The sequence below is a fragment of the Cetorhinus maximus genome, chromosome 1 (genome assembly GCF_964194155.1).
Source record: "Cetorhinus maximus chromosome 1, sCetMax3.hap1.1, whole genome shotgun sequence".
Taxonomy (NCBI): domain Eukaryota; kingdom Metazoa; phylum Chordata; class Chondrichthyes; order Lamniformes; family Cetorhinidae; genus Cetorhinus; species Cetorhinus maximus.
Window position 1 is genome coordinate 202,426,573 of NC_135879.1, and position 121,896 is coordinate 202,548,468.

The 121,896-nt window shown below is 44.3% G+C and overlaps 1 protein-coding gene across 1 annotated transcript; it reads right to left on the minus strand.

Moving 5' to 3' along the window:
- Window positions 1–52,645: 52,645 nt before the first annotated feature.
- Window positions 52,646–117,879, minus strand: oacyl (O-acyltransferase like). Its single transcript, XM_078539075.1, has 13 exons — window positions 117,851–117,879; window positions 114,751–114,848; window positions 112,728–112,867; window positions 112,565–112,643; window positions 102,307–102,486; window positions 101,249–101,351; window positions 97,647–97,742; window positions 78,714–78,879; window positions 77,120–77,199; window positions 69,570–69,699; window positions 64,991–65,177; window positions 59,316–59,458; window positions 52,646–52,741 (listed from the first exon to the last, which is right to left on the minus strand). Exons 1-13 carry the CDS (start codon window positions 117,877–117,879, stop codon window positions 52,646–52,648), a joined length of 1,527 nt encoding a protein of 508 aa, XP_078395201.1.
- Between the last annotated feature and the right edge of the window lie 4,017 nt (window positions 117,880–121,896).

Sequence of the window (121,896 nt, forward strand, 5' to 3'; positions counted from 1 at the left end):
ACCAGCAATTTTAGGCTCAAGCAAGGGTGCTCCTAGTGAGCTGCAAGACCTCCTTTCTAACTCCAATATAAGAGCACAAAAGCTCACCAAGTCAACTGATGTCCACAACTGCCTTGGTTTATGTCCTCTGTGTGAAATCTTTGCATCCCAGCTGACTGCAAATACAAGGGGCTGGATTTTCATTTCTGGATTGGGAACCAGTCCACTGGAGCAGTGCCAGGTCCCAATCTGGCCTTACATTAACATCACAGACATGATGCAATTTTCAAACAGATGAGCTAATTGGCCTGCGGGTGGGTTCGGCACCCAATCAGTGGTGCCAGGAGATGACTGGCGGTGGGACATAGAACTTGAGAGCCCTTTGAAAAGGCGAGTGACAGCCATGACTATGGACACACAGTCTGCTGTGCTCATGCACATGCTGCTGGGTACAGAGTTAGAGGCCTGTCACCAGGATGCCACTCACCACTCACCTTCCCAGATCTTGTGAGGCCATTGAAGTGCCCGTGGCACTGAACCCACGTCCTCCTGGTCACACAGCTCTCCTTCTCCACCCCTCCAGCCCCTTTTGGTCTCTGGTGTTTTTTCCAGCTGGAGGCCGGGTAGAAAATCTCCTGCCTCTTGGCCACAGCTTCACTGAAGGCCTCCAGGGAGGCCACCAATATATTTTGGTGCTACCCATGCCTGTTCACCCTTCCAGCACTAGCCCAATCCCAACTGACTCTGTGTGCATACGTTCCCATACGTTCCCAATTGACTGTGCATACGTTCCCATAGTGAGCAGCAGGCCCAGTGCTCCCTAACTTTGTCAGAGCAAGTGTCCAGTCACATCACTGAGAGGTCAGCCACCTTCATATCTGGGGTGAAAATGAGAAGGGGGCACCACTGAAGAGGACAACAGTTCATATCAATGTTAAGCTGTGAGAGTTGAGGGAGGGCATTCTACTCATCCATCATTTTCCTCTCATCCTGCAGGAGAAGGGAGCTCACAATGCCTAGGAGGCGGGATGGATAGGTGGCAGATTCCAGGCCCACAACAGCCATTGAGGGCAGAACTAGACACCATATGGATGACATCGTGGCTGGCTATTGGTGATGCCGAGGCTGGAAGTTGAGAACAGCAAGGTCACTTGATACCTCTATCCTCAGATGAAGGGGATGGGAGGAGACTGCATGAGGTTGGATGAGTGCAGCTCCAACAAAACTCAAGAAGCTTGACACCATCGAGGACAAAGCAGCCAACTTGATTGGCACCACGCCCACAAACATTTACTCCCTCCACCGCCAATGCACAGTAGCAGCAGTGTGTACCATCTACAAGATGCACTGCAGGAATTCACCAAGGCTCCTTTGACATCACCTCCCAAACCCACGACCACTACCATCTAGAAAGACAAGGGTAGCAGATAGATGGGAACACCATCACCTGGAAGTTCCCCTTCAAGTCACTCGCCATCCTGACTTGGAAATATATCACCATTCCTTCACTTTTGCCAGGTCAAAATCCTGGAACTCCCTAACAGCATTGTGGGTTTACCTACACCACAGAGATGGCAGTGGTTCAAGAAGGCAGCTCACCACCACATTCTCAAGGGCAATTAGGGATGGGAAATAAATGCTGGCCCAGCCAGCAACACCCACGTCCCATGAAAGAATTAAAAAAAAACTCCTGCCCAATCCACACTGTGCTTTGCCAACCACTGTCCTCTATGGGCTTGTTTGTGCTGATGCACCTGCTGAGTTTTCCAATTCCCATCAACACCTTCTTCATGTATCATACAGGGCCTGCAGCCGGCCCCCCACAGAGTGCAACAGCACAGACTTCACTGGCCTCTTCGGTGGGGTCTACAGAATCAGCATCATCACATTCAACCTCTACACCATCCACCAGTGCAGACCACATACACCTCAGTGGGATCAAAGTCTAACTTACAGGCAATACAGGGTGAGCAGCACCTCACCAATGAACAAGAGTAGGAGGGTGAGGCAGAGTCAGATGTGGGCAGTCCCTTTCGGAGAGACGGCAAAGGTGCTGGGCCTCCGGTGTCACAGACAAGGAGAGTCTTTCTGGAGTATCAGAAGCAGATGAGTCCCCGAATGGCAGTGATCTCTGAGGTAATTTGGAACCATGGCAGTCAATGGAGGGGCCTATTCAGCACATGTGCTTTGTCATGGCTCAGGGACTTCAGCGCATGAGCTCTTCCAGTGAGAGAGTGACCACCCTCATGGGGAGCCACATGCGTTATTCTGAGTGAGTGTAGGAGCACTGCGCTGAAATGTACAGACACAGTAAAACTCTCTGTAGCATTGGTCCCTCAGACTCACTGATGGTGCAGAGATGCCAGTGCACCCCACTTGGTGCTCTTTTCAGCATTCAGGGACATTAACCGAGTGTCACCCTTTGCATTCTCGACCTCTCTGACTGAGGACTCATCCATGCAGCAACAGCCAGTGACAGAGCCTTCCCCAGCAGTGACACACACACACACACACACACACACAGCAACCTGTGGAGGTCCCCGATGGGCACCTCTAAGACGAGGACAGAAGCCACAGGGTTTCAATTGGATGCTGGTACAATGGAGCAGGCTACCTCCACCTCATCCTCATCCATTGGGGGAGCATCCTGCAAGAGTGAGCAGGGCTTTTAGTTGCATTTGATGGGTCACCTGGGTGAAGTTATCTCTGTCTTTTCTCATTTGATTTATATTGTTACAATAACATTGTTTGATGATATTGATCAGTCTTCTGTGTGTTAATGGATTGTGGTGGGGATTGAAAAGAAGGCTGAGGGGGAAGGTGGGACAGGATTTGGGGTGGGCCATGGTCTTGTTTTGGATGCCAGGTCTGTGTGGGGGTCTGCAATGGTGGCGGCGACCCCAAGTTCCTTGTCTGTTGGTGGCTCTGGACTTATCTGGATGTGAGTGCTGGATGAAGAACTTGTCTTGGTGGTACAAGTTCAAAATGAGTGTCATCACACTACATTTACCTTCTCCATCCACAACCTGCTGTATGTCAGCAACAAATCTGCTTCTCTCATGTTCTTTTTCGGCTGTAACCTAAAACCTGAGGATCTTAATCCTGAACTTTATTTTTTAAATTTTTTAAAGAAAATCATGCTTTGCTTTCTGATAATTCTAAGTTGTGCATGATCAAGAATGAACATCCAGCTGCCTGTTAGTAAAAAAGGACAGCTGATCATTTATGACATGCTACTGGGAGGGCCAGTTGAAGCATCACTGCATCAGTGTGGCCCTTGCAGCCATGCCAGCCCGCCGATCGCCATGAAGCCTGGGATAGTGTCAGTGGCCTCCCTCTAATGAGAATGCACTGGGCTCCTCTACAGCACCCCCTTTCCCCTTCCCCTTGCTCCTTGCCTTCCTCCTCCGAGGAAGAGTGTGTTCCAGGTCCTCCCCTTCATCCAGCTCCAGTCCTCTTTGTATAGTCACATTGTGGAATGTGCGACAGCTGACTACAATACAGGACACTGTCTGACTCATACCAGATGGCGCCACCTGACCAGTCAAGGCAATGGAAGCATACCTCCAACATGCCAATGGTCTGCTCAATACAGGCTGGTGCAACTAGGTGGCTCTGGTTGTTGCGCCTCTCCATTTCCATGTCGGGGCACTGGGTGGGTGTCAAGGGCCACTTCCTCAGGGATAACCCGTATGCCCCAGTAGCTACCCATGGAACCTGGATGTTGGCCTGAAGAGGTGCAGCACTTTAGACTCTCAAAGGATGAAGGAATAATGACAGCTGCCTGGGAACCGAGTACACATCTGCAAGATGCACTTCATGTGGTCACAGACCAGTTGGCCACTCAGTAAGTGAAAGCATTTTCTGTTCAGGAATCTGTATGGCTGGTCTGTTCATGTCATAATGGCTACATGGGTGCAATTGATGATTCCCTGTACCTGAAGGAATCCATCAATAGTGGCAAAGCCCAATGCACTCAGTTGCGCTGGTCCATCTGTCTCAAAATGGATGTATTCCCCCATCCTATGGAATAGGGAGTCCATGACCTGCCTGATGGTATGGTGTGGTGCAGATTGGGAGATGTCAGCTAGGCCCGCGGCTGATCACGAACTACCCATATATCTAAAGATTCCAGGCGACGGTGACCTTGGCAGCTGCAGATAGAGGACAGTAATGTCAGTAATGTGTACAGTCTTTGTCTCCATATTTGAGGAAGTATATACATGCATTGGAGATGCTACAGCAAAGGTTCACGAGATTGATCCCTGGGGAGGGAGGGTTGTTGGAGGGAGGGTTGTCCTATGATGAGAGGCTGATTAAATTGGGCCATGGGGTTTAGAAGAATGAGAGGTGATCTCATTGAAGCATACACCATTCTGAAGGGGTTCGACAGGGTAGATACTTAGAGCTTGTTTTCTCTGGCCGGAGAATCCAAAACATGGGGGCACAGTCTCAAGATATGGAGCCAATAATTGAGGACTGAGACGAAGAGAAATTTCTTCACTCAAAGAGTTATGATTCTTTGGAATTTTCTACACTGGACGGTAATGGATGCTCCATCGTTGACTGTATCTGAGGCTAGGAAAGACAGATTTTTGGTCTTAGGTAATCAAGGGATATGGGAATTGGCAGGAAAATGAAGCCCAAAGATCAACCACGATCATATTGAATGATGGTGCAGGCTCAATGGGTCATAAGGTCTACTCCTGCTCCTATTTCTTGTGTTCTTGTGGGTTGTGAGTTATCAGGCCATTGTGGACCAGAGTGTAAATGTCCAAGACCATCTGCTTGAATAGACACTATCTCCTCCAGCTCTGTTATTTGAAGGTAGTTGACTCTTGTGCGGTACACATAATGTCTTGGTAGCACATTCTTCTCATTGTAACCCCTCTCTGTGCTCCTCTAGCCTCCTCCTTGCTGTTCAGTGCAATATCAGAGTAGTCTATTTCCTTTGCCAGTCACTGAGCTGCCAGTGGTTTGTGCAGCCAGGCTTCCTCTGCCAGCCTCTGCTGCCCAGGTGATGTCAGCAACCTAATACCTTTCTCAGGTTTCCCACCCCTCACTGAGAAATACCAGCCCTTTCAGCAAATCTGTGCCACTAATTGAGCAGCTGAGTGTGATTTCCCAGTGTCTCCATTAGACCTGATGACTCCCCATCGTGTGCATGCCAGGTTCACCCTGATGTGCTCCAGACATTGCATCCCAGATTTTCGCTCCCTAGTCGGTTGCACAGAGATGGGAGAATTCCTAATTCCGTGAACCTGACTTTTAAAAATGGCTGCCCGGACGTCAGATTTTCCATCCGGCCGGGTGGGTTGTGGTAGGCTGGTTTAGAAGTCGGGGCAGGCAACCCCGGAAGGACTGAGGAGGCTGCCAGGTGTGGAGGCAGGCTGGGTGGAAGGCCTGCCTCCAGGCACCAGCACTGTGTCCAAAGTTTTAAAATAAAGAATAAAACATGAAACATCCCTCCAGTCCTTAACTCCCATCCACCCCCCCATGGGCCCTATGCATGTCCATGACAAGCATGCCCCCCACCCACCTGCATGGATCTTTATAACCCCTATGCCAACTGTCATGACTCACTGGGGACAGTGCGCTATAATATCGAGCCCCATTGCTCCCCAAGCTGAGTTTGATCAAACCACCAGATTGCCCTAATTCTACTTAACTGTTTAATTTAGGTTAACAGAATATGAGCACCAGGTTTGTAAACTTAATAAGTAAATAACTGTTTATTGAACAAATTGTCTTTAACTAGTGGCAAAAGGAAGAAATATGAACTGCTAACACCTAATGCTATAACTTAAACTCTACCCCCTTCTTAAATCCATAAGCACACACATGCAAGACACAAAAACGTGGATTTTAAGGGTGGGATAAAACAGTTCAATAGCACCAATTCCAGAGTACAGGGTTCGATGGGTTGATTTTGATTGATGTCTTCCAAATTCCTTTCAGCTTTTCTTGATGACACGAGGTGGTCTTCCAGCACTTTCAGTCTTTAGTTCACTGGTTGAGCACTTGCCTTTCAATGGCTCTAACAGTCTTTTTCCCCTTTGCCTCTTGATAGGCGTTTTCAGAGAGAGAGCAGATTGTAGAGATATGAGAAGGAGAAAAAACAGCTAGCTATTATTGTGGAATTACTGGAATCTTCCACACACAGGAGTAAGAGGCTTTAGGTCTTGTTCCACGCTAGGAGCTATTCCTGCACTGCTTTCACCACAAAACCTGGTCACCTGGTCAAGAGCCAATTAAAATGCTGTTGTTAGGCAGCTCCCTTGGTCCAGGGCTCCTTTCTGGCACCATCCTGTCTTTCAGTCCTGTTCTAGGACTGCAACATTGTATATATTTCTTATCCTGTTCCAGTGGACATGTCTTTCAACCTGCAGCCATTATAATTCTAATTCACAGTCCAACAGAAAATAAAAAGATATGTTATTTACAACAGTCCAAAAGAAATAAAAAAATATGTTCCTTACACAACTTAGTGCTAACTCATACCAACCCATGTCCCCCACCCCCACCCTTTATTCTTCCACCTACCATGCCAATGCACCCAGTATCTACCATGGGCAGGCATCAGGACCCATGCAGAGATGAGATAAAATAAAGTTCTATAAATTAAAGTTCTAAATGCCTGTTACAGATTTCACTATATGGGGGTAAAAAACACCCTCATTCATAAAAACCCATTTACTATATTTATATTCCTTGATCTAAATAAAGCCTTATAAAAAATGTCATTCAAGTGCACAATCCCTTATAACATCAAGCATTGGAATTCATAGTCATACATCAGAGTCTATAATTACATGTAGCTGTCAATCAAACTGTGAAACAGTAGGCACCCTACTCATAATGGATGTTGTGAAATCAGTTATGCAGTAATGGAAGCCCTCAGGCTTATGTCAATGGATAGAGTGAAATAGCAAACAATCATTTTTCTTAACACTCCAGGCATCTTTTTTCAAAGATTTAAAGGGCAAGACTTTTAAATGCCTTGACAGTTTGACAGCTCCCTTTGACAGCTCCCTTTGACAGCTCCACTTGACACTTTTGCCAGGTCACTTTACCAGGTCCCTTTGACAGGTCCTTTGGATAATTTTAACAGTTGATTTTGACAAGCTGTTGATAGTTCCAGTGAGTTTGGCAGTAATGATTTTATGCACTTTTTACACACATTCATGACTACTTTTAACATATGAATATATGAATTAGGAACAGGAGTAGGCCACTCAGCCCCTTGAGCCTGCTCCGCCATTCAATAAGATCATGGCTGATCTGAATGTAACCTCAACCCCACATTCCTGCCTACCCCTGATAACCTTTCACCCCCTTGTTAATCAAGAACCTCTCTAGCTCTGCCTTAAAAATATTCAAAGACACTGCTTCCACCACCTTTTGCGGAAGAGAGTTCCAAAGGCTCATAACCCTCTGTCTTAAATGTGCGACCCCTTCTTTTTAAACCGTGACGCCTAGTTCTAGATTTTCCCAGAAGAGGAAACAGCCTCTCCACATCCACTCTCAGTAACATAAAGGCTTCAATCAAGTCGGCTTTGCGCTTCTAAACTCCAGCAAGCCTAACCTATTCCACCTTTCCTCATAAGACTACCTGCCATTTCCTGGTGTTAGTCTAATAAACCTTCTCTGGACTATTTCTAACACATTTACATCTTTCCTTAAATAAGGAGACCAGTACTTTACACAATACTCCAGGGGGAGAATTTTCTACCCGTCGGGCGGGCTGGTCGGGAACGGGCACGGGCAGGCATGGAGCCGATCACTGCCTGCGACCGGCTGCGCGCCGCTATTTTATGTGGGAGAGCCAATTAAGGCCCACCCAGCGTGATGCATGCCCGGTACCGCTCAGCGCTACCTGTGCGGTCGGGGGGAGGAGGGAGAGTCGGGGCCTGCGCTCTTTCGCACAGCGCAGAAATCTCCCTGAGACACGGAGCTGTCTCAGGGAGATTAATTTCATAATGAGAATTTTTAATAAAGAAGGTAAAAAGTCATTTACACATGTCCCCTCATGTGACAACGTTTGTCAAATGTTTAGTAAATATTTATTAATTTAATAAACCCTTCATGAAGCCTCATCCTGTCCATGCATGAGGTTTCATGAAAAATGCAAAGGCCACCTGGGCTCTTCACCTGCCCGCCAACCTTAAGGTTGGATGGGCAGCCCTGTAAATTTTTTAATTAGTTTATTATTGGCCTTAACAGGCCTTTGACAGTTCGGTGGGTGCGCAGCCGACTCTGATGCGCGCCCGCTGAATGAAAGATCGGAATGACGCCTGGTGACGTCGGGACACACGCCCAACATCTCCGCGTGTCATTTTGTGCGTCGCACGCCAAACAGAAGATTCTGCCCCAGATGTAGCTTCACCAGTGCCCTGTATAACTGAAGCATAACTTCTTTACATTTGTAATCAATTCCCCTCACAATAAATGATAGCATTTTATTAGCTTTCCTAATTACTTGGTGTACCTGCGTGCACAAGGACACCCAGATCCCTCTGAATCTCAGAGCTCTACAATCTCTCACCATTTAGATAATGCGCTTTTTTATTCTTCCTGCCAAAATGGACAATTTCACATATGCCCATATTATACTCCATTTACCAAATCTTTGTCCAGTCACTTAACCTACCTATGTCACTTTGTAGCCTCTTTAAGCCCTCTTCACAATTTACTTTCCTACTTATCTTTGTGTCGTCAGCAAATTTAGCAACCATTCCTTTGGTCCATTCATCCAAGTCATTTATATAAACTGTAAAAAGATGAGGCCCCGACACTGATCCCTGTGGCACACTACTCATCGCATCCTGCCAACCAGAAAAAGACCCATTTATGCCAACTCTCTGCTCCCTGTTAGCTAGCCAATCTTCTATCCATGAAAATATGTTACCCCCTATACCATGAGCTTTTATTTTCTAAAATAGCCTTTGATGTGGCACTTTATCAAATGCCTTCTAGAAAGTATAGTACATCCACCGGTTCCCCTTTATCCACAGCACATGTGATTCCTTCAAAGAACTCCAATAGGTTGGTTAAACATGATTTCCCTTTCACAAAACCATGCTGACTCTGCCTGATTGCCTTGAATATTTCTAAGTGTCCAACTATAACATCTTTAATAATAGCTTCTAACATTTTCCAAATGACAGATGTTGGGCTAACTGGCCTATAGTTTCATGCTTTCTGCCTCCCTCCCTTTTTGAATAAAGGAGTTACATTTGCCATTTTCCAATCCAATGGAACCTTCCCTGAATCTAAAGAATTTTGGAAAATTAAAACCAATACATCAACTATCTCACTAACTATTCCTTCAAGCCTTTAGGGTGAATTCCATCCGGATCTGGGGATTTGTCAGCCCGCAGCCCCAACATTTTGCTCAATACACTTCCCCGGTGATTTTAATTTTCCAGAGCTCCTCCCGCCCTTCCATTTCCTGATTTACTGCTATTTCCTGGGTGTTAATTGTTTCCTCTTTAGTGAAGATGAAAGCAAAATTCCTGTTTAATTCACCTGCCATTTCCATAATGAAAAATTAACAATTCGCCAGACGCACTCTCCATAGGACCAACGCTCACTTTGTTAACTCATTTTTTAATTTAAATATCTATAGAAACTCTTACTATCCATCTTTATTAGCTAGCTTTCTCTCAAACTCTAATTGCTCCTTCCTTGTTAATATTTTTGTCATTCTTTGCTGTTCTTTACATTTTTTCCAACCTTCTGGCCTGCTACCCGTCTGCGTAATTATATGCATTTTCTAAAAGTTTGATACGGTCTGTAACTTTTTTAGTTAAACACGGATGGTGGGCCCTCTCCTTGGAATTTTTGTTTCTCATTGGAATGTATCTATTCTGTGTATTCTGAAATATCCGTTTAAATGTCAGCCTCTGAACCTCTATTGACCTATTCCTTAACCTCATCTGCCAGTTCACTTTAGCTAGCTCTGGTTTCATGCCCTTATAATTGCCCTTTTTTAAAATTAAAATACTAGCCTCGGACGCACTCGTTTCTTCCTCAAAATGAATGTAGAATTCAATCATATTATGATCGCTGCTACCTAGGGGTACCTTCACTATGAGGTTATCAATTATCCTATCTTGATGCTCAATACCAGGTCTAGTATAGCCTGCTCTCTGGTTGGCTCCAGAATGTGCCGTTCTAAGAAACTATCCCGAAAACATTCTATGAACACCTCATCTACACTACCTTTGCCCATCTGATTTTTCCAGTCTATATGTAGGTTAAAATGCGCCATGATTATTGCTGTATCTTTCTGGCAAGCTCCCATTATCTCTTCTTTTATACTCTGTCCTACAGTTAGGGGGCCTGCACACCAATCCTACAAGTGACTTCTTGCCTTTATCATTCCTCATCTCAACCCAAACCGCCTCTGCATCCTGGTTTCCTGAACTTAGGCCATCCCTCTCTAATGTGTCTCTGTAATTGCTATCAAATCGTACTCATTTATTTCTATTTGCGCTATCAGTTCATCTGTTTTGTTTTGAATGTTACATACATTAAGATACAAAGCCTTTAACCTTGTCCTTATATTATTTTTGTAGCATCTAGCCTTATCTGCTGATTTTCTCTTAGATTTGTACTCTCTGTTCATTCCTGTCATGGTCTGTTTATCATATCTTCTCTGCCTTGTCTCTACTCTTTGGTTCACCACATCTTCCCAAATTTGATCCCTTGCCCCCGCTATTCCATTTAAAACCCTCTCTAGTTCCCTTGTTATGCAGCTCGCGAGGACACCAGCACAATTCAGGTGTAGACTGTCCTGACAGCACAAATCTCACTTTCCCCAATACTGGTGCCAGTGCCCCATGAACCAGAACCCATTTCTCCCACACCAGTCTTTGAGCCACACATTCATCTCTCTAATCTTATTTGTCCTATATGCCAATTTGCATGTAGCTCATGTAATAACCCAGAAATTATTACCTTTGAGATTCTGCTCTTAATTTGTTGCCTAGCTCATCGTACTGACTATGTAGGGTCTCCTTCCTCATCCTGCCTATGTCATTGTACCTACATGGCCCATGACTTCTGGATCCTCCCACTGCAGGTTCATCCACTGCCCTGAGCAAATGTCCCAAACCCTGGCTCCGAGCAGGCAATATAGCCATTTGGACATTTGCTCCTTGCTACAGAGAACAATATCAATCCCCCTCACTATACTGTCCCCTAGTATCATTTCATTCCTTTGTGCTCCTCCACTTGAATGGTTTCCTGTACCACGGTGCCATGGGCAGTCAGCTCATCCACCCTGCAGCCCCCACTGTCATCCAAACAAGCTGAGTGAACCTCAAACCTGTTGGACAACTGCAGAGGCTCTCATTCCTGCCCTCTGTGTCCCCTTACCTGCCTCAGCTACTGTCACACCCTCCTGTCCCTGAACCACCTTCAAATTAGAAGACCCTATCCTAACAGGTGTGACTGCCACCTGGTACAAAGTGTCCAGGTAACTTTCTCCCTCCCTGATGTGTCGCAGAGTCTGCAGCTCAGCCTCCAGCTCAATTACTCTGAGCCAAAGCTCCTCAAGCCACAGGCACTTACTGCAGATGTGCCTGCCCTGGATAACATTGGTAACCAGGAGCCCCCACATGCTGCAGCTATGACATGTATGACTGTGCTGTCATACTTATGTGCTTTAATCTGAATTATTTTATTCAGTTGTTTATTTTCTTTTATATATTTATTAGTCTTATCACAAATTCCCTGTACTATTTTAAATCTTAGGAATAGAATAGACCTTGACCATTTACCAGACACTTACCAAACAGCTAGCTTCTTCCCTTGTTGTAGATCAAGAACCAGTCCTTACAGGGGAAAGGGTTAGAAAAAACAAAGGAGCACCTCCCTCCGCTCCTCACCGAATTCCTTCAGCTCACCAAACTCCCACACTCGGTTGAGGCAGCACACTCATTTCTGGAGGTACTGAGAATGCCTGAATTTATATGTTCTAACAAAAGGAGTCTCTGTGTCTCCAGGTCTTCTTTCCACTTGCTCTTCTAGGTAGTGGTTACTGTCTTTGGGTCCTCTCACTCTTCTAGGTGATGATTACTGTCTTCGAGTCCTCTCTTCAACCACTCTTCTAGGTGGTGGTTACTGTCTTTTGGGTCCTCTCGCTCTTCCACATTGTGGTTACTGTCTCCGGGTCCTCTTTTCACCCGCTCTCAAATTTAACTATTCCAAAGGGCACCTTACCTTCCCAAAAGGGTACCTGACCTACACCAAAGGACACATTACCTGCCACAAAGGTGTCTCAGGACCATATCCAAAGAGGTACATTACCTCTCCAAAGAGGTACTCTGGCTATCCAAATAAACCCATAAAGTTTAGACCTGCTCTAACCTGCACACTTCGAGTTTCACACTCCTGGCCTACCAAAATCCCACTTCAGTGGAGGCAATGGATGATTTAAGTGGCCTGCTGCCTCCGCAAAACGCGCAAGCACAAAATGTGCAAAAACTATTCCCATCCCCACCCCCGCGAAAATGGGAAGTGCCGTGTTGGAGATGGGACTTGTGATCTTTGGGCAGTTCCGCCATTTTAGCCATGATGGAGTGGCTCTCTGTCGTGGCGAAAATCTGGGCCTGCATGTTTCCTGTGCCTGCCGATTGAAAATCTGAAACTGGCCTGGTGAGGCCTTTTAATTAGTTCCACAATTAGCTTAACAGGAAGCGTGGAGAGTTCAAAACACACCCCCCTCCGCCCGCCCTCCCATTGAAAGTTGCACTGTGTTCTAGAGGTGGCGAAATCCAGTGCTGCCCTCCAGGAGCGGAATTATCAAATCACAACTGCACCAGCTTCTGCCCCACCAGCGATTGAAAATCCAGCCCGAAGTTCAAAAATACAGATACACTAACTCCCTTCACAGAGAAGCAAGTAATGCATTTAGTGATCCATCGAACATTCAAAATTAGTTTATGAAAATACATATTTCTCTGAGTCTTCAGTTGTATTTATTCTGAATTTTATTCAATTTCAACTCCATCTGCTTCCCCATTTATTGATTGTTTTGACCACTGCATCAGTTATATCTTTTAAAAGTGTTTTTAAATTGCTTTGTTATGACTTATAACCAATCCATCATTGTAATTTCTTGGTGGACGCTTTTCTTAAATATTTACGAGAAACTGTACTTTAAGTAATATGCTGTAATTGTATTTCTCACTATATTTGTAAGTCTGACATACTGAGCATTATGACACACATCAAGGTGTCACAAATGCAAGGGGCAGAATCATCCCAGATTTGCATTAAGTGCGGTAGCGGGCAGAAAAAAGAATGTTTTACCCGCCAGCCGCAATGGTTGGTTTTCACGCCGTATCGTCCCAATCCAGCCTCATTAAGCATGCATTCCCGGGAAACACACCGTTTTGACAGTGGGCAGGCTGTCATTTGCTCACCACTCCGTCAACTCGCCGCTTTATCACGCCGGTCACCATATTTAAAGTGCAGCCACGCACGCACCTCTTAGTGCTTCCAGCCCAGGACTGCTGCATAGAAGACATGATCCCAAAAAGGAAGAAGATTGCAGCAATTGAGTGCCATGTCCCTTGAGGGCCTTTTGGATGCTGTGGAGTGCCTGATGTGATGTTCTCTACCCCCGATCTAGCCGCAGGAGGTGCAACAACATCACCAATCCAGCTTGGGAGATGATGGTAGTGGTGGTCAGTGCCAACACCCTGCAAAAGAGGACAGCCACCCAGTGCAGCAAGGGGATGAATGATCTCCTCCATTCTGACAGGTTAAGTCACTCTTCTCATCACTTGCAACTCACACACTGAACAAAGCCCATCACACATCCACAGGGTTCTCACTCACTGCCAGTTCAAGAACATCGCCATTCACTCTCTTTCACACACACCTTCATTGTCCTCATCTTGCCCATGGGACCAGTCACCATCCACACATGCCAGGAACACTTATCATCTGGCCTGACAGGTGTCCTGCTTACACTCTCCCCATCACAAGCTGGCACACAAAAAGAGGGAGAGGTTGTAGACTGGTGGAGGAGTTCCTGAAATCAAGGTCCTCATGGACTTTGAAAACAGAGCCATCCAGCTGGCTGGTGATGTTCTGGACCATTCCTGCACTGACGGTGAGGTTGGTGGTGCTCAACCAAGTGAGGATCCAGCAGTGCAACATCCATCAGACAACCATGCTGTGAGTCATTGCCCTTGTTCTGCAGTCCCCTGCCACGCATTAATTATCTCTCCTTGCTTTCGCAGGCACACCTGGGAAACAGCCAATGGAGTCCATGATCCAGGGCCTCCAATCAAGCCCCGAAGAAACCTCTGAAGTGGAATCAAAAGGCACTTTCATTGAAGTCCCACCAGAGTGCTCACCCACGTCCTCCACTAGCCTAGAGACACACACCTCAGTGGGACCTAGCTGTAGAGTAGCCTTGGGACCACACTCTGGTGAGCACATCGCACTGTCTGATCCACAGCGGGCGGTGGCAGGGACTTCCCAGATCTCCAGCACTCGGAGGACTTCTGGAGGCTAGAAATCTCCTAAGTCCGAGTCAGATGACAAGCCTCTGGACTCAGTAAAGTCACAGTTGCTGGAGCTGCAAAAGCAAGCTCGGGAACATCAGGAAGGGATGCCTGCTGCACTCCTCAGATTGCAAGGCACGATGGAGGAGTCCGTCTGCCTTTAGGCCGAGGTGATAGCACTGACATACCAACGCACCGTGGTCAACACTGATAGGATGGTGGCTGCCATGGAGACCTTGATCCAGGACATCGGTCCTGCACTGCTGCGCGGGGTGAACTCCATTGTCGACATCATAGATAGTCTCAAACAATGTGTACGTGAGAGGGGTGCAGGGCAGCTTGATCTCACTCCAGCTTCCCCTTCTCCTCAAGAAGTCAGCCAGGGGCTGTCGGACACCCACAGGGAGGAGGACCAACAGCTTAACACCCCAGGACCATCCACCCAGGTGACTCCAGGAGTGTCCGGCCCATCCGAATTCCCTCTTCCTGTGACCCCCACAGCTCCAGCTCTCAGATCGAGGAGGGTGCCACTGCCACACAGCAGGGCCCTGAAAGGAAGCCGGGGCCCTCTCCGACTCGGCCCTCCAGAGGACGCCCGCTAAAGTCATCAGAGACTGGGCATACCAATTAGCAGGCTGCCTCCACCTCTGCTGTGGATGTCGGGGGAGCACCAAGACATAGCAGCAGGGTTAGGAAGGTTAAGAAGATGTCGTTGCCCAGCTTGGGCATGGGTGTTAATCACTTGTACATAATGTTCACTTTTTGTAAATAAACTCCCAAGAATGTCTCCCTGCCTATGATTCCTTGTTCTGAAGAGCAGTGTTCTTGTCACTCAGACGTGAACTCTTGGTTTCTGCACAAGACAAAGGCAGGTGTATCAATCCAGGGCCTCTTCCCTGTGCTCTGTGCAGCCTTCAGACCAAAGTGATAGCCTGGCCTCACACTCACTGGGCACATTACTGATGCCTGCACCTCGATGGTGCTTGTCATTGCTGCCAGAATGTCGTGGGCAGGCGTCACAGAGTTCCGTCATTCTCTCTGTGTGCTCTGGCCCCCACCTTGTCAGCATCTGTGTCCGTGATGCTGTGCCCCTGAAGGGGTTAGGAGCTGAAAGCTGACAAATGATCAGGTGCATTTAAAGTTTCACGACCGCATTTCCGCGATATGACCCTGATCACAAAGCGCAACGAGCTGCCCTCAGCCCGACAGAATTCAGACATTCTCAGAGGCTATGTGAAAATCTATGGAGTGTCCTCACTGCATGTTGTCATCATTCTCCTGGAATTGACTGACTATTAGGGCCTCCGCTGCGCCTCCATAACAGGAGCTTTATCATAGAGCGTATGCGCGCTGCTGTCAGCCAGACTGGAGTCAAACGTTCACAGATGCAATGAGAGGGTCTATGGTGTCTCCTCACTGCATGTCGTCATCATCCTCCCCAAATCTAGCCGCTATGAGGGCCTCCCGAGTCCACCTGCCTCGTCTGGCCAGTGCAATGGCCTCATCGCCTTCATTGTCATCCTCGAGGACCCCCTCACCCTCTCCCCATTGATAACCTCCTCATCGGAGGAGACGTGCAGCTCCTCCATCCCCTCCTCAGTCAGCTCCTCTCCCCATTGCAGCGCCAGGTTGTAATGGGCGCAGCAGGTGACGATGCATGGCACCCTCTGTGGACTATATTGCAGGGCTCCACCAGACCGATACAGGCACTGGAACCTCATTTTTAGCATCATGATGGTCTGCTCCACCAAGTTGCGAGTTGCAGAATGAGCCTCATTAAACCTTTGCTCAGCTGCACGGGTGTCATCAGCTATGGCCCTTGTCCCCGAGGTGCCAACCCTGCAGCCTCTGTGGATCCTGGAAGACATCAGGACCTAAGACCTGCTAAGGGTGTAGGAGACATGGACAGTCCCTGGGAATTGTGCGCACACCTGCAGGATGCATTGTGCTGGCCGTACAGCAGCTAGTAGAAGCCCATGAGGTTGACATAGTTGATTGCTTATTGCCACGGAGACCAGAGCACCATGCGAGTGCAGTCAATGGCACCCTGCACCTGTGGGAAACCTGAGATCTGGGCAAATCCCAGCGCTCTTGCATCCTGGCTCTCCTAGTCCTGCAAGAAATGCACAAAGTTGTGTGCCTTCGCAAAGATGGCATCCGTAACCTCATGGATGCATTTGTGAGTGGAGGCTTGTGATATCCCACAGAGGTCACCTGTGGAGCCCTAAAGGAGTCACTGGTGTAAAAATTGAGTGCCACTGTCACTTTCATGGTCACGGGCAATGGATGCCCTCCAGGACCCTTTATTTTTAAACAGTGACCCCTAGTTCTAAACTCTCCCAAAAGAGGTATCATCCTCTCCACATCCACCCTGTCAAGTCCCCTCAGGACCTCATATGTTTCAATCAAGTCACCTCTTACTCTTCTAAATTCCAATGGATACAAGCCTAGCCTGTCCAAACTTTACTCATAAGACAACCTGCCCATTCGAGGAATTAGACTAATAAACCTTCTCTGAACTGCTTCCAATGCATTTATATCCCTCCTTAAATAGGGTGACCAGTACTGTACATAGTACTCCAGATGTGGTCTCACTAGTGCCTTGTATAACTGAAGTATAACTTTCCCTACTTTTGTATTCAAGTCCCCTCACAATTGATGACATTCTATTAGTTTTCCTGATTACTTGCTGTACCTGCATACTAGCCTTTTGGAATTCATGCACTAAGACACCTAGATCCCTCTGCATCTCAGAGCTTTGCAATCTCTCACCATTTAGATAATATGCCTCTCTTTTATTCTTCCTGCCAAAATGGACAATTTCACATTTTTCCACATTATACTCCATTTGTCAGATTTTTGCCCACTCTCTTAACCTATCTCTATCTTTTTGTAGCCTCCTTATGTCCTTTTCACAACTTACTTTCACGACTTATCTTTGTGTCATCAGCAAATTTGGCAACTACCCCATCCACTGCTTCATCCAAGTCATTTATATGAGGTCCCAGCACTGATCCCTGTGGCACAACACTCACTAAACCTTACGAACCTGAAAAAGACCCATTTAGGCATACTCTCTGCTTCCTGTTAGCTAGCCAATCTTCTATCCATGCCAATATGTTATAAGGAGGGAAAAATATAGTATGAGAGAAAGCTCGCCAGAAATATAAAAACAGATAGTAAGAGTTTTATGTAAATATTTTAAAAAGAAATTAGTTAACAAAGTGACATTGGTTCTATAGAAAGTAAGTCTGGGGAATTGATAATAGAAAACAAGGAAATGGCAGATGAATTGAACAGGTATTTTGCATCAGCCTTCACTATAGAGGATAGAAGTAACATCTCAGAAGCAGTTATAAATCAGTAAATAGAAGAGAGGGAGGAACTCAGGAAGATTACAATCACCAGAGGAGTGGTACTGAGTAAATTATTGGAGCTGTGGGCTGACAAGTTGCCTGGGCCCTGATGGACTTCATCTTAGGGTCCTAAAAGAAGTGGCTAGTGAGACAGTTGATGCAATGGTTTTAACTTCCCGAAACTCCCTTGATCTGGGGAAGGTCCTATTAGATTGGAAGTTAGCAAATGTAACTCCATTATTCAAAAAAGGAGGGAGACAGAAAGCGTAAAACTACAGGCCAATTAGCTTAACATCTGTCATAGGGAAAATGTTCCTTATATTCCGTCCAATCTCCTGACCCTCTATCTATCTTTGCACAATTATATACCTTTTCTTTAAGTTTGATACTATCTTTAACTTTTCTAGTTAACCACAGATGGTGTGTCCGTCCCTTGGACTTTTTCTTATTCATTGGAATATTCTGAAATATCTCCTTAAATGTTTGCCAATGCATCTATATTGACCTACCCCTTAACCTAATTTGCCAAATCACTTTAGCCAGCTGGGCTTTCATGCCCTCACAATTGCCCTTATTTAAGTTTAAAAACATAGTCTCAGACCCAGTCTTCTCTTCCTCAAACTGAATGTAAAATTTAAGCATATTATGGTCGCTGCTACATAGGGGTGCCTTCACTATGAGATCATTAATTAATCCCATCTTGTTGCGCAATACCAGCTCTGGTATAGCCTGCACTCTGGCTGGCTCCAGAACATGCTGCTCTAAGAAACTATCCCAGAAACATCCTATGAACTCCTCATCTAGCCTATCTTTGCCCATCTAACTTTTCCTGTCTATATGTTGATTAAAATCTCCCTGATTATTGCTGTGCTTTTCTGACAAGCTCCCTTTATTTCTTCCTTTATGCTCCATTCTACCACTATTAGTGGGCCTGTACACAACTCCCACAAATGACTTCATGCTCTTACCATTTCTCATCTCTACCCAAACTGTTTCCATATCCTGGTTTCCTGAACTTAGGTCCTCCCTCTCCATTGTGCTAATACCATCATTAACGAATAGAGCCAACCCTCCACCTTTTACTTGCTTCCTGCCCTTCCTGAATATCGTATACCCTTTAATATTTAGGTCCCGATCCAGGTCTTCCTGCAGCCATGTCTCTGTAATGGCTATAAAATTGTACTTATTTATTTCTATGTGCGCTCTCAGTTTATCTGTTTTGTTTTGAATGTTTCGTGTATTCAGATACAGAGCCTTTAGGTTTACCCTTTTATTCTTTTTAAAACCTCTAGTCTCATCTGTTGATTTACTGTTAGATTTGTACCCTCTATCCCTTCCTGAGGGCTCTGGGTCGATACTCGATGGAGTTTAGAAGGATGAGGGGGGATCTGATTGAAACTTACAGAATACTGAAAGGCCTGGATAGAGTGGACGTGGGGAAGATATTTCTATTAATAGAAGAGACTAGAAGCCGAGGGCACAGCCTCAGAGTAAAGGGAAGACCTTTTAGAACAGAGATGAGGAGAAACTTCTTTAGCCAGAGAGTGGTGAATCTATGGAATTCATTGCCACAGAAGGCTGTGGAGGTCAGGTCATTTAAGACCGAGATAGATAGGTTCTTGATTGGTAAGGGGGTCAAAGGTTATGGGGAGAAGGCGGGAGAATGGGGTTGAGAAACTTATCAGCCATGATTGAATGGCGGAGCAGACTCGATGGACCGAATGGCCTAATTTCCGCTCCTATGTCTTATGGTCTGTAACCGTCTGTTTTTCATTTCCCGTATTAGCACCTTCCTCTTTTGCTTTGTCTCTGCTCTTTGATTTACCACATCTTCTCAAGTTTGTACCTTGCCCCCACTACTTAGTTTAAAACCCTCTCTACTTCTTTAGCTATTCAGCTTGCAAGAACACCGGTCCCAGCACAGTTCGGGTGTAGACCGTTCCAACGGTACAGATCCCACTTTCCCCAATACTGGTGCTAGTGCCTCACGAGCTGGAACCCACTTCTCCCACACCAGTCTTTGAGCCATGCATTCATCTCCCTAATCTGATTTGTCCTATGCCAATTTGCACATGGCTCAGGTAATAATCCAGACATTATGACCTTTGAGGTTCTGCTTCTTAATTTAGTGCCAAGCTCCTCATACTGACTCTGCAGAACCTCCTCCTTTGTCCTGCCCATGTCGTTGGTAGCTACATGGCCCATGACAACTGAGTCCTCCCCCTCCCACTGCAAGCCCCAAGCAGATGTCCCAAACCTTGAGGATGCAGAAGATCATGCCAGGAGTACCTGAAAATGAGTCACCAACCTGATGAAGCTAACACAGGACTATATACATGGTAAATGGCATGAAGGAACTGAGATGTTTTTCCAAGTTAGGATGATGTGTGATTTGGAAAGAATCATGGAACCTGTGGTGGCACCAGGCACCAGGCACCTTGCCCTTCTAGGTCATAGAGGTCGGAGGTTTGGCAGGTGATGTTGAAGAAGTCTTGGGAAGCTGCTAAAATGCATCTTGTAGATGGTACACACTACAGCCTCAGTCGGCTGGTGGTGGGGAAGAGGTGAACATTTAAGATGGTGGATGGGGTGCCAATAAAATGGGCTGCTTTGTCCAAGATGGAGTCGAGCTTCATGTGTGTTGTTGGAGCTGCACTCATCTAGGTAAGTGGAGAATTTTCCATCACACTCCTCACTTGTGCCTTGTATATGATGGACAGGCTTTACAGAGTCAGGATGAGAATCACTTGCCATAAAATATCCAACTTCTGAAAGGCTCTAATAGACACAGTATTTATGCGGGTGGTCCAGTTAAGTTTCTGGTCAATGGTGACCCCCCGGAATGTGGATGGTTGGAGACTGAGGATCATAATGCCATTGAATGTCAAGGGGAAGTAGTTAGACTCTATCTTCTTGGAAGTTTTCTGCACAGCCGGAGGTCATCTGCCCACTGTGCCTCAGTTTGTCATGCCAGGGTTTCTCTGCATGTGCTTGTATCTTCCTCTGCTTCAAATATTTAAACAATTTTCACTGAATTGTAATTGCGATTTTCATCATCTCAGGCACACTCTGTGACATAGCACTCAAAACTCCCAAACCCTTTGAATAAACAGATTCCTCCGAATCTGCTCATTTTATGTATGGCAATTTGAAATCGATGACCCTTCATTGCTGACCAAGTCAAAACCTCCATTATTTTCTCCTCTGAGTCCTCTTCACTCCAGTGGGAGTAGCCCCAGTATCTTAAGTTGCTTTTCATAACTAGAATATTTTTCACATATCCACACCATTGCTAAGGTCACCGATTTCCACCTCCATAACTACCCAACCCCATCCTGCCTCAGCTCATCTGCTGCTGAAATCCTCATCCATGCTTTCGTTATCTCTAGGCTTGACTAATCTAACATATTCCTGGCCAACCTCCCACATGCTACCCTCTGAAAACTTGAGATCATCCAAAGTTCTGCTGCTGTGTCCTTACTTGCCCCAATCCCATTCACCCATGTGTACGTTGACCTATTATTAGCTCCCAGTTAAGCAACTGCTTAATTTTAAAATTCTCAGTTTTATTTTCAAATTGCTCCATGGCCTTGCCCTCCCTATCTCTGCAATCTCCTCCAGACCCACAAGCCTCCAGGATACCTGCATTCATATAATTCTGGCTTCATAAGCATCCCCAATTTGAATTTCTTCACCATTGGTGTCTGATCCTTCAAATGCCAAGGTTTAAACTCTGGAATCCCCTCCCTACGCCTCTCCTCTACTTGGCTTTAAGACACACATTAAAACCTAGCTCTGACCAAACTTTTGGCCATTTGCCCTTATAACCTCTCATGCAGCTTAGTGTCACATTTCGCTGTATAACCTCAGGGCATTAAAGGCACTATGTAAATGCAGGTTATTGTTATTGACCCTCCTCATGTTAATGGAAATTACCCACCTGCAACCAGAGACTATTACCATTCTTAGCTAGAGGAAAGCGGGTGGTAAGTGACCAAAAAGAATGAATGTTTAGTTTGTGTTTAGGATGTCTACTTTAGCATAATGAGTGTTTGTATATTGTACTATCAAAAATGATCTATTATCAATTTCCTATATGAGCCTGTGTGATTAAATTCACCAACTCCAATGTACAGGCAAAACTATTACATTTTTGAAAATTATGCTACTTTTAGTTTACAAATAAGCTAAAATCTTTCAAGCTCTGTATAAGTGAGTAAACCTAGATGTTCGTTGGTGATGTGCAGATAATCCCATTTTAAGGTTTAGCTTCATTCTTCTAGTTTATAAGAAATCTTCAATATGATCACTCCACTAAATAATACATCAGGGTTCAATAGATAGAAGACAAATGCTTACTGAACAGCAAACAATTTGACAAGCACACAGTTTTATTTATGATTTATCTACATGCACCAAGTCACAGAAAACATTACAAAGAGATTTTTTTTGTTCTTTCATGGATGTGGGCATCACTGGCTAAGCCAACATTTATTGCTCATCCCTAATTGCCCCAGAGAAGTTGGTGGTGAGCTGCCTTCTTGAACCGTTGCAGTCCATGTTATGTAGGTACATCCACAGTGCTGTTAGGGAGGGAGTTCCAGGATTTTGACCCAGTGACAGTGCAGGAACGGCGATATATTTCTAAGTCAGGATAGTGAGTGGCTTGGAGGGGAGCTTCCAGGTGGTGGTGTTCCCATAGACCTGCTGACCTTATCCTTCTAGATGGTGGTGGTCGTGGGTGTGGAAGGTGCTGTCTAAGGAGCCTTGGTGAGTTTCTGCAGTGCATCTTGTAGATGGTACATACTGCTGCCAGAGTCCATCGATGGTGGAGGGAGTGAACGTTTGTGGATGGGGAGTCAATCAAGCAGGTTACTTTGTCTCGGACGGTGTTGTGGGAGCTGCACTCACCCAGGCAAGTGGGGAGTATTCCACCACACTCCTGACTTGTGCCTTGTAGATGGTGGACAGGCTTTGGAGAGTCAGGAGGTGAGATACTCGCTGCAGGATTCCTAGCCTCTAACCTGCTCTTGTAACCATAATATTTACATGGCTAGCACAGTTCAGTTTCTGGTCAATGGTTACCCCAGGATGTTGATAGTGGGGAATCCAGTGATGGTAATGCCATTGAATGTCAAGGGCGCGATGGTTAGATTCTCTTTTGTTGGAGATGGTCATTGCCTGGCACTTGTGTGGCGCGAATGTTACTTGCCACTTGTCAGCCCAAGCCTGGATATTGGTCGGGTCTTGCTGCATTTGGATATAGACTGCTTCAGTATCTGAGGAGTCATTGATGAAGCAGCTGAAGACGGTTGGGCTGAGGACACTACCCTGAGGAACTCCTGCAGTGATGTCCTGGAGCTGAGATGACTGACCTCCAACAACCACAACCATCTTCCTTTGTGCTAGGTATGACCCCAACCAATGGAGAGTTTTCCCCCTGATTCCCATTGACTCCAGTTCTGCTAGGGCTCCTTGATGCCACACTTGGTCAAATGCTGCCTTTATGTCAAGGGCAGTTGCTCTCACCTCATCTCAGGTGTTCAGCCCTTTTGTTTATGTTTGACCTAAGGCTGTAATGAGGCAGCAGCTGAGGCACCCTGGCAGAACCCAAACTGAGCATCAGCGAGCAGGTTATTTCTAAGCAAGTGTCGCTTGATAGCTCTGTTGATGACCCCTTCCATCATTTTACTGATGGTTGAGAGTAGACTGATGGCATGGTAATTTGTCGGGTTGGATTTGTCCTGCTTTTTGTATACAGGGCATATCTGGGCAATTTTCCACATTTCTGGGTAGATGCCAGTGTTCTAGCTGTGCTGGAACAGCTTGGCTAGGAGCGCAGCAAGTTCTGGAGCACAAGTCTTTAGTACTATTGCCGGAATATTGTCAAGGCCCATAGACTTTGCACTATCCAGTGCCTTCAGCCATTTCTTGATATCACATGGAGTGAATTGAATTGGCTGAAGACTGGCATCTGTGTTGCTGGGGATCTCCAGAGAAGGTCAAGATGGATCATCCACTCGGCACTTCTGGCTGAAGGTTTTTGTGAATGCTTCAGCCTTAACCTTTGCACTGATGCGCTGGGCTCCCCCATCATTGAGGATGGGGACACTTGTGGAGCCTCCTCTTCCAGTGAGTTGTTTAATTGTGCACCACCATTAATGGATGAATGTGGCAGGACTGTAGAGCTAAGATCTGATCCATTGATCATGGAATCGCTTCACTGTCTATCACTCGCTACTTATGCTGTTTGGTATGCAAGTAGTTCTGTGTTATAGCTTCACCAGGTTAACACCTCATTTTTAGCTAGGCCTGGTGCTGCTCCTGGCATGCTCTCCTGCACTGTTCATTGAACCAGTGCTGATCCCCTGGCTTGGTGATAATGGTAGAGGGGGGATATGCCAGGCCATGAGGTTACAGATTGCAGATGAGTGCAATTTTGCTGCTGCTGATGGCCCACAGCACCTCATGGTTGCCCAGTCTTGAGTTGCTAGATCTTTTCAAACACTATCCCATTTAGCACGGTAGCCATGCCATACAACGCGATGGAGGGTATCCTCAATGTGAAGACGGGACTTTGTCTCCACAAGGACTGTGCGGTGGTCACTGCTACCGATATTGTCATGGACAGATGCATCTGCGACAGGCAGGTCGGTGAGGATGAGGCCATCCTTGCCCATTCTGGCCTACATGTAACTCCAGATCCACAGCAATGTGATTGACTCTTAACTGCCCTCTGAAATGGCCTAGCAAGCCACTCAGTTCAAGGACAAGTAGGAATGGACAACAAATGCTGGCTTTGCCAGCGATACCCACATTCCATGAAAGAATAAATTTAAAAATTACCTCAACTTCTGTTATTTTCCATCTTGATAATTTTCTGCACAATAGACCTTAATCCTTCACTTAGCTTCTCAATATATATGATATTGCATGTTCCGTGATGCTTCCTGTCCACAAACTGCACTACCTGTTGTTATAATTTTTGTTCATGATTTTCTGTTATCATTTACCAACAAAGCAGCTGACTGGCAGACCGGCATGAACTTGATGGACCAAATGGCCACCAATTGGCTCTGAATCTATGAATACGACCATTGTAATTTAGGGTATGTGATGTTATGATGTGGCAGATGATGTGTGCCAGGCGGACCAAATCCATAAGGGAAACTTGGCCATGCTATTACAACATTTTTGCAATTCGTATTAATTATGAGAAGATGTGTGCATTGAATTCAGAAGTAATGAGTCCACCAAGATCTTAGAGATTTTAAAAATCAAATTAAAATATTTATTAACAAAAAAAAAAGATTTCAAGCACATATATAAGACTACAATTATTTACTGCTATAACAAATCCTAAAATTCCTAATTAACCAGTTACACACCCCCTTTAAGGCAACAATCCAAAATAGATTTTAAATTTATTTTAAAAAACCAGCAAGTTAACACAGTACCCACTTGACAGTGGAATTCCAAGTGGCTTTGTCCAACTTTAGTTATTGGGCACAACAGACTTATGCACAAATGGCTGGAGGATTATTCAAGGCTGTTTCACGCACTCCTGTTAGATCTTACATGGCCCTCAACATAGCCTTTCATTCTCCTTTATATATGTTTCTCTCTCTTTAGTATGTAAATTCCATTGTTCCATATGTCTTTGGAACTATACCTTTCCCACAATATATAAAAACTTTCACGTTGCCAATATTGTCAGTAATCTTTGGGAAAAATAAACACATTCCTTAGCCTTGCTTATCTGTCTAGTTGTAAATAGATTAATATCTCTTTGAAATACAAACAATCCCTTCACTTATCTAAAAATGCAAATTTCCTTCACACCCTACATGCTAAGACAGCGCCCATGTTTACTCATTAGCATTTCAGGTACATTTCAACACCTATCTTCTTTCAATAATTTCAAGCTTGCAGTTTACCTGACTCCAAATGTAATTAAATCACAATGACAGAAATATCTTTGCTCACACTCAAAAACCTACTTTACAATAAACCAGAAAAATAGTATGAAAATTATTATACTTTCATAACAGTCAGCATTTCCCGTTACCTTTTGCAGTGTCCTGTCACAGTGCAATTGCAAGTTCTGGTCATTAGATGGCCCTGCTCACAAAATCTCCTTCTTAAATTCATTATTTTCATCAACTTACCTTGGGGAACTCGATGGGAATTTTACGAGCTATTAAAAAAAACGTATATCAAATTAAAATGAATCTTTAAGCAAGTAATTTTCAGGGTGTGTAGCTAATTGTCTTTTATTTCAGGTTCTTAATTTATGTTGGATTTAGAATATTTTTTCCTTATTTGGCTGTTCTAAGACCCTTATTAAACATTGACCAAGAAATTATATTCCATCAAATCTCCAAGCATCAAATTGCAGAAACATTTCTTTAATGTATAGGGGTCAATTAATATGTAAAAATGTGATAGAATTTAACATCTAGATTTTATTATGGTTTATTAATCATCAAATGCAAAGATATTATGTGGGTTAAGTTCAACTTCAGTGGAAGCACAAAATTGGTCAGTGGATCAGCTGCCCACTATTCACCCCATCCAATTTTTCTTGCCTTCTTTAGAGCCACAGTTTTCCTTCCCATTGACTTCAATGAAAAGTAAAACTGAGTGAGCTGTATAATGGGTGACCAATCTGCTACTGCCCATTTTGTGCCCACACTGATGTTCAATTTAACCCTATGTGCCCATCCAGTGAGATAGCATGACTGCCTCAAATGCCCAATGACTGATAAGTTAATCTTGCTTAAATATCCAATTGATTAAGTGAAAACCTAAGGTAAAACTGTTGTAAAGTCATTAAATGTCACATCTGATTCTTGAATTCATCCCTCAAAGAGATAATACCTTATAACACAACAGAAGGATACTAATATAGGAAAGATTTATCCCACAATGATAGCTGCTCAGATATTAACATAGCCACTATAACACTGAAAATGATAAACTCCAGTTTTGCAGTACACGGCTCTTGACTCTAATCAAAACTGGATTTTAATTCCCTTTACTGGTCTCCCAGCAAAGGCTGGGCCAAGACAGGGGCACTGTGCACATTTGTTTCTTGCACTCGCAGATTTTCACTATTTGCATGTACATAGAATTGAAAAGATTTTGGGGAATTATTCGACAACTTTAGGAAAATTACAGTTGTCAGAAAGAAATTCTGCATTCAATTGGCAAATGCTGACAAGTCTTGGAAAATCCCAACACTGTTGATGTGACTGTATGTAAGATTTTCATTGTGCTGTATCTTATATCTCTTTCAGTTTCTCTTTATGGCTGTCACCATGTTCATTTCTACATTAGGTGTAGGTGAGAGTGACTGCCCTTGACATCAAGGCAGCATTTGACAAGAGTGTGGCATCAAGGAGTCCTAGCAAAACTGGATTTAATGGGAGCAAGGGCAAAACTCTCCACTGGTTGGAGTCATACCTAGCACAAAGGAAGATGCTTGCGGTTGTCGGAAGTCAATAATCTCAGTTCCAGGGCATCACTTCCAGCGTTCCTCAGGGTAGTGCCCTAGGCCCACCCATCTTCAGCTGCTTCATCAATGACCTCCCTTCCATCATAAGGTCAGGAGTGGGGATGTCTGCTGATGATTGCACAATGTTCAGTACCATTCGCGACTCCCCAGGTACTGAAGCAGTCCATGTCCAAATGCAGCAAGACCTGAACAATATCCACATTTGGGCTAACAAGTGGCAAGTAACATTCGCGCCATGCAAGTGCCAGGCAATGACCATTTCCAACAAGAGAAAATCTAACCATCGCCCGCTTGACATTCAATGGCATTACCATTGCTGAATCCCCCACCATCAACATCCTTGGGGGCTTACTGTTGACCAGAAACTGAACTGGACTAGCCGTATAAATACTGTGGCTGCAAGAGCAGGTCAGAGGCTAGGAATCCCTCAGCGAGTAACACACCTCCTGACTCCCCAAAGCCTGTCCACCATCTACAAGGCACAAGTCAAGAGTGTGATGGAATACCCTCCGCTTGCCTGGATGAGTGCAGCTCCAACAACATTCATGAAGCTTGACACCATTGATAACAAAGCGCCCGCTTGATTGGCTCCCCATCCACAAACATTCACTCCCTTTACCACCAACGCACAGTAACAGCAGTGTGTACCATCTACAAGATGCAATGCAGGAATTCACCAAGGCTCCTTAGGCAGTATCTTCCAAACCACAACTGCTACCATCTAGAAGGACAAGGTTAACAGATAGATGGGATCACCACCGCCTGGAAGTTCCCCTCCAAGTCATTCACCATCCTGACTTGGAAATATATCACCATTCATTCACTGTCGCTAGGTCAGAATCCTGGAACTCCCTCCCCAACAGCATTGTGGGTGTACCTATACCACATGGACTGCAGCAGTTCAAGAAGGTTGCTCACCACAAACTACTCAAGGGCAATTAGGGGTGGGTAATAAATGCTGGCCCAGCCAACAATGCCCACATCCCTTGAATGAATTTTTAAAAAACTACATATGAGAAAGTACCTCAGTGGCTATAAATGATTGGCAATGCCTTGAACTGGTGAAGGGCGCTATATAAAAGCAAATTCTTTAAATTTTTTAACCTCCTTTTGTCATTTATTCATGGGACGTGAGCATTGCTAGCAAGGTCAGCATTTGTTGCCCATCACTGCCCTTGATAAGATAGTGGTTAATTGTCTTCTTGAATCACTGGAGTCCACGTGGTGCAGGTGTTCTCATAGTGCTGTTATGGAGGATGTTCCAGATTTTAGACGCAGTGACAGTGCAGGAGCAGCAATATAATTCCAAATCAGGATAGTGTGTGGCTTGAATGGATACTTACAACTGATGGTGTTCCTAGGCACCTACTCTTCTTATTCTTCTAGGCGGTGGAAGTCGCCAGTTTGGAAGATGCTGTCAAGGGAGCCTTGGTGTCTTGCTGTAGTCTATCTCATGAATGGTACACACTGCTGCCACTGTGTGTGGTGTTGGAGCAAGTGAATGTTTAAGGTGGTGGATGGGGTGCTGATCAAACCGGTTGCTTTGTCCTGGGTGACATTGAGCTGCTCCAGGTAAGTAGAGAGTTTTCCATCACCTTCCTGACTTGTGCCTTGTCGATAGTGGACAGGTTTTGGTGAGCTCTTTAGCCTTATCTTTTTGGACCTACATGGTGGATTCCCCCATCATTGAGGATGGTGATGTTTGTGGAGATTCCTCCTCCAGGTAGTTGTTTAATTATCCACCACCATTCACATGTGGATGTGGCAAAGCTTTGATTTGATTTGATTTGATCTGTTGATTGTGGGATCATGTAGCTCTGTTCAGCATGTAATCTTATATTGTCAGTACACCAGCATGAACATATTGGAGGTGTGAACTGTGGTTCAGGGAGAATCAGTCCCTCTGAGGGATGTTGGGGTAGATTATCCCATAGCTGGTGTGCTAGCTGGAAGAAGCTGGATCCGGAGAAGCTCTGCGCTTGGGACCAGGGAGAAGTTCCCAATGCACCAGGAGCTTTGGCCTCTTACCCTCTCCTGATATTTTCATTGAGAACTGCTGGTGTGAAATGACTATCTCGATTTCTCTGCTCCTCCCTCTCACTATAATCTAACTTCCTCTGAACTTGCAGCATTCCGTTCTCTCGAGTAACTTTAACAGTTTCCAGTGTCTCGACCCACACTGTCTCCTTCCCACCGTGGACGTCTGATACCTCCAGCCCCCACCAGGACAGTCGGAGACTTCTCCACTTCTTCCTTATTCTATATGATGGTGCAATCTTGGTGTGCAACTGTAAGGAAAATAGGTACCTTATAAACAAGACTTTGGTGGTTATCAAGAGCATGGAATGATATGAAGTAAATGTAGGGGAAGTTAGATTTTTCATGGTGTAATATACACTGATTCAGCCAGTGCTGTTTCAGCCTGAACTTAAAGTTTAGCATGTGCGACTCCTCCAAATTACAGTCTCTGAAAGTTATGGAAACAAAGAAGTAAGAGCATCTTATGCAAAAGGCTCTTTAAATAATTTTTATATCCAGGGTCCCATTTAAAAAACAGGCTGAAATCATATATTGCTTTGCAGTTAAAAAACTTGAATTTTGTTGAAAAGAGAGACACGTTGCCCAAACTTTTTGTCTTGCACTTGTCAGGACAAATGCAAGAATGGCAATTTTCAAAAAATCACAACAATTTATACTATAAGAGAAAAGGTTGATTGGTTGGCAAGTCCAACGCTGATTGGCCATGGCATTACAGCGGACAATAAAATGGGAAAGAATAGGTTCCCCATGCTTCTAGGTAATTCAAAAATGTGCAGGGCTTTTTTTTTAATTCATTCATGGGATGTGGGCATTGCTAGCTAGGCCAGCATTTATTGCCCATCCCTAACTGCCCTTGAGAAGGTGGTGGTGAGCTGCCTTCTTGAACTGCTGCAGTCCATGTGATGTAGGTACACCCAGAGTGCTGTTCGGGAGTTCCAAGATTTTGACCCAGTGACAGTGAAGGAATGACGATATATTTCCAAGTCAGGTTTGTGAGTGGCTTGGATGGGAAATGCAAGGTGCTGGGATCCCATGTATCTGCTGCCCTTGTTCTTCTAGGTGGTAGCAGTCATGGATTTGGAAGGTACTGTCTAAGGAGCCTTGGTGAGTTTCTGCAGTGCATCTTGTAGATGGTACACACTGCTGCCACTGTTTGTTAGTGGTGGAGGGAGTGAATGTTTGTGGATGTTGGGCCAATCAAGTGGGCTGCTTTGTCCTGAATGGTGTCAAGCTTCTTGAGTGTTGTTGGAGCTGCACTCATCCAGGCAAGTGGAGAGCATTCCATCACACTCCCACTTGTGCCTTATAGATGGTGGACAGGCTTTGGGGAGTCAGGAGATGGGTTACTTGCCACAGGATTCCTAGCCTCTGACCTGCTCTTGTAGCCACAGTATTTATGTGGCTAGTCCAGTTCATTTTCTGGTCAATGGTAATCCCCACGATGTTGATAGTGGGGGATTCAATGATGGTAATGCCATTGAATTTCAAGGGGCGATGATTGCATTCTCTATTGCTGGAGATGGTCATTGCCTGGTACCTGTGTGGCGCAAATGTTGCCTGCCAATTGTCAGCCCAAGTGTGGATATTGTCCCGGTCTTGCTGCATTTGGACATGGACTGCTTCAGTATCTGAGGTGTTGCAAATGGTGCTGTACATTGTGCAATCATCAGTGAACATCCCCATTTCTGACCTTATGATGGAAGGAAGGTCATGGATGAAGTAGCTGAAGATGTTTGGACCTAGGACACTACCCTGAGGATCTCATTGAACATATTCCTTTTCCTTACATCCATAGTTCCCTATGGATGAATGTATGTCATTCTTAGCAAGCATATATGTTACAAGCTCGATTGATTATTTTGAATTGGTTGTTAGTGCAACTATTAATGCACTCATTATTGTTCAGCAAGTGTGGGCCAATCATGGAATCACATTTAATATTCCTCTGGCTATTCATAGTAGGCAGAGTACAGACCATAATCAACCAGCCCATGCTTGCAAAATCCAAAGCAAAATGGCTAGTTGTTCCACACCTCAGCCAATCAGAGTCAACTTGCCAACCAATCAGCAACCTTTCCTCCTGTAGTATAAACTGTTATGATCGTTTGAAATTTGGCATTCTTGCATTTATCCTGATGAGTGCAAGACAAAAAAACTTCAGCAACATGTCTCTCTTTTCAACAACATTCAAGTTCAATACTACCAAGTGACATATTGTGCAGGATTTTCCAGCCCTGCCACTGGAGGGCATCATCATAGGTGGGATGGGAAAATTTGGAGAGCCATTAAATGGCTCTCCAAATTTTCCCATCCCATCTGCAACATATAAAATTCCGACATGGCTGGACAGACTGGATGCAGGAATGATGTTTCCTCTGGCTGGGGTGGTGTTGGGGGGTGACTAGAACAAAGGGGTCACAGTCTAAAGATACTGGGTAGACGATTTAGGACTGAGATGAGGAGAAACTTCTTCACTCAGAGGGTGGTGAACCTATGGAATTCCCTACCACAGAAGGCTGTGGAGACCAAGTCACTGAATATAATTAAGAAGGAAATAGATTTCTAGGCTTGAAAGGCGTCAAGGGGTATGGGGAGAAAGTGGGAGTATGGCGTTGCGATAGAGGATCAGCTATTGAATGGCAGAGCAGACTCGAAGTGCCACATGACCTAAACCTGCTCCCATTTTCTATATTTCTATTTTTCTGTGTCCAACAGTTTCGGGGCTGCAAATCCCGGCCATTGTCTTATATTGAAAACTTGTTTTCAAAACATGGTGAACATTGACAAAGTTGACATTTATTTCCCATCCTTATTTGGCCTGAGAAGAAGCTTTCTCCTGGAAACATAATAGTCCCTTTGACAGTCCCACAATGGTGTTAGGTGGGGGGTCAGTTCATCTGCCCTTTGTAATAATAGTAACAGAGCTAACATTTTGTGCCTAATCTTGCTAACCACGTATTCCTGCATTCCCAGTAGATCTGGCTATATAGCTTTAGTTATTTCCTATGCTTGCATCTTCATGACTGTCCCTTTTTATTTTATGAATGCGCTAATTAGATACTGCACATGTTTTATGTTCTAAATTAGAACAATCACTTGAAATGAGGACATTTTCATAATCAATCTTTCATTTGACTACTGCAATAATATTTACACCACTTTGCTTTTTACCACATCCCTTTTTTAATGGAAACTGGTGTAGATCAATTGTTTGTTTTCTCTTTTTCAACTTGTTTTTTCCTCAAGGACCATTTCATTATTGATTCGGGCTGGTTAAGATGGTTTTGAAAGCAGTATTGCTGTTAAATTAAGTTGTTTCATTCTGTATATTTTTGTGACATGTTAGTATTAAAGGTATTTATGGTTTTGTTACCCCCTTTATCACAGAGAGAGAGACATAAACAAGTGAGAACACAATATTGTCAAAAATGTTTTATGTGCAGAATGGAATGCCGCAGGACAGGCTGAAGAGGCTGGGGCTCTTTGGAAGAGAGAAGGTTGAGGAGTGACCGGACAGAAGCTTTCAGTATAAAATCATTAAATCATAGAATGGCTACAGCACAGAAGTGGCATACTGTCAGAAGGAAGTGGCGCTGGGAGTCCTCAACATTGGGCAGAAATTTGCCTTCTGATGGCGTGCGGGCCCCACTGGCTTGGCGGTGGGCAGACAGCTGACCCCCGCCACCGAAACGGGGCCCGCGCCATTTTGAGTGGGCGGGCCAATTAAGGCCCGCCCAGTGGCCTGCCCGACAGGAAGTGCTATGCGCTTCCTGTGCGGAGGATGGAGGGAAGCCCATCTGTCAAAGTGCACTCTTTTGCGCATGCGCGCGAAAGATTGCACTGCTCCCTGAGGCAAAGTCCTGTCTCAGGGAGATTAGTGACAGGTAGGTAAAGTCTAAAAATAGACAAATATTAAAATTATTAACATGTCCCCCTCATGTGACAATGAGATGGGACATGTTAATAATAAACACTTAAAATTTATTACATTTTTAAAAAAACTGACATGAAACTTCATCCCACCAGTGGATGAAGTTTCATGAATAATCTGGAGCCCGCTGGGGCTCCTGCCCTGCCCGCCAGCCTTAAGCTTGGACGGACAGGTCTTTAATTATCTTAATGAGCCTGTCAATAGCCTCAATTGGCCATTGACAGGTCGGCGGGCGGACAGCTGATTTTGCTGTCTGCCCGCCTTCCTAAAAATTTAAATGGCCCGGGATGACGTCGGGGATTCCTCCCGACCTCATCCCGCGTCATTTTCCCCTTGGCGAGCAGGCCCCGCCCCCAAATCGCCGAGGGGAAAATCCTGGCCATTGTCTCTGCACCCCATGAAGTCGCAAGGCATCAGGCCATAACCTGCTCACTGATATAAAAGTAAGTCTTTTCACAGATGCTGTCAGACCTGTTGAGTTTTTCCAGAATTTTTTGCTTTTATTACCTGCTCACTGCTGCTCAGTTTGGGTTCCACCAGTGTCACCCAGCTTCTGACCTCTTTACAGCCTTGGTTCAAACATGGACAAAAGAGCTGAACTCCAGAGGTGAGGTGAGAGTGACTGCCCTTGACATCAAGGCTGCATTTGGCCAAATGTGGCATTAAGGAGCTCTTGCAAAACTGGGGTCAATGGGAATCAGGGGGAAAACACTCTACTGGTTGGAGTCATACCGACCACAAGGGAAAATGGTTGTGGTTGTTGGAGCTTAGTCATCTGAGCTCCAGGACATCACTGCAGGAGTTCCTCAGGGTAGTCTCCTAGGCCCAACCATCTTCAGCTGCTTCATCAATGACCTTCCTTCCATCATAAGGTAAGAAGTGGGGGTGTTCACTGAAGATTGCACAATGTTCAGCACTATTCGCAACTCCCCAGATACTGAAGCAGTCCATGTCCAAATGCAAAAAGACCTGGACAATATCCAAGCTTGGGCTGACAAGTGGCAACTAACATTCGCACCACACAAGCTCCAGGCAATGACCATCACCAACAAGAGAGAATCTAACCACCGCCCCTTTGACATTCAATGACATTACGATCACTGAATCCCCTACTATCAATATCCTGGAGGTTACCATTGACCAGAAGCTGAACTGAACTAGCCATATAAATACTGTGGCTACAAGAGCAGCTCAGAGGCTAGGAATCCTGCAATCAGTAACTCACCTCCTGACTCCCCAAAATCTGTCCACAATCTACAAGGCACGAGGCAGGAGTGTGATGGAATACTCTCCTCTTGTCTGGATGAGTACAGCTCCCACAACACTCAAGAAGCTTGACACTATCCAGGTCAAAGCAGCTCACTTGATTGGCACCACATCCACAAGCATTCACTCCCTCCACTGTTGATACACAGGAGCAGCAGTGTGTACCATCTACAAGATGCACTACAGAAACACACCCAGGCTCCTTAGACAGCACCTTCCAATCCCACTGCCACTACCATCTAGACGGACAAGGGCAACAGATACATGGGAACACCACCACCTGGAATTTCCCCTCCAAGCCACTCACCTTCCTGACTTGGAAATATATCGCAGTTCCTTCACTGTCGCTGGGTCAAAATTCTAGAACTCCCATCCCTAACAGCACTGTGGATTTACCTACACCACAGGGACTGCAGAAGTTCAAGAAGGCAGCTCACCACCACCTTCTCATGGGCAATTAGGAATGGGCAATAAATGCTGCCCTAGCCTGTGAAGCCCACATCCCTTGAATGAATAAAAAATAAAATAAAATGGGCAAGGAAGCCTCCTGCTGATTACCACTAAGTGCCCTCCCTCAACTGATGAGTCAGTACTTGTCCATGTTGAACACCGCTTGGAAGAAGTGCTGCGGATAGCAAGGCCATAGAATGTATTCTGGGTTGGGGACTGCATTGCCTTCAATGGCTAAGCAGCATTGCTACTGACTGAGCTGGTCGAGTCCTGAAGGCCAATAGCTGCCATACTGGACCTGCAGCAGGTGGTGAGAGAAACAATATGAGGGAAAAGCCTACTTTCACCAATCTACTTGTGGCAGATGCACTGTAGATCAGTATCAGTAGGAGTGACGACTGGGCAGTCTTTATGGAACCAAAGTCCTATCTTTACACTAAGGATATCCTCCATCATGTTATGCTGCACTACCACCGTACTAAGTGGCATATATTCAGAACAGACCTAGCAGCTCAAAGCTGGGCATCCATGAGATACTGTAGCCATCAGCAGTAGCTGAATTGTATACAATACAACTATAACCTTGTGGTTCAGCATATCCCACACTCTACCATTAAAATCAAGCCGGGGAACATCAGGGTTCAGGGAAAAGTGTATGAGAGCATGCCAGGAGGAGCATAAGGCATAGCTAAAATGAGCTTCCAACCCAGTGAAGCTATGACACAGGACCAAAAACGTGTCAAACACTGGAGGCACAATGCAAAGTGATCCCACAGCCAAGAAATATTCTTTATTCTTTCAATAACATACATTTCCAAATGTAGACATTTCACTGCCACTGGCCTCCCCGCCACCACCCCCTGAACTGACCCCCCAACTAGGTGCCACAGCTAGTGAATGAGTTTTAAGAACTAATGCAAAGTTCCGGTTACAGCAGGTGGCGTCCTTAATGGTTTGACAGCTATCATTTTGTAATCTCACGAGAAAGAACAGGGATTCCTTTTACTAATGCAATGAGATGCTAGCCTTCAAACAGCATCAATCGTTATAACCCATAGAGCACAAAAGGGTCTGCCAGAACACAAACTGAAAGAGTAAAGCTATACACAAGAATTCCTTGTAAAAGCCAGCCAGCTTGTTGCCTGAAGGGGTTCAGCTTGCCTCCATTCGCAGTTTCTTTCTGGCCTGGGGTTCTTCTGTTTCTGACTCTGAAATTTTTGAGTTCAAAGCTTTGCAGTCCTACTACAACCAGTGAATGGTCAATGACAATTGAACAAATAACCAGAGGAGGAGGAGCATCCATGAACATCCCCGTTCTCAGTGATGTGGAGCCAGCACTTAAATGCGCAAGACAAGGCTGATTCATTTGCAACCATCTCAGCCTCCTTCCAACGTCCCCAGCATTTCAGATGCCAGTCATCAGCCAATTTGATTCACTCCACATGATATCAAGTAACAGCTGATGGCACTGGATACAGCAAGGGCTTTGGGCCTCAATAATATCCTGGCTGTAGTGTTGAAGGTTAATGCTCTAAAACTAGTTATGCCCCTTGCCTAGCTGTTCCAGTACAGCTACAACACTGGCATTTACCCTACAGAGTGGAAAACTGCCCAGGTATGTCCTGTCCACAAAAAGGAGGACAAATCCAATCCAGCCGATCACCTCCCCATCAGTCAACTCTCAGTCATCAGCAGAGTGATGGAAGGCCTTGCCGACAATGCTATCAAGCTGCATTTACTCAGCAATAACCTGCTTACCAATGCTCAGTTTGGGTTCCACCAGGACTAATTGACTCCCAGGGCAGGAATTTTCGTTTTGCAGGCGGGCCGTCGGCCGAGAGTGCCAACGAAAATGCACAGTTGTGCGATAGTTCGGTTGGCGGGCAGGCAAAAGGTCAAGCGGCCTTTGCATTTTTCTGGAGACCTCATCCACGGGCAGGATGAGATTTCCAAAAGCAAATAAAAATAAAAACTTAAATTTTTCATTAATAACATATCCCTGCTAATGTGACAGAGTCACATGAGGGGACATGTTTCATTACATTTTAAAAAATTATTTTTATATATCTCTTCATCTCCTTGAGGCAGCTCTGTGCCTCAGGGATATTATATTGTGCTCACTCGCACGCATGCGCAAACTTCACGCTCAGCCTGCTCGCTCTCTTCCCCCCACCCCCACCACCCACACAGAGAGCCCTAATTGGCCCATCAGCATGAAGTCGCGATCCGGTCCCAGCGCGGCAGTCGGCTTCCCGACCTCCCCCCCTCCCCACCGCTGCTGCCTGCCGCCGCCAAGCACCCCTGCCAAGGGCAAAATTCAACTCATAATTTCATTAAAGAACATTCATGTGAACATTCGAACATATGAATTAGGAGCAGTAATAGGCTATTTGGCCCCTTGAGCCTGCTCCGCCATTTGAAAAGTTCATCAAATGACCTGATTGTGGCCTCAACCCCTGTTTCCTGCCTACCCTGATTTCCTTTGACTCCCTTGTTAGTCAAGAGCCTATCTACTTCTGCCTTAAAAATATTAATTGACCCTGCCTCCAATGCTCTCTACAGAAGAGAGTTTCACAAACTCATGACCCTCTGAGAGAAAAAATTTATTCTCATCTCAGTCTTAAATGGGAGACCCCCTATTTTTAAAGTGTGTCCCCTGTTTCTAGTCTCTCTCACAAGGGGAAACATCCTTTCAGCATCCACTGTCAAGTCCCCACAGGCTCTTATAAGCTTCAATAAGATTACCTCTCATCCTTTTCAACTCCAATGGCTATACAGCCAAACTGTCCAACTTTTCCTCAGTTGGGTGAGCCTTCTCTGAACTGCTTCTAATGCAATTGGATCTTCTCAGTGTAATGTCCTAGGCCCAACCATCATCAGCTGCTTCATCAAATATCTTCCTTCCATCATAAGGTCAGAAGTAGGGTTGTGCACTGCTGATTGAACAATGTTCAGTTCCAGCCACAACACCTCAGATACTGAAGCAGTCTGTGTTTAATGCGCAGCAAAACCTGGACAACATTCAGGCTTGGGCTGATGAATGAATAGCAAATAATATTTGTGCCACACTAGTGCCAGACAATAAACATCTTCAACAAGAGAGAATCTAACCGCCTCACCTTGACATTCAATGGCAGCACCGTTGCTGAACCCCCCATCGTCAACATTCTGGGGTCACCGTTGACCAGAAACTTAACTGTGCCAGCCACAAATCTACTGTAACTACAAGTACAAGTTAGAGATTGGGAGACTCAACACTCAAGAAGCTCAACGCCATCAAGACAAAGCAGTTGGCTTGATAGACACCCAAGTTCATGTCCAAATTCAGCAAAACCAGGACAATATCCAGGCTTGAGCTGACAAGTGGCACACAGGTGCCAGGCAATGACCATCTCCATCAAGAGAGAATCTAACCATTGTTCCTTGACATTCAATGGCATTACCATTGCTGAATCCCCCACTATCAACATCCTGGGTTACTATTGACTAGAAACTGAACTGGATTACTCATAGAAATACTACGGCTACAATAGCAGGTCAGAGGCTAGGCATCCTGTGGCGAGTAACTCAATTCCTGACTCCCCAAAGCCTGTTCACCATTTACAAGGCAGAAGTCAGGAGTGCGATGGAATACTCTCCACTTGCTTGGATGAGTGCAGCTCTAACAACAGTCAAGAAGCTTGACACCACCCAGGACAAAGCAGCCCACTTGATTGGCGTCCTTTCCACAAACATTCACTCCATCTACCACCGATGTACAGTAGCAACAGTGTGAACCATCTACAAGATGCACTGCAGGAACTCACTAAGGTTCTTTAAACAGCAGCTTCCAAACCCACATCTGCTACCATCTAGAAGGACAAGGGCAGCAGATACATGGGAACACCACTTGGAAGTCCCCCTCCAAGCCACTCACCATCCAGACTTGGAAATATATCGCCGTTCCTTCACTGTCGCTAGGTCAAAATCCTGGAACTCCATCCCTAATAGCAGCTGCAGCAGTTCAAGAAGGCAGCTCACCACCATCTTCTCAAGGACAATTAGGAATGGGCAATAAACGCTGGCTTAGCCTGTGATGCTCACATCCCATGAATGAATTTTAAAAACTCAACAACCTTAAACATTCACTCCCTCCACCACTTTTGCACCATGGCTGCAGTGTGTACCATCTACAAGATGCAGTGCAGCAACTCGCCCAGGCTTCTTTGAGAGGACTTTCCAGACCAGCGACCTCTGCCAGCTAGAAGGACAAGGGCATCAGATGCATTTGAACACCACCACTTGCAAGTTCCCCTCCAAGCCACACACCATCCTGACTTGAAATATATTGCCATTGCTTCACTGTTGCTAGATCAAAATCCTGGAACTCCCTCCTTAACAGCCCTCTACATATGGCACATGGACTGCAGTGGTTCAAGAAGGTGGCTCATCATCACCTTCTCAAAGACAATTAGGGATGGACAATAACAAACGCGATGCTTGCCAACGACATTCACATGCAATGAATGATTTAAAAATAATGGTCACTAAGTAATCCAGTGGGAATTCAGGCACAAAGTCTTTATCCAAAGTGCAGTAAGAATGTGGATCTCGCTACTTTAAGGAGTAGTTGAGGTGAGCAGCATATACTTTTTAAGAGCTAGCTTCATAAGCATGAGGGAGAAGTATGCTAATAGGGATGGAGGAAATAGAAAGGGAGGAGGCATGTGTGTAGCATAAACACTGTCATAGACCAGTTGGGCTGAATGGGCTGTTTCTGTGCCACAGATGCAAGTACGAAGGCAGCAGCTCATCACTGAGTGCAACTAGTCGCATAGTATGAACTTGGGAATTTGGTGAGTGAGGGAATTTGGCATATTGAAGGAGGAGGGAAACAGGTAAGTGACTGGTTGGTGAGTATTTTGCTCATTTATCTTTCAGAACTCATGCAATTTATTAGGCATTGTAAGGTTTCATTAGTAGTAGTAAGGTTAATTGCGGCGGTAAAGCTCACTGAGAGTGCTAGGGTTTATTAATTATAAACTAATTCAGAAAAAAAACGATGAATTAGTTATCATATAATAAAGATGGCTGGGCAGGTGATGTGTTGCAACTGTAGAATGCGAGTCCCCCTGGACTCCAGTGTGACCCAGGGCAAACACGTCTGTTAGGAAGTGTCAGAGGCTTGGAGGAGCTGCGGCTCAGAATCATTGAGCTGGAGGCCCAGCTGCAGACACTGCGATGCATCAGGGAGTGGAAAGGTTACCTGGGCACTTTATTCCAGAAGACAGTCACATTCCTTAAGTTAGGGTTTTCTGATTTGGACAGTGATCACGGACAGAAGGATGTGACTGCAAGTGAGGCAGGTAAGGGGATTGAGAACTATAAGTGGAGGAACCTCAGCCCTTGCAATTCTCCAAATGGCTTAAGGTTCTTGCAGCTTGTGGGATGAAAGCAGTGGCTGCAGGATGGATGAGCGAACTGGCATGGCATCGTGTTACAGGATGTCATTCAAATGGGGGGAGTTAATAGGGATGTAGTGTTAGCAGGTGACAATATAGCCAGGGGGATTGTCACAGTTCTCTGCAGTCAAGAACGTGAGTCCAGGCAGCTGCGTTACTTGCCTGATGCCAGGGTTTGGAACATCTGCTCGGAGCTGGAGAGGAACTTGCAGTGGGAGGGGGGAGGATCCAGTTATTGTGATTCACATTGGTGACAACAACATAGATAGAACTAGGAAATTGGTTCTGATTAAGGTTTGTAAGCTATTTGGGGTTAAATGAAAAAAGCAGAACCTCAAAGGTAATAACCTCTGGATTTTTAACTGAGCCATGAGCAAATTAGCAAGGGGTAAATAAGGTTGGAGAGATGAATGCATGGCCGAAAGTCTGGTGTGGAAGAAATGGGTTTTGATTCATGGGACACTGGCACAAATACTGGGGGAAGTGGGAACTATACTATTGGGACGAGCTTCATCTGAACCATGCTGGGACCAGTGTTCTCGCTCATTGCATAACTAGGGTGGTAGACAGGGCTTTAAACTAAATTGTGAGTGGAAAGGACTGTGTGAAAAGAGATGTAGTAAATCAAAGGATAACAATGAGGTACTACAGCAGGGTAGTGATTTGGGTGAAGACAACCAGAATGTGGAAGGAAAGGACAGAGATTACAGCATATAAAGCCAGAGATTGTAAAAATGATAAAAAGACAGAGTTAAAGGCTCCCTATCTGAATGCATGCAGCATTTGTAATGAAATGAATTAATTGTTAATACAGGTAGAAATAAATATTTGTGACCTGATAACCATCATGGAGACGTGGTTGCAGAGTGACCAAGGCTGGGACCTAAATATTGATGGATATTTGACATTTTGAAAAGACAGGAAGCTAGGAAAAGGTGATGGGGTAGCTCTGTTCATTAAGGATGTAATTAATTTAATAGTGAGAGATGACCTTAGCTCAAAAGAGCAAGATGTAGAATCTGTTTGGGTGGAGATGAGAAATAGGAAAAGTAAGGGGTCACTTGTGGGAATAGTTATAGGCCCTCTAACAGTAGTTGTACTGTAGGGCAGAGTATGCAGCAAAAAGTAAATGGGGTGTGTAAGAAAGGTACCATGATAATCATGGGTGACTTTAATCTACATGTAGATTGGATGAATCTGATTGGCAAAGGTAACCTGGAAAATGAGTTCATAGAGTGTATTAAGGACAATTTCTCAGAGCAGTATATTCTAGATCCAACCAGGCAACAAGCTATTCTAGACCTAGTAATGAGCAATGACATAGAATTAATCAACCTGGCAAAGGAGCCTTTAGGTGATAGTGTTCATAACATGATAGAATTTCATTTTCAGTTTGAAGGGGTAAAGTGTGGGCCTGAAGGTAATTATGAGGATATGGAGGAGATGGTGGCATAGTAGACTAATACTCCAGACCCAGGGTAATGCTCTAGGGAGCCAGGTTTGAATCCCACCATGCCAGATAGTGAAATTTGAATCCAATAAAAATCTAGAATTAAAAGACTATGATGACCATGTAACCATTGCTGATTGCTGTAAAAACCCATCTTGCCCAACAATGCCCCTTCACCTTCCCTTTAGGGAAGGGAATCTGCCGTCCTTGCCTGGTCTGACCTAAGTGTGCCTCCAGACCCACAGCAATGTGGTTGACTCTTAAATGCCCTCTGAAATGGTTTGGTAAGCCACTCAGTTGTACCAAACTACTAAAAATTTAAAAGAAATAAAATGAATGGATCACCCAGCACCGGAAACGACAACAGCAAACTCAGCCCTGTTGACCTTGCAAAGTCCTCCTCACTAACATCTGGGGGCTAATGCCAAAATTGGGAGAGCTGTCTCACAGGCTAGTCAAGCAACAGCCTGACATAGTCATCCTCATGGAATCAGACCTTATAGACAAATGTTCCAGACACACCATGCCTGGGTATGTCCTGTCCCACTGGCAGGACAGATACAGCAGAGGTCTGGCAGCACAGTGGTATACCGTTGGGAGGGAGTTGCCCTGGGAGTCCTCAACATTGCCTCTGGACCCCATGAAGTCTCATGGAATCAGGTCAAACATGGGCAAGGAAACCTCCTGCTGATTACCACATACAACAGCGCCCCGCACCACCCCCCCCACCACCCCCACCACCACCCCTTCCCCTACAGCTGATGAATCAGTACCCCTCAGTGTTGAACATCACCTGGAGGAAGCACTGAGGATACTAAGAGTGCAGAGTGTACCCTGGGTGGGAGACTTCAATGTCCATCAAGAGTGGCTTGGTAGCAGCAATACAGACCAAGCTTGCCGAGACCTAAAGGACATAGATTGTAAAAAAAAACAGATCGCAAGAGTTTCTACAACCATTTAAATAGGAAAAGAGTGACTAAAGCTGGCGTTGATCCTCTAGAGAGTGATAATGGCAGAGACATTGAATAAGTATTTTTGTGTCTGCCTTCACTGTAAAAGACTTAGAAAACTTCCCAAAGATACTAGAAAATCTAAAGGTGAACGGGAGGGAGGAACTCAAAACAAGCACCATCACTTGGAAACAATGCTGGAAAAACCATTAGACCCAAAGGCTGACAAGTCCCAGGACCAGATGGCCTTCATCCTAGCATCTTAAAAAAAGTGGCTGCAGAGATAGTAGATGCATTGGTTCTAACCTTCCAAATATCTTAGATTCTGCAATGATACCAGTAGCTTAGAAAATGGCAAAAGTAACACCTTTATTCAAAAAAGGAAGGAGACAGAAAGCAAGAAACTGCAGGCCAGTTAGCATAACATCTGTCATAGGGAAATAGCTAGAATCCATTATTAAGGAGATTATAACAGGATACTTAGAAAATCAGAATGGGATCAGGCAGAATCAATATGGCTTTGTGAAAGTGAAAGTGAAATCATAGTTAACTAATTTATTAGGGTTTTTTGAGGAGGGGAGACATGAGAGATGTAGAATAAGTGGGAGGCCTCGGCCGCCAGTGAAATACCACTACTCTTATCATTTTTTCACTTACCTGGTGAGGCGGGGTGGTGAGCCCCGAGGGGCTCTCGCTTCTGGTCGGAAGCACCCGGGAAGAAAAAAAACACTAAATTTAAAAAAAAGTTATGAAGAGAGGTTGGATAGACTTGGGTTGTTTTCGTTGGAGCAGAGAAGACTGAGGGGCGACCTGATCGAGGTGTACAAGATTATGAGGGTGGATAGGGAGCAGCTGTTCCCCTTAGATGAAGGGTCAGTCACAAGGGGGCATAAGTTCAAGGTGAGGGGCAGGAGGTTTAGGGGGGATATGAGGAAAAACTTTTTACCCAGAGGGTGGTGATGGTCTGGAATGCGCTGCCTGGGAGGGTGGTGGAAGCGGGTTGCCTCACATCTTTTAAAAAGTACCTGGATGAGCACTTGGCACATCATAACATTCAAGGCTATGGGCCAAGTGCTGGTAAATGGGATTAGGTAGGTAGGTCAGGTGTTTCTCACGTGTCAGTGCAGACTCGATGGGCCGAAGGGCCTCTTCTGCACTGTGATTCTGTGATCCTGTGATTCTGTGAGGGGAACCTGTAGATGTGGCATATTTGGATTTTCAAAAGGCATTTGATAAGATGCCACATCAAAGGCACACAAGATAAGTGTAGGGGGTACCATATTAGTATGGGTAAAGGATTTGTTAGCTAACAGGAAGTACAGCTTAGGAATAGATGGGTCTTTTTCAGTTGCCATAACTAGTGGAGTGCCACAGGGATCAGTGCTGGGGCCTCAACTATTTCCAATCTATATCAATGATTTGGATGAAGGGACTGAATGTATGGTAGCTAAATTTGCTTATGACACCAAGAAAGGTAGAAAAGTAATTTGTCAAGAGGAGGTAGAGAGTCTGTAAAAGGAAATAAACGGGTTAAATGAGCCGGCAAAAATTGGCAGATGAGATGAAATTTTTTCTCTGAGACGGTCATTAGTCTGTGGAATTCTCTTCCCCAGAAACCAATGAAGGCTGGGTCATTGAGTTCATTCAAGGCAGAGTTAGATAGATTTGACAAAGGATTCGAGGGTTATGGAGGGCAGGCAAGAAAGTGGAATTGAGGCCACAGCCAGATCAGACATGATCTTATTGAATGGCAGAACAGGCTTGAAGGGTCGGATGGTCTACTTGCGCTCCTGAGTCCTATGTTCCTACGTTCCTATGTAGATGCAATTTAACTTGTTGTCGGATGTTAACATCCTAGTCAGAATTTGCTGCAGGCATGAAAATCAATGGTATTTCCTTTGGAGTGATTCATTTATAAATATATATCCTCATTACAAGGCAAACTAACATACAGGAAAATGCAAAACAAACAGTGAATGGTCTCATAATAGATGCCTTTATAAATGAGATTTGCTGTATCTAGTTCAGGGTTTTCTTATAAATTTGGCATCTGTTTCTACTTAGCTGAAATTCTTACTGAAATGGAACATTATTTTTCTCTGTGCCAGTAGATGTCAAGTGATCATTGCCAACAGATGCCAAAGAGAATTCACAGAAATTGCAACAGAATCTTTGGGCTGGATTTGTACGTGCCCCTGCTGGGTGTGTTTCTGGCAGAGGGGCACGTAAAATAGGGTGGGTGCCCAGCCCACCAGCTTCTGGCCTGCCCTGAGCTCACCCCCATAACATGGTAGGTGGACAGGCACTGAAATCAGAAGCCCACTCGCCATATCTAAATAAATAATTAAGGATCAACTGAGCTTGTTTTAACAAGCCAATTGGCCCCAATAATACGCTGCCCGTGCCATAATGCAGTTGGCATGGGCAGTCGGGTGGGGTTGTGCGGGTTGTTATGTAAAAAGGTTTTTAAAACAGCGGAAAGGAGGGGGTTTACGATCTTTTGGGAGTGCCCTTTGTACATCGGGGGCCAACACTCCTGAGATAGTGCCCCCCCACTTTCTTCCTACCCACCTGTTCTCCAAAACCACATTCCCACACTCCCCCGCCATCCTGTCCCTCCTCCCACTAAGCTGGCCAAACACTACCTGCCCAATACCTCGGACTTATCAGCTCACTGCAGGAACCATTGGGCCTTCTCGGGACTGGCTGTGGTCCCAGCAGAGCCCACTACTGAGCTCTTGCTGGGCAGCTCCTGAGAAAGGGACTTCTGCCCACTGTTAGCCAATTTAGACCCCCCCCACACCCGACCCCACCCCCCCCCCAACCGACAACCCCCAGGGGCAAGCTGGCATGGAGTAAGTCAGCTTCAAGCCGACTTTCCTTCTGGGGGGGTGGGGAGTGGGGTGTGGGGGGTAGCATGAGCAGTCTGCCCCCCCATAATATGCAACCCTATGTACCAGGTGAGAGCTGCATTACTACCTTCTGCAACATAAATGTCATTTGATGGAATAAAAAATTTCCTCAAGGTGACATTTTCAGCATCAGTTTCTGTATGCATATAACAGTTATATAGCATCAGAAGCAATGATTTGGTCTCGTCTTGATCACTGAGACCTTTGATAATGATTATTTAGGCTTAGGGCAATCCTAAAGCAGCTGGTGGAATTCAACTAATAAATCTGAAATTAAAAGCTTGAACCCCATCTGGTTCACTAATGCCTTTTAGGGGAGAAAATTGCCATCCTTACCTGATCTGACCCACCAGAGGAGGTGAGGCAGTTGCCCTGGGAGTCTGCAACACTGACTCTGGACCCCATGAAGTCTCATGGCATCAGGCTAAACATAGGCAAGCTGGTTATCACATACTATTCCACCTTAGCTGATGAATTCATCCTCCATATTGTGTTCAAGCATGGAGGGTGGCAAAGGTACTCTAGATGGGGGACTTTAATGTACCAAAGAGTAGCTTGGCAGCACCATTGCTTAGTGAGCTGGCCGAGTCCTAAAGGACATAATTGCTAGGCTGAATCTTCGGCAGGTGGTGAGGGAAAAGTCTACTTAACCTTGTTGTCAACAATCCACCTGTTGCAGATGCACCTGCCCAAGATAGTATTCTTAGGAGTGACCACTGCACAGTCCTTGTGGAGAAGAAGCCTCACATTCAGATTGAGGATACCCTCCATTGTGTTGTGTGGCACTACCACTGTGCTAAATGGGATAGATTTCGAACAGATCTAGCAACTCAAAACTGGGCATCCATGAGGCACTGTGGGCCATCAGCAGCAGAAGAATTGTACTCAGCCACTATCTGTAACCTCATGGCCCGGCATATCCCCCGCTCTGCCATTACCATCAAGCTAGGACATCAGCCCTAGTTCAATGAAGAGCGCAGGAGGGCATGCCAGGAGCAGCATCAGGCGTACCTAAAAATGAAGTGTCAACCTGGTGAAGCTACAACACAAGACTACTTGCATGCCAAAGAGCATAAGCAGCAAGCAATAGACAGAGCCAAGCGATCCCACAACCAATGGATCAGAATTGTGGTGGGCAATAAGGCAACTAACAGGAGGAAGAGGCTCCACAAATATTGCCATATTCAATAATTTGGGAGCCCTGCGCACCAGTGCTAAAAATAAGGCTGAAGCATTTGCAGCCACCTACAGCTAGAAGTGCCAACTGGTTGATCTATCAAGGCCTCCTTCTGAGGCCCCCAGCAGCACAGAATCCTGTCTTCAGCCAATTTGATTCACTCCACGTGATATCAAGAAACAGCTGAAGGCACTAGATACTGCAAAGGCTATGGGCCTTGACAATATTCCGGCAATAGTGCTCAAGACTTGTGCTTCAGAACTAGCTGCACCCCTAATCAAGCTGTTCAAGTATAGCTACAATACTGGTATCTACCTGGCAATGTGGAAATTTGTCCTGACATAGTCCTGTCTACATAAAACAGGATAAATCCAACCCAGCCAATAACTGCCCTATTAGTCTACTCTCTATCATCAGCAAAATGATGGGCAGTGTTGTCGACAGTGCTATCAAGCAACACTTACTCAGCAATAACCTGCTCACTGATGCTCAGTTTGGGTTCCGCCAGGGCTACTCAGCACATGACGTCATTACAGCCTTGGTCCAAAAAAATAAACTCAAGAGTGACTGCCCTTGACATCAAGGCAGTATTTGACCGAGTGTGACATCAAGGAGCCCTAGCAAAACTGGAGTCAATGGGAATCAGGTGGAAAACTCTCCATTGGTTTTTGGAGTCATACCTAGCACAAAGGAAGATGGTTATGCTTATTGGAGGTCAATCATCTCAATCCAGGGCATCACTGCAAGAGTTCCTCAGGGTAGTATCCTAGGCCCAACCATCTTCAGCTGCTTCATCAATGACCTTCCTTCCACCATAATATCAGAAGTAGTCAATGTTCATAGATGATTGCACAATGTTCAACAACATTTGCGACTCCTCAGATGCTGAAGCAGTCCATGTCCAGGCAAGACCTGGATAATATTCAGACTGACTGATACATGGCAAGTAACCTTCATGCCACACAAATGCCAGCCAATGATCAGCTCCAATAAGAGAGAATTTAACCATCTCCCATTGACATTCAATGGCATTACCATCGCCAAATCCCCCACTATCAACATCCTGGGGGTTACCATTGATCAGAAACTGAACTGGACTAGCCATAGTAATACTGTCGCTACAAGAGCAGGTCAGGGACTAGGAATCTTGTGACGAGTAACTCACCTCCTGATTCCCCAAAGCATGTCCACCATCTACAAGGCACAAGTCAGGATTGTGATGGAATACTTCCCACTGGCCTGGATGAGTACAGCTCCATCAACACTCAAGAAGCTTGACACCATCCAGGACAAACCAGCCTGCTTGATTGGCACCAAATCCACAAACATTCACTCCCTCCACCACCGACGCACAGTGACAGCAGTGTGTATCATCTACATGATGCACTGCAGGAATTTGCCAAGGCTCCTTAGACAGCACCTTCCAAACCTGTGAACACTGCCATCTAGAAGGACAAGGGCTGCAGATAGAGGGGAACACCACCACCTGGAAGTTCCTCTCCAAGCCACTCACCATCCTGACTTGGAAATATATCACCGTTCCATCACTGTTGCTGCGTCAAAATCCTGGAACTCCCTCCCTAACAACACTGTGGATATACCCACACCACATGGACTGCAGCAGTTCAAGAAGGCAGCTCACCACTACCTCCTCAAGGGCAACTAGGGATGGGCAATAAATGCTGGCCTAGCCCCGATGCACACATCCCATGAACAAATATAAAAAAAATAATTTCCCATTCCTAATTGCCCTTGAGAAGGTAGTGGTAAGCCACTTTCTTGAACTAAACTCAGTACTGAACACTGTAATCATCGGCGAATATCTCCACTTCTGACCCTAAGGTGGAGAATAAGTTATTGATGATGCAGATTAAGATGGTTGGGTCTAAGGTATTACTTTGAGGAATTCCTGCAATTATGCCCTGGGGCTGTTTGATTGCCATCTGACAACCACAGCCATCTTTTTGTATACTAGCTACGAGACCAACCAGTGGAGAGCTTTCGCTCTGATTCCCATTGACTTCAATTTTTCTAGGGCTCCTTCCTTGCCACACTTGGTCAAATGTTGCCTTATGTCAAGGGCACTGTTACCTCAGCTCTTTGGACCAAGGCCGTATTGGAGCTGAGTGGCCCTGGCGGAACCCAAACTGAGCACTGGTGAACAAGTTATTGCTGAGTAATACATAGAAACATAGAAACTAGGAGCAGGAGGCGGCCATTCGGCCCTTTGAGTCTGCCCTGCCATTCAATTTAATCATGGCTGATCATCCAACTCAATAGCCTGCTCCCGCTTTCTCCCCATATCCTTTGATCCCTTTTGCCCCAAGAGCTATATAGAAATATAGAAACATAGAGACTAGGAGCAGGAGTAGGCCATTCGGCCCTTCGAGCCTGCTCCGCCATGCATTATGATCATGGCTGATCATCCAACTCAATAGCCTGTTCCCGCTTTCTCCCCATACCCTTTGACCCCTTTAGCCCCAAAAGCTATATCTAACTCCTTCTTGAAAACATACAATGTTTTGGTCTCAACTACTTTTTGTGCTAACGAATTCCACAGGCTCACCACTACCTGGGTGAAGAAATTTCTCCTCATCCTAAATGGTCTACCCCGTATCCCCAGACTGTGACCCCTAGCTCTGGACTCCCCCACTACCAGGAACATCCTTCCTGCATCTACCCTGTCTAATCCTGTTGGAATTTTATAGGTTTCTATGAGATCCCCCTTCATTCTTCTGAATATAATTGAATATAATCCTATCTGACTCAATCTCTCCTCATATGACAGTCCCACCATCCCAGGAATCAGTCTGGTAAACCTTTGCTGCACTCCCTCTATAGCAAGAACATCCTTCCTCAGATAAGGAGACCAAAACTGCACACAATATTCCAAGTGTGGTCTCACCAAGTCCCTGTGTAATTGCAGCAAGACATCCCTGTTCCTGTTCTCGAATCCTCTCGTTATGAAGGCCAACATACCATTTTGATAGCACTGTCAAAGACAACTTCTATCACTTTCCTGATGATTGAGAGTAGATTGATGGGGTGGAAATTGGCCAGATTGGATTTGTCTCGCTTCTTATAGACCAGACATGCCTGTCAATTTTCCACAATATTGGCTGGATGCCAGTATCAAAGCTGTACTACTTGTTCTGGAGGACAAGTCTTCTGTACTGGGGCTGGAATGTTTTCAGGGCCCATAACATTCACTATGCTACATTCCTTCAACCATTCCTTAATATCACATTGAGTGAATCAAATCGACTGAAGACTGGCATCTGTGATGCTCTGGACCTCAGGATGAGGCCAAGATGGATCATCTACACAGCACTTCTGGCTGAAGATGCTTGCAGCAGCTCCAGCCTTGTCTTTTTGATGTGTTGAACTCTCTCATCATTGAGGATGGGAATATTTGTGCAGCCTTCTCCTCCTGTTAGTTGTTAACTGTTCACTATCATTCATGACTGTTTGTGGCAGAACTGCAAAGATTTAATCTGATACATTGGTTTTGGGATCACTTTCCTCTGTCTATAAATTGCTTCCGCTGTTTATCATGTACGTAGTCCTTTGTTGTAGCTTCATCAAGTTAGCACTTTGTTTTTAGGTATGCCTGTTGTTCCTAAGTCCATGTAGGTGGCCAATTTAGGACTGCCATCCAATTAAGGATGGCAGTCCGCTTTCCCAAGCTGCTGGCCCAAACAGAGGACCAACAGTTTGGCAGCCTCCCTCACTTGGATCCTTCACTTTTATGTTTTTATACGCACTCTAGCTTGCAAGAAACATTTTAAGACTTGTTCTAAGTTTGCAAAATGCTATTTTTCAGTGAATCCTGTCACCAATGCATCATCTAAATAGACTACAACCTGAGGCAGTCCCTGCAGTAAGCTTTCCATTGTTCTCTGAAAGATGGCACAAGTGGAGGAGACACCGAAAGGCAATCATGTATATTGGTACAACCCTTTGTGGGTATTACTTGTGACAAATTCTCGGGAGGCATTATCCAACTCTAGTCATTGATAGGCATGACTCATGTCAAGCTTTGTGTAGGTTGTCCATACTGCCAGCTTGGCATACAGGTCTTCGATTTTTGGAAGGGGGTGCCTGTCTAGCTTAGTTACTTTATTAACCATCAGTTTGGAGTCTCCACAAATTTGGACACTTTGGTCAGGCTTAAGGACGGGGACTATGGATGCTGCCCATTCTGAGAACTGAACAGGTTGCATAACGTTCAGTTTCTCTAGTCTATTGAGTTCTATGCTGACATTTTCTCACAGGGCATATGGCACCGGTCTTGCCTTCATGAACCGAGAGGTTGCTTCCGGATCCACATGAATCTTGGTCTGCAGGCCCTGGATTTTTTTTGAATTGTGAATTACCAGAAACTTGAAAATATGAGAAAAAGTATCCTAGATCTATGATTTTCAGTGTTATAATACATTGTAATGCCTTCAGGTTGGCACAAAACTAGATCACAATATCGATAATAATTAGGTGAAAACATCAAACTTTAATACAATCACAAAATCGAACCTTACAATCAGCAGTACAAAATGGCAACGCCCAAAGCACAAGAGGGTGATAACATATAATGGCGTGACTTCTTTCTTTTTTCTAATTCCTGTACAGCAAATTTCTTCTTGCATTCACTACCAAGCCTCAAAAAAAACTAAACTGAATATATGCAAGCAGCTTCTTCACATCAAAATGAAATCTCAAGTGAACATAGGTGCCCAAAGAACGCAATATCATAAACGTAAGAAACAAAAATGTCTTTGCAAAAGGCAATACAAACACATGCAAAACTGATCAAATCGAAAAATGAAATAAATTTGCACACCCCGGTCTAAGGGCATGGTGTAAATTAGCAAACCTACTATCAATCTGTTCAATCTCATAGGTGTGCAAATTTCTTTCATTTTTCGATTTGATCTGTTTGTGCCACTATATTGCTTCAATAGGTGACCAATGCTATAAACTGTTATCCCCTTTACAATTGGTATTCTTGCGAAGCTGTCCTAATGAGTGCAAGATTAAAAGCTTTGACAGCATGTCTCTTTTCTCGGCAATATATATTACAGTAAATTTTACATGATGTGGAACAATAGCATTGGTTTTGAGTAACAAAGGAACAGAAAAATCACTTTCTTGATGTCCAAGTTTCTACATAAAAGTTGCACTTTTATTTACCAGTGCTTTCCAGAAAGGGAGACTTCAATTGCTTATGAAATAAGTTTTCATGCAACAAGCTTTAACAAAAATTATCATCTAACTATACTCATCATTAAAATTTAACCTTGAATATTGTTTAGTATTACATTTCCAGTGCATGTGGCATGTTCCTCAAGAAGAATGCTTGTAGGATAATAAGACTAGGACAGCTCAAATATAGACTGAGGTATGAATCTTGCACCAAATGGATTTTGTTTACCACATTTTCTGAAACAGTCTCTAAGAGTACAGAGATGTAATAATCCTCTTTGCTAACGCCATCAAAGAATGAGATGCCCTTTGAACCAGCAGGCCATATTCTTGGAACGTAAAGAGTCAATTCAGTTTATTATGTTCATGAAGAAGAAATCAAAATGTTGGATCCTCAGGGGAGGATATATTGAAGGTGTTACTTCAGCTCTTCTAGATTTAGATCATAAGAACTATTTCCTTAACGTTTGAATAGGAATTTCAATGAGTATGCATAGTGCAAATCCAAGAATGTGTGCCAAAACTGTATGACCTATGAAGAGGTAAAACTAGGAAAAGGAAAGAAGAGAAAATTAGTATGGTTCATCAATTTGAAATAATTAAACACATCTTTTGAAAAAAAAACTACTTTGAAATAGTTAAACTCATTTTTTGAAGAAAAGAGACTTGCCCAGGACATTGGTGACTGTGTAATGTATCTCGTACGTAAGCTGGATATTTCCTCAGAGCTGCTCAAATTCTGCCATTGTAATTTTACCAGGGGAGCAGTGGAAATCCCATATGCAAAATGGAGATGAAGGAGGAGCAGCTTTGAGGATATTCATGGTATATAAGGAATGAGGAAAATTGTACTGAAAGGCATAGAACTATATTTCATCCAGGCATTACAATGTGTTATAACACTGAAGATCATAGATCTAGGATACTTCTTCTCATATTTTCAAGTTTCTGGTAATTCACAATTCAAAAAAAATCCAGGGCCTGCAGGCCAAGATTCATGTGGATCCGGAAGCAACCTCTCGGCTCATGAAGGCAAGACCGGTGCCATATGCCCTGTGAGAAAAAGTCAGCATAGAACTCAATAGACTAGAGAAACTGAACGTTATACAACCTGTTCAGTTCTCAGAATGGGCAGCATCCATAGTCCCCGTCCTTAAGCCTGACCAAAGTGTCCAAATTTGTGGAGACTCCAAACTGATGGTTAATAAAGTAACTAAGCTAGACAGGCACCCCCTTCCAAAAATCGAAGACCTGTATGCCAAGCTGGCAGTATGGACAACCTACACAAAGCTTGACATGAATCATGCCTATCAATGACTAGAGTTGGATAATGCCTCCCGGGAATTTGTCACAAGTAATACCCACAAAGGGTTGTACCAATATACATGATTGCCATTCGGTGTCTCCTCCACTTGTGCCATCTTTCAGAGAACAATGGAAAGCTTACTGCAGGGACTGCCTCAGGTTGTAGTCTATTTAGATGATGCACTGGTGACAGGATTCACTGAAAAATAGCATTTTGCAAACTTAGAACAAGTCTTAAAATGTTTCTTGCAAGCTAGAGTGTGTATAAAAACATAAAAGTGCAGGATCCAAGTGAGGGAGGTATCTATTTGGGTCATTGGGTAGATTCACAGGGCCCCCATCCAGTTGAGGAGAAAGTGAGACCCATAAGAGGGGCACTTACACCGATGGACAGCTCAGGGCTCAAATCATTCCTAGGAATGATCAGCTATCATGGGAGTTTCTTACCCAATTTGTCTACAGTGCTGGCTCTTCTGCATTTTCTACTCAAAAAGAACCAAAGTTGGTCTTGGGAGGTGCCCCAGAAAGAAGCTTTTTCACTTGTCCAATCTATTAGTGTATTACGACCAGATGAAAGAATTGGTGCTGACATGTGACACATCTCCATATGGAGTGGGAGCAGTGCTCCCTCATCAGATGGGTGACGGCATGGAGCAGCCAATAGGTTACGTATCAAGAAAGCTCACCACAGCAGAAAAGGGATACTCGCAGCTAGAAAAAGGCCTGTCCATCCACTTTGGTGTCAAGAAATTTCACCAGTGCGTACACAGCCACCATTTTACAATTGTTTCAGACCATAAACCGCTGTTAGGATTGTTTAGTGAGGACAAGGCTATACCACTGATAGCCTCAGCAAGAATACAACGATCGGCTTTAATTTTGGCAGAAAATAAATACACTTTCGTACATAGGCCCATCAATCAAATCGCAAATGCCGATGCCCTTCGTCATTTGCCTTAGCAAGAAAATGATGAGCATGCCCCAGTTCCACAGGAACTTGTTTTACTGTTAAATGTCTTAGATTCCTCGCCGTTATGTGTTCGACAGATTAGAGGCTGGACAAGTCGGGACCCAGTCCTATCTCAAGTACAAGAACAAGTGCTACATGGTTGGTCAAAGGAGTCCGTATCTGATGAAATGAAGCCGTACTTCAACAGAAGACTTTAAATAACCAGCCAGGATGGCATCTTATTGTGGGGAGCATGAGTGATAGTTCCTCCAAAGGGAAGGGAGCCTCTTTTAATCGAACAGTGCCCATCCAGGAATTTCCCGAATGAAGATCATAGCACGCAACCATCTATGACGGCCTGGGATGGATGGTGAATTAGGGAGTTTAGTGAAGCACTGTGTGCAATGTCAGCAACTGCAAAAGTAGCCAGCGACAGCTCCGTTACACCCATGGGAGTGGCCAGGTCGACCCTGGGTGCGGATACACATTGATTAAGTTGGACCTTTCCTGGGAACAATGTTTCTGCTTATTGTTGATGCCCATTCAAAATGGTTGGACGTATATGAGATGAAGTCACCAATGTCAACCGCTGCAATTGAGAAACTACGTCAGAGTTTTGCCATTCACGGCCTAACAGAAGTAGTCATTTCCGATAATGGCATGGCATTTGCGAGTGCTGAGTTTCAATGGTTTGTCAACCTCAAAGGTATCACTCATGTGAAAACTGCACTGCACCACCCTTCCTCGAATGGACTGGCCAAAAGGGCTGTTCAAACGTTTAAGGCAGGCACGAAAAAGCTGACTGATGATTCCTTGGCAACCAAGCTAGCATGCTTTCTTTTTCATTACAAGATTACCCCTCACATAACAACAGGTGTCACATCTGTGGAGTTAGTGTTGAAACACCGTCTCAGGACAAGATTGAGCTTCATAATGCTGAATTTAGAGGGGAGGGTGGAAAGGAGTCAAGGAAGCCAGAAAACTGGACACGACTGGCATAGTCGTGAGAAGAAATTTACTGTGGGAGAGCTGGTATATGTGAAAAATTTTGGGAAGGGACCAAAGTGGTTCCAGGTGAAATAAGTGCTCTGACTGGACTTCTATCTTACCACGTGGAGGTGGAAGGCTGGATCATCCGTAAACATGTGGACCGTGTTAGGAAGAGAGAGACAAATCACCAAGATTTGCTTCTACCAGTGACCATGACCGGGTCTCCGTTTCCTGTTGAGGACACTCAACCCAGGACTGATGTTCCTATACGAGTTGAGGATACAAAACTCCAAGTGCCCACCGAAGCACCTGATGTTCATGCAACTCCGGAATAAGAGGTTCCTGACAAAGAATCTGAAGTTGCAGAGCTGCGACGTTCCACACGTACCAGGAAACCACCTGAAAGACGGAACATGTAAATTCTTTCCCCAGTGTAAATATTATGTTATTATGTTGTCTTGAAAAATATGTACTTATAAATATATATATATATATATATATAGCCAAGTTAAAGGGGGAGGAATGTATTAATTATGGTTTTATTTAGTGTGTAATGTACCTTTAAGAAAAATACTTGTTAAGGAAGATCACATGATCTGTAGTAACCAGTAGGAGGGTAGCATGGGCTACCTCAGCAGTCAGTGCAGAGATGGGGCAGCATTTTCCCGTCAGCGAACGGGGGGGCAGGGCCCGCTCATCGACATGTAAAATGACACGCGGTGACATCAGGTGGGTGTCCCGATGTCACCATCCGTCATTCAAATATTCAGTTCGGCGGGCGGGCAGCTGACTCGGCTGCGTGCCCGCCAAACTGTCAAAGGACTGTTAAAAAGTAGTTAAAGTAATTAACTGAACTGCCCGTCCAACCTTAAGGTTGGCGGACAGGCGAAGAGCCCAGGTGGCCTTCGTATTTTTCATGAAACCTCATCCACTGGCGGGATGAGGTTTCATGAAGGGTTTATTATTTAAATTAAAAATTTTGAAATGAATAATGGACATGTCCCAGCTTCACCTGAGGGGACATGCCCTTAAATTTTTTCCCCACTTTTATTCAAATTTCCATAACTTAAACAAATCTCCCTGAGGCACCTATAAAACTATTTCCTATTTAGATTGGGGTACTACTGTTTCTTCATATCTTTTTTTAAAAAATCATTCAAAACTTTCAAAACATACCCATTATTGTCCTTCTGTCTAAATGTTCCAGCTTTAATTTTTGCAGACTCCTTGAAGGCTTGCAAATGAGCACAGTTAGCAAAAATTCTCAATGGTGATTAATTCACCAAGGGGCATGGCCAGTTTTGTGGGTGTGGCCTGGTCCTAGCACAAGGATTTTAAAACTAGTGAAAAGGATCATGGAAAGGGAAGTTGCACTGAACAAAATTCGCATTGAAAAATTCCATGATCCCCTGTGCCAATTATGCCAACATTCAGGGGAATTGTGTCAAAAAACTAACAATTCCAGGCCAAAAAGACCCAGATTTATCAGAAATGTAATATGTACTCTGATTTGCTTTTCTTTAATTCCTTAGAAATAAGTATTTTTAAAAATCAAAAGGATGACATTTGATCTAATTGATATTATTGTGGGACAAGATTTGGTAAGTGTTAGGCTATTTTACACTGAGTGGATCATAGGTAATCCTAATGCTGTTCTCACACACTAACAACTTGCAATTGGGATTATTGGATAGACAGAAAGAACTTGCATTTATGCAGCACACTTCACAACATCAGATGTTCCAAAGTGCTTTCCAGCCACTGAAGCATTTTTGAAATATAGTGAATGTAATAACTGCAATAACATCTAATTTATGCACAAGGGCATAACAGCAATAAGATATATCCATTTTTAGTTACATTGGTCGAGTGATAATTGTTGGCCAGGACGCCAAAAAACTCCCCTGTTGCTCTTCAAATAGTTCTGTTGGATCTTTGAAATCTAATGGGGCCTTAGTTTAATGAAGGCAGCACCTCTATCATTCGCTCAATACTGCACTAAAGTGTCAGTATAAATTATGCGCTCAAGTCTCTGGAATGGAGCTTGAACCCAAAACCTTCTGATTCAGTGGCAGAAGTGCTACCACTAAGTCTGGACTGATACATTAGGATTAGGATCAAGAACATGAACCTTGATTCATATTCTCCTTTGCAGCCCAGAGTCGCTGAGGCCAGTTGTAGCAGCCAAACAATTAGGTGAGATCGATTAACTTTGAATACACTAAGTGAATAAAACTTGGAAGCTTCTTGTTTTTTTTATGGCTCATTGTGCAGTAATTGTATGTGATCATTGGATGAAAACTTGAGCATTGTCAGCTGTGATATCACCAATACTCACTGTTTAGGCTTGCAATTTGATGAGGAACTAGAGAACAGTTTGTTCTCATAACATCATACCCTTGTATGGGTCAGTGCTTTGGGAAGAGAAGAAATGAGAAATCAAATGAAAAGGAGTGTTCCTGATGCCACTGATGTTTCCTCAGCCCTTGGAAATCCTGATGCTCCCCCTATCTCACCTCCAATGCTGCCCCTCAGTGACATCTGAAATCACAACATCAGGTTCTATATTTACTCTGGGAGGTGATGGTGTAGTGATATTGTTGCTGGCCAAGTAATCCAGAGACCCAGGGTAATGTTCTGGGGACCTGGGTTCAAATCTCACCACAGCAGATGGTGAAATTTGAATTCTATAAAAACCTGGAATTAAAGTTTGATGATGACCATGAAACCATTGTCAATTGTTGTAAAAACCCATCTGCTTCAGTAATGTCCTTTAGAGAAGGAAATCTGTTGTCCTTACCTGGTCTGGCCTACATGTGACCCCAGACCCACAGCAATGTGGTTGACTCTTAAATGCCCTCTGAACAAGGGCAATTAGGAAAAGACAATAAATGCTGCCCTAGCCAGCGATGCCCACATCCACGAACAAATGAAAAAAAGCATTCAGCTCTACCTCATCACCAGATCTCTCAGCCCCTCCACTGCCTCTAAATTGTTAGGCTCCTTGCCTGGCATCCAGTACTAGATGAGCAGAAATTTCCCCCAACAAAATTTTGGGAAGAGCAAAGTCATTGTCTCCAGACGTTGCAACAAACTATGTTTCCTAGCCACCAACTCCATCCCTCTAACTGGCAACCATCTGAGGCTGAATCAGACTTTTCTCAATCTTGGCATTGTATTTGAGCCCAGGATGAGCTTCTGACCAATATCTGCATTATAACCAAGACAGCTTCCACCTCTGTAAGAGCATCCAATGCTTCAGCTCTTCAGTTGCTGAAACCCTCATCCATGCCTTTGTTACCTCTAGACTTGACTGTTCCAACACATTTGTAGACGGTCTCTCATCTTCTACCCAACCTAAACTTGAGCTCATCCAAAATTCTGCTTGCGCCGAGTTCCGTTTACTCTTGTACTCACTGACCTACACTGGCTCCAGCGATACCCCGTTCTCTTAAATCTCACTCTTGTGTTGAAATCTTTCCATCGCCTGTCCTTCTCTCTCTCTCTGGTGTAAATTCCTCTAGCCCTACAACCCTTCGAAATCTCTGTCCTCCTCAAATTCTGGCATTCCCTATTTTAATTGCTCCACTTTCAGATACCTCGATCCTAACCTCTGAAATTCTCCCCTAAACCACTGTCTCTTCCTCCTCCTCTAAGACACTCTTTAAGCCTACCTCATTGACCAAGCTTTTGATCATCTGCCTTGATATCTCCTATTGTTGCTCAGTATCAAATTTTGTTTGATAGCACTCCTGTGAAACAGCTTGGGATGTTTTACTATGCTAACGGTGCTCCATAAATGCAAGTTGTTGTTATTGTTGTTGAAAATGCTTAAATATTCCCAGAATTAAATCATGGAAAATTTTGGGATAACTCACCATGTTGATGTCTGTATAATGAAAGAGTGTCTCCTGTAGCCCATTATACACACCTATTACAGCAGGATGTATCAGAAAACAAGCGTAGCTGAGATTGGCTGGTGGGATCCATAACCTGCTGGATAGCAAACTTCTAACAAAACCTAAGGGGAAAATTAATCAAAAGTGAAATTAGAAAGCAGTTTAGAATTTAGCCCAGGGTTTCAGTGGATATTAGACTAATAAATATACATACTGAAAACAAAGATAAACCTGATTTACATCCCTTATTGAAATAATGATACACTGTCTTCCCAAATTCAAGGTAGACTGAATGATTGAAGATGAGATCCAAGTTAAACCTTTCAGAATATTTGGCGAGATAGGGATCCCAAGGCCACCTTAAATTTTCTCCCCTCCTCTTCTGTTGCATTGATTCCTGTTGGGATCCAATTTTCCAATGCTACCTCACCCAAATAGCCAGGACAATGATTGCTGTCGTATTATTCTGCATGGGGATGTCTATAGATACACTGTATTTTCTAGGTAATGTCACTGGATGGCAGTCAGAAGCAGAAACCCTTGTTGATATTGTTTCCCTTCGCATGGTGAGGCTGTGGTTTTTGCAGCTGATTTTTTCTCTTAACACCATTGTCTTTGTCAGCACCAGGGATCCCAGCAAGATAGAATGAGAGGGCCTAGAACCAACCACCTTTCCCTTGGGAATGGTTCTAACATCCAGCTTTTTATTCCTTCATCTCGACTATCTAAAAGTCACTTCTGTTCTTCTTTAGGGATTTTCCACCCCTTTCAATTTGGCAGAGCCTCCTTTAATAATGCAGCCACAGACCTGCTTTGAGAAAGACAAGTGCCCTCTTTGTGGCAGAAATCCAAACAGGAACCCAACATGTCCCACCAGTACTCTTGTGAAATAAATAAGAATTTTTATGATTCTTTCTGCTGTAGTAGGTGTGTATAATGGGCTACAGGAGACTACTCTTTCATTAACATCAACATGGTGAGTTATCCCAAAATTCTCCAGGTAGAAGATACTTCTTTTGGGAATTTTGTGCCCCAAATTTATTTTTCAGAGATTTTACCTCAGGATCCAGATATCTTCTCCAAGGCCTGAATTTTTGCGCATATTGGGTGTGTTTGATTGGCGGGCACAGAAGCAGCCGCAATTTCCACTTGCGGCCGCGATCGGATCCCAATTAAGGGTCGGCCGGCATGAAACACACCCAGGCGTTGCTGATGCGCTGGCAGCAGGGGCGGGAGTGTGGAAGGTGCCAGATCCAAAGGGGACCCAACGGGGTGGGGCATTTAAAAACAGCAGAGGCAGCTCCCTGAAGGCTGCTAGGAGGTTTTTGAGGAGCGTCAGGGAGTTGTCTTGGAGAGACTTTTGAAATTTGCTGGGCACGCAAGGCGGGAGGTCAATGCCAGTGGGCACACTGCCCCCCAGTTCTCGGACAAGTGCCTGTGCCCTCTAGTGGAGGCAGTGAGTGCCAGGCAGGACATTCTGATGCTGTGGGATGGCAAGATGAGGCCACCACACCAAACAAAGAAGGCCTGATCATAGGTGGCAGCCCAGTCAGTGGGCATGACATAGTGCATCACTCCTGGATCCAGTGCTGCAAATGGTTTAATGATCATCTGCACTTCACAAGGGTGAGTACTGTGTGGTGATGTCGTGAAGGGTGACTGTCCTTTGTGGCACTTTGTGGGTGTAAGAATCAGAGTGACAAAAGGTACATATACCTGTGCCGGCCAAGGCTGGGAGATGTGGCCCCTAGCCTTGGCGGCATAGAAGGGCGGGATGTGCAAATTTGATGGACTCCTCAATGTGGTCCTCCGGGGGCAGGGTGGGTGGGGAGTGGGGTGGTGTTGAAGATAGAGGGTTGACTAGTGAATACACTATGTTCTGAACAGGGAAAGAGAAGCCATAATGCTGTGGAGTGCAGATGAACATGTGGTGAAGTGGCCAACCTGCTCATATTGACCAAATTTGAGATGGACACCCTCGAGCTGGAATGCCAGTGAGGAGCAAGATCCTCAGGCTGCGGAGAGACAGGGGTCCAGTGGTCAAATGAGAGACTGAATGAGAGTGCAAACAATGTAGTGCCATCTCATCTCAGATGAGGACTTCCAGGCAAGTGTTCCCGGTGATCCAACAATCACAATGCACCGTGATGCAGCTGTCCATTGTCTCACCTGCTCGCCTAGTATACACATTGACAATGTGATGATTGATAATACAGACATATTGTTTTCCTCCCACAGATGAGCCATTCTCCAGAGGCTGCTGGGACCTCGAGGACCCTCCCTTGACACCTGAGAAGGGGCCACAGACAAATCCACCAGCATCATAACCTCTCTCACTACCAGGCACCAGCATGCACGTCGGTGGGCATTAGTTTGCTGGCTCAGGTGGTAGTGCCCAGTGGGGAGGGTACAGCACAGTCACATGAAGAGCTGACAGAGGCAGAGAGTGCCCAGGGCGCCAGCTGTTGGAGTATTACTGGAGACCAGGATAATGCTGAGTCCAAGGCAGATGATGAGCCTTTGGAGTTGTCCATCGTGCAGCGGTTACTGGATGTCCAGCGAGATGCACAGGCAGATCTGGTAGAGATCCCCAAGGGTCTGCGTGCTATGGTGTCTGTCATGGAGAAGTTAATGAGGAGCATGAGCACTGTGTTGAGCCTCAGCACCAAGTGCACAGCCTCCTCTCATGGAGAGGCAGCTCCAGGGACAGAATCAGGAGTTCCTGGGGTCGCGCTTGGACCTGTACTCCCCCCCAACCAGCAGTGACCTCAGGAGGTAACTGCCACTGTGAGGGATGGATGAGGCACCTAGTCTCTCTACTAGCTGCCGTCCATCAATGGTGAGCAGAGAGACCCAGTCATACCTCACACTGGCGGGTGAGGTGCCTGTCATCTCTCCCTGGGCTCATTTTCTGGACAAGGGCAGCAGCTCCTTTGCCCCTCTGCCAGTGACCGTGGCATCTTCTGAGACCACAGCCACTGAGGAGTGCCCGCCATGTCGCTGCTCACACTCTCCCAGGTGGAGCCTGCTCAGGCTTCGCCCAGAGGACAACCGCCAAGTTCACCAGGGCCAACACGACAGCAGAGACAGAAATCTGCCTTCAATGCCACTGCCAGCAGGGATGGGATGGGGAGGGGTGCGCCAAGACATAGCACTCGCAAGCAAAAGTTTAAGGCACCATGAGCAAAGGATGAGGTTATCACAAGTGACATTGTTTCATTTCATCGGTGCTATGTTTTTGGGTGACAGTAGCACCCATATTATTTTATGTTCCTTTTTGCAATTCTGGTAAAGATACAAATCTAGATTTTGTTTCAATGCCCTGAGTGTCCTTCATGTTTTCCATAGGTGCAGGGCTCATCAGTGCTTATGATAGATGGCAGGGGCAGCAAACTTTATTACGGAGGTTGTGAGGCGGCATTGGGGTAATGGCATTGCCTCTTCAGAAATGTGTGTGACGCACTGAGATGTAAGCCAAAGCTGGGCAGCCTAGTTGAAGGAACATTGAATCAAGGCATCCCTGGTGACCCTGCCTCCCTGAAGTTTCCTTAAGTCTGCCTCCCCATCCTCACCCTGTGCCTGCCTGGGCTCCTCATCAGATCCATCAGTAGAGTTTTCCTCTGAGGCCTGTGGAGCTGCCTCGCAATCCTCATCCTCCAGGGGGACCCCCTTGTCAATGCCAGATGGTGCAGAGTGCAGCAGACCATGATGATAAGCGACACGCGCACGGGAGGATGTTGCAGGGAACCCCCGGAATAGTCCAGGCAGTGGAACCTCATCTTCAGTAGCCAGGTTGTCTTCTCAACCACACTCTTTCTCTCACCTCCCTCTCTCTCTCATGTGAATCTCGATTTATACTACAATAGCTATTGCTCATCTGACTTTTCCTTCCCTTTTGTACCCAAATTTCAAATGTGCCAGCCTACGCACTCTTCTTCCTCCTTCTATCCTTACCGAAGACATTGACTTAATTTATTTGCAGGATTTCAGAGCGGTTCAACTTCCTTCCTTCAGCCTCCTCCTTCCTTAACAAGTTACAGGCTTTTAAAACTTTGGCATTCTTATTTCTCAGTTTGCTGCATTTTCCCTCCTCACCTTTTCAGCTTTGTTGTTGTCCCATGCTCGGGGCCTTGGCTGTTCACCTTGAATTCTCAATTTTAAAAAATAGTTACTGTAGTTTGATATAAAAAAAGTGGCTTGCTTTTTTTTTTAGTTAGAGGTACAATTAAATAATAGTGCTCAGGTATTGCCTAGATTCCAGGAGTAATTTGATCATGACAGGTACCACATCGGTACTCATAGCTCAGGATCCATTTAAACAATGTAAAATGGTTAGTCTTTAAAGGTCAGCTGACAGGAACATTTCTTACTGCTACAGATTTTTCTTTACAATGTGTTAAAATTGTATTTTCTGAGAAAACTATGAATATGACAGCTTTAAATAAAATAAATTTGCTTGAATACTATTCTGTGACCTTTCACTGGCCTGTTGATTGATGTCAGTGCATAGAACATTACTGATAGTCAGAGCTTCCCTACAGTGAAGAATAACATAGCTGTCACAGTTCCAACCTCTATCTGGTGGTAGTAGATTGACTTCAGATTCTGGTGTAAACTGTGCAACCTGACAGGCTTTTTGAAATATCATGTTAACACATTTCAATGCCTTCTTTAATTCTATTTGATACAAAATTTAAGACAAAATAAAACAGACACTACTGGTTCAGTTACTAAATGTTCCACCTAGCATGGAGACAATCCACATAGCCCAGAAGTTTTAATGCTTGGCATTGGCAGATCTAGGTCAAGATTTAAAGACAGCAAGGTCGATAAGATTGACCTCAGCACATCTGAACTAGGGAAGTGGGAGGTCTCAAGGTTCTCACTCTTGAATACTATCCAGTAATTCCTGGAAAGTGCATATAAATGTGCCACAACCTATGAATGAATAATGCCTTGACATTGTTGAGGATCAAGTGGGTAGCTGCAATTGTCAACCAAAACCCATGGAGATGGCTACAACTTAAATGGTTTTCATCTTTCCAGTTGTTAGGTGGAGGAAATTGTGGCTCATCCAAGATCGAATGCTGGACAAGGAACCTTGTTTTTAACTCCCTTCATGGTGTTGCCCCTCCTTAGGTCTGTAACTTCTTCCCAAACCCACCACCAACTCCCTGAACTTTCTGCTCCTATGGCACTAGTTCTCTGCTCTGAAATTTCTTCCCCAATCCCCTTGCGTTTTTACAACTCACGCTTTAAAACCTGATTGTTCCACCAATTTTTTAATCACTTCTTCTAATGTATCCTTTTTGGCATTGCATTTGTTTCTTTTAGGCATTTTTCTAGACTAGCACTATATAAATACAAACTGGAATATGCCAATTTGGAACATTCTCTATCCTGAATCATTCTTCCCTATTCTGCCAACCCTGTTCTTGAAGTACGTGTCAGGAAGTGCACCAGAGTAAATCAGATTAACTAGCTCTTGCTCCTCTGGAGTTAAAATCTCTTCTAGATGTCCTGGCTGAGAATCACAGCTTGCTGTCAGTGAATCACAAGAGAAAGCCTGAATGCATCAGTGAAAAATCTAGTTTAAAGTTTAACAAGTGAAAATTTCCAAGGGCTGTCTATATTTCACAATAATAGTACTGTACCTGCATATCCTTCTTCACATGCAAGTATGATCCAGCCAACTGCAGCAGCCCATACGGTTCTGTGCAATGCTTGATACAGCGCAGGAAGAACAGAGTAGGACTCAATTGAGTCATCTAGTGCATATCCCAATGCTATCACGGCAGCCATGGTGCTCAGAGAACACAGCCAGCCAGTAAGAGCCTGAGTCTAGAAAATAAAACATTTTGGTGCTGTTAACCGGCAGCAGCAACAATTTCCATTTAACTTTTTTTTTATTCATTCGTGGGAAGTGGCGTCACTGGCTAGGCTAGCATTTATTGCCCATACCTAAAACAATGTTCACTGGAGCTTTGCGAACAGGAAAGGGAACTGAACATTTATGAGAATAATAGGACAGGTGGCTGAAGGCTTGGTCAGAAGGAAGGTCTAAAAGAAATTGCAGACGCAGAGAGAGTCAAGGCCATGGGTTGATTTATAGATGAGTCATTCCACAAATGAGGGCTTTAAATTCAATACATTATGAGACAGAGTCATCGCAGGTCAGAAGAGAGTGGGTAATTGTTAAATTGGGCAATGTGTTAAAGTATATGGAATTATGAATGGTGACAATAGGATTCTAAATGGATCCTGCTATCAGCATAAGTTGCAAATTTTCATTCAGTGAAGTGAGTGGGTGGAAAACTATGGTCCAGCATATGTAGAAACTGAATATCAACACCTAAATGTTTGCCAGAAACTAACACTAAATTCCCTGGTATAGAGTTATCTACCTATCCTTTTCTCCCTTCTTGAGAAGAGATGTTGGATGGAATTTTCCAGCCCCCCCCCAACAATGGCGGGTTTCCCCATGGCAGGGCCGGCGAGCCATTGAAATAAAAACAAAAAACTGCGGACGCTGGAAATCCAAAACAAAAACAGAATTACCTGGAAAAACTCAACAGGTCTGGCAGCATCGGCGGAGAAGAAAAGAGTTGACGTTTCGAGTCCTCATGACCCTTCAACAGAACTGAGTAATATTAGGAGGGGGTGAAATATAAGCTGGTTTAAGGTGGGGGGGTGGGGGGAGAGAAGTTGGGGGAGGGGTGATGGTTGTAGGGACAAGCAAGCAGTGATAGGAGCAGATAATCAAAAGATGTCACAGACAAAGGAACAAAGAGGTGTTGAAGGTGGTGATATTATCTAAACGAATGTGCTAATTAAGAATGGATGGCAGGACACTCAAGATACAGCTATAGTGGGGGTGGGGTGGAAAGACTAACAGGGCAGTAAAGGTATAGATTTAAAAATAATGGAAATAGGTGGGAAAAGAAAAATCTATATAAATTATTGGAAAAAACAAAAGGGAGGGGGAAGAAATGGAAAGGGGGTGGGGATGGAGGAGGGAGTTCAAGATATAAAGTTGTTGAATTCAATATTCAGTCCGGAAGGCTGTAATGTGCCTAGTCGGAAGATGAGGTGCTGTTCCTCCAGTTTTCGTTGGGCTTCACTGGAACAATGCAGCAAGCCAAGGACAGACAGGTGGGCAAGAGAGCAGGGTGGAGTGTTAAAATGGCAAGTGACAGAGAGGTTTGGGTCTTTCTTGCGGACAGACCGCAGGTGTTCTGCAAAGCGGTCGCCCAGTTTACGTTTGGTCTCTCCAATGTAGGGGAGACCGCATTGGGAGCAACGAATGCAGTAGACTAAGTTAGGGGAAATGCAAGTGAAATGCTGCTTCACTTGAAAGGAGTGTCTGGGCCCTTGGACGGTGAGGAGAGAGGAAGTGAAGGGGCAGGTGTTGCATCTTTTGCGTGGGCATGGGGAGGTGCCATAGGTGGGGGTTGAGGAGTAGGGGGTGATGGAGGAGTGGACCAGAGTGTCCCGGAGAGAACGATCCCTACGGAATGCCGCCAGGGGGGGTGAAGGGAAGATGTGTTTGGTGGTGGCATCATGCTGGAGTTGGCGGAAATGGCGGAGGATGATCCTTTGAATGCGGAGGCTGGTGGGGTGATAAGTGAGGACAAGGGGGACCCTATCATATTTCTGGGAGGGAGGAGAAGGCGTTAGGGCGGATACGTGGGAGATGGGTCGGACATGGTTGAGGGCCCTGTCAAAGACCGTGGGTGGAAAACCTCGGTTAAGGAAGAAGGAGGACATGTCAGAGGAACTGTTTTTGAAGGTAGCATCATCAGAACAGATGCGACGGAGGTGAAGGAACTGAGAGAATGGGATGGAGTCCTTACAGGAAGCGGGGTGTGAGGAGCTGTAGTCGAGGTAGGTGTGGGAGTCGGTAGGCTTGTAATGGATATTGGTGCACAGTCTATCACCAGAAATTGAGACAGAGAGGTCAAGGAAGGGAAGGGAAGTGTCAGAGATGGACCATGTGAAAATGATGGAGGGGTGGAGATTGGAAGAAAAATTAATAAATTTTTCCAGGTCCCAACGAGAGCATGAAGCAGCACCGAAGTAATCATCGATGTACCAGAGAAAGAGTTGTGGGAGGGGGCCGGAGTAGGACTGGAACAAGGAATGTTCCACATGCCCCATAAAGAGACAGGCATAGCTGGGGCCCATGCGGGTACCCATAGCCACACCTTTTATTTGGAGGAAGTGAGAGGAGTTAAAGGAGAAATTGTTCAGTGTGAGAACAAGTACAGCCAGACGGAGGAGAGTAGTGGTGGATGGGGATTGTTCGGGCCTCTGTTCAAGGAAGAAGCTAAGGGCTCTCAGACCATCCTGGTGGGGGATGGAGGTGTAGAGGGATTGGACGTCCATGGTGAAGAGGAAGCGGTTGGGGCCAGGGAACTGGAAATTGTTGATGTGACGTAAGGTGTCAGAGGAATCACGGATGTAGGTGGGAAGGGACTGGACAAGGGGAGAGAGAAGGGAGTCAAGATAACAAGAAATTAGTTCCGTGGGGCAGGAACAGGCTGACACAATCGGTCTGCCGGAACAGTTCTGTTTGTGGATTTTGGGTAGGAGGTAGAAGCGGGCCGCCCGAGGTTAGGCGCCTATCAGGTTGGAAGCTGTGGGAGGAAGATCTCCAGAGGAGATGAGGTCAGTGACAGTCCTGGAAACAATGGCTTGATGTTCAGTGGTGGGGTCATGGTCCAGGGAGAGGTAGGAGGAAGTGTCTGCGAGTTGACGCTCAGCCTCCGCGAGGTAGAGGTCAGCCATTGAAATCCCCGTTCACATCGATGGGACCAGAAGATCCCACCAGCGTGAAGGGATGGGAGAATTCCACCTGTTATGTTGGCTATTCCCTAGCACTATTTGTATACCTAAGGAGGGTTGAACATTATTAAGACCAAGGCCTCTGCTATCTCCTCTCTGACTTGCATTAGTAGCTGGGGTGCATGTCATCTTGCCCCATTGACTTATCCACTTTGATTTCTGTTACTTTATTTTTTAAGAAAACAGGTAGGTGAGTAACCATGAAATGACAGTCTCACAGAAGTGGACAATAGAGGGAAGGTGAATGACTTTTGCGCACAGACGGAAAGTTGAGGAGATAAGCAAGCACTGACTTCCAAGGTTATGGTCACGGAGGATATTGTTGGTGAATTTAGCAATCTTGATGCTGTGACCAGTGGAAACTGAATGGATTTATATGGGGCTGAATAACACATGGGCCGGGGTGGGGGAAGGTGGGGTGGTGGGGAAACAGTCAGCATGCCAAACGTTTTATGGCATGGGCAGTGTATTATCAGGGTCAACTTGCTTGATAACAAACCTAACTGATCCTTAATTGTTCATTTAAACATGGCTGGCGGGCTGCCAATTTTGGTAAGTATTATGGGGGTGAGTTCGGGGTTGAGTAGGAAGGTAATGGGATGGGAGCCCACCCCATTTTACAAGACACCCTCCCCCCCCTCACTATTTTATGTGCCCCACCCTACTGGAAACATTCCCGCCAGGGGCACGTAAAATTCAGCCCATGGAGTGGGGGAAGAACATGTAATATTTGGAGCTGAATCAAGTTCAAAGAAGCAATGACCAGAGTATTTATAAAATAAAGACAGTGGGCAAGATTGAAGAGCTGGGCCTATCCAATGACAAGAACTAGTGATTTGACGTTCATTGACTACATGACTTTTTATGCAAAATTGTGATATTCAGGCAGCAAACTTACTGCTTGCAGTAAGTGTCAAAATTTAGGGATTTTTCACAGGATGTCATGGTACATCCAGTTATTGTAGAGTAAAGGGCTAACTCTAATGATAGCTACTGAGCATGTACATAAGCAGCTGTGTCATAGTGATATCACTCACTGAGGGAAGATGAGTGAAAAGCACCTCAGAGAGGGGCTGCAGCTGTGTCCTCATGCGCTATAAACTTGTAAATAGTGATGTAGATAAAAGTGTTTTGAAAGAAAGACCATTACCTCCAGAAAGATCCCTTTTAGAGTGAATCCTGAAACAAACCCACAATAACAGTTATATGGTAAATGGTGGGAAGGGTGTTGGGGACACTAATATAGGTCAACATTAAGTGATCTGCATACAAAGAATGTCCATAATTCTTTACAGATAGACTTATGACAAGTTTTTACCGCTGCGCAAACACAACATAAATGTCTATTGTTGATTTATTTCACCTCATTCTTTGTCTTGTAGTAAGTACCTTGGTTGTCAGCAAAGATGTTTTTCTTTGATGCATTAAAATGCCCAGCAAAATTCCAACTAAAAATGGACCATAACGGCAATAAGGCTTTGTATAGTATTGTATATTGTACACCCCATGTGTAAGCAGTCTGAAGACAAATGTAATATGTTTAATGACAGAAAATGAATGAATATTAAAATATGTTATCTAATAAATTCATAGTGGGAATGTCCAGACTCACATTGTTCAAAAACTCTAACATTTTCATATATGTGTGACTTCATAATCAATCCTGAGATCTCTTGTTTTCAAGATTTACCAATTCCATAACATTTTCTTTCTTATTTACCCTATGAAGTCATCTCTCAGCATCTCCTTTCAAGACTAAACAGCCCAAATTTTTTTCTAGTCATTCTTCATATCTCAGGCTTATGACACAAGGAATTAGTCTCATCGATCTTCTCTGAATCACATCCAAGGCTTAACTCAGGATGACAACTTTGGTAATTCAAGGCCTTATAGTTTAAGCATGACTTCCACTGACTTGTACTCTGCTGTTTTGGCTATATATTTATTTACATTGCCGATACCTGTTCTGCAAAATATTTGTGCATTGAGCTTTGATTCTACTAAACCACTAGGTATTGTTCAAGTTCATCTTTAGCTATCTTTCATTCACCAAGTACTTATGTAGCCCATGGGCAGGAAATTTTGGATGGTGGGGTTTCCTGATGTTGGCTGCCCAGCAGCCATTTAATGCTTGGTGGAGAGGAAGAAGTCCCACCTTAGAGTTCCAGAAGTGCCACCAGGAGCAATGGCCATTGCTGGGACTACAAACATCCTCCATATTTTAAGTGCTAGGAGCCCAGGACAAAAGTAAGCACGGTACAGAAGGGGAGGGAAAACCTGGGAGGGGGAGGGTGCGAGTGGTGCGGGTGTGTCTCAATCAGAAAAAGGAGCCAGTGATGGGAGGGCCCTCCTTCCCGCCCAAGGACCCCACCCCTCCTTCCCACCCAAGGACCCCACCCCTCCTTCCCACCCAAGGACCCCACCCCTCCTTCCCACCCAAGGACCCCACTCTTTCTTCCCACTCAAGGCCCAATCAGCCTAAGCTGCCTCTGATCTCCTCCCGCCAGCCTTAAAATTGCGGCCAACTGCAAGCAAGTGACCAATGACCACTTAAGGACCTCAACTAGGGCAAGAGCAGGCGAGCTGACCTAGGCCTCACCCCTGCAACCCCCCGAGCCCCTCCCATAAAATTTCTGACAGGTCAAGGGCGGGTGGCCAGGCAGCAAGAAAGACACCCGGTGAAATTTACAGGCCCCCCACCACCAGCAAATCTGTCATTGGGGAGCAGTAAAATTATGTTCCTCCTTTGTGAAGTGCTTTGTACTTCATATTAAATTTGGTCTAATTCTTTTTGTAGTTCCCAAGCTGTCTTCTCATGTCTCCCTATGTCCCTCTTAGTTATAAAAACAAAAAACTGCGGATACTGGAAATCCAAAACAAAAACAGAAACAGAAATACCTAGAAAAACTCAGCAGGTCTGGCAGCATTGGTGGAGGAGAGCACAGTTGACGTTTCGAGTCCTCATGACCCTTCCACAGAACTAAGTAAAATTAGGAAAGGGGTGAAATATAAGCTGGTTTAAGGGGGAGTTGGGACGATTTCTCCTTTAACTCCTCTCACTTCCTCCAAATAAAAGGTGTGGCTATGGGTACCCGCATGGGCCCCAGCAATGCCTGTCTCTTTATGGGGTATGTGGAACATTCCTTGTTCCAGTCCTACTCCGGCCCCTTCCCGCAACTCTTTCTCCGGTACATCGATGATTACTTCGGTGCTGCTTCATGCTCTCGTTGGGACCTGAAAAATTTATTAACTTAACTTCCAATCTCCACCCCTCTATCATTTTCACATGGTCCATCTCTGACACTTCCCTTCCCTTCCTTGACCTCTCTGTCTCAATTTATGGTGATAGACTGTCCACCAATATCCATTACAAGCCTACCGACTCCCACAGCTACCTAGACTACAGCTCCTCACACCCCGCTTCCTGTAAGGACTCCATCCCATTCCCTCAGTTCCTTCGCCTCCGTCGCATCTGTTCTGATGATGCCACTTTCAAAAACAGTTCCTCTGACATGTCCTCCTTCTTCCTTAACCGAGGTTTTCCACCCACGGTGGTTGACAGGGCCCTCAACCGTGTCCGGCCCATCTCCCGCGCATCCGCCCTCATGCCTTCTCCTCCCTCCCAGAAACATGATAGGGTCACCCTTGTCCTCACTTATCACCCCACCATCCTCCGCATTCAAAGGATCATCCTCCGCCATTTCTGCTAACTCCAGCATGATGCCACCGCCAAACACATCTTTCCTTCACCCCCCACCGGCGGCATTCCGTACGGATCGTTCCCTCCGTGACACCCTGGTCCACTCCTCCATCACCTCATACTCCTCAACCCCCTCCCACTGCACCTTCCCATGCGACCGCTGAAGATGCAACACCTGCCCCTTCACTTCCTCTCTCCTCACCGTCCAAGGGCCCAAACACTCCTTTCAAGTGAAGCAACTTTTCACTTGCACTTCCCTCAACTTCGTCTACTGCATTCGTTGCTCCCAATGCGGTTTCCTCTACATTGGAGAGACCAAACGCACACTGTGTGACGGCTTTGCAGAACACCTTCGGTCTGTCCGCAAGCATTACCCAGACCTCCCTGTCGCTTGCCATTTCAACACTCCACCCTGCTTTCTTGCCCACATGTCTGTCCTTGGCTTGCTGCATTGTTCCAGTGAAGCTCAACGCAAACTGGAGGAACAGCACTTCATCTTCCGACTAGGCACTTTACAGCCTTCCGGACTAAATATTGAGTTCAACAATTTTAGATCTTGAACTCCCTCCTCCATCCTCACCCTCTTTCCATTTCTTCCCCCTCCTTTTTGTTTTTTCCAATAATTTATATAGATTTTTCTTTTCCCACCTATTTCCATTATTTCTAAATATATTTCCACCTATTGTTTATCTCTACCTTTTAGTATTTCCCCACCCCCACTAGAGATATCTGTACCTTGGCTGTCCTGCTCTCTACTCTTAATTAGCACATTCCTTTAGATAATATCACCACCTTCAACACCTCTTTGTTCTTTTGTCTGTGACATCTTTTGGTTATCTCCACCTATTACTGGCTGCTTGTCCCAACAACAGCCCCCCATCCCCCCCCCCCCCCCCCCCCACCCTTAAACCAGCTTATATTTCACCCCTTTCCTATTTTTACTTAGTTCTGTTGAAGGGTCATGAGGACTCAAAACATCAACTGTGCTCTCCTCCGCCGATGCTGCTAGACCTGCTGAGTTTTTCCAGGTATTTCTGTTTCTGTTTTTGTCCCTCTTAGTTATCTAACATTTGCAAATTTGACCAGTTTACATTGAGCTTCTCAATCGCAATTATTCATATAAAATAAATTAAAAACAATGGTGGTTGCAACATCATTCACTGGGGGATCCACTCAGTGTATTACCCTCACCTCAACATAACTCCTTCCCTGTAAATATTACTCAAAACGAATCTTCAAAGCATAAAGATATATTCTGTAAGAAATGGGGCAGGACTTTTCTGTGGGCTTCAGGACCCTGACTCCAGTCTCAAATGGGTGTCAGAAGCCCACACTGTGTAGTGAACAGTCACTCGCTTGCTATTTTCACTGAGTTGGCTAATTAAAGGCCAGAGGACAGGCTCACCATCCAATTAAGGATGGCAGGTGGACTCTTGAAGCTGTAAGACCAGGAAGCGATCCCCCAGCTTGAAAGCAGCAGCAGGATGCCATGGCAGGTAAGTAAAAGAGAGGGTGCCCCAAGATGGAGGCGCCTTCTCTCTAACTTTTAAAATTGTAAATTAAGAAGGGACTAAGCACTCTGATCACTACTGTAGGAACCGCACCATCGAGTGGCCTCCAGCTGCAGCTGAAGCCAGGCAGGCAGGGATGGCCTCTCAGACTGCCTTGAGCCCTGGTCCTCCGGTCTGCTGCAGGGGACCACCTCCAGGGGCTGCCCTCTTCCCCACGTTAAGTGGTCATTAGCTGCCTGACTTGGCAACCCACTGTAGTCCTGAAAATGGCCCGGTGCAGGATGGTGCGGGGAACCAGCCGACCAATGGCGCTAAATTCCACACCTGTGCACATCCATGCCCACCCCCATAGGGGCTTAAAAATTCAGCCCATGGTTTAATTAAACTATACAATAAAAATCTATGGCTTAAATCGTATTTTACAACTCCTCATTATGTTAACCCCTGCCTCATGTTGACTATGACCAGAAATTTTCGCTGGAAATTACTGTTGCTGATATCTGTGGGTGAATATTTCATGTACTTGTATGACATTCATCTGTCTGCTACTTTGTTGGAGGCATTAGCCAGGAATTTTCTCAGACCCACTCCTAATTCCCTGGAAAAGCAGCGGCATTTATGTATGTAAACAGCATATCTGCAGCATTTCCAACGAAGTTTTAACAGCGGAGCAGGAGCAGTTCTAAGGAATTTTTGAATCAATTTAAGAAAGAAATGGGCTGACTCTCCTGTTGAAATAGCAAATGGAGGAATGTCGTGTAAAGGCATCAAGCATTTATCTGTTAATACCTTGACAGTAATTTCCAGGTGTATACATATCCAGAGTTAACTCCAAAGACCTGTAACCATGTATCAAATCCAACGCTTACCTGGAATCAAAGTGAAGTCCTATTGGCAGTTTGAAGAACCAGGAGATCAAAGCAGTGACAATGAAACAAGCCAACAGCAGAAATCCTGCCAGGACAATCATTAACAACCTATTCCTGAACACAAATAGAAAGGTTAGTATGTCTGCTCTTTAATATAAAAGGATTCTGCTCATCCTGATGGCTGATGGCAAAGACATTCATTTCCATCTCCAGTTGTCACCATTAAGAAATTATTTCAAGGTCAAATCACCCAAAGCCTATGCAGGCAAACAAAGAGAACTTTTACAGACTTTCCCAAATTTCCCTCCCTCTGCTGCATCATCAAAACTTCCAGCCAGGTTTCCCAATAGATGCCCCAATATTTTAATGAGACATCAGTAACTTCATTTGAATATTCCTGCATTCTCATGGAGTTTGCAAAGAAATCTCACTGAGTCATTACCCACCCGATTAAAATGGGCACCAAGGATTACTTGAGAATGTTTTGTGTGAAAATATACGAAGGAGGTTTACAAGCAAGCTAATTTAGTGGATTCTAGTGCTCTGCCCACGGCGAGTTTGGGGACTGGTGAGAGCACTTAATCAGGCAGGAAGGCAGTTGTTGGAGACCCCCGCTGCTTTTCCTACTCCAGCCTGATTAAGTCTGTGATGGGAAGGCTCGTGGACAGTGTTCCTGTCCCGCCACCATTTGAGGCCCTTAAGTGGGTGACCAGTGTCCACTTAAGGGTCTCATCCAGCCACCGCTGATATTAACACAGCAGCGGGTGGAGGGGCTTGCTATGCAGCAAGCACAACAAGCAAATCCTTGCAGGGTTGCTTGCAGGCTTCCAAGCGGTGGGGTTGGGGGTGGGGGTGTCCCTCATTCAAAGGCACTCAGTGCCTCGTCGAGGAATCCAGCATCGGGAAGAGTGATTTGATCCTGGGGGGACGGCCTGCCACTGGCCTGTCAAGTCCTGAGCGGCCTTCCCAAAAAGAGGCAAGCCAGCGGCCAATTGAATCCCGTCACCTCTACAAGTTTCTTCCCATTGTGATTTGGGGCTGTTTTTCTATCTTTTATTGATCTTTGTTTTCTTTTTTTAAGCTGTGAGCACTTAGCTGTACATGGCCACTTAAGTAGCCAAACCTTTTCATTTTGCCCATCACCCATCATCAAGTGCTCTCCCATTAAGGCAGAGAAGAGCGGATTTTTTTTTCTCTTACAGGTCATTGAATATTTTTAAGGCTGAGATAGGTAGATTCTTTTATTTATTCATTTATGGGATGTGGACATTGCTGGCTAGGCCAGCATTTATCGCCCATCCCTAGTTGCCCTTGAGAAGGTGGTGGTGAGCTGCCTTCTTGAACCACTGCAGTCCATGTGGTGTAGGTACACCCACAGTGCTGTTAGGAAGGGAGTTCCAGGATTTTGACCCAGCGACAGTGAAGGAACGGCGATATATTTCCAAGTCAGAGTGGTGAGTGACTTGGAGGGGAACTTCCAGGTGGTGGTGTCCGCATCTATCTGCTGCCCTTGTCCTTCTAGATGGTAGCAGTCAAGTGTTTGGAAGGTGCTGTCTAAGGAGCCTTGGTGCATTCCTGCAGTGCATATTGTAGATGGTACACACTGCTGCTACTGTGCGTCGGTGGTGGAGGGAGTGAATGTTTGTGGATGTGGTGCCAATCAAGCAGGCTGCTTTGTACTGGATGGTGTCAAGCTTCTTGAGTGTTGGAGCTACACTCATCCAGGCATGTGGGGAGTATTCCATCACACTCCTAACTTGTGCTTTGTAGATGGTGGACAGGCTTTGGGAGTCAGGAGGTGAAATCATTGCACGATTTCTAGCCTATGAACTGCTCTCATATCCGCAGTATTTATATGGCTAGTCCAGTTCAGTTTCTGGTCAATGGTAACCCCCAGAATGTTGATAGCGGGGGATTCAATGCCTTAGAACATCAAGGGGCGATGGTTAAATTTTCTCTTGTTGGAGATGGTCATTGCCTGACACTTGTGTGGCGTGAATGTTACTTGCCACTTGTCAGCCCAAGCCTAGATATTGTCCAGGTCTAGCTGCATTTGGACAGGGACTGCTTCAGTGTCTGAGGAGTCGCAAATAGTGCTGAACATTGTGCAATCATCAGCAAACATCCCCACTTCTGACCTTATGATTGAAGGAAGGTCATTGATGAAGCAGTTGAAGATGGTTGGGCTGAGGACACTACCCTGAGGAACTCCTGCAGTGATGTCTAGGAGCTGAGATAACTGACTTTCAACAACCACAACCATCTTCCTTTGTGCTAGGTATGACTCCAACTAGCAGAGAGTTCTCCCCCTGATTCCCATGGACTTCAGTTTTGCTAAGGCTCCTTGATGCCGCACTCTGTTAAATGTGGCCTTGAAGTCAAGGGCAGTCACTCTCACCTCTTAATTGACAAGGGTGTCAAAGGTTATCATGAGTAGACAGGAAAATATAGAGTTGAGATCACAATCAGAGCAGCCATGATCTTATCAAATGACAGAGAAGGCTGAAGGGGCTGAATGGCCTAATCCAGCTACTGATTCATATGTCCGTATGAGCAACTCTGTAAGGGCTGCTTCTGCTTGTTTTTTCTGCCTCCCGCTGAGAAGTTACCGATGTAGGCTTAACGTGGGCATGGAGGCCGCCAACGTTAAGTAAAAGAAGTGAACCCCTGTAAAGTCAAGTGAGATTAACACTCCAGTATTTGAGTGGGTGCTCATAACGCACCAACTTACCGATGCCTGACCAGAGACTCAATTAGAAAATCAGAGAATGCCAGTGTAACAACTACTGAACAACTGGGCATCCAATAATCACTTTTTATAACAGAAACAACTTGGCACTACTAAATAATGAAGCTTACCTGTGCAGCAGAAAGATGAAAAGAGGTGTTGTGAAGTAAAATTGGAAGTCATTTGCAAGATACCATGTCCAACCCATGCACTGCAAACAAATTTTTTTTTTTGGTAAGCTATTTCATAATAAATGCAGTCTGTTTCTTTCAGCTCTTAGAATATCCTAGCGAAGAAATCCTGCTCCCTTCTGGGGTGGAATTTGAGCACAACTGATCAAGGCAGAGGCACCAGAATTAGGGATGGGGATTGAATCCCCCAAGTTAGCAACTCATCACAACTGACACCCAAATTCCCCCAGAGGGGAGGGCATGCGCTTCTTCTGCCCCTCTCCACATCTTATAGCAGCTTGAGGTAGTCGCACTAGGGATTCCCAGGCAATGCTGGAAATTCTGTCAGTTAGGGCTTCTTAGGCCCAATACCATGTCTGCAGAAAGAAGGTATTGGTGCCATCCAGGCTGCAAGCAGGCACCATCAGGGGTGTTATTCAATTTCAATGGAGACCAAAGAAAGTTGAGCAGCACTAAAATCTACCAATGTGGGAAGCTCTTGGAAATAGTTTACAACTCTTTAGGTCTTTAGCCTGACCATACTATGGATGATCCCCTTGGGGTGGTAGAATGCTACTTCATGATTTCTCTGGTCATGCTAGGTAAACACCCTGCTGCACCATAAGAGGTGAAGATATGCCCCCAGCCCCTCCTGACAGGGTTCTGACGGAACCAATGAACCAGATAGAAATTCTGCTGCATAAACCCAACAGAGCCCCTGGGAAAGAAGCCAAGGTTGGATTGAAGGAAGTCTGTATTTTAGTGTCTGCGAAAACTTTGCGGGCAACTTTCTTGAGGTGAACGGTGAGTGACGTTCCTTCGCTGCTGGCTGTAAAATTGGGACATTATTACACTACCAAGGCAGCCTGGTGGCAGGGGGGAAGCTGGAAACTGGTGTATGAGGTGTGCTGGGGTGGGGGGTTGGTCTCCTCAATCCCGGCGGGGGAAGGGGAGAGAAGCTGTTATCAGCTGGGGTGGTGGGGGAGGGGGGGGCATGCTAAAGGCTTCCTTGAGTAGCCAGTGGGTAGCACACCTGCTCCTCCTGACCCACATGGGATGCTATAAAATGTACTAACCTGCTGCAGGTAGCAGATGCCAGCTCCCTTTTGCTGGCAGATTTCCTGAGCCCTCGGAAACCTGCATGGCAACTGTTGATTTAAATCAGTGCCTCATTTGAAATATGGAAGCTTAATTTAAATATGTTAATGAAATGTCCCACATTTCCATGGAAAACTCACAACATCATGAAACCAGCTGCTCTGAAAACAGCAGCATTTGCATACGTGGTTGCTTAGGGTTGCATACCCTATTTTCTAATTTTAACCACCCCACACTCTGCTGCCCAGTGCAGGGACATAAATTGAGGTCATTATTTTTTCCTAAAACCACAGCTGTGGTTCTGTTTAACATCACACAATCAATAAAACAATGGTCACTTAGCCTTTATAATAGTGGAAATCCAAAAGCACCAGTTATACACATTGTGTTATCTTAAGTACCATAAATGATCTGCAAATAATGAACTGTCATGACTTTCTATTAAAAAGAAACCTACACGTTGGTCAATCATTATAAAGTTGTTAAGAAACAACAGATTTGTCCACCAGGACCTCTTGCAATTATCCAAATTGTACTTTGCATTTTCTCCCAAGGACCTCCAGGGAATAAGCGAATACATCCCAATAAATAAGCACATTGTGTATATATAAAGTGGAAGAATTCTGAAAATAAAGGAAAAGAATGCTTAACCATTTAGTTTCATTGTGTTTCAGATAGACAGACAATAAAATATCCATGATTATTCATTCAATATAACAGTAAAGCTACAGAAAGTAAATGGAGCAGATAATTAGATCCATCTCTTATGGTGTGTCATTGCAAATATAAGAAATGGTGTATAAACCTCTACAAAGAAATTTCTATTTTGCAGTTGGGTAATCAGATACTTAAATGTCAAACCAGAGAATTCAGCTCCCAGGACAGAGGCAGAATACAAATGACAGATTAATGACAGATTTTATGTGGCATCACATATTTCACAATTTTATCTGACAAATTTTTCCCATCGCACAGCTTACAAACAAGACGTGCTGCAAATGTTCCCTTCACAGCTTTGAAGAAAGTAATTTTACCAGTACTACTAGTAACCATTCTGACAAAATAGCACACTGCAGAGAAACCCTATCCCTGAGGCAACAGTTTATACCTCAGACCTGACATTGCGCTCACTCCAATTATAAAATCTTCAATAAGACAACCACAAACGCAACAGCTCCATGAGGCATATTGATTAAGGCTGACAGTTGTACTTACTCCTGTCATTGCTTGTTGTTATAATGTACCATTATTATAATTTTTTTAATTAATAGCACTAATTTTAGGTTACATTGCTTTTCTTTTTCTGACTCACTTAGGGGCACATTTTCGATTATTCGCTAATTTTAGCAAAAACATAGATATGAGTAGCAACCAATGCTTCTTGTTTTATATTCGCTGCTACTTTTTCCACAGAAATTAGCAAATGAAAGGGAATATAAACTTTAGATGTTAAAGGAAAATCAGAAATAAAGGTATTTAACGTCTGTTAGGTTTTTCTTTTGAAAGCTCTGGAATGGATGTGAAAATTACATTTTCTCTCCAAAGTCTGGTGGGATGATGATAACCAAGGTTGAAAAGTGTGAAAAAGAAGACAAGGTAAATCAGTTCTGCTTAGATATGGGAGAGGACTGGAAGATAGCAAAACAAAGTGGAGACAGAATAAAACCCGGTAACTGCAGGCCCATCAGCCTAATGTTGGTGGCAAGGGAAATCTTCGAAGACAATAATCTGGGACAAAGACTTATTGTCTCTTGGGAAAATGTGTTAATAAATGACAGCCAGGATTTGTTAAAAACAAATTGTGTTTGACTAACTTGATTGAGTTCTTTGACGAAGTAATAGGAAAGGATGGTTAAGTGCTATTAATGTGTGTATGGATGGCCAAACAGCATTTGATAAAGTACCAAATGAATAGACTATTAGCGAAATTGAAGCCCATGGAACTAAAGGGGCAGAAACTGGTTATGTAATTGGCTGAGGAACAGAAAGCAGAGAGGACTGGTGAAAGGTTGTAATGCAGATTGGAGGAAGTGCTGTCCCCCAGGTGTCGGTGTTAGGGCCACTGCTCACTTTGATATATATTAACGACCTGAATTTGAGTAGGAGGCCATAATTTCAAAGTTTGCAGATAATACAGAATTCATAAATATAGCACACAGTGAGGAGAATAGTAACAGACTTCAGGAATACACCGACTGGTGAAATGGGCAGGCACATGTGGTTGAATTTACGCCATGGAGGCAAGAAACAGGAGCCAGGACTGTTTCCAGGGGTAGAATTTTCCCCCCATCGGGGCGGTTGTGCGGGGGCGGAGGCAGGCGGGTGCTGACCCGATCAGCACCCCCAATCAGGTCCATGCCGCCATTTTACATGGGCAGGCCAATTAAGGCCCGCCCAGCATGATGCACGCCTGGAAACGCTGGGCACTCCCTGTGCGGGCAGGAGGGATGATCTCTGAGTTGGGGCCTGAGCTCTTTCACGCACATGCGGACGAAAGAGTGCAGAAATCTTCCTGAGGCAGCTCTGTGCCTCAGGAAGATTAGTTTGTTTCAAAACTTTTAATAAAGAAAAAAAAAATTTAAGACGTGTCCCCTCATGTAACAATGTCACATGAGCTGGGACATGTCAATGAACAGTTAATGAAAAAATTTATTTAATTTATAAGCCCTTCATGAAATCTCATCCCGCCCATGGATGAGGTTCCATGAAAAATGCAAAGGCCGCCTGGGCTCTTCGCTGCGTGCCCGCTGAACTGAAAATCTAAATGCCGCGCGGTGATGTCGGGACACACGCCCAACGTCACCCATTTTACGTCTCGGCGAGTGGGTCCCGACCCCACTCACCGAGCCAAAGATTCAGCCCCAGGTCAAGAATCTGCTGCCAGGGGAAACTGATTAAAGTTCAGATTTTTGCAGGGGTGAGCCTTTAATTGATATGGAGATGGGTTTCCTGTCCACTTAGAGGCAATGGGGATGGGAATGGAGGTGGGTCAATTGAAGGATGGAATCATCCCAGGTTTGCAAAAGTGCGGTAGCGGGCGGGAAAAATGATGTTTTACCTGCCAGCCGCAATGGCGGCTTTTCACTCCATGTCGTCCCAATCCCGCCTCATTAATTATGCATTCCTGGGAAACACGCCATTTTGATGTTGGGCAAGCTCTCATTCACCCACCACACCATCACCTTGCCGCTCCCTTGAGGTTGACATAGTTGACCACGGGAAAAAGCGACTTGATGTGCCCTCACCTGAATGTATGGCATCTCAACCTTGAAGTCCAACAGTAATGCGCAACAATACTGTGCGCTCACCTTCGAGGTCCCCACGAAGTGCAGCCCGCCAAGTGCATGCCTTATGTACGCTGTTCCGGCGTGCAAACACGCCAACGTGTTCGGATGATTCAGCGGGGGAGGGGGGGGCTGATTCCGGCTGGCTGAGCTTGTAATAATATGCAGTTGTATTACAATGAGGTTCCCGATGTCCAATGGCAGGAAACGCTGCCCACCATTGATGGGCATTGCGGACGATTGAAAACTGGTTTCACAACGTTGTGAAACCGATTTTTGGTCTTCTCACCATATTGCCCGCTTACGCTGCCAAATACACCCGATGCCAGCGGGCACATAAAATTCCATCCAAAGTGTTGGGCTGATTTAGACTCCCACGTTAGCCATCACTGAGGCTGCTGGCCATCCTGAGGGAAAGATCTGTAGGTTGTGCCAAAGCCTTCCATTGCACAAGAGGAAAGCGAGCTGTCACAGGGGAGCCAGGGGCCTGGTACCCAGGGCAGACCCTAGTTTCATCGATGCCAACCTAGATCAAATGCTCAAAGAGAGAGGAGGGATGTTTTCTTCCTGGAGGGTGGCAGGAGGAAGCAAGCTTGCCACGCATCAGGGGCACTCTCCCTGTACAGCATCATCTCATTCCACTTTATCTTCCTCCTCCTCTCTCAGCTCTGCTCCTCCCTGATGAACTGTCTCTTTCCAGGCTTTACAGTCCTCCAGATCCACACCTCCCTGGAAAGCCATGTTATGGATAACACAGCAGACCACCACAATGATTGCGATCCTTGCAGAAGGGTACTTGAGGGCATCAACCAACCGGTCCAGGCAATGGAATCACATCTTTATAAGCCTGATGCCCTGTTCAATGATTTTCCTGCTGGTCGGGTGGCAAAGGTATGTTGGCTCTGTACCTCTGTCTAGGCTCCTGTGAAGGGATCAGTAGCCATCTCTTCAATCGATTTTCCTTGTCCTCTAGGAACCATCCATACTCTTTGGAGGGTGGAATGCAGTTCTGAGGCAACCTGGGCTGGTAGAGGATGAAGAAGTCATGGCAGATGGCAGAAAAGGGAGCGTACATGTGGGGAAATCATTTTTTGTGGGGGCAGACCAGTTGGGTTTTGAGGGAGTGTAAGCCCTTCCTGTTGATGAATGCCACTATCTGGTCACTAGGTGCCTGGATGGCCAAATGGCTGCCAATTGATGATGCAGCTGGGCAGAATCTAGTGATGGAGGCAAAACCCAATGCCCACTGTCCCTGTGAGGGCACCTCTGCCATTAAATAAATGTGCTCTTACAGCTCTGGCAAAGGGGGTATCAGTGACCTGTGATATGCACTGGTGTGCAGCTGGTTTTGAGTTGCCATTGAGGTCTGCAGCTGATTCTTGGAAGGAGCCAGTAGCGAAGAAGTTCAAGGCCACGGTGACTTTGACAGCTACTGGCAGGGCATAGAGCATCAATGCTGTGAGGTGCAAAGTCTTTGGTGATGAGGGCACAGATGCCTGTGGCTATCTTCCTGGAGAATCACAGTCTCTTGCGGCACTGGGTCTCGGTCATCTCCAGGTAGCTCCGTCTTGGGGTTTGGCCTCCGTTGCATTCATGTCCTTCTTTCCTCTCATATGCCCTTCTGATGCTTGGGGTTCTTCCCTTCCTGCTGAGGGTTGTTGTAATGTGCCTTTAAGGGATAGCAGCATGCCATCATGAGAAGGGAAGTGTGTCATGGGATCCAGTCTCAGTTTCTCTTTGGCAGCATACACAGTTGATGTCAAGTTTTCTACCTTTATATAAATGTTCTTATGTGCCTAGTCTAAATAAATGAACCCACAATGTTTTTACCCAATCCTTTATGAGTGATTGGTGCTTACATCATTATAAAAACATGACATGGTGTTCAGCAATGGTCAAACAGTGAGGCAGCAAGACTAAGTACAGGTATGACATGGTGAACAGCCTTAGGTTGTGTTACATGGCATAAGATGACCCTTGAAATTCTGGTCAGACTGCAATGAGTTTGCAGCATCTGAAAGTGTTGAAATCACAGCATGGTGAGTGCTCAAAAAAGCTTTGAAGATACAGGCTGGATTGTGCTCAAATAAAGAGTTGGGAAACAGACAGGTCACTTCACAGTGAGTAGGTCAGTGTGGCAGGAAGACCAGCCGCGGGTTAGCTCAGTTGGGCAAGGTGAGTGACCAGGGTGTGGACCGATTGATAACGAGCAAAGGGAGAGTCAAACAAAAAAGAACAAAAGCATCATAAAAATCAGGCCAGAGAAGGTTGTGATTATAATGGGCAGTGCTTTCAAAAAGCATGTGAAAACGGCTACAGCAACACTCATCCCAAGGGCAATCACTATTAGAGAAGGAAGGTCAAAGGGATATTGTCAAAATGTCCATAAAATTCCCCAGTTTGAGAGTGTTTAAACAGCATACAGATCTCTTGATTCAGGTGTGTCTGAACCAGACAAATAAGCCATAAAAATTCACCTAGCCATTGGGAATGAAGGTGTACACAGGCTGAATATGTCAAGATTAACAGAAGGAGAGCTAAAGGATCCCCAAAAGTTATAGGCTACGTTGGAAGGCAGGTTCAAAATCAGGTTAAACTTTAGTTTTCATTGACTAGAGCTCATGTCATTTCAACAACAGCCCAAAGAATCCATCAGCCACTTTGTCATCAGATGCAGCGAAAAGGATACGCACTGTGATCTTTCAAATGCAGAGCTAGCAGACAGAATTGTGGAGTTGGTGATCACCTCCATTCTCATGAAAGCATTCCAGAATGATCTGCTAGACAAGTCCAAAACGTATAGCATCGATGAGCTACACAAGGATGGATGTAAGTGTGAAGCTATCCTCTCATGTTGACAAAGCTTACAGGTCCTAAGCACAACCCCGATTGTTGATGCACTCACTAGAACACCCAAACCTAGCAAGACACCTGGAAAATTAGGCTTTCTGTATGCACTAAGGTAATGCCCAGCTTTCCAGCAATTCTGCAAGGCACATGGCAGAAAGGGCCATTGGGAGTGGCAGCGCACTAGAGCAAAGGCTGATATGGCTACAAAGAGCCGTGTGCTGATCCAAACAGGCCATGCACAAGAGGTACCTTCAAGCAATAAGAACGAGTTGAAGAGCAGTGAACACATGTTTCGCACGGTCAATATCTTGGAAAACATATATGCTGTCAATCCATTCAAAGTGTTTGCCAAGATTCAAATTTTCTGCCCTAAGAAAGTTGGTAACTACTTGTTATTGGCCAAGATTGAAACAGGGGCAAATGCCAACATACTACCCCTGCAAATTCTCCGTTATTTAAGAACTGAGGACGAGGAGAGATACAACAGGAGTCATGCCTCCACTAAGGCGGTGGTGGAGAGGATCATCGGGCTGCTGAAGATACGCTTCAGATTCCTGGACCGGTCGGGGGAGCATTGCAGTATCTTCCAGAGCGTGTCTCCCTCATAGTCGTCACATGCTGCGCCCTGCACAACCTGGCAAGGGGGAACCTACTAAAGGCTGAGGAAAGCGAGGCAGCTCCACAGGCCACGGAGGATGACTCATGTGATGGCTTGGAGGAAGAGCCTGGGGGAGAGTAGGGTGAGAACCTTGAGGCAGAGGACAGGAACCCTCATGGAGGCAGGGACACCAGGAATGCTTTGATGCAGTAAACCTTCTGCTAGGCATCCAAGGCATTGACGCCTCGTCAAGCAAATGGCTCTGTCTCCTTTGCTAACAATCAATAAATGAGAACCCAACCCAGTACGCCAGCACCACACAGTGCCATACTTTTATAAGTCTGTGCTGCATCTGGCACCTACTCAAGCCATCCAGCCAACTCAGCCCCTTTAAGTCAAATAAATGTTTATGTTAATTCACGTGAACAAACAAAGTGTCCATCACTAACCCAAGAGTCAAAATAATTAGCAGAAATAATGTCACCCTTGACACGCCCCTGCTGTGCTCAAGGTGCCTTCAACTTACATCTGCAGGTCCCCCACCCCCTTGCTGACAGTGGCGTTGGTGGCAGCCTGCTGACTCTGCTGTCCTGGTTGCCATGATTACCTTGGTCATCCTCTGGCTGCCAGAGCCTGAGCAGGCTCCCCCTGGGAGGGTGCATCCAGCCCTAGAGCTGGGCACTCCTCAGTCGTCACGGCACCATCAGATGCAGTGGCCACTGGCAGAGGGGCAGAGAAGTTCATGCCCTCATACAGAGCACCCTGGTCAGTAAATCTCCCAGAGATGTCCCAAGAGGTTACTACATTTCGTACCCCATTTGGATGATACTCTTTTCAACAACTTCCTTTCGGGCTGTTAGTCAGGATCTCCTTCAAGCTCACATGGATTGGATTACATTCACTGTGCCAGAATGCATCTGTATCACAGATGACAAAGCTGTTGTGGGATGAAGAAAGCAAGAACATGACCATGATATGCTTTTATTGATGCAAGTGGCACATAATGAAGAGTTGGTGTTCAATAGTCTGAAATGTGCCATCAACATGTGGTAGATAATTTATTCGGTTCCATTTATTCCACTGCTGGCATATGTCCCGATCCAAGGAAAGTAGAGGATATTAAAACCATGCCAATTCCTCAAGATCAAGGCAATCTTTGAAGATAAAAACAAAAAGCTAAAAGCTACTGCGGATGCTGGAAATCCAAAACGAAGATGTCTAGATCTCTTTAATTTCTTGCTTCCATACATTCCCAATTTCGCTCAAAAATCTTCATTGCTAAGAGAATTATTGAGAAAGCTTGTGCCTTCCCTGTAGCATGAAGACTACCAGTACATCTTTGAAACATTTAGTAGATACCTATCTATTTAGCAGAATATTTGTGGTAGAAGGCAACCACAAGCCACCGGAGATAATTTGGCAAAAACCATTGACCAGTGTGCCACCAAGATTGCAACGTCTCTTGATAAAGATTCAAGGCTACAAATGTGAGATTAGTTATGAGCCAGGTAACTTGATGGTCACATCGGACACACTGACCACATTGCCTAATCCAGCAAAAACAGAAGATATACCCCTAAATCTACAAGCTGACTTCATTGAGATCAAACTTGAAGATGTTCTCCAAATTGATCGGGTACATTTTGTGCAATACAAATGTCAGCAGTTACAAGAAGAAACAGCAAAAGATCCTACACTGCAGAAGCTGTGGAAAACCATCATTGAAGAATGGCCTGATTCAATTCGCATGTCCACGAACATGAAAGACCATTTTGGCCTTATTGGGATGACCTAGGCACCTCCCGGGCAGCCAATTTTAAAGGCAGGCAGGTCATCATAATGGAATCTTGGTGACCAGATATTCTTCAACAGCTTCATGACTCACACATGGTCATAGATCAGACAAGAGGACTCACAAGAAAGACAACCTATTGACTGGATATGAACAAAGATATTGAAGTTGTCATTAAGGTGTGTGGGGCATGTCAAGAGCATATGCCAAGTCAGCACAAAGAACCACTGATTTCACATGAAGTTCCTACCCAGCCTCAGTCCAAAATTTAATCCGATCTCTTTCATGTCCATGGCACTGACTTCATTGTCATTGTCGATTACTTTACCAAGTACCCCATTATTCAACTATTGCACAATATGTCAAGCACAACTGTCACACACACTCTACGTGCTTTTTTCAGTTTATTTGGTGTGCCTAGAGAGATTATTACGGATAACGGTCCACAATTTATTGGTAAGCCATTTCAGGATATGTGTGAGAAATGGAATATCGATCACATTTCTTCTTTTCCTCATTACGCTAGATCTAATGGCCTAACTGAATGAATGATTCAAATGGTGAAATCCCTCATTCTCAAATGTATACAAACCAAGCAAGATCTACACATTGCATTGTTACAGCTGAGAGTGACACCTTTAAGTGAGACTATTCTATCACTGACAGAGCTCATGTTTGACAGACCAGTGCATACCAATTTACATACCCTTACCCATTCTACTCTCTCAGAAACTAGATACCATTTTTTAAAACTGCAAGAGAAGATGATCAACGTGCATGTTAAAAATGCAGGTATAGAATTGCCAAGTTTACAGTTGGGGTGACAAGTTCACATCCAGGATTCCACAGAAGGTAGGTGGCAACCAGCCAAAGTGACAAGGATTTATTCAGTACCAAGGTCCTACACATTACACATAAATTCCTAACCGAGGACAAATCAGATCCATTCCAGTTCTTCAACCACCATACAGTCCTATTGCATCTAGGACAAGTTCCCGAATGAAACCAGGAACAACATCCAAGAATGACAATCCCGCAGATCACTGTAAGCAATTAAAGGAACTTCCAGACAAGGTTACCATTACAAGACCTGGCATATCAGCAGATTACCTCTACGCTTTAGAGGCTCATAAATTCACCAGTCCTATATATTTATGTAATGGTACCTAAACATGAACATGTATCGTAAATAGTTCTATTTCTTTGGAAGGGGGGAAGCATCTTTAAAAAGAAAGGGTGTTGTAATGTGCCTTTAAGAAATAACAGTGTGCCATCACTAGAAAGGAAGTGTGTCATGTGATCTGATCTCTCTTACACTTTGGCCTGTGAGCAGAACACAGCACCCACAGCCCTGCTGCTGATGTGTCTTCAAGTTTTTTACCTTTGTATAAATGTTATGTGCCAAGCCTAAATAACTGAACTCACATCGTGTTTACACAATCCCTTATAAGTGGTTGGTGCTATTATATCATTATAAAAACACGGACAAAGGTGTTTCCCTCTATCACCGTGGGGCCCAAAATCTGATATTCATGCCCCCATTACCAGCTGGAGACTTCCTGCTGGGCAGTCGGCAGTCCAATAGCCTTTGGAAGTTCTGCCTCCTACTCTTCTGCCTCTGCAATGCTGGGGGATTCTGACACCATTCAAAGCCTGGGCCCACTGTCCCTGCCACCTGTGCAGCGTCAAGAGATTCCCCCTTACCAAGCGTTCAGTCCTCCTTTGACCCTCTGACCCTCTGAAGGGGCTGGGTTGATGCTCTGTTGCAACCACGGTTTTCTCCTCACTCTTTAGAGACAGTCTGCTTTGGGCCTGTCAGTTTCTGAAGGTGCGGGTAAATTGTCTGGCACTTTAAAAATTGGAACATTGGCCCCTGACAAGCACTAAATGAGATTTTTAACACATTTAATTGACCTTGATGAAGATGAGAGCAGGCTCCCTGTCCCGCCCGCCCATTGCACAGGTGACCATTATCAGCTCCTGGATCAGTGCTTTGAAATTGACATACTTTTTTCTGAAGATCTACTGTTAATGTTTAAATTATCAGGAAAGCTATTGACATGTACTTTAATATCAAGCAGGTATGTGTTGTGCACACTCTAACTTATTAAATTAAATAAAACTATTTTATCATCTTTATGATACCATTAAGAACAAATTATTCGTAGACAGCTTATCTAATTGACAGAGAGATTTCCAAGGCAAATATAGTTTCAGGATATTCTCCTATCCAGTCAGTCTCCAGCTGAGATAAGCTCTAGGATGTAACATTCCTCTTTGCAACAGGAGCACATAGATTTAATCTTGGCATCTGTGTGTCATCTAATAATTTACACTTATTGTGACAGCTGATCATCCTAATTAAGATGGACAAGTTTTGCATTGATACTGAAGAGATTCATAAGATATAGGATTCAGAGCCCTTGAATTTACCTTTGTAAACAAGTTTGAACAAAAATATCTTATTGCCTGTGGCCTTCTTAACGTACTGATCAGCTAATACATGAGCAGATATCAGATAGTGCAGATAAAAGACAAAATATGGATATTCTGGAAATCTGAAGTAAAAAGAGAAAATTCTGGGAATAGATAGCAAGTTAATCAGAATTTATTGAGTGGGGGAGACAGCCTGTGGACCCTTTATCAGAATTGAAAATTGATTCCATATTTGCCATTGACTGTGCACTGGCTGCCGGTTGAGAGATGAATGTTCAATGTATCAGCCTGTATCTCAAGCCCAAGATTTCAGTCCATGTTCAGATATATCAGCAGTGCATAAGTTCACTTATCTCAACAGTATGCTCTTTCAAGCTTTCTATATCAATGACAAGGCACATGCAATTTTTCGCAGAGCAAGTACAGCCTTCAGCAGACTTTGAAGTCTGGGAATGAAGGGGAATAAATCTGCCTATCAAACCTTAAGACTATAGAGGAATGGTCCTGCCAACTCAGCTCTACACACGTGAGACTTGGACTGTGTGCCAGTGTCATGCCAAGAAGCTCAACCACTTTCACTTGAGCTGCCTTTGGAAGCTTCTGAAGATCAGATGGCAGGACAAAATACCAGACACTGAGGTGCTCAATTGAGCTGTGGCATGCCAAGATTCCACAACACATTGAGGCAGTCATAACTGAGTTTGGCTGATCATGTAGCCAGAATGCCTCATTTACCAAAGCAAATCTTCAATACAGGACTTGAATCTGTGGTGCATATTCATGGCGGTCAAAGGAAACGCTACAAGGGCACTCTGAAGGCTTCACTTCAGAATTTTGATATCGACTTTGTGTCCTGGGAGAAGAGTGCCCAGGATCACTGCAACTGAGGCAACCAAATAAAAAACAGTGCAGCCTCCTTTGAAAGCAAGAGCATATCAGAGGCAAAGGAAAAACGCAAGGAGAGGAAATCCCAAGCCAGCAACTCATCCAAAACCAAATTGTCTGTGGTATCCTGTCCTATTTGCAACAGAGCCTTCAGGCTGCTGCCACCTATGTACCCACCGGAACACTACCAAACACCCCAGAAGATGAATGTGGTCAGCTTGACAAGAACAAGACGTGAGACTGTAATTTTCAAGCCCACATTGATTTTGGTCCAGTTGCAATTCTTTATTTCTTTGGTTAATGAAGAAGAGGAGCATAAGGACTCCTAGTAGGTCAGACTGCACCTACCCACCAGTACCCCTACAGGAGAGTATACAAGACAAGACCCACACAACTTCACTTCTCTGAAGAGTGCCTACAAATTTGCTAGGGGTGGCATCACAGAGTTATGCCACCACAGAGTTATGTCATTCCAAAGCTATGCTATGTGCTGTGAGGAGATTTGCAGTGGCTGTTGAAGTAGCAACTGCTCATAACTTTTATGCTTCTGAGTCATTTCAAGTTGCTACTGGAGATATTGTGAACATCTATCAATTAGCTGTCCATAATTGTGCAAAGCAAAAGTTAGGAAAGAATGTGCATTTACATAGCACTTTCTATGTTATTATGAACTCCGATAGTGCTCCACAGCCAATTAATTACTTTTGAAGTGTAATCACTGTTCTTTTGTAGGGGAATGCAGCAGCCAATTTGCACACATCAAGGTTCCACAAACAACAACAAGGTAAATAACCAGTTAATCTGTTTTAGTGCTGTTGTTTGAATGGTAAGTATTGGCTGGGACATTAGGAAAACTACCCTGACCTTTGTTGAGTAATGACATTGCATCTTTTACATTTACCTTTGTGGATAACGCCTCACTTTACTGTCTCACCTGAAAGATGGCACTTCCAACAGTGCATCGCTCCCACACTACTGAACTGAAGTGTCAGCCTAGATTTTGTGTTTGGGGTTTGAACACATAACCTGTTGCTCAGATGCAAGCTGACTTCCTGCACTGAACTGACACTCAATACTATAGCTCTTAAGGTAAAAGCAAAATACTATGCTACGGATGTTGGAAATCTGAAATAAAATCAGAAAATGCTGGAAAAACTCAGTAGGTCTGACAGCATCTGTGGACAGAGAAACAGAGTCAACTTTTCAAGTCTGTATGATTCAAAGATGCTCTGAAGAAGAGTCATACGGTCTCAAAACACTAACTCTGTTTCTCTGTCCACAGATGCTGTCAGGCCTGCTGAGTTTACCAGCATTTTTTATATTTATCTCAATAATCTAAGTGGTGAAACAAAGCCAAAAATACAGAGAAACTGGCAAGTTTAATGAAACAGTGGAGCAGGAGTAAGTGTTGTAAGGGTCGCCAAGTTGCTACAATTAATAGTTCTGAAGATACTTTTTGGGTGGGAACATTAAGTTTATTTACAATGTGCTCAGCAGCTACTACATGTGTGCCTTCAACTCCAACTCTAACTCTACACTGACTGCTGAGGTAGCCCACACTAATCTCTTTTTTTAAAAATTCATTTGTGGGATGTGGGCTTCGCTAGACCAGCATTTATTGCCTAATTGCCCTTGTACAGAGGGCATTTTTAAAGAGTTAACCATGGAGCTGATTTCCTTTCCTAAAGAACATTAGTGAGCCAGGTTCAATGATTTCATGGTCATCATTAGACTTTCAATTCCAGATATTTATTGAATTCAAATTCTACCATGGTGGGTTTTGAACCTGGGCCCCGAGAGAATTACCCTGGGTCTCTAGATTACCAGTCCAGTGACAATACCACTATGCCAACACCTCCCCTATTGGTTATTAAAGATCTTCCTTAACACGTAATCTTGCCTGAACATCAGGCACTTCAGTGGGCACTTGCAGTCCAGTATCCTCAACACTTTCAGGAACATCAGGCGTGTCAGTCCTGAGTTGACTATCCTCAACAGGAAACGCAGAACTGGTCATCATCACTGTTGGAACCAAATCTTGGTGATTTGTCTCTCTCTTCCTTAAATGGTCTGCATGTTTATGTATGATCCAGCCTTCCCCCTCTATGTGGTAAGGTAAAGGTCCAGTCACAGCACTTACTTCACCCAGTAACCACTTTGGTACTTTTCCAAAGATATTTACGTATACCGGCTCTCCCACAGTAAACTTCCTCTCACGACTATGCCAGCCATGTCTAGTTTTCTGACTTCCCTGACTCCTTTCCACCTTCCCCTCTAAATTTAGCATTATTATTCCGTAGGGATCGTTCCCTCCGGGACACCCTGGTCCACTCCTCCATCACCCCCTACTCCTCAACCCCCACTTATGGCACTTCCCCATGCCCACGCAGAAGATGCAACACCTGCCCCTTCACTTCCTCTCTCCTCACCGTCCAAGGGCCCAAACACTCCTTTCAAGTGAAGCAGCATTTCACTTGCATTTCCCCTAACTTAGTCTACTGCATTCGTTGCTCCCAATGCGGTCTCCTCTACATTGGAGAGGCCAAACGCAAACTGGGCGACCGTTTTGCGGAACACCTGCGGTCTGTCCGCAAGAAAGACCCAAACCTCCCTGTCGCTTGCCATTTTAACACTCCACCCTGTTCTCTTGCCCACATGTCTGTCCTTGGCTTGCTGCATTGTTCCAGTGAAGCCCAACGCAAACTGGAGGAACAGCACCTCATCTTCCGACTAGGCACTTTACAGCCTTCTGGGCTGAATATTGAATTCAACAACTTTAGATCTTAAACTCCCCCTCCCCCCATCCCCACCCCGTTTCTTCCCCCCCCCCCTTTTTTTTTCAATAATTTATATAGATTCTTCTTTCCCCACCTATTTCCATTATTTTTAAATCTAAACTAAAACCTTGTTAGTCTTTCCACCCCACCCCCACTAGAGCTGTACTTTGAATATCCTGTCTTCCATTCTTAATTAGCACTTTTCTCAGACAAATGTCACCACCTTCGACACCTCTTTGACCCTTTTGTCTGTGACATCTTTTGATTATCTGCTCATCTCCACAATCACCACACCCTCAATGTGTCTCTCCCCCCCCCACCCCCCCACCACCTTAAACCAATTTATATTTCTCCCTTCTTCTAACTATGCTTCAGTTCTGCCGAAGGGCCATGAAGGCTCGAAACGTTAACTGATTTCTTCTCCGCCGATGCTGCCAGACCTGCTGAGTTCTTCCAGGTAATTCTGTTTTTGTTTTGGATTTCCAGCATCCGCAGTAGCTTTTAGCTTTTTGTTTTTATTATTAAGCTCAATCTCGTTCTGAGTTGGCGTTTCAACAATAACTCTGCAGGTGTGATACCTGTTGTTGTGTGAAGAGTAGTTCTGTAACGAAAAAGAAAGCGTGCTAGCTTGGTTGCCAAGGATTCGCCAGTTAGCTTTCTCATGCCTGCCTTGAACGTTTGAACCACCCTTTTAGCCAGTCCATTTGAGGAAGGGTGGTATAGTGAAGTTTTTACATGAGCAATAACGTTGAGGCTGATAAATCATTGAAACTCAGCACTCGCAAATGCCGTGCCATTATCGGAAACGACTACTTCTGCTAGTCTGTGAATGGAAAAAACTTTAATGTAGTTTCTCAGTTGTAGTGGCCGACGTTGGTGACTTCACCTCATATATGTCCAACCATTTTGAATGGGCATCAACAATGAGCAGAAACATTGTTCCCAAGAAAGGTCCAACAAAGTCAATGTGTAACCACACCCTGGGCCTACCTGGCCACTCCCATGGGTGTAATGGAGCTGTCACTGGCAACTTTTACAGTTACTGACATTGCACACAGTGCTTTACTAAATTCTCAATTCCACCATCCATCCCAGGCCACCATAGATAGCTGCGTGCTATAGTCTTTATTTGAAAAATTCCTGGATGGGCACTGTGTAGTTCAATTAAAGTGGCTCCGTTCCCTTTGGAGGAACTACCACTCATACTCCCCACAATAAGGTGCCATCCTGGCTGGTTATTTCATGTCTTCTGTTGAAGTACGGTTTCATTTATCAAATACGGGCTCCTGTGACCAACCATGTAGCATTTGTTCTCATACTTGAGATAGGACTGGGTCCCGATTTGTCCAGTCTCTGATCTGTCGAGCACATACCGGCGAGGAATCTAAGAAATTTAACAGCAAAAGAAGTTCCTGTGGAACAGGGACGTGCTCATCATTCTCTTGTAAAGGAAAACAACTAAGGGTACCGGCATTTGCGATTTGATTGCCAGACCTATGTACGAAAGTGTATTCATATGCTGCCAGAATTAAAGCCCATTGTTGTATTCTTGCTGAGGCTAAGGGTGGTATCGCCTTGTCCTCACTAAACAATCCTACAGTCTGAAACGACTGTAAAATGGCATCCGTGAGATTTTTTGACACCAAAGATGATGGACAGGCCTTTTTCTATCTGTGAGTATCCCTTTTCTGCTATGGTGGGCGTTCTTGATACGTAACCTATTGGCCGCTCCATGCCATCGTCCATCTGATGAGAGAGCATTACTCCCACTCCTTAGGGAGATGCGTCTCATGTCAGCACCAATTCTTTCGTCTGGTCGAAATGCACTAATAGATTGGGCGAGTGCATCAATTGTCTCACCTTTATGAAAGCTTCTTTCTGGAGCACCTCCCAAGACCAACATTGGTTCTTTTTGAGTAGAGAATGCAGGGGGTCCAGCACTGTAGACAAATTGGGTGAGAACCACCCATAATAGTTGATCATTCCTAGGAATGATTTGAGCTCTGGGGTGTTCTTTGGCGCAGGTGTCTCTCTTATGGCTCTCACTTTCTCCTCAGCTGGGTGGAAGTCCTGTGAATCTACCCAATGACCCAAATAGATTACCTCCCTCGCTTGGACCGTGCACTTTTCTTTTTTTTAGACGCATTCCAGTTTGCAAGAAACATTTTAAGACTTCCTCTAAGTTTGCCAAATGCTCTTTTTCAGTGAACCCTGTCACCAATACGTCATCTAAATAGATTATGACCTGAAGCAGTCCCTGTAGTAAGCTTTCCGTTGTTCTCTGAAAGATGACACAAGCTGAGGAGACACCGAAAGGCAATCGTGTATATTTGTACAATCCTTTGTGGGTATTATTTGTGACAAAATTCCCAGGAGGCATTATCCAATTCTAGTTGTTAATAAGCATGACTCATGTCAAGCTTTATGTACATTGTCCCTCCTGCCAGCTTGGCATACAGGTCTTCGATTTTTGGAATGGGGTGCCCGTCCGGCTTAGCTACTTTATTAACCATCAGTTTGTAGTCTTCACAAATTCAATGCTTCAGTCGGGTTCAAGGACGGGGACTATGGGTGCTGTCCATTCCTAGAACTGCACAGGTTGTATAATGCCCAGTTTATCTAGTCTGTTCAGTTCAGTGTCGACTTTGCCTCGAGTACATATGACACCGGCCTCGCATTCATGAAGCGAGGGGTCGCTCCCGAATCGACATGAATCTTTGCCTGTGGGCCCTGGATTTTCCCCTGTCCGTCCTTGAAGACGGGGACATACTTTCTAAGTAGCTCTGGTAGCTCATTTGCCCTCAACTGGAAAATTTCAGCCCATTCTAACTTAACCTCCTTAAACCAATTTTGCCGCAGGAGGCTTAGCCCTTCACCTGCTACCACCACCAAGGATAGCTTTGCTGATTGGCTTCCATAATGGATGGTTACTCTGCTTATGCCTTTTACTTGAATGTCTTCACCCATGTTTTGAGCTTAACAGCTGTTTCTTCTAAACTTAATTAACTTTCACCATTATTTAGATATCTGAAGGTATGTTCCCCAATTACTGTAGTGGAAGCTCCCACGTCCTCTTCCGTTATAATAGGCTTGCCATTTACTTTCCTGTAACCAATATTGGTTCTGTCTTTCTAACATTCAGATTAAACAACGAGTAAATGTCTGAACTTGTTGTTTTCAGGCCTTTCTACATTGTAGATTTCATTGGGTTTTTTCTTTTGTTTACTAGCCTGCTTGAATCTTTCCTTGCATTGCCTCATCATATATCCATTTCTGTGACAATAGTAGCATTCAACTTTTTAAATTGCCAATCGCTAAAAGACTGCTGTTTCCACCTCTATTAAAATTATTCTATGATTTTGCTTATTTTTCTTCATTCTTCAGCTAGCAAGGGCTGTTTCCGCTTCTCGGCAGAGTGTTGCATTTTCGCGCCCTTTTTGGCGGTGTTTTCCAGCCTGATGTGGAGGACGGCACCATTTTGCGCACCCTTTATGGCTTTTGAATTTCTTACTGTGCTTTCCATGGCCAGTGCTATCTCTAGCGCCTTCCTGAAATCCAGATTCACTTCGGACAATAATCTTTTCTGAATAGTGTCCACTTTCACACCACATACTAAAGGATCTCTGAGCATGTCATTCAGAGTCACACCAAACTCACAATGTTCCTTTAACTGCTTCAGATTTGCCACGTAGCATGCAATTGTCTCACCCGGGGCTGTATTTCGTGAATTAAACCTGAACCTCTGCATCGTGACTGAGGGCTTTAGTTGAAAATTACCCTTCACGCGGTCCACCAATTCATTGGAATTCTTCGAATCTGGGGCACCGGGCGTTGTCAAACTTCAAATCAGAGTGTAGGTTTTATTCCCACAAGTACTCAAGAGGATTGCACGCCTCTTCTCATCCCCCGTAATCTCATTCACTTGAAAAGAGAACATGAGGCATTCTATGTAATGAATGCCAATCTTCTGTGGCTAGTTCAAAACGATGAACTCTCTCAAATTGTGGCATTTTAGGAGAGGATAGCTTCTTCAAGTCTAACGGAGCTTGGTACTCACAAACACTGGGTGAGGTACAGTGCTGATTTCTTTCTAATTTGATTTCTTCTGCTCAGTCCTGTTTTATCCTCATCACTAATTTGTTGTAAGGGTGGCCGAGTTGCTATTATTAATAGAGTTGATTTGCAGACTCTTCTTGAGTGGAAATATTATGTTTATTTACAATGTACTCAGCAGCAACTACACATTGCTTTCAATTCCAACTCTAACTCTATACTGTCTGCTGAGGTAGCCCCCTGCTACTCTCCAATTGGTTACTGCAGATCATGTGATCTTCGCAAACATATTATTCTTAAAGGTATATTACACACTAAATAAAACCACAATTACTACAGTGAGAAAGAAAGAAGGAAAACTTGTATTTGTATTGTGCTTTTCATAATCTCAGGATATACTTTTTAGTCACTGTTATAATATAGAAAAAGTGGCAATCCATTTGTACATGAAGCTCCCACAAACAGCAATGAGTGAAGCACATAATCTGTTTCAGTGATGTTGGTTCCGTGATTAATATTGGCCAGGACATCAGAGAAAATTCTCCTGCATTTATTTGAATAGAGACTGGCGATCTACTATACCCATTTGAAATGGCAGACAGGGCCTCAGTTTAATGTTTCATCTGAAAGGCAGCAACTCCAACAATCCAAGTATCAACCTAGATTTTGTGGTTAAAAAATTTTAGCCGACAAATGATATTAAGCAACAACTTACCTTTGCAATCTCCTAATCACATAATCCTTTAGAATTTTGAAGGTCAGACCTTCCTCAGCATGCATGTTTAATAGTGTTCTTGCACTCAACAAACCACTGAAAAAGATCACAATAAAAATTGGTATTTGTACATGGTTTGCCTTTTATATTGAACCACATAGAATTATTCATGATTATTAAAATTACCAATTCCTAATGATTTAGTAACTGATTTAATAGGGTGTCACAACATTTTTCTCATTTTTCATTGTAATATACTTGTGTAGAAGGGATTTATTATTTACAGAAAAAATTTAGCAAGGTGCAAGCGCTGTACAACCATTGAAGGGTGTCCTTAGTGTGAAGGCAGGATATTGTCTGCATAAGGATTGTGCGGTGGTCACTCCTACCAATGTTATAGGCAAGGGCTCTGATACATTTAGCCCTGGCCTCCATTGCTTGTCTCAATTTGGTCTAAACAATTTCAGCTGTGTCAGTAGGGAGGTGCCCAGGAGAGGATCCTCCAGGGTTTCTATTATTCTTTCACAAGCTGTGGGCATCACTGGCTAAGCCAGCATTTATTGCCCATCCCTAATTTTTTTTAAAATACATTTATGGGATGTGGGCATTGCTGGCTAGGTCAGCATTTATTAGCCATCCCTAATTGCCCTTGAGAAGGTGGTGGTGAGCTGCCTTCTTGAACCGCTGCAGTCCATGTGGTGTAGATACACCCACAGTGCTGTTAGGAAGGGAGTTCCAGGATTTTGACCCAGCGGCAGTGAAGGAATGGCGATATACTTCCAAGTCAGGCTGGTGAGTGACTTGGAGGGGAACTTCCAGCTGGGGGTGTTCCCATCTATGTGCTGCCCTTGTCCTTCTAGATGCTAGTGGTTGTGGGTTTGGAAGGTGCTGAACAAGGAGCCTGGGTGAGTTCCTGCAGTGCATCTTGTAGATGGCACACACTGCTGCTACTGTTTGGTTTGTCGGTGATGGAGGGAGGGAATGTTTGTGGAAGGGGTACCAATCAAGCGGGCTGCTTTGTTCCGGATGGTGTCAAGCTTCTTGAGTGTTATAGGAGCTGCACTCATCCAGGCAAGTGGGGAGTATTCCATCACACTCCTGACTTGTGCTTTATGGATGGCGGACAGGGTTTGGGGAGTCAAGAGGTCTAACAGAATCCAGAGGGCGTGACGGAGGCATTGCTGATGGAATTTCTCCAGTGCATTTTTATGCCACTGATACACAGTCCAGGTTTCAATAGAGTATAGGAGTGTGGTGACAATTTCTGCTCTGTAACTAGGACTTCTGTTGATTTGCAGACATCTTTGTTGTCGTAGTTTGCAGAAGGTTGAGCTGGCACAGCTGATCTGCTGTTGGATCTCCTTGTGTGGCAGGCTGTACGCCAAGTGAGAGGCAGCTTCTCAGTCACTAGAAGTGGAAACCATCTGGGGGTACAAATCTGGGATATGACCCCAATCCTGAAGGTTTTAGAATTTACATTGTAACTTCTGACACCGAGTGAAATCCTTCAATTTAATAGAGGTATTCAAAATCATGAGGGGTCTGTGCAGTGTAGATAGGAAGAAACTGCTCTCATTGGTGGAAGGATCTAGAACAGGAGGACACATATTTAAGGTAATTGGCAAAAGAAGCAGTGGAGACAAGAGGGGAAACTTTTTCATGCAATGGGTGGTTAAGATCTGGAATGTACTGCCTAAGGGTAGTGTAGTTGAGGCAAAGTCAAGCGAGGTATTTAAAAGGGAATTGCATTATTATCTGAAAAGGAAGAATGTGCAGGGCTATGGGGAGAATGCTGGAAGTATGGCATAGATGGACTGCTCATTTGGATTGCCGGCACAGACACAACAGGCTGAATTGCCTCCTTCTGTGCTGTAACAATTCTGTGGTTCTTGTTTGCATGTGTGAAAACTGTGGACATTCGCAAAGAAGGTGGTGTAGTCACCAAAACCGGAAACAGCAAAGCCACTTTTATATAACTACTAATAACACACTATTATATAACTACTAATAACACACTATTATATAACTATTAATAAAATGAAGAAACATATGGTGCAATCACACCAGAAGATGCCAAAAGAAGTAACATGGTTCCCATTAGTTATGTTGGAACTGTGCCAACTAAATCAGAATGTTAGCAGTGTCTTTGGCCAGGATTTTCCGGGTCCACCCACCACTGGGATCTTCCAGTCCTGCCGAAAGTCAATGGACTTTTGGCTGGCCCGCCACATGCCCTGCAGTGGGACCCACCATGGCAAGGCAGAAAAGCCCAGCCTATAAGTCAGTCAACTGTGTCTTGGCACCGAAGGTTGCTAGTATAGCAGTGGACATTGTGTGTGCCCCCTCCAAGGTCACCCTGGCATCTGCCTGAGTGAGAGTTCTGGAGGTAAACTCCAAAATCAGAAGGGGGATTTGATTGCCTGCAAGTTGCTCTTGCCTCATTGCAGGAAAAAATAATGCATTTGTGATTTGCTGGTGTGTTTGCTTGCAAGAGAGTGGGGAAATAATAAGATGTGTGGGAAATACACTCACAGTGTTGCGGTGTCAATAGATGCAGCCTAGAATTTAAAAGGTTGTAAGAAGCCAATGGGCCACATTCACAATGTTCCTTGGGGGAGCCAGGTGCTGCCCATTATGTATTCTCCCCTGTCTGCTGTATGCTTAGAATCTAATCCTCGTGATGAGGGCACCCACTAAATTAGCTGACCTGTCTGTGACCTCACATGCTTTGGTGTAATAAAGCACGGAGTTCACTGGCAAGTACATACTGGCCTTTACATCTTGGATCGTTCCTCATGGACATTTGTTGCCCTGTGTGAAGTTTGTGGTCTCTTTTCCTTTATGTTGCACTTTGGCTGAAATGACCCTGTCCCACCAGCAATTGGGTAGATTTGATTCTTTCCTTATTCCCACCACACTCTTCAGAATCTCCAATGAGCAGAGAACCTATGCTTTCCCACAGTAAAAGGGAAATTTTGAAGAGAGACTCATCCTTGGACTGGTCTTGTGCTTCTCCTAGGGACTGGCTGAGGGCATCAATGGCTAGTCCTTGGACTACATCATTCATCCAGCTTCTTAGCTGTGGTATTGTACTCAGAGAAAAAATGTAATCAATTCCCATCACTCTCAAAAAATATATAAATTTGCCAGTCTGAAGCCACGGCCATTCTGAATCACCATCAGATTGCCAGAGAGACTAATACATTGCTGCACAATGTCACTAAAATTTCAGGCATCAAGCACAACCTTCGAACATAGAAACAGAATGCAGCTGCTGTGTAATCTTTTCTAGGAATGTGTCGCAAATTTCACGTAAAGTTCAAAATATGTCTTCACCAGTGATCTATACAATGTTAAAATAATTTCTTGCAGCTTAGAGTCAAACACTATTGAGGATCCCAGTACTTGATTAGTTTGTTGATAGCCTGCTGGCAGGAAATGTTCAAACCACCAATAATCGTACCCAGATTCTTTTTCTTTTCCGCATCAGTTCATGAACATCTCCCATTGGTTGCCTAGCGATTGCTTTTTGGGCAAAGGGATATGAAAGCAATAAAAGTTATAACACACTTCAACTGTTACTATGAAGCTTTTTAACTCACCTAATCAGAAAAAAACTATCCACTGCCAAATAGAAAGGACCACCAAGAGAAAAAATATAAAGGACATTGTTTGGGACTGATACCAACCACTTCATTGGATTATCTAAAAGAAATGAAAAAATGCTTTTGATATTTTGAAACTGAATATGTTAAATGTACAATACTGTATTAATGTGTCTTGCGAACATACAGAGTTCATTATTTGTTTATAGTACAAAGCTAAGCGAATATGTAATAAGGCCCTTTGACTTGCATGACCTAGTATATTTTGCCCTGTCAAGGATTATACCCAACTTACTCAGTCTGCTGAGAAAAGCAGCCTACAGCAAATACAGCTTACATGAATATAAATCTCTAGGACTTTTTCCTCCAATCCCCAAAGGTATTGAATGATGCCAGCTTGATGAAACATGTTGCTTAGCTCTGCTAGTCCTATTCCAAAAGTGAAAAATTCTAGTAGCACGTGAAAATCATGGAACTAATTTTCTGCTCCTGTGCTCTGGGCTTAGAGCAGCAACTTTCAAAACTATTGCATTAATGGACAGAAAATTGAGTTGGCTGCATATGGACTAACCATTTTCCATGCCTGATAATCATACACTGCTCCGCATCAGAATCACAAATGCAGAAAATTATCCCTGATATTCCTTAGAATGGATGATAATAGTTTCTGTCTTCATTTTTGTAACCTCCAGTGTCTGAAATAGATATTTATCTGAGCTACCTTTAAAGGATTTATCAAGACCAATTAATTGCTTTTTTTGGAATTCAATTACAGATATGAATTAATTTCCAGGGAAAAATATTCCTCCTAAGCATGGAACTATTAACTTTGTACTTGCATCCTCATTTTGCTTATATCAATACATGCAATACTGTATAAGAAAAGCTTGTAAACAGAGGTACACCCTGACAACACAAGTTTTTTAAAATAAAATGTTCTATTAAAATTTTTCTAGAAAACTTTCCCTTTCACCTAAATGAATCTTGCAAGACAAACAAAAAACATTGTTAAAAAGATGCACACATGCACAGAAAATATTTAATATAGTCTGTACCTAAATTATTGAACAAAATAAAATGGCAGACATGTCCTGAAATTATCCACAGTAAACTCAGGACTCGGATCCCATTTATTACTGAATAGGTTCCTGTAGTGTTCTCAGTGGATAACACGGCAGGGACACTCTTTTGTATGGCAAAGCTCGTTAGTAACCTATCGAAGAATCCTGCAAAGACTAAAAAACAGGAAAAAACATAGTTAATTTTTTTAAAGTACCCTGATGAATATCAGCATCAACTGGCAACAACTGCAAAATCCTCCTGATTAACATCTAGGAACTAGTGCCAAAAATGTGAGAGCTGTCCCAAAAGGTAGTCAAGCAGCGGCTCAACATAGCCATACTCACCGTATCATAGCCTACATCCAATGTCCCATTCCCCCATCACCATCCAGAAGTGGCAGCACAGTGGTAACAGTTGGGAAGGAGTGGCCCAGGGAGTCCTCAGCATTGACTCTGGGCATCATGAAGTCTCCTGGCATCAGGATAAACATGGGCAGGGAAAACGCTTTATGATTACTGCTTATCACACTCCCTTAATTGAGGACTTAGTAGTCCCCCAAGTTAAAATCCACTTGAAAGAAAAACAAGGGTGGCAAGAGCACAAAATGTATTCTGGGTGGGGGACTTCAATGTCCACCTCCACAGGTGGCTCAGTAGCACCACTGCTGGCCGAGGGATATATCTGCCTGACTTGGGCCTGCAGCATGTGGTGAGAGAATCAACACAAGAGAAAAAACTACTTGATCCCATCCACACCAATCTACATGTTGCAGGTACATATTTTCATGACAGTATTGTTAGGACTTACTGCTGCACAGTCCTTGTGGATGCACATTGAAGTCACCCTCCATTGTGTTATGTGGCACTAACTCCATGTAAAATGGAATAGTTTTAGATTAGATCTAGCAGCTCAAAACTGAGCATCCTTGAGGTGCTGTGGGTCATCAATAGCAGAATTGTATTCAAATGCAATTTGTTATCTCATGGCACAGAATTTACTTCACTTTATCATTATCATCAAGTCAGGGGTTCAATGAAGAATGCAATAAAGCATGCCAGGGGCAGCACCAGGCTACCCAAAAATGAGGTATCAACCTCCTGAAACTACAATGAAGGACTACATGCATGCCAAACAGCAGAAGCAACATGCTATTTTGTTATAGACGGAACTAACCAATCCCACAAATTATGGATCAGATCAAAGCTCCACAGTCCTGTCACATCCTGTTCACAGCCATGAATGGTGGTGGACCATTAAATGACTAACGGGGGGAGAAGCTCCAATGAAAAGTCCGCCCTTAATTGAGTTGATCATGTCAGTGTAAAAGACAAGGTTGAAGTGTCTGCAAACATCTTTAACCAGAAGTGCCAAGAAGATCCATCTTGGCCTCCTCTTGAGGTCCCCAAAATCACCAAACCAATCTTCAGCTAATTTGATTCACTTCATGTTATATCAAGAGGCAGCTGAGTGTGTAGTGTTAGGGTTTTTGGGACTGGGGAAACAATATCGCCTACATGTAGAGAGTCACATGGGAGTAGTAGAGTGTGGGAGTGAGTCTGGTAGAAGTCGGCATGTGATCGCCTAAGAAGCTTCATTACAGGCCTGGATCCATTGTGCAGCATAAGAGCTCGTGGAGGCTCGTTGTGAGGTCCGATCGAAAGAAGAGTCAAAGAATCTATCCAGATTGCAAAAGGGTGAGCAAACTCCAAAAAAGGGGTGAAATAAGCTTTTAAATTCACTGCAATAATCAGGCAGCACTGGGAAACTAATTGTTTTAATGAGCGCGGCTTGAAGAACGCTGAAGCTCAGATCCAGACTCGATATCATAACTTGTGAACACTGCGCACAAATGGAAAAATAAAATTAAGGAGAAGTCTGAGCAAAAAATTGGCTCCAATTCGATTCTCCAAGCTTAGGAAAGCAACTAGCTGGCCAAAATGATTAGTTCAAAAGATTTTCTGCAGAATCACTAAAGTTTAAATTGGCTCTGAGAGGAGCCCACCAAATCCCAACAAATGCAGGAAGAGGAAAAAAAAGATTACTGCAGTGCCATTTAAAGAAAAAATTAAATCCGTATTCCCCTGTGCTGAAAGCAGCCATGGATAGTAAATTAACACTGCCAGACCAATTAAGGCAGATGGAAGGACCAGACGAGGTGCAAAATTGGGCATTATGGAGATGTAGATTTTTAAGATATATGACAGATTTAAGCTTGAATTAGAAAATAGAGGCTAAACCTGTGAATACACTATTATATTCAGTAGGTCCAATAGCCGATGACGTAATTGCCAGACAAGGAATAAGTTAATCTTCTGATAACTTTGACAGGGTCATGAAGTCCCTTGACACCTGTTTAACTGAAGAAGCAATAACATTTTGGAGCAAAATTTAATAAGAGAGAACAAAAGCCCAGGGAACCCGTAGACACTCTGATACATAAGTTATACAGGTTGGCTGAAAGCTGTGACTATGATGACCTTAAGTCAGAGCTCATTAGGGACTGAATCGTAGTGGGAGTGGCCGATGATGCTCTTTTGATGTACTCCAAACTAAAGGAGACCTGACTTTGGAAAAAGCCATCAAAATCATCAGATAATCAGCAGTCTGCCAGCAAAACCAATCCATGTTAAGTTAAGTTAAACCATGGTACAAAGCAGCCCCAACATTCAGCTCCTAAAGCAACAGAAGGGCAAGGAGACTCCGGGGCAAGGAAAGTAATACCCAAGCAAAAAAATAAGATGGTGGCAGACCGTGTCAGTGCTATGGCACAAAAAAAGCCACAGGTGCGAGCAGAGTCCAGCAATCACTGTGCAGTGCTTACACTGCCACTGCCTGGGACACTTTCGAAAGGTTTCCAAGTCCAAAACCGCGAGATGTCCGTCGGATTCCAAAAAAGCCCATGAGATAAATGAGCCACACCAAGAAGAAATCCAAAAGGCATCTTGGGAGACATTAAGGATTCCAGATTAACCTTTTGGAAAGCTGACATATCTGTAAATGGTCACCTCACAAAATTCAAATTTAGACACAGGAACCAGTGTGACAATCCTGACAGATAAGAAATCTTGGCTAGTGAAACAATGTCTAAAGCCACCTACAGCACACTTATATGGACCAGGAGGCTTCAAGCTCCATGTCAAAGGTATATTGCAAGCAATGCTCAAATGTAAAAAACAAATACAGGAGATGTTATATATGAACACACACATGAACATACGAAATAGAAGCAGAAGTAGGCCATTTGGCCACTCAAACCTGCTCTGCCATTCAAAAAGGTCACAGCTGATCTGTTTGTGTTTTGAGTTCCACATTCCTATCTACCCCAGGTAACGTTTGATTCCCTTGCCTAACAAGAATCTATCTACCTCCACCTTAAAAATATTCAATGACCCCACCTCCACCACCTTCTTTTGGCAGAGTTCCAAAGTTGCACAACCCTCTGACAGATAAAAATTCTCCTCACCTATGTCCTAAAATGGCAACCCCTAATTTTAAAATAGTGCCCCCTTGTTCTGGACTCACCCATAACAGGAAACATCCTTTCCGCATCAACCTTGTCAACATAGTTCAGGGTCTTATATACTTCAATTAAGTCACCCCTCACTCTTCTAAACTCGAGTGGAAACAAGCCCAGTCTGTTTCACCTTTCCTCAAAAGACAACCCACTCATTCCAGGTATCAATCTAATAAATCTCCTCCAAACTGCCTCCAACATATTTACGTCCTTCCTTAAATAAAGAGACCAAAACTGCATATGGGGGAGGCGATGGCGTAGTGGTATTGTTGCTGGACTAGTAATCCAGAGACCCAGGGTAATACTCTGGGGACCTGGGTTTGAATCCTACCACAGCAGATGGTGGAATTTGAATTCAATAAGAATCTGGAATTAAAAGTGTAATGATGATGACCATGAAACCATTGTCGATTGTTGTAAAAACCCATCTGTTTCACTAATGTCCTTTAGGGAAGGAAATCTGCCATCCTTACCTGGTCTGGCCTATATGTGACTCCAGATCCACAGCAATGTGGTTGACTCTTAAATGCCCCCTGAACTAGGGATGGGTAATAAATGCTGGCCTGGCTAGTGATGCCCACATCCCATGAATGAATAAAAAAAATTAAGATGTGGTCTCACCAATGCCCTGTATAACTGTAGGATAACATCATTACTTTTATGTTCAATTCCTCTCATAATAATGGGTGACATTTCATTAGCCTTCTTAATTACTTGCTGTACCTGCATACTAACTTTTTGTGACACATGCACTAGAACACCTTCAGAATTCTGCAGTTGTTCTCTGTTTAATTATAGACCAGTCAGCCTGATGTCGGTAGTGGGGAAAATTCTAGAGCCCATTATAAAAGATTTTATAGCTGAACATGTGGAAAACAGTGGCAGAATCGGACACAGGCGGCATGGATTTATGAAAGGGAAATCATGCTTGACAAATCTACTGGAATTTTTTGAGGATGTAACTAGTAGAGTTGATGAGGGGGAGCCAGTGGATGTGGTTTATTTGGACTTTCAGAAGGCTTTCGACAAAGCCCCACATAAGAGATTGGCATGTAAAATTAAAGCGCATGGTATTGGGGGTAGTTTATTGAGATGGATAGAAAACTGGTTGGCAGACAGGAAATAAAGAGTAGGAATAAACGGGTCTTTTTCCAAATGGCAGGCAGTGACTAGTGGGGTACCACAAAGATCGGGGCTGGGACCCTAGTTATTCACAATATATATTAATGATTTAGATGAGGGAACTAAATGTAATATCTCCAAATTTGCAGATGACACAAAGCTGGTTGGGAGGGTGAGCTGTGAGGAGGATGCAGAGATGCTTCAGTGTGATTTGGACAAGCTGAGTGAGTGGGAAAATGCATGGCAGATGTAGTATAATGTGGATAAATGTGAGGTTATCCATTTTGGTAGCAAAAACAGGAAGGCAGATTATTATCTGAATGGCTATAAATTGAGAGAGGGGAATGTGCAACAAGACCTGGGTGTCCTTGTACACCAGTCGCTGAAGGTAAGCATGCAGATGAGGCAGGTGGTAAAGAAGGCAAATGGTATGTTGGCCTTCATAGTCAGAGGATTCGAGTACAGGAACTGGGATGTCTTGCTGCAATTGTACAGGGCCTTGCTGAGACCACACCTGGAATATTGTGTGCAGTTTTGGTCTCCTTATCTGAGGAAGACTTGCTATAGAGGGAGTGCAGCGAAGGTTTACCCAACTGATTCCTGGGATGGCGGAACTGACATAAGAGGAGAGATTGAGTCAATTAGGATTATATTCGCTGGAGTTCAGAAGAATGAGGGGGATCTCATAGAAACCTATAAAATTCTAAGAAGGCTAGACAGGGTAGATTCAGGAAGGATGTTCCTGATGGTGGGGGAGTCCAGAACCAGGGTCACAGTCTGAGGATATGGGGTAGACCATTTGGGACTGAGATGAGGAGAAATTTCTTCACCTAGAGAGTGATGAGCCTGTGGAATTCGTTACCACAGAAAGTAGTTGAGACCAAAACATTGTATGTTTTCAAGAAGGAGTTAGATATAGCTCTTGGGGCGAAAGGGATCAAAGGGTATGGGGAGAAAGCGGGAACAGGCTATTGAGTTGGATGATCAACTATGATCATAATGAATGGCGGAGCAGGCTCAAAGGGCCGAATGGCCTACCCCAGCTCCTAGTTTCTATGTTTCTATGTTAAGTAAAACTCTGCTTTTTTATTCTTCCTGCCAAAGTGAACAACTTCACATTTTCCCACATTATACTCCATCTGCCAGATTTTTACCCATTCAATCAACCTATCAATATCCTTTTGCAACCTCCTTATGTCCTCTTCACAACATACTTTCCCACCTATCTTTGTGTCATCTGCAAATGTAGCTACCATGCCTTCACGCCCCTCATCTAAGTCAATGATATAAACTGTAAAAGTTGAGACCCCAACACAGACCCCTACAGACTCCACTCTTTACATTCTATCAATCAGAAAAAGATCCATTTATGCATACACTCTGTTTTCTGCCAGCGAGCCAATCTTCTATCCATGTTAATATGTTACCCCCTATACCATGAGTTTTATTTTACGCAATAACGTTTGATGTGGCAACTTGTCAAATGCCTTATGGAAATCCAAGTACAGCATTTCGAGAAGCTCCCTTTATCCACAGCGCATGTTACTCCTTCAAAGAACTCCAATAAAATGGTTAAACATGATTTCCCTTTCTCAAAACCATGCTGATTGTTCCCTGTTACCTTGAGATTCTCTGAATGCCCAGCTATAACCTCCTTAATGATCGATTCTAACACCTTCTCCATTACAGGCGTCAAGCTAACTGGCCTATAGTTTCCTGTTTTCTGCCTCTGTCTCTTCTTGATAGAGGGGTTAGTCTGATGGAACCTTTCCAGAATCTAGACAATTTTGGAAAATTAACACCAACGCATCTACTATCTCATTAGCCAACTCTTTTAAGACTCCAGGGTGAAGTCCATCAGGACCTGGAGACTTATCAGCCCGCAGCTCCATCAATTTGCTCAATACCACTTCCCTGGTGATTGTAATTTCGCCAAGTTTCCCTCTACCTTCCACCTCTTGACTTACAGCTATGATTGGAATGTTTTTTATACTTTGTATCAAAATATTTGTTCATTTCTTCCACCATTTCTTTATTATCTACTAGTAACTCACCATTTTCACTCTCTAGAGGACCAACACTCACTTTGCTTACAATCCTCTGAAGGAACCTTCAGGGTTTGATTTACTAAATAGCATCACATTATTTTACTAATAATGTTTTGAAGGATCAGTCATCAGCTGCTAAGGAGATGACATCTCCTATAGGTTTGTTTACAATGCTGGCCACTTGCTTAGCAAGGTACATTAATGACGTGACCATTTTGGCAAAGCGTAATTAAGTATCCAGAGCTACGCTTTAACCAAAACTTATTATTGCAGCAACTAAAGTCATTTCAACTTTACAGCATTATGACTTTGAGGCAGATTTTCAACTTGCTGATATGATGTAAAACTGACATTGTAGATCAGCTGCCCTTTAGAGAAACTGCCCAATTTTCATTTTCATTGAAAAGAGAATGTAGGTCTCATGAGTGGGTGATCTGCAATTCCAGTTTTATCTCTGAGCATCAAAATCAAAATGGTTTCTAATCTTATCTCTCTTCAAGTGTGTGTACTTTTTTATTGGCATATAAAAGACTAGCGAACTTTGTGTTCATAAAGATGAGGGAAGTTATTGATAAGAAACTAGGTATTCTAATGCAGGTACATCAGTCAGGTATAACAAAGTACATCTTCCTCTGCTGTGCCCAATAACCCATGTCAGCACCAAATTCAACACAGCAACCCTTCCAGCGTCACAGTGATATTTTTCACAGCAGCCATCTATGTGACCCTTTTAAGTTCCATTGCCAACTTCATGCTACCTAGTCTTGTCTTAATTAGGTAGGTTCATGTTGTAAGTTTAAGCTCAGTAAGAACTCAGTTGAGACCTATGCCCCAATTTGTTTCACACATAACCGTAATAATTCATCCAGCGAATTCAACACTTTTTAAATTCCTTGGTCCACTATCATTAGAGATATATACACAGCACTATAAGTATACCAGCACCAGGTGGACTGCAGAAGTTCAAAAAGGTGTCTCAAGGGCAGTTAGGGATGGGCAACAAATGCTGCCCTTGCCTGATATGCTCACATCCCGTGAAAAAACTTTTAAAATTGCATTATATTATGATACAACATATCTTTTCCAATAACTTATCAATAAAAATTAAATATATCGTACCTGCTCCATTGTCATTTTCTGTTGTCTCCATTGCATTATGCTCTGGTGATTCATGTTTGGATTTTGTGATACTTACTTGCAATTGTTGGCCATTTATTTTATTAAATGAAACTACCCCATAGTGCTTGTGAGCTGAACTTAAACCATCTTTCAACTCGTTACCAGGTGATCTGTTCTTCCACTCTTTTATTGTTATAAATATGGACCCAGCTATTGTCATAATAATGAAAAGAGCAACAACAAACCTGTTTTAGAAAAAAAGATTGTAAGAAACATACTTCATATAAATATGAAAGTGTAATGCTAAGTCATAAGATACTGTATATGTGTAATACGTACATACAAATGCCAACAATTGCATCAATGTAAGGAACATTATTTTGGCAATGGACACTTTTCACTCTGTATGTATTGTTAGTCACAAGGAACGAGAGTATTAGTGAAGGAGCTATGAAAGACATGTTCTGGTACTTGAAAAAACCTGAAAGTAGAAAAAAACTAAAGGTACATATTTAGCAATAGAAATTTATATTTGACTCTATGAGATTTAACAAAAATCATAAAGTAATCCCAACTCCTACTGTTCACACTTGTACTTAAAAGCAGGAAATTAGACAGTAGAAACCTTGACAGCATGCTAGATTGCTGCATAAATCTGCAAGTTTAGAACATAGCTTCTGTAGATGTCCCATTTGGTAGTTCCACTGGCTAATGTAAAGCTTGAGCTATACAGACCAATAACATTCTAGGTTTCATCCCATGTCTGTGTTACAATTAACTCAGCACTCCTGGGATGGGAAAACATTGTTGGAGGTGACAGGGCACAGATCTCCTTTTGTGATTGCTGTCCAGTGACCTCTGATGGAACGTGTGCATCTCTCACATTTCATGATGAGTTGTATCCTTGTAGTACATTCTGTCCATCTAGTAATACCTCCAGACCTCATTTGTCAGTTGTTTAATGATAACTAGCGACTATCCTCTTTGGATGAGGCAGTGGTCTTTTTGGCTTCAACCCTCTGTTACAGACTCAGGAATCCAATATATGCATTACCTCCTCCCTTCCTTCTCTTTCTCTGCTAACCATATAGCTGGTGGGCATTGGGTGTGCCCTCATGACAAGGGAGTGTTTACCTTTGTCTCAGTTACATAGGATGTAATTTGTGCCTTTGATAAGAGCTATTTCAGTATTGTGGCAGGAGCAGAAACCTGATTTGAGATTCAAACATAAGGCTCTGGGAAAGAAATACATGAATTTGGGAGGTGACAACATTTTCAAGGAATTTGGAGAGGAAATGGCGGTTAGAGATGGGGTGGTAGTTTGCTAGGAAAGAGGGGTCCAGGGGGAGAGGAATGATTACAGCAGATTTGATGAAGTGGGGACAGCACCTGAGGAAAGAGATCCCTTAATCATATTGGTTGACATAGGAGCCAAGAAGGGAAAATCAAAATACTGGAGATGCTGGAAATTTGAAATAAGGACAGAAAATGTTAGAAATACTCAGCAGGCCAGGCAGCAGGAGTGGAGGGAAAAACAGAGTTAATGGGAGGAACATTTTGGAGGCGAGGGGGTTTCAGTCATCAGATGGAGAGCCGGCAAGAGCCCCACATAGCCTCTTTTAGGCAAATACCACCGCATCATGTGCATTCAGGCATTTGACAGGCCAGCAGTAGGCCTTGCCCCAGGATCAAGGACCCGCTCTCAGTTGCTCCCCATCCCCTATTCCTGATGCCAGGTCCGTTGATCAGGCACTGAGTGCCTCTTAACAGGGGACCCTCCCAGGAGCCTGCAAGCAACCCCGCATGGATTTATGCCAGCGGAATGATGCCCTTAAGTGGGCATTCATTGGCAGCTGGGCAGGAAGTCCATCCATGGGATCTAATCAGGGTTGAGGCGCGAAGGTGGCAGAGTTCCCATCCGGCACCCTCTTGCCTAATTAAATGCCCCCACTGCCAAACTCACTGCAGGGGAGAGGACAAGATTCCGCCCAACATTTCAGGACTCTGACCTTTCATCAGAGCTGTTGTGATGATAGGTCATAGACCTGAAACATTAATTCTGTTTCTCTCTCCGCGGATGCTGCCAAACCTGCTGAGCGTTTCCAGCATTTTCTGTTTAAAATCAGGAAGGGAAGTTGGATGGTCAGCGGTTTACTGGAAATAGGGTGGTGAGAGCAGGATGATCCCTTTAATGAAAATGGAATCTGTTTAGATCTACATTTATTGTAAAAATTGCAACAGCTTATGGTGCTTTCAGTGCAGCTCTCTAGTTAGCTAGCAAAGACTACACATTTATAGGACATATCTGGTCCTGCCTGCTCACCCCATAAATGAGTTTGCCCCTGATGTATATCCAGGAGCCAAGCTAAGACCTGACAAAACATCTCCATTGAGAGCAGGTGACACTGAATGCTACACACGTATACTATAAGATACATTCACCCTTACCAAGCCATTCAAGCATCATTATATCTTCATCCTTACAAGAATCAGGTACACAAATAGCGACATTATAGTCAATCTTGCCCTATTCAAAACAAAGAAATATTATTGCAAGATCAGTCCTACAAGGCAAGCAACAAATATATTTGACTAAAGGGCTACAATATACCTGTTGAATTGTCAGTTTACAATATTGTCCACTAAACTTTCCAGAAGGAGTTTGAACTGAGGTACATTCGCTGTAGGACCCCAATTGATCAATATTTCCATGTAGAACATTGCTGCCTTCTTTTCCAATGGCATCATACACTGAATTTTGCAAGAGAGAAAATATCTTTATTAAATATTGATGACTGTCTTTAGGCTAATTGCTACACTCTGAATTAGTTCTGTAAAAAAAAAATGTCCTTATCAATATAGATGGATATAATGGATGGGAAACCATATCTTACTAAAGAAGGACTGATCTGCTGAGTGAAGCTTCATAAAACATCACTGTGGTTAGCCTCAGGAGCTAGATAATAATTTGCACGAGTTAGTACTTCTCCATGGGGCTACGTATCATGTGAACAATCCATACTCTTTTCCATTCAAGCTTCATAATAAAAGCAGAAAAAAAGCACTTGAAACATTACTACCGCAGCTAATCAGGGAAGCACAGAAAAAAAAATCAGACAAGTTTTTGGAATGTCGTGTACAATTTTGGTCACTGTACACCAGCAAAGATATCCAGGCAAAGGTGACAGTGGAAAAAGGAACAACCAAATTGATATCTATCTTAAGACATCTGAGTAATGAGGAAATGTTGAAGAGAGACTGGAACTGTTTATTCTGGAGAAGACTCAGGAGGAAGAAAAATAAAGACTTTCATTCATATAGCACTTTTCATGGCCACTGGACATCTTAAAGTATTTTACAGCCAATTAAGTACTTTTTAAGCGTAGTCACTGTTGCAATGCAGGAAACTCAGCAGCCAATATGTGCACAGCAAGCTCCCACGAACAGCAATGTGATAATGCTCAGATAATCATTTTTTTTGTGATGTTGATTGAAGAATAAATATTGGCCAGGACACTGAGAGTAACTCTCCTTCTCTTCTTTGAAATAGTGCCGGGGGATATTTTACATCCACCCAAGGTGGCAGATGTGACCTCAGTTTAACATCTCATCCAAAAGACAGCACTTCCAACAATGAGCAGTTTAGGTTTAACTACTTAATGCAGAGAATGATAAAGATGTGAAACAGGTTGCCTGGGGAAGTTGATGGTGCGGCAAAACTTCAGAGAGGATTGCGTAAGCCAAGTGAGTGAATGGGTCATTGGGTGATAATAGTATTCAGGATCAGCCTGAAGGGCTGCTTCATCTTTTCTAGTCCTGCATTTCCAACATTCCTGTGTAATGTGATTTCCATGCACAAACTTGATAGAGGAACGAAACAAATAGGTACCAGACACTTCATCCCAAAGAGGAAAGGAAAATAAAAGATACAGCTATACGTTGCTACCTATAAAACCCCTTCTCCTGCAGCTCTGAACAGCTGTCACAAAGAACCCTATCACATTCTGATCCTTTTAGCTAAGTTAGGCTACAGTAGATAAATTCTCTGGTGTAGACTACTGGGAGCCTGAAACATGGTGTATCATGTGCATTGCACTTGTCAGAGGGGAAGTACCCTTATTCTACCCCTTCTGAAGGACAACTGCTAGAAAGGCTACCATCAGAAACATATAATACTACATACATTAGAGGTGGGATTAAGTACTGACCTTACCACATCCACCCACTCCACATTATGACACCCACATCCCATAAACAAATACAAAAATATTTTGGCTGTGCTTTGCTATTCAGCCATTATGGATAACGGTCCAGGAAGCCACAGGCAATGTACTAGGACTCTCAGTTTCTGAAAACCTAGGCCTATTGGTTCTACTTTTTAATTCTTTTCATTACATTCTGTTCCTTCCTTCCTTTCTATTTTCTGTTTCCTTGAGTTCCCGTCTTTCATTCCACTCAATATTCAATACACTTTTTACTTCCCATTCACTCCCATGAGGTTGTAATTATACTACATGTAGTGGTTTGACGTGGAATTTCTAATTTGAACTCTTGCGCATATATGCAATCTTAGCTTTTCTATTAAACATTACATAGTACTTCACAGGTTTACAAAATATGTCTTCAGTACTTACTTAATAAAGCGTACATTTGGGGGTTTTCAGACTGAAGGTTCTCAAGGAACTCATTGCTGTCTTCCAGGCATTTTGAAGAGGAATTTCTCTCACAAGTTCTAAATTGGGGCAGGGACAGCACAAGCAACATCCAAATCACTAGCATTTTGCTAGTATGCTAAACCTTCCTATTGCTGTCCTTTGGACATACATATATACTTGAACTTTTATGATGTCATTTGGCCTCAGGCCCTTAATGCAACCATCGAAACGGCTCATCAAAAGATCTATAATTACACCATGAAAATTAAAGGCATGAAATTGGTTACATTCAAGAGAGAGTATGAAACAAATTTAAATCTTTGTAGCTACTCTGCTGAACAGCTGTTTAATTAACAGATACGTAAGCCCACAGGAACAATTTCCGCTCTGAAAGTATAATAAACACAGCTATTTTTCAGTTACAGTAGGTATTTGCCACATCACTGACATGGCCATTGCTTCTGAAAGCAAATTTGTCCAAGTTAGTCCAATGCTTACCACAAACTGATTTCCAGTGACGACAGTCCCCAATAACCAGTCAGCATCTCAGGGACAAAGGGTTGATGCTCTGATAAACATCAGTTCGGAAATAGATCATCGCAAGCAAATAGCTGCTTAAGCACATAAAGGAAAATTATTTGAATGCAATTACGCTAAGTAAAATGTGCTTTATATAGTATTTTATCAATTCTCAATATTCTTCACAGCTAATTAGCACTTTTGAAGAAGAGTGATTGTTACCATATGGGCAAGCCTACTTGTCTGATGAATAAGAATTAGAAATTAGGACTAGGATTTTACCAGGCCATTTATTCTGAGTTTGGAGGTGTTGAGGGAGTGTAAAATGGACTACTTTCAGCTGAAAGTTCAACGCCTTGATATAATTTTAAGATTTTACCAGAAGCGGGAACCATGGAGGACAGACTTTGGACTTTGAGGCAGGGAGGCACCGATTAAGGTACTTGAAAGGCCAGTTAACTGCAATTTTATGGCACATTTCTAATTTTATGCATAGGGACAACAAGGCTTTGGAGCCTGGACTCGTTAAACGAGGTGCCAAGGAAGCGGGGGTTAAGTGCTGGCTCTCGGAAACAGTCATCAAGAGAGCTAACGTGTGGTGACAAGGAGGGTGATGCACAGAGGGCATTACCAGACATTGGCAAAAGGGAGGAGAAGGTACTAGGGGCCATGTTGCCAGGGTCACAGGGGGACAACGGCACTTGCTCCAAGAGAAGGACTCAGGGTCAGGTTTGGGGGATGATGTGGGGGTTGGGGAGGGTATTTTGGTAGAAGGCCTAGGAATCAGAGAGAGACCACCTTCCACGGGCCTTATCTATCCTTGCATCGGGGCCCGCGTTGAGGAGGAGGAGCAGCTCAGAGGGAAGGAGGTCCTGGCACCAGCTGGAGCATATTAACAACCCCAGGGTGATCAATAGGGCCAGCTCTGGATGGGCATGATGGAGAAGAGTGCACAGGGACACACCAACAGTGTGAGGAGTGGCTATTCCCAGCAGAAAATCAACCGCCGAAGTCTGAACTTTTTCCAAATGTCCAAGCAGTAGTGTCAGCAAAGACTGGAGCTCTCCAGGGAGGCTACCATTGATTTCTGTGCCATGCTGCAAGATGAACAGAGACCCTTGAGGTTTGGTGGGCACCCAATTCCAGTGGCACTGAAGATTACCGTGGCTCTCAGATTTGACATCTATGGTCTTTCCAAGGATCACAGGAACATGTGTGGGGTGAACATGAGGTGATCAATGTCCTGTTCAAAGGGTTTGATGAATACATGCACTATCGAACACACCAGACAGTCAAGTGCAGAGGTTTGGAATTATCACTGGATTCCCCCAGCTACAGAGTGTCATCAAATGCATGCCTATCATCATCAAGGCTCCAACAGACCAGCCAGTAGCCTTCATCAATAGGAAAGGTTTCCAATTCATCAATGTCCAACTGATCTGTGACCACCGAAAGCGGATCCTTCCCAAGAAATGCCGCAACACCTAATACTTTGGCAGTCCCAGGTACCACAGCTTTTCTAGCTCCTACGCACCTTCAGGGATGGATACTTAGAGACAAGTACTACCCACTGAGGACATGGCTACTCATGCCTGTGAGGTCCCAGGCATGGATGCAGAGGCGAGGTATAGCACTTGCCATGTGTCAACCTGAGCAACCATCAAGCAGGCCTTTGGGATTCTGAAGATGTGATTCAGTTGTCTGGATCAATTCAATGGAACCCGTCAGTATGTCCCAGCAAGGGTCTCACATATAGTGATGGCCTGCTGTGCACTGCACAATCTAGTACTGCAGAGGAGGAAGACTTTGAACAATGAAGATGTCTCCCCTGAGAAGAGGGTGTGGTTTGAAGGAGTCAGCTGACCAGGCGATGCAAGATGAGGGCCACAGGCAAGGTGCAATGAGACACATGTAAGGTAGGCTCAGGCCAACCTAGTACAGAGCCATTTCCTGTCACCCTTTTGCCCTTTCAGAAAAGTTCTAATAAAGCCTTACTTTTGATTACTCCTGCTGCCGCTGCCTTAATTTGGCACTTCATTGACCAGCACCTAGTTGCACAGCACACAGTGGCAAGGTTGAGGAGCTGAATGGAGCACCTTCAAGTCCCCATTGAGGGAACAAGGTTGTGGGTTAGATCTCACAGGACAAGGATTAGCATGAAAAGCAGCACCTGTGACTAAAAGATTTACTGAGGTGCACAATAGAAACAAGACTTAACATCTACAAGTTGTAATCAACCGTGCACCCCCAAGTAAAGCTGGGTGCTTTACTTAACTCTCTAGTGCTCCTTTGAGATGTTACCCATATGCTTGGGGCTGAGTTGGAAGCTGGCTGTTGATCACGTTGTGGCTTGGGATGATCTTGGTGGCAGCTCTCTGGCTGCCAGAGGCCTGGAGGAGTGTGGCATGCTGAGGGGTTCTGGCATGGAGCAGGCTCAATAGGCCATATGGTCTACTCCTGCTCCTATTTCTTCTGTTCTAATGTTCCATAAATATGGAGACCAAAACTACATACAGTACTCCAGCACTTCTTCCCACAACCATCTTCTTTTGTGTCATACCTTGATTTGTACTCGTAAGTATCGTCCATCTACTTCACTTGTTCCGTCCTGTTAGAGGCTAATTTTGTACGAGCTTCCAATTCTGATGAATGTCTACACCCTGAGGGATAAATTTGGCTGCACCCATTTATGCATGCCTCACCTATAAGGTTAAATCACCTGCATTCGAATGATGAAGTCTGGGGAGCCCTGGATTCAGGGCCTCAAATTCATCATAATGGGAATGGCACTTGGGTGGGTTATGAGCCCACACACGTTGGCGCTCCAATTTCCAGGGAGGTGATCAGGGGTACGGAGGAGGAAAGGGTGAGCTTTGGATTCCGTGATCTGGGTTCATTGGGGAAATCGAGTAAGAAGATGCTTGTTGTATAGTTTCAACATTTCTTTTCGAGATGACCAGGCTGGGATTGATTCCGTAGCTGCCAGGCTCAGACCAGTTGCTCCAATTAAAATACACCATATGTGTTGCGACTTATACAACTTCAGATTGTGATTCACTTCTCCCGCCACAGCGAAAAGCTTTAGGGCTCTTGGGAGCCCAAAGCATGCAACAAAGTAATGATCATAACAGGTTATTAGATATTGTAGCAGAAGTACATTCAGTACTAAAAAGCATTCAAACAAGAGATAATCTGCAAACATTTCCATATTTTAGACCTTTCTTGGCAGTAACACACTGTATTCACTTTATAATGTAAATATGAAGGCATTTTCAAATAGGGAACTGCACTTTTTATGGTAATCTCTTGTTAAAAAGGCTAGTGTCACTATAGCAACAAATGCTGGAAATCAGTCAACTTCTTTCTTCAGGGTTGCAAAGAGAGTGGCAAGCAAACAATCAAGGGAGAGGAAAAGAAACAGATAGCGACTGCAAGCAAAGAGAAGAATTCAATGATCGACTGACCTGTGACCTGAGGTGATGTAAAAGGTCATCCCAGTCAGGCAATTAAAAGTAAACAAAGATATGAAAGAAACAAAAGACAATACATGTAACCATATAATTACTGTGGCTACAAAAGCAGGTCAGGGGCTAGGAATCCTGCAATGAGTAACTCACCTCCTGACTCCCCAAAGCCTGTCCACCATCTACAAGGCACAAGTCAGGAGTGTGATGGAATACCCCCCACTTGCCTGTATGAGTGCAGCTCCCACAACACTCAAGAAGCTTGACCATCCAGGACAAGGCAGCCCTTCCACAAACATTCAACCCCTCCACCTCCGACGCACAGTAGTAGCAGTATGTACCAACTACAAGGTGCACTGCAGGAATTCACCAAGGCTCCTTAGACAGCACCTTCTAAACCCACAACTGTTACCATCTAGAAGGACAAGGGCAGCAGATAGATGGGAACATCACCACCTGGAAGTTCCCCTCCAAGTCACATACCATCCTGACTTGGAAATGTATCACTGTTACTTCACTATTGCTGGATTAAAATCCTGGAACTCCCTTCTCCCTGGGCATGCCTACACTACATCGACTGCAGTAGTTCAAGAAGGCAGCTCACCACCACCTTCTCAAGGGCAACTAGGGATGGGCAATAAATGCTGGCCCAATCAGCGAAACCCACATCCCCTGAATGAATAAAAAAAACCAAGACCATGATAGTTCTAGCAAAGAAAAGGTTACACATATGGGAACATTTAAGAACAGAGCTGGCTCTTTCCAATTTCTTTTTAAAAGTGAGGTTTATTTCAGCTAATAATTGTTGTTGAATGGCATCATCTTGCACACCACTGACCAAACAATCCCTGAGCATATCGTTTAGGGTCTCCCCGAAATCATAGTATTCAGTCAGTTGTTTCAATTTCACCACATATGTAGCAATGATCTCCCCTGGGACTCTAACCCTTGAATTAAACCTGAACCTCTGCATGGTGACTGAGGGTTCAGATTGAAAGTTTCCCTTAATGATGTCTACCAATTCACTTCGAATCAGGGGTGTTCGGGGCCATCAAATTTTGAATTAAATTATAGGCTTTACTCCCGCAAATGCTTAGGAGAATTGCTCTCCCCTTTTCCTCCCCCATTATTTTGTTTGCATGGAAATAGAACGTGAGGCATTCTACACATTGACACCAATCCTCTGTGGATGGTTCAAAGGGGTCAATCCTGCTAAAATGTGGCATTTCTGGTGAGTATATCTTCCTTTTCTTCTGTTTAAACAAGATACTCACAGTCATTGGGTGAGGGACAATGCTGGACCTGATTTATCCTCATCGCCAGTTTGTTATGGACTTGATTTTCCAGACAGATTTCTCATTAGAAACATCGAACTTTATTTACAACCTGCAGCAGCAGTTACATGTTTCCATCAAGCTCCAGAACTAGAAGAAGAACTCCCACTCTAAGGTTCCCCATACTTAGAGCTGATTCATTCACACTGTCATGTGATACTATACAACACAATAAGTCTTAAAGCTATAGTCACAACATTCCTTAAAGCTACAATTACTACAGAGATAGAAACTTAGGGCCTGATTTTTAGGCCCCGCAAAGGACTAGAATGGATGCAGGTGGATGACAAAAATACCGATGCTCAGCAATGTGCTTGTTTCCTGTCACTGTTCCCACTGCTGATGAGTTGCACCAGGGTGGAGGAGAGCAGCTCCAAGAACCTGCCTGTCCCATTTATAAATGATTAAAATCCTTAACAAGCTCATTGAGAGTTCATTTAGGAGCATGTTGAGATCTTGGTGGGGGGCACACAGGCTGTAAGCTGCAACCAACTGCATGGAGATGGGACACAGTGGGAAGCCAGTCATGGCCTCCCCTTCAAATTAACTGAGTGCATAAAAGGGAAAACAGCTCAGAGGGTGGCTCAACAATTGGCACACAGTTGCCATCAGGTCAGTGCAGGTTGTGGGGAGAATGGGCAGTAAGTTTTCAGACAGTTCAGGAGGTCAGCACCCTGTTAGCATTGCAGGGCCATAAAAGAAAAGGGAAAAGCTTCCAAATACAATAGGGAGGCCAACTAAGCACAAAGAAGGCAGCAGCATATGGGATTATGATTCAGATTTTGAGTCCAGTGACAATGAGGAGCAACCTTCTCTGCAGGAAGAGCAGAGCCTCAGGCATGAGAAGGGCAGCAGAGAGGGATGAGGCGCAGGAAGGCAACAGAGACCATACTCTCAGCCTCAGCTGTAGTGGCAAAGAGGGAGCTACCTTTAGATGACTGAGAAGTAGTGCCGCAGGAGACTGTGACTCTCCAAACTGATAGGCACTGCGATTTGTGCCCTCGTTGCTGAAGCCCTCAGGCCTCGCACCACTGCTCACTGTGCCCTGTCATTAGCTGCCAAACTCACTGCAGCCTTCATTTCTCTGGCTCTTGCTAGTTCCAAGGATCAGCAGCAGATCTTGGGGGCATTTTCCAAGTGGCTGCACACCACTACATCTCAGAGGGCACGGATACCCTATATGTGTGAGCTGGGCAGGACATTCAATTCAAGACAGATGGCACTTCACAGGCACAGGTAGTCAGTTTGCCTCCATTGCTGGATCCGCCCAATTGCAAGGCATTGTCAATTGCACTCATGTGGCCATTGGCACCACTGAGCACCCAGTGAGATTCATCAACCGGAAGGGTTTCCGCTTCTTCAACATTCAACTGATCTGCAACCACAAGATGTTCTTGCATGTGTGCATTCACTTTCTTGGCCTTGACTCCTTCATTCTCCTCCAGTCCAGGTTGCTGCAGATTTTCATTAAACCCTAGCAAACTACATGGATAGATTCGAGAGGACAAAGGATGAGATGGCTACTCACCCCTTTATAAAGACCTGAGATAGAGGTTCAGAGCCATTGCAGCCAAAACCTTGTGCTCATGAGGGCAGTCATCAAGTAGGCGATCAGGTTTCTGAAGCTGTGGTTCTGGTTCCAGGACTCATCGTGGGAGAGGTGGAGGCATAGTGGTATTGTCACTGGACTGGTAATCCAGAGGCCCAGGATAATGTTCTGGATTGATGACGATGAAACCGTTAACGTAAAAACCCATCTGGTTCACTAATGCCCTTTAGGGAAGGAAATCTGCTGTCCTTATCTGTTC

Bases quoted from the DNA above. Each gene is read 5' to 3' on its own strand.
- oacyl (XM_078539075.1), bottom strand. From the start codon at position 117,879: ATGGACGATACTTACGAGTACAAATCAAG. The intron at 112,644-112,727 runs GTATATTGTAGC...TGTTTTGAATAG, and splicing joins GTAAACTGACAATTCAACAG to GGCAAGATTGACTATAATGT. The intron at 59,459-64,990 runs GTACAGTACTAT...TTTTCCCCTTAG, and splicing joins ATGTGAAGAAGGATATGCAG to GTTTTGTTAGAAGTTTGCTA.